Below are 129,351 nucleotides of genomic sequence, written 5' to 3' on the forward strand. Positions count from 1 at the left end.
AGCCATGATACCCTCCCTGATGTGAAATACAATGAGAGGCACGAGTTAAACCTCCCGTTAAGCTTGTTGAATATCTGTGGCGTAGGGTTTCAGAGACACCTTTCTGAGGAACACAAATTAGAAACAAATTAAGTTTCAGGGGGACTTTCCTGATGGCTGTGATCTTCCTTTCCTGAATTTAAATGAGTGATCTAGGTGTTAGTGGATTTGAGTCTCATTCCCAGCCGACTGGGCCATTTTGTTGCCTGAAACTAGAGTCCTGGTGACCCATAGCTAAGCGAGTTAGAAAAAGCACAGTGAACATCATCATTGAAATGTATATTAGACTGTCATGGAGTGATGGGCCATTGTCAAGGTAAGTGTGCTTATTTCTTACATCGCTGCTGGAGGACATTTTGTCTTTGCTGCTGAAGTGTTCTTGCCAAGGTTTACGTGGGGGGACAATTAGAAGAACAAGACATACTTTATTTAACTTTGGAAAGCAAGAGCTATTTTTATATATAAAAAAAAAAACACGCAGGAGAGTGTTTGATGTTACTATAAGAAGTTTCCCATTCATTGAACTGAACAGCAGATCTCTGGCAGTGTCAAGGTTTTATTTATTTAATTCAGCAAAGAATATAATAATTACGCAGTGTGCAGCTCGGTGGGATTCAGATCCATTTAATTCTTCTTCTTAAAGACTTGGTGGCACACCTGGTCTTCGCATGTCAGCTCCTACAACATTAAAACCATCGGTAAGCACAGACATTTCCCTTCCAGACTCAGAGAAAACAGCCAAGCCACAGCATTAGCCGTGGGGCTGGGCTGTTAAAAGGGAAAGAGCAACGTATTTTATATAACCAAGCAGCCAGCAAGCACTACAGGTTGCAGTAATTAGATTCTGACACTTGAATTGACTTTTACAAAGGATAAAAATGGGGAAATGCATAGGAATTGCTCTGTAACTGTGGGACGTTGCATTGTCTATTATTAACCAACATACTGTAATTTATTAAACTCACTGAAGCAGCAAGGAGATTGCAAAAGGAGAGAAGGAAAAGCTTTAAAGGTAACAGGAGGTAAGTATAACACTTTGTCAATTGGTTTCCCAACAAAATGTGGATCTTTGCTCAGAATGTTATACGAACCCTAACAAATCCGGCCAATGAGATTACTGGCCAATTCTGAATTTGTTTCATAACAATATAAAGCAGGTCTGGCACAGAGCAGGATAAGATTCTGGTTTCTGCAGGGATGAAATCAACCCAATGGTAATTTTATACATCTTATTGACCTTCTTTTGCTATAAGTGAAGCCAGAATTTTATGATCGTGAAAAGAATAGAAATGAGTATGTAGCTGCCTATTGTAAGTCTGTGAAATTAATCCCTCTTCCCTTTAGACTGGCCTCTCAGAGTTTGCAAATAGTCAGTTTTGTATTAAAGTGAGCTATGCAGGCTTGGATAGTGAGAATGTAAACAGAGGTAGAATGATGCAAAAAAACAGCAGCGGGATTTTTAAATTCTAAACATAATTTGCAAAGGTATATATATGGACATGCGTAGAAGCGACTTCTGGCGCTGCGGACATTTTGGAAAGGGGCACAGCGGCATCGGAAGTCGCTTCTACGCATGTCCGGAAGTGTGTAGAAGCGACTTCTGGTGCCAGAACATGGCCACCGGCAGGAGCTCCATAATCCAGGGGAATATGGGGTATTTTGCTATTCTGGACACCTGCGGGAAACGGTAAGAAAATACGGGGGTTTCCTGGGGAAAACGGGGTACTTGGCAGCTATGATCTGGATTCCAGAGGATGCTTCAAATGTTTTAGGGATCAGGGTGAAAAAGTGCTGCTTCTGGAATGGAACAGAATAGTGGGACTTAGAGGGAAGCGGAAGGGCATCCTTCAGGTGGGTGATTCAGAAGTCCACCTAAGAGGTTTGCAAGCCTGTGGTTGCACCTAAAATAACTTTGGATTCTGGCCAAGGACTGTAAAAGTGTATACATTTGGGAGGTAACATTAAACACAGTTGTTTAGAGCAGTGATGGGGGATCTAAGGCTTGGAGCCAAATATGGCCGGCCAGTACTATCTATCTATCTATCTATCTATCTATCTATCTATCTATCTATCTATCTATCTATCATCATCTATCATCTATCTATCCCTCAGGACTCCCCTGAGTCCATAACTCCTTTTCACCCCTTCCCTTCATCCCCACACTTCCAATTAGCATGGCTTTGCACTTCCTTGAGTGTTTTTGCCTGGCTAGAATGTGTCCTCCGACTCTGATAATGCTTCTTGTTTGCCTGGATGGAGAATTGAGAGGAGTGTGTGTGTGTGTGTAAAGCCTACTGTAAAAAGATAAAATTAACATTTGCTGCTCCACAAGCTTTTGCTTCTCCCTCAGCCCCTAGCAGTGGCATATGGCCCCCAGAAGGTTTTCATATAAGGGTATGTGCCCCTTCAGCTGAAAAAAAAATCCCATTGCACTAATTTTCAATTAAATGTGTTTAGAACGGGGATACGGAAAGTGTTTGAGAAAATTATTAACTCATCAAGCCATCCTGTTCTACATGGAGAAGATGTGCAAAGCCTTTAGGGATTATGCAGCTAGATCCATATCAGAGGAAGTAAACATGCAGGTTCATTTCCAAAAGCTATGTGTGTTTGTCTGCTGAAGATCTCCATCTCCTTTGCCTGTTCATTTAGCTTGTGCCTGTAAAGAGCTTTGAAAACTGAATTGGAATGCTTTGGTTCACCCAAGTCTGCCTGTTCCCGATTGTTCTTTTGAGTCCTCTTAATATGTAAACTCTCATTTATTTTTTCCATACTTCACTGACCGCTTATTTTCTTTACAGGCCCCTGTAGCGCCACTCAAGCTTACTACATGTCAGGCTTGGACTTCATTTACTAACCCAGCTGTATGAACTCAGCTTTTCCAGTGGCACTAAATTATATGCTTTTAGAGATTGTATATACCAGATGCCTGATGGTTATTCTGAGAGCAATTTTCTGACCTGCTTTTCTGCATCATTCTTCTTACAACCCTCCAAGAACATCTTTTCTGTAGGTAAATAATACTCCTGATAGCTTCAAATTAGGTAAAGGTAAAGGCGCCCCTGACCATCAGGTCCAGTCGTGTCCAACTCTGGGGTTGCGGCGCTCATCTCGCTCTATAGGCCAAGGGAGCCGGCGTTTGTCCACAGACAGCTTCCGGGTCATGTGACCAGCATGACAAAGCTGCTTCTGGCGAACCAGAGCAGTGCACGGAAACTCTGTTTACCTTCCCGCCGAAGCGGTCCCTATTTATCTACTTGCACTTTGATGTGCTTTCGAACTGTTAGGTGGGCAGGAGCTGGGACCGAGCAATGGGAGCTCACCCCGTTGCAGGGATTCGAACCGCCGACCTTCTGATCAGCAAGCCCTAGGCTCAGTGGTTTAACCCACAGCGCCACCTGCATCCCAGCTTCAAATTAGGCGGAGGCAAATATATGCCTTTGTTCATTATGGCAATGATATGCTTGGAAGGGAAGCCAGGCTCAGAATAGTCAACACGGGCAGCGGCTCTCTGGGGTTCCCAGCCCCCTGGAGACACCAGGGATTGAACCTGGGACCTGCTGCATGCAAAGCTACAGCCCTTTCCCCATGTTACTGAATTTTCCTGCAGTACCGCTATTGGTGTATTTTTCATGAATGATTTCGGCTCTTACCAGATGCAGATTGTCTCCTTCAATCCAGTGTTTCCAGCCTCTGTTATTCTTCTCGCCTTTCTGGACACAGATTAGTTTATCACCATCCCAGGTCACCAGCGTCTGCAGGGATCAAATGATAAAGTTCAATCGGAATAAACTGGAGTCAAGGTGACATAATGGCAGCATAGAGTTGGTGGGGGGGGGGGGGGAGAGAGGGAACACATAACAAGCAAATACCACCACCCTCCCCTCTCTTCCAGCTCCCCAAATTTAAGTAGAAAGCCTATAGTGTCACTAAAAGTGTTTTATGTTTTCAATTCCCAGCTATTTCTCCTGACACAATGATCCATAATATACGCACAAAAGGAGATAATTAAATAAAGGGAATTTATGACGGGATTTGTCTCCAGAAAGGGGAGCACAGATATGAAATTTGCATTATTCCATTCTCCCTCAGAAGAAAGCCACAAACACGCTGTAAAGCACAGCAGCAGGGAAAAGCCATGGATCATTTTAACAGCCACAACATTAATACATATGCACACACACTTCTGTTATGGATGCGGAGGGGTTATTGGGAGGGAAGAGACTGTCCACAGCAGCTTGGATTCAAAGCTTTTGCATAGGAGCACCTTCTAATATGTGAATGGTCCGCAAATTTATTTTCAGGCTAACCAAAACAGGTGTTTACTGCTAGAATAACGCTGGACAGAAAGGAAATGGAAGGAAGGGTGGAGTCAACCTTATCATGGTCAAACTACTATGAAAGACAGTGCTCTGTGTGTGAACAAGAGGCATATTGGAGCCACTCCTCAGCTGGAAGTGCAATAAGAAGAATGGGGATGCCCTGATCACGGCTACTATAGTAGTGCAGGCACACACCGGAGGAGATCTTTGAATTATAGTCTCTTTCTTCCTTTCTTTCATTTGAGTGCTGCTTCACTACAATTGTGATCAGGAGAAAAAATATGACCTCTGTACATTCTGTGGCTGTCTGGCAACATCCCACATTCTCTGCGCTGAAAAGAACAGATTGCAAAAGAACAGCTCTCTTTAAAAATAATTAATTCCTGAGTCTCCTGCAAAAACAGCAGTGTGTCGGTGGGGGAATATCGGGCAGAAATCATTCTGATAAGAAATCAGATAGAATTTATAAAAGAAATAAGATGCTTTTTTCCTACTCTCCGTCAGATAACAACAGTGAGGATAGGAGAAAATTGAGGTTATTGAAAGTTCAGGGAAGAGGGAGTTTTCTACCCGAGACAGGACTGGTAAAGGATAGCTTTGACAGAGGTATAAGGAGCATGCTGTGATGTCAGGGCATGAAAAGGTCACAGATAATAGGAAAGATGTTGGCTATGAGCAGCATGCTCCTCCACATTATCTCGGGGAGGGGAGAGGAAATGATTTGGCTATTGTAATGCTTGCCATTCTGTTTTAGCTCTGTAGATACCAAACAGTGTAGGCACGGATTAGGTTACAATCAGGAATAAAATGTAATCAAACTGGGGGAGAGGGAAGCTACCCACTGAAAAGCAGCTATATGGGAAACAAGACCTTGGTTTGAGAGTTCCCTCACAGAGAGCTCAATTCAATGGATGGAAATAAATAAATATTGTCTCAGAATCAGACCAATATCTTCTGAGAGACAGATCAATGCAATTATCTTCCTTCAAGGGAAATCCAGAGAGCCCCCACCCCCACCCCCAGAAGAGTGGCCGGATCTTACTGTCAGGAAAACAGTAGGAGCAACAACAAAACACAGAAACTAACTTTTCCATAATAGCAGAGCCAGCCCACCCATGAGGCAGACTGAGGCAGCTGCCTCAAGCTGTGGAATCCTGTGGGGTGGCACTCCTTGCCTTGCCCCTGCCATCACCTGAGAAGTGAGGAGAGGTGATGATGGCTGCTTCTGGCAAGATCTCATGGAACTTGTGATCCTGGCAAGTGAGGCTTCAGAGGGGATGGTAGGGCAGCAGGGGGGCAGCACTTTCCCATTTCACCTCAGGTGACAAAACTAGACATTTCATCCCTGCATAATAGGTCAATATGGGCATAACTATCTCACAGCTTGGTAAATGAAGAATAAACCTATGGGCATTTCTATTATTACAGTATTATTATTATTATTATTATTATTATTATTATTATTAACCAGTTACAATTTTGACGGCACTGCTTGTCTTCCCTATTGTAATTTTCTCCTCAGAACCAGAAGCAATGGAGGAACTAGGCAGAACTTCGGGTGAAGACATCCTCTCCCCTCTCTAAAACTGTGCAAATGTATCTATTAGGTCTATTAAATGAGGAAATTCCAAAAGAAAATAAAAAAGTATTCCTGTATGCAAGCACAGGAGCGAGAATGTTAATAGCAGCTAACTGGAAAACGGTTAAAGTACCATCTAGAGAAGATTGGATTAATAAATTGAGTGAATACCCTTTGATGGCAAGATTAACAGCAGCGGTAAGGAACCAGTCCAAGCAAAAATTAAGAAGTGAGTGGAAAAGTTATGATGATTACATGAAAAAGCATTGTTCGAAAGAGGACATGCTAACATGCGTTGAGTAGGAGATATGAAGAGAAATATAAAACAAACAGAGTTTGAGTTAGTATTATTAGTATTATTGCAGAGCTTTATAGAAAATAAATGCACGAGTGAATATCAGAGTGGAAATGGAAGTCGGGAAAGTGGGGGGGGGAAGTAGAGGGAAGGAAAGGGTGGGAAGAGGGGGAGGGAATGATGTTTTGTTTTGAATATTCATTTATACGTTTTGTTTTGATTTTGGCATTCTTATAATTTCTATTATGTTCTGTAATTTTCTTTTATTTGTTTTTTGTTATAGTTTTGTAATGTTTTAATGATTTGAAATAAAGACCTTTTTAATTTAAAAACAAACAAAAAAACAAATGTGACTTGAAACACAGAGCTGTGTGCGTGTGTGTTTGACCTCACTGGATTTTAAGCCACTAAAGTGAACATACTCATACCCTCTAGCTGTGGAATGACCCTTCCTACTCAGGAAGGGCCATTGGACTCCACCAGACAGGAAAGCATATCAAAGTCTTCCTATTTGAGCAAGAGCATTCATGCATGAGCCACAAGGTCTTCTTGGCTTTTGATGTGCAGGCCCCTCAACGTTTGGGTCAGCTCGTGGCTCACAGTTCTGGCCCACCACTGACTATGATGCAGCCCTAACTAGGACGCAGCTTGCATCAGGCTCATTTGACTCCTGGGACTCAGCTATACAGCTGCAAATAAAATGTTTTAAGTGTGTTTTAATTGTGATATACAATGTGACACTAGGTGATGATGGTGAGCCTTATGGAAAATTCAATGCATTTCTTAAAATGCTTTTTTTAAAAGCATTTTCAGAACGGTTTTTATGTGTGTATGTCCACTGTCATACTGTGGTTAAAAAGTTCTCCAGAAACAGGGAACTACAGGGGGCTAACATAAACTTACATGAAAAAAAATGTGCCGCCACAGGTAGAATAGTCATATGCGGGATTTGCTTTAGCCTGTGGGGAGTCCAGAGGTGCCAGCGGGGGATATATAAGTATCTGGTGGAACCATGAGGAGTTGAAAAAATAATTCTGTCTTGCTGTCAACGAGCTGAAAAACTGTCATGATTTACATATGGAATAAATAGTTGCAATAGAAAAACATCCACGTTTTGAAATGCAAATAGCGGCTCCTTTATAAATAAACATTTTTTTAACATTTATAATTTGCTTTCAACCTGTTTTCTTGAATGTCAGGTGCTGGTGTTGACTGCTGTGTAAATGGAAAGCAAATCATAAGTTTCTACCTTCACCACTCGGTCGTCAAGCCCCTTGGTGTGCTCTTCAAATTCCTCTCCTATGGTGTAATTCAATTCATAGTTCCTGAAAGTGCTCAGTGTTTTCGTCTTGAAACGGTTTCCCTCTTGAATAATTTCTTTCGTTTGTGTCAGGTGGCTTGCAATCTTTCTCGTAGCAAGGCCAATGCCTGCAGACACACCAAGAAATATGTTAAGAATGGGCCTGATTAACTTCAAACATGCATTTATAAACAATAAAGTAATGTGTGCACAATAGGACTTTCTGCTTTTTGGGGGGTGGGGGTGGAGTATTACATCCTGGGTCGTATGATACTGCCGGTATACAACTATCCGATTCCATCAGCATAAAGATTACTGTTTACATAATGGAACTTTCCATCTCTTCTTTCCCCATGTGTAGCCCATCTGCTTTGGAGGGTTGGAGAGTCCCCATAACAGATTTAGAGGGTGCAAAGGGGGAGAAGGGGGGAAGGTTCCTTTGCACAAGCGGCAATCCTTGTGCTGATGGAACACATTACAGTCGTACCTCAGAAGTCGAATGGAATCTGTTCCAGAAGTCTGTTCAACTTCCAAAACATTCAGAAACCAAGGCGTGGCTTCCAATTGGCTGCAGGAAGTTCCTGCAGCCAATCGGAAGTCGTGGAACCTGCTTCGGATGCTCGGGTTCCAAAGGACGTTTGCAAACCGGAACACTCACTTCCGGGTTTGTGGCGTTTGGGAGCCAAACCGTTTGACTCGCAAGGCCTTCGTCAACCAAGGTACAACTGTACTTAGCACTGCTATGGAAAGATCACTCGTCTGAATTGCACTTGTGCACAAGTTTAACTGTTTAGTGGATTGTAATCTAAGGTAGTCCTCTGCACACTTATCAAGAAGTAACTCACTTTGGCAGAAAGCTGGTAGATGATATAGATATAGATATAGATATAGATGATATAGATATAGATGATATAGATATAGATATAGATTAGATATAGATATAGATATAGATATAGATATAGATATATTTAGGGTGGTATTCAACTAAATTTTACTTAGAGTAGACCACTTAAAATTAATGAACTTGATTGTGTTAAGTCTATTAATTTCTGCTCTGAGTAAAACTTAGTTGAATACCATCCTCAGTGACTAAAAGTGCAACCCTAAGTATGTCTACTCAGAAGTAAGGCCTGTTGAATTCAGTGGGACGTATTCCCAGGTCCCTATAGGACTTTTTTCTACACTGCAACTGTTCAATGTTATTTTTCTATTTTTATCTGACTAGCAATCTTGGCCATTGGACTGCTGGCTTGTGGCCAGATTCGCTGCATGAGCAAATATTGCCACAGGACAGAGTGTCCTGACTGCTGAGATGCTGCAGGGACATCTTGGCAAGTGGACAGGTGGTAGTATAAACATTTAAGATCTAGGTGCAACATGCCGCTTACATCATTTTAACATGGTCTCAGTGACTGGTGGGGAGTGGGGGTGAGAAGTCCCTCTTGTACTTAGGAAAAATAGTGTGGCTAATGACCCATAAGTACAATTAAAACAACCTTCCTTGCTTGAACAATCAACCCTCAACAATTTATGATGCAGACCAGGAGTTAAAATACAGGCACAACTGTGGCACATTTAGGGCCACTTCTCTGCTGTTAATGCAGAGATGCCCTAGCTGGGGAGGGGGAGATATTTTCCAGAAGCACCACCTGTCTTTCAGGTTGTTGATTATGGCACCAAATTGGGAGCACAGAGAGCTTCTTATAAACGTTACCATACAAGATTCAAGCTGCGGTCCTATGCACACTTTCCTGGGAGCAAGAGTTAGTCATCCTTACCTTACTCCTCAGTAGATGTGCATAGGATTGTACTGTAAAGTAGGTTTTCTGACCCATTTGCAGTTTAGGTCAGTGGAAATCACATGTGCCTTTCAGGTATAGAATGCCTGTTCAATGATCTCTCATATATAGCACAGGCATTGAAATATGACCGACAAATTCTTTTGTATGGTAGAAAGAGAGGAGAAAACCTCCAAAGAGAAATGTCTGAGATAAAACGTACTTGCTAGGAAGCATATTCCACTGTATCCACTGGGCTTACTTCAAAATATATCTGCTTAGAAATGGCTTGCTATAAAGGCAAAAGTTAATGTTGAATTAAATCTTATTCATTTATTTTTAAATTAAATGTAGAACAAAGTATCCCACCAATTCAAAATTCTTATTTTTATATTTACCTAAAGCAACCATGTAACCTTCGAAGTTGTCATTGGATACCATCACCCACGTTCCAGTGTAATCAACAGGCATTGCGGCTAGGATTTAAATCCAGGGATGGCTCAGATATGGAACTTGGAAAGGAGAAAGAGCTTACCATAAGTCTGTCCTTTTTATATCTCTTTGGGTGAAGTTTACAGTTTCCAAGATAATAAAGTCTAAGGGTCAGCGAGATAACCTAAGCAGAACTTTCCCTTCATTACCAAGGTTCGAGAGGACAAAGCAGAGACAGCAAACAGATTTCTGAGGTTAGAAGTCAGGGAGAAAATGATGTTGCAATGACCTTTGTAAAATATAAAAGAAGGGAAGGGAAACATTGATAGGAGCACAACTCTGGAAGATACATAATAGCAAGCTATACGAACCTGATTGTGTGTATGTGTGTGCTTATTCAGAATTTCCTTAACTCCTGTTTACATTCTGTGGATGTTCCGGATGTATGAAGAATCCGACATTTACTTTTAATAAAAATGTTCATGATGCTGTGTCATCCAAACAGAAAGAAAGACACACTAATCACATAAAGGACAAGAAAAGATCTTCTGCAAGTTGAAGGCTGATTGTAACAAAGGCGCAACCAGCCATTCCCTGCCTGTTTTGAGCTCCAAGTCACCACTTGTGCAAATGTTTAGTGCTGGGATAGTCAATGTGATGCCCTCCAGATGTTGTCAGACATGGTAGGAAATTAAAATGCTGGGTTCCTGCCTGGGAATGATTAGATCATTGATGCTGCCTGTTACTGCAACTTGACCACCACACCCCTCCAATGTAGGAGGTGGTCCATTCCTTCTCTAGGGTAGCTGGGAAATGAACTAGTAGGAGGGACGAAAGAGGCATTTGTATTGTTGAGCCCTAGCAGGGTGTTTGGGCTCCAGCAGCTGTCCAAGGAGGCCTGGTGCTGAAATAGACCCTACTACTGCTCACCCACACCAATCCTATGACATTATGGTCCAGACTGAAATAGCAACCCCAATTATAGAAAAGCTAAATACAAATATATTGATTGTATTTCCATTCTGCTTTCCACTGAAGTGAATCCCAATACAGCTTACAAGCCATAAATAACAGCAGCTGCAGCACTGAACACCAGCTGTTGCAATGCCTGGGCCATTATGAGCTGACCCCACTAAGACGGGTAATAAAATTAGGAAATCCACAAGAAAACAATTATAAGTAATTGTAGTCTATACAAAAAGATGAACAAAACAGAGCTAAAAAGTAGTCTAAAAGTTGCTGCCTTCACCCATACTCCACCACACCTGCTATCTCAAATATCAGCTACTCTACTCAATTCAATGAAATACAATGCCTCACACAACTCTACCTGGCACACTGCTGACTTATGACTGCAAATTGCTTGCTTGCACATTTGTGGTTCCTCAGTTAGGCTTTTATGGGCCCCTTTGTGAGTAGCTTGCGGTTCCTTTGGTGTGATAATGTTGGCGTTGTGGCCAGTGATCCACACAAATGCAAGGTGTAATATTTGAATTTTAACGCCTCATGCATCTAGTCTTGTTCTTTACAACTCTGTAGTCAAGGAAGCTGGCCAAGTGACCCAGTATCGCGTGTTCAGGTGCTGTCTTGCCAAGTTGCTTTCCTTATGACTATAATAACGCCATCCAACAACACAACCCTGGAAGCATTTGCTTTGTCACTTTACAGCAGGGCTCAGTAGCTTCCTTCTGGATGGAGATTCCGCTGAGGTCAGCTTCAGGTTTCATTAAAGTGACTCCTTGCTATCACAGGTCTCCAGATACAATGCTATTTTCTTTCTGCTTGCAGCTGCAGACATACCGAAGGATGGCAGGGGAAGCTTATATCATAAGATGTAGGCACTTGTCAGGAGGTCTCTGAAAACAAATTGTAACATACTAAAAGCAATACGGGAAGCTACTTTCATGGCATTTTGAAGTAAGCAAAGAGGCAGGAGAACTTAATAAACCCCTGGGTAACTTTTTATTTCATTGAAACTAAGTGATACTTGAGAATGAATCCCATGACATTGTGTGGAAATGCCCTGCTTTCCTCAATGGCTTAAAGAGGTATTTGGCTCTACTAACCAAAAGATCTGTTGCCAAATACATGGAAAGCATAAAAAGTGGAGTTGAATCTCACCCTCTGAAGTCGCAGGAAATGTGGCATTCTCCTGCTGTCCCACACTTTCTCAATCCTAAATCCAGAGATTCCCTATGCAATTGGTGTAGCTTTCCTGTTCAGATTTTCAAAGCATAGGGAATCTCCAGATCTAGAAAGCACGAAGTGTGGGACAGCAATTGTTGGAGGAGGCTGCTGCATGGACCAGGGGCAATGAAAAGGAGGTGTGGGGGTTCAGAATCCTCATTAAGTTGAGATATGGGTGACCCTCTGTCATATTTATTAATGTCAGTGGGGCCACTCTGGGTAAAACTCAGTTGCATAACACCCATGAGAAAGCTGGGCAAACTGGATATGCTCAGCAAAGGGAATGTTAGAGAGACACATCAGTATTCACACACACACACACACACACACACACACACACACACACACGGCTGGCTCTAAGGCAAAGCTGGGTGGCGCAAGGCGCCAGGGTGCCGGGCCGCCAGGGGGGCGCCACACTGCTGTGCCTGCGGCAGCCGTGCTGGGTAAGGGGGGGCGGGGGGCACTGGAAGGATCTTTGCACCACGGCGCCAGGGCCCCAGATATGCTTAAGACGGCCCTGGACACACACACACACACACACACACACACACACACGAAAACACGAAGCATCATTGCATATTTTACGAGCAAATTAACAAGTCAGAAAAATACCCTGACAATTAAGATTAGCAAGAAAATGGGACAGAGACAGTTGAAACAGAGGGATTTTAAAGCAAAGGCTGGATGAAATTCTGGCAAGGATGCTTTTGGGACAATGCTTTCTGCTTTTGAAAAAAGGTTTCCTCTCAAGTGAATTGGAAATTTTCATAAAGGGATTTTCTTCATTCATACTCGGTATGTAATTGTTCTTAATTGCTAATTTGTAGCTGGTTTCCTTCGAGGTACGGTATGTGGGTTTCTTTTTCTTTGTTTCTTTCAAAAAGATGAGCTGTATTTCAGGAATTCCCTACACATGTATTTACTCAACTCTAGCACCAGCTCCTTTGTGCCTTCTGAGGCATGGGTATAATTAGAAGCATTGCTATATATCCCACCAAAAAACAATGTAAACAGAGAATTACTGAAAATATGGAGTAATGACTTTAACAGACGGTTCTGCTGAGATTTTACAGTGAAGGGTTGCAAGGGCCTATGAAGAGACACCGCAGCTCAAGGGTCAATACTATGATAGGCAATAATGCCTCCACCAGATTCAAAAGTCAGTCTAAATTGCACAGACCCCCACAGACTCCAGAGGCAGGTGCTGCTAACACAATATTATTTGAGGGCTCCACTGGAAATACTTTATTTTGCAGGTCATTGATCCAACAGAGTCCTAGTGGTGTGTTTGGGCAATGAACTGTCAACTAAAATGATCTGTGGGGTTGGTGCAGTCACAAGTTCACTTGCTACAAGACCTCCTTTGGCATTTGTGATAGAAAGCTCTTGCTGGGAAGCCATTTCTAAGTGGGGGAAAATTATTATTGCTGTGCATTTGTCTATATATGCTTACAAAGCTGCAGTGGGCAAGTTCCAGTCATTTCACTGAGTTTCATATATGCTCTGCACTTAGGATCTTCCTGTTACTCTTTAGACTGTCAAGAAGAAGAAGAAGAAGAAGAAGAAGAAGAAGAAGAAGAAGAAGAAGAAGAAGAAGAAGAAGAAGAAGAAGAAGAAGCCTGGAAGCAAATTTGCTATTTTGTTGGTGATGATTCATTAACTCCTGCTTAACTTCCTCACAGGGAACACTTATTGATGTCAATGGGACATCTATGTAGAAAAACTGCAGGCCGGGCTCTGTGGTTATTTTCCTTTTTCTAAGCATGGTGTTAAAATTTAACTCCAAATCCATAGCTTTATTATACTTCAGAGTCAGATACAGTTATCTCACTATAATAAATCATTGATCATTAGATAGAGAAGGAGCACAGGGTCTTCCACACAAGCACAGTTGGTGTGGTGGTGCTGTTCTACAGCCCTCCTGACAACAGGGTCACTATGCTTCCTGGGCAGGGAAGGAGTGATGTTGGGGCTAGGTGAGCATTCTGGCAGAACCAACCTGCACCCCCTTGCCAGTGTGTCCACGCAGCCCCAGCCTTGCCACCTTTCTTCCTTCCTTTCCCCCGGAGCATATCAGCTGTGGAGCAGAGGCACTGATCCTGTGAGGTGCAGAGTACTTGTCTGCAAGTGCGCCTTCCCCACAGAGAAGCTGAATGTGAAGGAAGGCCTTGAAGCCTTGACGCCTCCACTCTCATGGGGGGAGGCGGAGATGCCGTATTCCCCCTTCCCCGCTCCCATCTGGCCCCCAGGACAGATCACGGGAGCTGTGCATAGCCCTAATGTACAGTATAACTTCTCAACCCTTGATTCTAGATTCAGATAGGTAGAAGTGTTGGTCTGACGCAGTCAAAATATAAATAAATAAATAAATAAATAAATAAATAAATAAATGTAAAGGTAAGGGGACCCCTGACCATTAGGTCCAGTCATGGATGACTCTGGGGTTGCGGCGCTCATCCCACTTTATTGTAAAAAAATAAATAATTGCCCAGTAGCACCTTATAGACCAACTAAGTTTGTTCTTACAGTGGTACCTCTGGTTAAGAACTTAATTCGTTCCAGAGGTCCATTCTTAATCTGAAACTGTTCTTAACCTGAAGCACCACTTTAGCTAATGGGGCCTCCTGCCGCCGCACCGCCGGAGCACATTTTTTGTTCTCATCCTGAAGCAAAGTTCTTAACCTGAGGTACTATTTCTGGGTTAGCGGAGTTTGTAACCTGAAGCGTTTGTAACCTGAAGCGTTTGTAACCTGAAGCGTTTGTAACCCGAGGTACCACTGTATAAGCTTATACCAGAACAAACTTAGTATATAAGGTGCTACTGGACAATTTTTATTTTTTATTTTTTATTTTTTTTATTTCCCAACCCTTTTCCACCCTCAAATCTGGCTGCATGCAACTAGAGCAATGTGCAAACAGGCCATGAGCAGCTGAGCAACCTGTGCATGTTTGAAAAAGAACTGGTAGAGAACAAGCCAACTTAACAGCGGCAGCTGGAAAAAGAAGGCAATTGTTGTCTGGACAGCAGATTCAGGCTTCAGCTTTAGGTTCTGCCAGTCTGGCATATTTTCCTGAGCGCTTGAGCCCCCTTTAAGAGAGAAAGCATAAAAATCCATTTTGAAATCAATCTTTTGAAAATAAAATGGCTGGCTTCCTGCCACCAGCGGCTGCTAACTCATCTGATCAATGGCTCTGTGTCTCCAGTCAATTCCTTGCCATCCTTTCCCCATTGCCATTAATCCCTCTCTTGCTGACTTCAAACTTCATTCTCATGTAATACTTGGGAGGAAACAGAAGTAAAACTCAAATGAAGCAGTGCATCATTTGAGAAAAGGAAGATGCCATTTAAAAATAAATTGCATGTCCTGGCATTGACGGTGAGCAGGAATGAATAGCCCATTGGTCAGGTTTGGTTACGGACAACACGGTTGTCCTGGCTGCACCTGTCTGTGTAGAAGAGGCATCATGATGGTTAGACAAAGGTGTTGCAACCACCACCAGTGGGTTTTTTTTTAATGACTGGTGTTTGCAAAATCTGGAGTACTGACAGGGGTTTATTAGCAGTGGTGCAGTTAGGTAATTTTAGACTCTGGACTTAACTATCTTCCTCTCCCTTTAGATTGCAATGTGTTACTTGACTTACTTAAAAATGTGGTGAGCCAGCATTGCTACATTTGAGGGTCCTCCTGCTAATTCTGGATGAATTCTGCCCTGTCCTAGTGGCACAACCATTCTTTCATTCTTAATGATAGACCTAGGTAGTATGCAGCCTCTTTCTTTCATTGGGTCCTTCCATTGGTATTTTGTTTAAACTGTGTTTTCAGATCGTGCAAACAGTGGGGAACCGATGAATCAAAGGCACATCGTGCATTGCCATGGATCTGCATGTTGCACCGAAAGATGATCAAAGAGACTCCTTTGGGAGGAAGGAGGGGATAGAATCTTAATAAATGAAATGAAAGAGACAGTTGTAAAAAAAACACAACCCACAGTCTTCTTCTGGGTTTGTACTGGTTTGATTCCTTGGCCAGACTGCCTCCAGATTAATATCTGATGCCACCATTAATAAATCCAAATAGAAACACCAAGCTTTCATGCACTGTTTGGATTCCCCCCCCCTTGCAGAAATCAGACATTAATATCTATATTGTTCTAATTGTATTTATTCTGTGGCAAAGTTTTCTAATTGCTGCTGCCAGTTTCTATCTTCATCAGATAAAGGTTACAATATGCAGACATTGAACTGCACAACTGATGGATTGCTTTTGAACGGGAAGATTCCATAGAAAGCAATATGGTTCTTTCACCCTTCTCCTACCTCTATGACAAGCATAATTTAACTAAAAGGATATATATGCCATTAAGCTTTCTCATGCCTGACCAATGAGAATGCTGTAATGTCATTTATTACCAGTTCCCATCCATTACAGGAACGTTTTGGAGAATGGATTTTGTCAAACGCTTTACAGAAAAGTATTGCCTTAAAAAAAAAACCCACAAAAAACTCATTGCGAAATCATTGTAAAAGTGCACTAACATTCTAGGCTTCTGTGGATGTATTTTATATAAATAATATCTATTACTGTTGTATAAAATACACTTCCATAAATAGACGTGAATTTTTTTTTTTTTTACAATGACCCTATGCCAGCTTTTCCCAAACTGATACCCTTCAGATGTTTCGGACTACAATTCTCAGCATCCCTGATCATGCTGGACCATGCTGGCTGAGGATTATTGGAACTGGGAAATCTGCAGGGCAGCAATTTGCACAAGTCAGCCATATACTCTGGTCTCTGTAACCATACCTCACAATAGTCTGCATGAGGTTGTAAATAGCTTATGAACTCAGCTTCCTCCCATTGCAACCTAGCAGAATGCACCATCGTCATGCTCTGACTCAAAAGGCGAACAAGTCAAGAGAGATGTCTAGCTCTTTTTACATGCTCAGATTATGTAGAATCCACACTTGTGGAGGTCTTGCACCAACCCCAAACCCATGTAGTAGACTCAGAGCATATCTTCTCCAGCATGCATATGAATTGGGAGTGTCTCTGTACAATCCTGTTTTCTGAAGTGCTTCCAGTTGTTCATGCAGAGCCTACTTGCACACATTTGTACAAACGTAGAGTCCACCCAATGTGCCTAGGTCAGAAAAAATGCCCAGTGGATATGGCATGAGGGTGACAGTCTCTTCACCTGCCCTACATGCATAGATTGCAAATAAGTTCTGAAAAGACACAGGCATTTGGGAATCTGCTGTTCTGGGGTTCTTGAGAGGGTGCCCTCCGTGTGTTCACCTGTACATACCTAGGCCTTTTGAAACCTTACAACAAACATACATAGGTTGGGATTGTGGCTTGCTGCTGATATACCTCACCTCCCATGTGCATTCACTGTGACTAGCATCCACACACTATATATTTAAAGCACATTTAGTGTGCATTTAAAGTGCATGGCTTCCCCCAAAGAATCCCAGGAACTGTAGTTTGTTAATGGTGTTCGGAATTTCCCCCCTGTCCTCAGGATTCTTTGGGAACAGGCCATGTGCATTAAATGTGCTTTAAACATATGGTGTGACTGTGAGAGGCTCATGTGTAAAGGGCAATTACTACCGCGATTCCAGAATTAATTGTACTACTCATGTTTAGTAATGAAACCACTGCATCTAAAGGGTTGTGGTCATGTCTGGGCACTGCTGCTCCAGAAGGATGGTGCAGCTGTATACACATGGGGACCGTTGATGATAAATTGTAAATGCTGCATCAATGCCTTGATTCTTATTTCTGAAATGTGCACACTATCCAATAAAAGCTGTACCATTAAGGATAGTGGAACTTAGCATGGAGAAGACAATATGTTCACACACCACTTAAACCAGCTCTGAATCGATCCATCAGGACAGCTTCCAGGTTCTGCAGCTGTGATTTTAAGATGCGAAATGGACAGGGATGAATGGGTAACTGGCACATATATCCCAATCCTATTGATCAGGAATTGTTCCTCAAGCGTGGCTTGGTGCCCTGTGATGAGGAACAGTTGGGACCGCTTTGACCATCTCCCAGCAGCACCTGCAAAAGGAAATAAGAACGATGAGCTGGCAATATGCTGGTGAACATTCTTGTTCTCCTCTGCCATGCTGCCAGGTTTTTGTTTTTATGTTCTATGAATTCTCCATGAATGTTTTTCTGCAGCCTGCTACCAGCCCTGAATTCCTCAGTACTGTAGTCTTGTTTGTTGTCCTGGGTGTTCCTGGACCAGTAGTGTAGTGGCAAATTCAGAAGTGCACAGTCCCTTCCTGATAGTCACAACCACACCCTCTTCTAACATTGCACAGTGTTCTAAGATTATAGAATAATCTTGAAATGATACAGTAATAATAATAATAATAATAATAATAATAATAATAATAATAAGGGGTGCCTTGCAACTATCAATGCAAATCTCCACGTGTTTCCTTTCAGTTAGATCTACTATTTTCTGTGCAAATGATTTGGGGTGCTCTAATATGGTCTTTCAGAGTCATGTCAGCTCCTTGAAGTTCCATTGTACATAACACTACATACCAGTATCTTGAATCTGAAGCACTTTGTTTAGCTTTGGAGCCTACAGAACAACATCCAAGTGTTTTTTCCATGCACCTTCCCCAGAGTGATCCTAGGAGTCAATCCTCAGTGACTGACTCACATCCTTTTACCCGGATTGGCTCTAATCAGCACAAAGGTTGAACAGAATCAATAGATAAAAGTTCCCCTTTCATGCTGATTGGGTGGCTCTAAGCAGTGGCGGAGCTTCATGCTCCAGCACCGGGGAGGGGGGGCGGAGAGCAGGGGGCGGCTGGCATGCGTGTCGGGGGCGTGGTGTGCCGCACTCACCCCTCTTCCTCCACCAAGTTCCCACCACTATGCTGGACACTGGCCTACTTTGTCTGTGGCATGAACAAACCCACATTGGCCCTTCAAAGATGTATATTCCCATCTCTAAGCCTTTAAATTTTGTACATGCACATAGATCAGGCATAGGCAAACTCGGCCCGCCAGATGTTTTGAGACTACAATTCCCATCATCCCTGACCACTGGTCCTGTTAGCTAGGGATGATGGGAATTGTAGTCCCAAAACATCTGGAGGGCCGAGTTTGCCTATGCCTGACATAGATACACACATTCATTTATGTCCACACGGAGAGGGGAAATGGGGGTCATGGTCACTGGCAATGTCCCTGCTGTTGCATATTCTTGGATCTTGTTTCCATGAAATGTATGCACATAAAACTGAACATATGCAGTCTCCTTTGTGCATGACGTTGGAAGATGGGCAATACAAACGGGAGCCAATGCTCATGTATAGGCACCATGCAAGCATAAGCCTAGAACGCACAGCGGTCAGAAGTGGTGCCAGCAGGTGTGACACCAATTAGTCCCCTCCATGTGTTTATCGCCTATATAAAAGGTTCCAATACTTGCTTCAAAGCAAAACATGGCCACAGCGCTTATTCTCTTTTTGCTGCTACATTAACCAGAGTTTCTCTTTGCTGGACATGCTTTATAATAGGTTGAAATGAATTCAGCACAATTACTTTAGTGGAATGAAGGTCAAAACTACAGCTTAAACTGGCAATCGCTTCACCTTGAATATCATCATTAAATGCTGCAATCAGTGTTGCTGGTGTCAAAGGGCAAAAAAAAAGTGGAGGAAAGCAAAGGAGTGCTCTAAATGATCCTGGGTCTCTTTATGTCGCCAATCAGATTGGAAAGTCATTCATTCCTTTGTAGGTTTAAGCCGCTATCTTTCTTTGAATCCTGCTACACCTTCCTCATGCCCAGTGAGTAAAGGTTAAGTTGCTACGTGGCAGCTCAACTATCTCAGGCGCTATTTCATTATTCTCAAGCCTCTGCAATGGTTCTTATCGAAGGTGTGGCCGGTGTTGATAGAGAGGGCTTGTGCACAAAGTTCAGCTACTATGCAAAGATAACTACCCACCCATAAGGTGATTTAAAGTGATCCTCATAAATTGAGAAATTTCCTGTGTTGTGCTATGCCACGGTTTGGCAGGAGAGGAACGAACCATGTATGATCCTTCCTCCTCTGACGCCCCTTACACATTCAGTTTAACTGGTTGCTGCTTGGCTTGCAGAAACTATACTTTGGCCTTTCATCCAAATGGGCAAACTATGGGTCAGATTCAATGAACTAGACCTATCAGTGGAAGCCTGCACAAGGACTTGCTCTTGGTTCTTGTTTAACAGAGATTTCCCTCCCTCTCCTCCCACGTTGCCTGCCAAAGTGGCTCAGAGTAGCGTTGGGATTGGAGAACCCGGGAACAGCATGCAGTGGAAGGAGAGATCAGATCATTCCATCAGGCAAGCAGAAATGGTTTGTGGATTGTGCCTGTTCTACAAAACAGAACTGCAGGTTGGGGTTTCATCCTGGCCGGGTTGAAAACCTGGTTTGCAGGGGAAGTGAAAAGTACAGTTTGCTGAATCATGTAACTAAAACAAAAGAAATGCTCGAGGGAGGGAAAGCGGGAGCCACAGGCATCGTCCAGGCATTGTTTAGTGTTGCATGGGAACTGAGATTTGAACCCCTTTACGTTATACAGAAATAAGCCCATGGTCTTGCCAACATATCCATAACCACAGCAAGTAAAGCAACATATTTAGTATATTGGTAAGCTAGAGCAATCCCTGCTCTTGTATCGCCTTGAAAATGAAAGGTGTTTTCTTTGTGCTTTTAAAGGCAGAATTGGGGTTATTGGCACAGCAACATGTTAGGCCATATTTCCCCAAGCACATGATCAATAAAACCAATCACTAAGAAAAAACAGGGCAATGAGGACAAAAACAGACACATTTTTTAAAAAGAAAAATGCAAAAAACCAGGGATCTTCAAAACATGTCAAGCTACCTGGGAGACTTCAGAAAAAGTAGAAAGGGCATACAGGTCATTGACTCTTTCGGAAAATACACTTGGATTAAAACAAAAATTAAAATTAAAAAACTGTGACTAAAATGCAAAAGTCTAATGGAAGGTATGGTGTTGAAAAGAAACTGCAACAAAAATATTCTTCATACACAGTGAATGGCATTCAGTGCCTCACTCAGTTGTGCAAAAGGAATTTCTCGCTATCTCTTCTGCCCTGCAACACACCATGTTTCCCATAAGGCTCTCCTGAGGGTCAAACATCTTAAGGAAAGGCCTGAGATATTGGGTGGTGGGGTTGCTGTGGGACTCAGGAATCTCTGAGAATTACTGTAGTCTGATGTAACTTCCACATGTGGGATCCTCCGACCTTCAGGAGGGCCTTTATGGGGATAGAGGCCCAGAAGTTGCAGTGAGGAGGTGGTGGTTGACAAGTCTTCTTCTCCATTGACCAGCACCCAGTGCTTTCTGACATTTCATCTTGAATAGATGCTGTAATGGGGCTTTGTTAGAATACGTGCCTGCCTCAATATTTCTGCCGCACACGCCAAACCTAAAAAATATATGAAGCAATCTTCAGTTATACTGTACCCGAAAGGCCTGCATTCGTAGCTCTGGCTCTCATTATGCATCAACACAGCAAGTGGAGAAACAGATGTCAGAAAAGCTTTCAAGCTGTCAACAGCATCTCTTCCTCTCTTTCCTAGTTCCTTTGGCTGGAAACCTGGCGCGAAGCTTCAGTATGCAAAAGGCTGCTGTGGCTTCATGCAGGTCTGTGATCCTCAAATTGTCCAGGAGCCGGAGGAGGGCGCATCACACTTCAGGGCAGAGAAGGGGTAGGACATGATGCGAGGAGGAGGAGGAGGAGGAGGGTGGAGGCATTCCTATTTTCCCCATCTACACGCTGTGCAACTTAAGGCTCTTTAGCCCCAGGCAAGACATGGGACTTCGCTGACACTGACTCCTTCTTTGTTCCACTCACAGACAGCATTAACATTCTCTTCAAGCCCATCAGTCAGAAGCTCCCTGGAAATAAAACTACATCCGTTTTCTTTGATTCTATAGACTAAACAGGTTTCTTTTATATCTTTGGCTTTGATAGAGGGGGGGGGGGAAGCGAACAATGACACAAGTTAAAGCATTGAGTATACAACGTGGCAGCCTCCCCAGACAGCCAGTGACGCCAACGTTGTGATGAGAGCTTTGGGGAGGGGAAAGAAGTTTCATTCATAATCTAAGAACCTGAAAATTATCCTTTGAGGAAACACGCTGTATCTCTTCAAGACCTGCTATTCTGGCAGCATGAATGGATCTGTCGCTTCCCCTAGGAAATGCTTCTTCTTTTGTCTTGGACTTCAGGAACATGGAAGAGAAATCTTTCTTTTCCTCATAGCGACGGGTGCAGATCAATGCTTCAAAACATTGATCTCTCATTAGACAGCGTCTTGTCTATTTAACAGTCATTTCCCACAGAGGATTCAATAATTCCTTCAGCTACTGTGATCTGGGCATTTGGTGCCTTCTCAGCTTTGTCTCCTTTAATATCAAGAGTAATTACGATGACCTGTGACTTCTATTCCCCTACCTTTCAGGTGTCATTATCTTTTCTGAATGCCAGACAAGATTGGCTTTGCTAACTATTGTGAATCCAGATGATCTGCACACAGGAAGGAAGGCATTGTTTCTCCAGCACAGCAGTCCCAAACCATTTACTAAAGAGTCCAGATAAAGGCATTTTGCCTCGTGGCTCGCCCTGCAGCTCCTATTACGTGCCCCCAAATCCCTCTTTTTGTTCCCATTGCACTTCCATGCAATTTAATTTCTATTAAGCTTAAAGTGTCTTGCATGGTTCTCCTTCTCTTCATTTATCTTAACAGCAGCCCTGTGAGGTAGGTTAGGATGAAAGAGTGATGGACTCAAGTCAATTGGTGAGTTTCATGGCTGTGTGGCGTTTTGGACCCTGGTCTCCCAGGAACAAGTCCATCACTCAGACCACTCAAACCACCACACCACACTGCCTCTCACCTACTATAATACCCACCAGGGCCAGAGTACTTCCCAATAATACAGAAGTCTCAGCCTGGGCCATAAATCCCTGCATCTCCCATAGCCCCAGTTTATGCAGATTCCTTCTAGTGTGGCACCTCCTTCTGCTTTTTCCCACCAGAGCAACCAAGAAGGATCAGAAGTGATGGAAGCTAGAACATGTACAGCACTAGGCTGCTTAAAGGCATGGGGAAGAGCATATCCCTGACATCTCCAGGTAGGGCGGGGTAATAGTCTTGTCTGAAGCACTGGGGCTGCATTATCAGCCAAGTGAACTAAGAACATTATACCCCTGCTGGATCAGGCCAAAAGCCCATCCAGTCCAGCCTCCTGTTCTCGTAGCGAGCAACCAGATTCCAATGGGGAACCCACAAACAGGACATGAGCACAAGAGCGCTCTCTGAACTTGTGGTTCCCAGAAACTGGTTTGCAGAGGAATATCGCCTCTCATACTGGAGGCAGTAGACAGCCATCATGCCCTATAAGCCACCAATAGCCTTATCCTCCATCAGTCCATTAGAGGGAGAGCTGGATGTTGCAGGAGATGAATTAGCAATCTCATGCCAAATAATAACCTGAAATATTGTTTAGATACTGCTGAAGAAATATAGTACTGGGCCATTGTCATGGACTGGTTGGCTGCAAAGGAATGGTGGAAGGAACCAGCTGGAGAACCCCCAAGGGAAGAAGGTTCAGAGCCAGGGGATTGGTGGTGGGACGATGAGTGGTCAGAAGGAGAAGAGGGAGAAGACTGGGAGGAGGAGGTGTCCAAAGCTGAAGAGGCAACAGGGTTTAGTGAGTAGGAGGAGTCTGTGGCAGAGAGAAGTCCAGAAGCTGAAGCAGGAGAGGAGTGGGGCCAAGAGACAGAGGTGAATGTGGCTAGTGAAGAAAACAGGAGGTCTCCCCCTCCTGCTGTGACCAGATCCCCTCCCCTTTGGTCTCCCAGAACCAGGAAAAGCATGAAGAGGACGGAGAAGGTAGCTTCTTGCAGTTGCAGTCTCAGATTGCTTGAGGAAAACTCAGGAGAGGAGAGGACTTAGGCCAGGCATCCGCAAACTGCGGCCCTCCAGATGTTTTGGCCTACAACTCCCATGATCCCTAGCTAACAGGACCAGTGGTTGGGGAAGATGGGAATTGTAGTCCAAAACATCTGGAGGGCCGAAGTTTGGGGATGCCTGACTTAGGCAGCTGTGGGGAGGCGGATACCTTCAGTGTCAGCAACTGCTTCATGGGGGCAAACCTGCCTGAGATGAGTTGCTGTGCTCATTAGGCCTGACACTCCCGTGCAGATCCTGCTTTTTGTTAATAAAGAGTTAACTCCAGAGTGCCCAGTGTGATTTACTGCTGGCTTGCTCCTGTCAGTTATCTATGCAAATCATTGTACCAATAAGTTCAGAGAGTTTGGAATGAAGCAAAGTGTTTTATTTTGCAGCTGTTGCCATCTACGATGATCCCATTTCTCCCGATTATTCTGGTAAAAAGTTGTGCCGCAGCAGTTAGCCTGGTTAAGCAAGCATAATCAAATCCAATTTAAATGGACCCTGATGATCAAACTAATGTGGACAACAGATGATTTTCCAAAACTAATCAATTTCTTCAAAGCTCATGCTATCACTTATGCAGGGCAGAAAATCAATTTGTCTGGCCACGTTATTTTCCACTTCAGCTTTGTCTTCTCTCTTGTCAGTCTTCCCTCTTTGGCATCCTGCTAATATTTCCTGACATCATCTGTTCTTTTACACCTCGGACATAGGTCATTCGGAACAATACCCAGAATTGGTAGTTTTCCTTGCCTATTTCACGTACTTCTTCATGGCTTAAGGCTTTGGTCGCCAATCACAAAATGGTTACTGTGGAGCACAGAAAAGGAAGAGCATAAACAACAGGTTTTTAAAAAAGGGACCCTCTTGTATTTTGGATGAATTTCAAATCGTATTTTCCCCAGGCCAACATCAAATTGCCGAATTCATCTGTTTCCATTGGCTGACATGTAAATATCAGAGACCCAGCACTTGACAGAACCACCACTGCACAATATATGAGTCCTCAGAATGAATCCCAAGGTGTTTTTTTTCAAGGCATCACCAACTCACCCCTAACAAATCAAGTCTGACATTGGTGTGACATTATGAAAGTCATTGTTCTAGTGTTAACCAGAAGCATCATGACTAAAAAAAATGGAGCTGAGGCACTGATCCTCACATATCTTAATGTTTTTACATGAGATTAGAAGGGAGCAGGTGGTGCTGTGGTCTAAACCACTGAGCCTCTTGGGCTTGCTGATAGGAAGGTCGGTGGTTCGAATCCATGTGACGGGGTGAGTTCCCGTTGCTCTGTCCCAGCTTCTGCCAACCTAGTAGTTCGAAAGTATGCCAGTATAAGTAGATACAGTAAACAGGTACCGCTGCGGAGGGAAGGGAAACAGCATTTCCGTGCGCTCTGGCTTCCGTCATGATGTTCTGTTGTGCCAGTAGCGATTTAGTCATGCTGGCCCCATGACCTAGAAAGTTGTCTGTGGATAAACGCCAGCTCTCTTGGCCTGAAGCGAGGTGAGCACCGCACCCCACAGATTCCTTTGACAGGACTTAACTGTCCAGGGATCCTTTACTGTTACCTTTTTACATGAGATTGCCCTCAAACTACAAAACACGTCTATGGATCTGTGATTTGATGTGGATCCATGAAGATCTGTGCCTTGTACCCATGTTATGGCATGTACTGAAAAGGTCATTTTGACAGTATATTCCATAGAAAAGCATTATTAAAAAATTCCTTCAGTAGCACCTTAAAGACCAACGAAGTTTTTTATTTTGGTATGAGCTTTCGTGTGCATGCACACTTCTTCAGATACACTGAAACAGAAGTAACCAGACCCTTATGTATATTCAGAGGGTGGGGGTGATGGGAATGGGTGATGGGCTGATAGGATTGGTAAACCTGTTGATGACTGTTAACGACTGTTAATGACTGCAATTGGTCTTGCGGGGAAAAAGCAAGGGCTGAGGTGCTAAAGAAAGCTTGATCATGTATAATGAGATAAGAATCCTATGTCTCTGTTCATACCAGGTGTCTCCATGGTTTTAAGCTTGGTAATGAGTTGCAATTCAGCAACTTCTCTTTCCAGTCTGTTTCTGAAATTTTTCTGTAATAAAACAGCTGCTTTGAGATCTTGTATAGAATGTCCTGGGAGATTGAAGTGTTCTCCTACTGGTTTCTCTGTCTTGTGGTTCCTGATGTCAGATTTATGACCATTTATCCTTTGGCGTAGGGTTTGGCCTGTTTGTCCAATATAGAGAGCTGAAGGGCACTGTTGGCATTTGATGGCATACACAATGTTAGAAGATGAGCAATTAAATAGTCCTGAGATGGTATGCTGGATGTTGTTGGGGCCAGTAATGGTGTTGTCCGGGTGTAGAAAACCATGTTAGTTTTAAATAGCTTGGGGATAAGATCAAACCCTGCAGGATAATTCTCAGCAGGTCAAGCAGTTGTCTTCCATCTCTACTCTCTGGAAATGACCACACAGGGAAGAGTGGTACCATAATAACCCTGTGCTTCCAACTCCCAAACCACGGAGCTGGTCTAAGAGGATACTATGGTTGATTGTATCCAAAGCTGCTGAAAGGTCGAGAAGAATTTAAAGGATTGCATTTCCACTGTCTCTCTTCTCTTAAAGGCCGTAAAAGAAGCAAGGGGTCCACTCTCAAGTACTGGGCCTGGACCTGGTGTTGAAGCCAGATGGAGATGGGTCTAGATAACTCATTGACTCAAGTTTTCCTGAAGTTGAACTTCTAGCATCCTCTTAAGCACTTTGCTCAGAAAGGAAATATCAAACTGCAATCCTAACCACTTCTGTTCAGAAGTAAGTCCTGTTGAATTCAACGGGACTTGCTCCCAGATAAGTGGCGTTAGGAAGGCAGCTTTAGTGATATTACTCATGCCACATTCCCAAAATACACTTTGATGTTGGTCATGTGCAAAAATTAGACGATAATTCAAAATCTCATAATATATAACATCTGATTTATGATTTGACAAGCAAACTGAATTATGTCAGCCTCAGTTCACTCATAATCAGATACAGTAGCTCTTTCCACTTTATTTATATATCATTCGATCCATAGGAGTATACACATGTAAAATCAGGGCATTTTTGGCTCGAACTTGCTGGAACTCAGTTCTGGCACCTCTCAGATGAGCACTATTGCCATTCTAAGGGCAATAGCACTGTCTAAAATAACACTGTGTAAAACTATACTATTATTAAACAGCAATTTAGAAAAAGTGCGTAGTGCGGCACCAGACCCTATATACCCCTAACAAAATAATTAAGGGTTTACTGGATCTTGGAATAAGCTGGTCCAATTTTTCTATAGTCTGCCTTGTGAAATTTACCATATGTATTATTTCCCTGACTTTGGCCAGTCAAGAATATGGAAGGAGTTTCCCCATTTTTCCTTAATCACAATTTTTACTTCTTTTAATTCTGTGGGATTTGCGTCTGAAAAAATTCTGCTTATGTTTATTCTACACTAAACCAATGCTTCTGAGAGGGAAAAAAATCTTATTATTTTTAAGGAAAATAACAAATCAAGGAATATAATTTTCAAGCAGCATCTTAAAGAAATATGAAGAAAGTCTGCCAGACATAGTTTGTAACAATAATAAATTATATGGAGAAAATATATGTAAACAGGATAAATAAATCCATCCATCGAAAAGAGGCAACAACCCTGAATTACCTGTTGTCTTTTCTCTGTCTTGCTTCTAAAAATAAGTAAATGTGTCGAGCAAAGGAGTTCTGCTTATTAAGAGTGTTTTTTTTACATCAAGCCCTGTATGGAATAACTGTACAGTAATTAGAACATTTTCTGCTTGAAATTCAGCAGCTAAAATTGACCAAATCCCAGGGAATCGCCTTAGAAAAGTCTGGGAAGATTAAGGGGGCCAATCGGCGGGCAATTACTCTGTAGATGCCCATTGATTTTATAAATCTTCCAAGAGCATAGTAAGAACCCTTTGCACTGAGCAGCTGGAACTTTAAACTCTGTCTCCTGCTTCGTGGTACTTCCATCACCTGCTCAGTTACAGTTAGACCAATACAGCAAAGAGCGGCCCATCATTTTTATGACATTTTAAGATTTCATTTTGGAATAGTTACTTTTTTCTGTGTTCAGTATTATTTATTTTATTTGAAATTCTGCTAGGTTACATATCAGAGCAAAAAAGCAAAAAACAAAAAAGCTCTCCCAAGGAATCTTACACACAGGCATAGAATTAGGGAGCATAATTTCATTAGCATAACATAGTACATAATAAAGGTAAAGGTAAAGGGACCCCTGACCATTAGGTCCAGTCGTGGCCGACTCTGGGGTTGTGGTGCTCATCTCGCGTTATTGGCCGAGGGAGCCGGTGTACAGCTTCCAGGTCATGTGGCCAGCATGACAAAGCTGCTTCTGGCGAACCAGAGCAGTACCTTCCTGCTGTAGCAGTACCTATTTATCAACTTGCACTCTGACGTGCTTTTGAACTGCTAGGTTGGCAGGAGCTGGGACTGAGCAACAGGAACTCACCCCATCACAGGGATTTGAACCGCCGACCTTCTGATCGGCAAGCCCTAGTTCTGTGGTTTAACCCACAGTGCCACGCGCGTCCCTTATAGTACATAATACTTTGCTATTATATTGTTTCCTGGTATACTTTCAGACATCAAGAAGTATAGAAGGACCAAGAGCTTGTGGTAGGCCTAATTGTTCTCTTTTAGAGCAATAGCCAATCACCTTCTTATACATCACTATTTCTTTAACAAAGAAGGGAGGTGGTGGTGATACTCTCTTATAGTGTTGGTCTCTGGTGGATTCTCTCCTGTGTCTTAAGGTTTGCCTTCTGATGTAGCTTTGCTGACACCGTGCATTTAAATAGCCCCCATCCAGTGTGGATTCTCTTATGCAGAGACTGGCCTCCATGGTGTTTCAGACTACAACCCCCATCACCCACCGTTAGCATAGCCAATGATCAGGGCTGGTGAGTGTTATAGTCCAAAACATCTGAGCAGCATCATGTTAGCTATCTCTGCTCTCGTGTAAGGTCTCACTTCTCACTGAACCTTTCCCCTGGATTTGGATCATTTGTATGGCCTTCCTTTTGCACAGGGGTGCCAACATGCACAGAATATCGGGGGTGGGGGGCAGCTAAGGCCCACCCTGTATAATCAAACACATGGCAGGGCACATGCATACCATTTGAATGGCAATGTCCATCAACTTTGAGTGGTCCTGGACCCGTAAAATATTTTATTGGGGGGGGGGGGAGGTGAAGGGACCTCAGCTCCTAGGAGTTGGCTCCTATGCTCCTGCAATTTCCCTTTTAAAGAGCTCTAATTGAAAATGTCCCCATGCTTCCCCCCTTGGTCAGGATCTCCTATCTGCTCTACAGAGTGAGCTTAAATTGAAGCGTCTTCCAGAAAGGGGTGTGCATTTGTGTGTAGCCTGGCTCCCATTTGATCAAATTTAGCATCTATATTGGGAAAGTTGTTATCAGTCCTCTACTCTAGATTCAGTACCAGCTCACTTTCTGTTGACTCACACACTACATTTATTTCCAGTCTGTAAGGATCTTGGTGGATAATGAGATATTGTACGCTGTGTATATTGGGGGGGGGAGGGGAGACATGGCTGATCTGCACAGGCAGGGAGAGAAGACTTGACAATATTTATTACTTCTTACATTTTTTATGTTTTATGCTATAGAAATCTTCACCGGCCATAAATTGTTGAAAAGGTATGAATTAGCCAATTCAATCCCCGATTATAAAAAAAGGGGACTATTCACTTAGTAAATGTTAAAGTTTACTGTGCCCAATTAGCATTCAGTTGGATCTGATAAAGTGAAAAGAAATCCTTAATTGGTCTTGCACAATGGCTTTTGCTCTATTATCATTATTCCATGGATTCAACCCTGTGTCACATTCTTTTTCCTTTTGAAAGCTGTGCAGAGGTAAATTAAAAAGAGATATTTTTTCCTTCCTTATCATTTTACTAGGTTAAGCAAGAGCAGTGCACAAATGGCCTCTTAAAATTCTTCACTTTGTTTGCTGGCAGAGAAATTGAGGAGAGAATTCCACTGAATTTTTCCAGGAGAAGGATAAATTCTTCAACAGTTTCTAGGGGATGAAGATCAGTAGAAATTATTGCCCCACCACCACCACCACTCCAGCTAGCTATCAACTGAATTGTTAGTCTGGCCACCGTTTTGTATACACCACAAGGTCCCATGCCTAATATTGTTCTGGGGAATGTTGCTGGGCCTGGGATGGGGGAGACAAAATTGTGGCCTCAAAAAACAAACAAACAAACAAACAAACAAACGATAATATTTGGAGCAAGTTCTGAAAATTGTCTTTTTTCTTGTGGTGGGGAGGTCAGGGAAGAGCGGTGTAGTAAGAAAGAATTTTTGGCTCAGCTCTCATATTATTATTATTATTATTATTATTATTATTATTATTGTTGTTGTTGTTGTTGTTATTATTATTTGTTTCTGAGGTCCTAAACCCATTGCCCACAGAGTTTAAATGAACAGAAAATGATGTATTTCTGAGAAAACATAATTGCTTCAAAATTTGCTGTGAGCCATGCGGTATTTCTCAATTCAATGAACTTGCCTGACTGAGGTTAGCATAAAAGAACATCTGATTATTATTATTATTGTGCAGAGGCTCATTTCAAATACAAAATACCATTTTGGCACAGCATCCTACAGCAGGGATGAGCAACCTAAAGCCTCAAACCCCACCAGCCTCAAACTATATGGCCAGCTGTCAGGGATGATGGACGTTGTAGTCCAGCAATATCTGGAAGGCCACAGGTTTCTCAATCCAACCTGCAATATATAGAAGCAGTGATTGGGAAAGACTGGGACCCAACAGTCAGTCACACTTGGTTGTCATTGCCTTTTCATTGGCTTTTCAAACATTGGCTTTTCAGCCTACATAATAATCATTACTGGATATCTAGGCAGGTAACCTATTGGCTGCTTTTAGCTGCATTTCTATTTCTGTGGGTTTTGAAAAGTATTATAAAAAGTCTATTTTCAATAGGGGTTTTCAGAAAAATACAAAACAAGGGACAAAGCAGCTTAGAGAATACCCTAAAAATCTGAATATAAACCATTAGCAAAAACCTTTTTCAAAATTCCATTTTCTTCACCGTTGAATCAGTGCTTATGTTTTAGATAAGCCATTTAGCATTATTAACTACAATGCTAATCTTGCCCCTGTGTCAAACGTCCCCAAGGGGAGAATTTGTGTGTCTGATTACAGTAATAAGAAGCTTCAACAATTGGATTTACTTGGCTAGCTGCTAATTGAACTACTTATACCTTTCAACCATAGAGTTTGTGAATGGGATTGGAGAAAATTGGAAGCAATTCTTCTACCCTAAAATCCCAACTCCACAGAAGGCCATTAGCTAAGTGTTAGGCTCTGCTTTTCAGTAGCTCTCACAGGATGCTCTAAGCAATTTTTTAAAGTATCTCAACTTGACCAAGAAGCTGCCGAAGGCTAGATGCAAAGGAGGGCACGGTTCCTGTACTTTCAACAGTTGTGTACCATAGAAGAGAGAATTTTGGCAGGTGCACTTTCACAGAATCATAGAATTCTAGAGTTGGAAGGGACCCCTGCAGGAATCCTGCCCACAGCCATCCCTGGGTGGGCTTGAACCACCAACCTTCTTTGTCATGCAGGATTGAGAATGGCCAAAATTCCCTTAGCCACAAACCTATTAAGTGTACATGAACCCTAACTTCATTGCAATTAGTCACCCAAAGCAAAACAGCTAAAATTAACTGATGGGCCAGCAGAGTTGTACAAATCCAAATAACAATCTGTGTTTTATATAAATGAGTCACCTGGGTAGCTTAGTACTGCTGAATATGGAAAATCAATCCCATGTTTGTTTGCTTGTGTGTGTGTATGCATGCTTGTTTTATATATATATCTATCTTCTTCTTCTTTGGCGATCACTCATAGCCGAGTAACATTATCTTCCATAAACACGGTTTTAACAATGGGTCCGTAAGTGACTGTGGAGGCCAAATCTGGATCCACACATCATTCCACAGTGGGGACATTGGTTTCCAGGAGGGAGTTGATCACGGTGTGGATTGGCCAAGCGTGCTTTCCTCTTAGCACATTTCTCCCTTGTGTCTTGTGATCCAGGGCCAGCTCGCCCACTGACTCCAGTGGCGCAGGGCGCCAGGGCGCCTGGGCGCTGAGGGGCGCCCCAGCAAGTGGAGGAACTGCGCGGCAGCCTCCCTTTTCCCTCCGCCAGCCGCGCCGCTCAGGGAGGTAAGCGAGCGGAGCAGGGGCACTAGGATCCTGTTCCGCTCTGCAGCGCCAGGGTCATCCCTCACCCCGGCGCTGCGTTTCATTGGCGTTCCTGTTGGTGGGAAGGCTCAGATGCCTTCCCACAGTCTAGGACTCTCTCCGCTGCCCTGCTGGCTCCGTGGGGCCGGGACGCCAGGCCTCTCTGCAGGCCGCACTCTCCCTCCCCGGCCCTGTGGCTCTCGGCTCAACCGAGGCATCGCCCCAAGGCCTTCCGGCTCGGGGGAGACGGCCCGCTCCTCCAGGGAAGGTAGGATCTTTCCTTTTTTAAAAAAAATGGAGGGGAAGAGCTGGAGGTGCAGAGGTTTTTTTTTAAAAAAAAAGAGTGGGGGGTGCCCGAGGGATCCCTGCACCAGGGCACCCGACGTGCTAAAGACGGCCCTGCTGAGATTGAGTTTCTTCAAAGCCCATGACACCTTTGGTAAAGGGTGTTCTCCAACTGGAGCGCTTGCAGGCCAGTGTTTCCCAGTTGTCAGTGTTTATACTACATTTTTTAAGATTTGCCTTGAGACAGTCTTTAAACCTCTTTTGTTGACCACCAGCATTACACTTCCCATTTTTAAAGTTCGGAATAGAGTAGTTGCTTTGGAAGACGATCATCAGGCATCCACACAACATGACCAGTCCAATGAAGTTGATGTTGGAGAATCATTGCTTCAACACTGGTGATCTTTGCTTCTTCCAGTACACTGATATTAGTTCGCCTGTCTTCCCAAGTGATGTGTAAAATTTTTAGGAGACACCGTTGATGGAATCTTTCGAGGAGTTGGAGATGGCGTTTATAAGTGGTCCATGTATATACAAGCATATAGTAAGGTTGGTAGTACAATAGCTTTGTAAACAAGCACTTTGGTTTCCCTGTGAATGTCCCGGTCCTCAAACACTCTGCACTTCAATTGGGAGAAAGCCGCACTCGCAGAGCTCAGGCACACACACACTATATATATGCAGTTTGCAATAATATCTCTATATAACATATAAAATAAAACAACAAAAACAACAAAAAACATTAAAAAACCATCAACTAACAATTATGGAAATCCTTTTCCTAATCAGCCTGGTGGAATAGGAAGGGTTTTCAGGAGCCATTCGAGTGCTGAAACAAGAAGGCAGAGCATTCCAAAGCATTGGCCCAATGTTGCTAAAGGCTGTTTTTTGTGTTGTGTATTGAGTCAAAGGATTTTATATCTGTATTATTATTGTCTGTATTTGCATTAGGATAAAGTAACTGCCTTTTGGTTCCAGAGGGTACAGCTACTATTGGTTCATTTAAGCTGCTGTATTTGGATCCTCTGTCTTATTGGTTTCCTCCAAAAGGCAGCACTGTGATTGCTTGGTATTGTTCCCTCCAAAATGTATCCCTTCCTAGCTAGTCCCCTGTCCCTATAAATGTAGCTTTCCTCTCCTCAGTCTTCAGTCTTGTTCACTTTAATAAAGAGCTGTTACTAGAGAACTGTCTCCAGCATGTTTTGTCAAGAGAGCTGAAATCACAAACCCCACGTCACAACAACTGGCGACGAAGGTGGGATCCGGAATGCTGAGGAGCGGTTAAACACAACCCTGCCTCAGAGTCCGGATTGCAGCTGAGAACAAGACTCACTGGCCAGCTGAGAAGACGACCCTGCCCGCTAGGACAATGGAGAGTCCAAGGGTATTGGAGCCCTTCCAGCCATCAGAACCCCACACCTGGGAAGACTACGTCGAACGCTTCGAGTTCTTCGCAGTGGCTCAAGGGATCACCGATGCCAGCAAAAGAAGGGCCACATTCCTGAGCTACTGTGGGCCCGAGACCTTCAAGCTAGCCAAGGCATTACTTGCTCCAGCGAAGCTGAGTGAGACATCTCTCCAAGATATTCTTGCCTGCCTAACAAGCCACTTGGCGCCTACTGAGACCAAGATGGCCCGGCGGATGGAGTTCCATAAGAGGCAGCAGCATGCTGGGGAGTCTGTATCCGCATTTCTGGCTGAACTCCGGAAGCTCGCTCAGCACTGCGGCTTCCAAAATCTGGAAGAGACTCTCCTGGATCGGTTTATTGGTGGTCTGAGCAGCAAGAAAGCCAGAAGACGCATCGTGGCTAAAGAAGAGGTTACCCTTGCTTCAGCCTTGAAGGAGGCCACCGCCACAGAGAATTATGAAAGAGAGGAGCTTGATGCCAGTCGCAAGGCCACTAAGCCACAGATAGAAGTTGCGCATGCCATGGACGAGCTAGAGGCTACTCCGAGCCAGAGCCCAGTCCGTGGGGTCAAGTTGGTGCGTCAGGCCTGCACAGTGCACAAAGATCGCGGAGGCAGTTGCCCAGGTTGTGGCGGAAACCATGGGCGGAAGAGTTGTCGTTTCAGGGATGCTATGTGCCGGATGTGCGGGAAGACAGGTCACATCGCCAGGGTCTGTAGATCGGCGGCGTCAGGAGCAACAGGAGCACCTATACTGGAGCATCGCAGACCGCCCACAGCAACTCATTTTCGAAAGGACTGTCACTACATAACGGAGATCAACGGGAGGGCCGTGCAGTTTCCAGCGCAAGGCAAGGCACACGTCAAGGTGAAGATTGAGGGTCAGCAGTGCGACATGGAGGTGGACTCTGGATCTGCATTCACCATTGTGTCGGACCAGACCGCGAAGACATTCTTCTCCAGGGGTAAGTTGCCCCCTCTGGAGCCCTTCCCGGCAACCTTGCAGTCGTACTCAGCAGGCCGCATCCATGTTATGGGAATGTGTGCCGTGAGAGTACAGTTCCGGGACAAACAGGCTGTACTCAAACTGGTGATTGCGAAGGGCAGTCGCCCCAGTCTCCTGGGCACTGACTGGTTCCCCGCCCTGGGACTGAGTATCTCAGGGCTTAATTCAATCCAAACCTGCCCTGAGATGAGTGAGACATTATGCAAGGAATTTGCTGGTCTCTTTAATGGAAAACTGGGTTGTTATAAAGGGCCCCCAGTTGACTTCGAGTTGGACCCCGGGGTGGCCCCAATCCGACTCAAACCAAGGCGAGTGCCATTTGCACTGCAACCCAAGATCGAGGCAGAGCTGGATAAATTGGTCAAGCAAGGAGTTCTCTCACCCGTGGACTCTGCTAAGTGGGAGACTCCAATCGTCACGCCGTGCAGTGTTGCTCAAGTTCAAGGAGGTGGGGTTGCAACTGAAAAAAGAAAAATGCAGTTTTGGGGTGCCAACTGTGGATTTCTTGGGGTTTAAAATTGATGCATCAGGCATCCACCCCACAGATGCTAAGATTAAGGCCATCATCGAGGCACCACGACCACAGAACAAGACGGAGTTGCAGTCATTCCTGGGACTTATTAACTTTTATCATTCATTCTTACCCCAGAAAGCTTCGGTAGCTGAACCATTACATAGACTTTTGCAGAAAAAGAATGTGTGGCGCTGGGGGCGGGAGCAGCAGAAGGCTTTTGACTCCTTGCGAGAAATGCTGAGTAGCAGGAGCGTCCTTGCTCATTATGATGAGTCGAAGCCGCTGGTCCTGGCATGTGATGCCTCTCAATACGGCCTGGGGGCTGTGCTGAGTCATAGGGAACCGGATGGGTCGGAAAAGCCCATCTCTTTCTATTCCCGTACGTTGTCACCCACGGAGCGCAACTATGCTCAAATTGATAAAGAGGCACTAGCAATTGTGTCAGGAATCAAAAGGTTCTATGATTATTTGTACGGTCGCCATTTCTCCATTGAAACGGACCACAAACCACTGTTAGGGTTGTTCAACCCAAACAAACAAACGCCACAAATTCTCTCCCCCAGAATGTTGCGTTGGTCAATATTCCTGAATGGGTTCCAGTACACCTTGACCCATGTGCCGGGGAAACAGTTGTGCCACGCTGATGCGCTGAGTCGATTGCCCCTTCCTGGCGGGAGCAATGAGGATCCTGCTCCGGCGGAGCACATTATGATGCTAGAAACACTTCCTGGGGCTCCTGTAACAGCTACTGATATAGCTGAGAAAACGAGGAAAGATGCTGTTCTCTCCCGTGTGCTCACTTGGGTGGGGAGGGGGTGGCCAGGTGGTCCGCATGAAGAAAAATTCAGGCCTTATGCGACAAGGCAGCACGAATTGTCCATGCATAAGGGTTGTCTCCTATGGGGAGATAGGGTGATCATCCCAGCACCACTGAGAAACAGGGTTCTTGAGACGCTTCACATGGGACACCCGGGAATGGTCAGGATGAAGTCGCTAGCCCGATGTTATGTGTGGTGGCCTGGAATGGACCAGAACATAGAACAATGGGTACGAACATGCAAGGCATGCCAAGAGGTGCGGCCAGAAGTGGCCAGAGCACCAGTCCACTGGTGGGAGCAGTCCAGGACTCCCTGGAGCCGGCTGCACATAGATTTTGCTGGGCCATTCCAAGGGAAGGTCTTTTTGGTTATCGTTGATGCATATTCCAAATGGTTAGAAGTGGCGATGGTCCCTAGCATGGCATCAGCTGCCGTAATCAAGGTGTTGAGGCAGCTGTTTGCAACCCACGGGTTACCTGAGACCATTGTATCAGATAATGGGGCAGCTTTTGTATCCCAAGAATTCAGGGCATTCTTGGCTGATAACTTCATAAGAGGGGTCACATCCGCGCCCTTTCACCCATCCTCCAATGGGCAGGCTGAGCGCATGGTAAGAACAGCCAAAGAATCCATTGCGCGCTTAATGGAGGGTAACTGGTCGGCTCGCATTGCGCGAATGTTATTTTTGCAGCATGCGACGCCGTGTACTGCGACGGGCAAGTCGCCAGCCGAGCTGCTCTTAGGTAGAAGACTGGTAACGGTGCTGGATTATGTCCACCCAGATAAAATGCCAAACCGTAATTCAAGAGCAACCCCCCAGGCTGAGACTGACACAACAAGGTATCTCGCCCCTGAAGATCTGGTCTGGGTGAGGAACTATTCACGAGGTCCGCGGTGGGTGGCCGGTGTGATCACCCGGGCTAGTGGACCTGTGTCCTATTATGTGACCTTGGAAAATGGGCAAGTTTGGAAGAGACATATAGATTAGCTGAGGCGCCGGGCGCTCAGCAGGGAGGAGTCAGATAATTCATCCCTGGCTAATGACGCACAGCTGCCAGACCAGAGTGAAAATGGTCCAGAGGTACAGTCACCAGGGGCTTCAGCAAATGAACCAGGGTCTGCTAGTCCTCATGATGACGAGGTACAGGTCGGGGACCCTGAGATGTCTGGGACTCCATCTGTTCCTGATGAAACCCCTATAGCAGCCCCTCCACCACAGGTAACACCCAATCCAGAACCTGCAACACCTGTTGTCAGGAGATCAGGTAGAAGTTGTAGGACCCCACAGTACCTGAGGGATTACGTCTGCTGTGCTCACTAGGGGGGGAGGGGTGTTGTGTATTGAGTCAAAGGATTTTATATCTGTATTATTATTGTCTGTATTTGCATTAGGATAAAGTAACTGCCTTTTGGTTCCAGAGGGTACAGCTACTATTGGTTCATTTAAGCTGCTGTATTTGGATCCTCTGTCTTATTGGTTTCCTCCAAAAGGCAGCACTGTGATTGCTTGGTATTGTTCCCTCCAAAATGTATCCCTTCCTAGCTAGTCCCCTGTCCCTATAAATGTAGCTTTCCTCTCCTCAGTCTTCAGTCTTGTTCACTTTAATAAAGAGCTGTTACTAGAGAACTGTCTCCAGCATGTTTTGTCAAGAGAGCTGAAATCACAAACCCCACGTCACAACATTTTGTATTGATGTCTGACTCGGAGCCAACTCGGGGGGACAACCAAGAACACTTCTGCAGAGGACCTCAGTAATTCAGTTGGACTGTAAGGGGTTGGGCCAAAGTTGTCCAGGGCTTTATGAATTGATAGTGTTAATTGGCTAGTCACATATACATTGAGCCGGATAAAGAATCCAATAGTGTGTGGTACAGTGGTTAGAGTATGGGACTAGGGCCTTGGAGGCCAGGGTTCAAATCCCCACTTGGCCATGAAGCCCACTGGGTGACCTTGGGCCAGTCACTGCCTCTCAGCCTATCGGTCCCTAGGGATTAAATGAGGATGGGGAGAACATGAATGCCATCTTGAGCTCTTTAGAGGGGAAAAAAGGGGAATATAAATGAAATAAATAAATGAAATTGCATGTTTCTCTCACTTTACCTAAGAGGAGCTTAGTGTGAGGCAGGCTAAGCCAAGCAATAGTGACTTAAAGAGCCATTCACTCAGAAAGGGCATGTCACAACTGGCTGCAAGTGACTACACAGCTAATTGTAGTGGTGAGAGTCAGGGATGCCATTTTCCTGCTTCCCCATCCCCACCTCCCACTGCTATAAGCACTACCTGAGGTGGCCAACTGCCTTTGGCTAATTATATGGCCATTCCTGCGTGACATTTCAAACACCAGAATTGAGCACACATTGTTAAACTAAAACAAACAAAAAACATTGCTAAGCAGTTCTCTATGTTTCCTTTCAAATGGCTCAAATGGCAGCTGCAGAAAAGAAAAGCGAACAGCATTTAAAGAAAGATTTTTTAAAAAATAAATGGATAAAACCTCAGCACTAATACACATTCTAGGCTGCCCGAGATCTCTCTTGGGTGTCTGAAAACGGCTTTTTTTAAAAAAAGGCATTTATTGTAGAAGGAATCCTTAAAGTGGCAATTTAGTGACCACCTCTAGTTGTTAGATTCCCATTCACCTCAAGGGGGGTGGGGCGTGAGTGGTATGTCAGTATCACTCATAATCTATAGCTGAAGTTCTGGGCCTGCTGGGGTCAGTGATAATGCTTCTTGTGGCTTCATCTCTTTCGCTAGAATAGTCTCTTTGGAGTTACTGTAAAGCAAATGTCTGCCTATCAACTTGGACCTTCAGGGTCCCAGCTCTCTCTTCCCTTGATGAAATTTCTGTTGAGCACCTGTAGTGCTTTAGCACTGGCATACAAATTACTATTTGGGTTCAGTACATTAACACAGTGGCAATGAATTAGCATAGGGATTACAAATGTTTAATTTTTTTAAATGGATATCATTATCTATAGTGCTACCCACACTCTTGGGACTCTCACTTTGTTTAGAACAAAAACATTTTCAGTATTTCTCAGTAAGTATTAGAAATGAAGGCAGACACCTTAAATAGCACATAGCGAGGTGTTTTTCTTCAAATTTCTATCCTCCAAAGTTCTTACCACATGGTCCAACAGGGTCTGAAAAGGCATACATTTCCACCCACGCATGGAATGAAAAGAAAATGATCCACCATTGCACAGCTTATTTATGCTCCAGATCAAATGAACTGGATGTTCATGCCAAAATATCTGGGGAGAACTTTTATTTACAATGAACATCTTTTCGCTTTCAGATCTGCAAACGTATCTTTGTTCTGCGTTCTTTCTGTATGGGAAGGAAAGTACTGTCATGTTTGGAGCAGGACCTTTTGGGTAAGTATCATAGAATACTTTCCCCAAGGAAGTCTGTTAGGCTTCCTCCTTATTTAGATATGGGATCAAACTACATTTTATGGGGCTGATCTGTGATTGAATCTCCTGTTGTTGTTTTTATTGTTCCTTTAAAACTGCTGCACAGTTTTAAAAATTGATCAGAGAAGCAGAACTTAGATCAGGAGATGTGCAACACCCACCCTTGTCTGTTTTCCTAATTACAGCTTCAGGAAGTGGGGAAATGGAAGGAGGATGGATGAAGAAAATATTAAGTCTCAAACAAATATCATATCCAGCTTTGCCACTTGAGATTTTTTAACTGGTGTCACATGCTGGTGGATGCTCTCAGAATATAGGGTCCCAGGCTGTGTACCCATTACTGTTCACTCTGGCCCCAGTGGGACACCCCCCCCCTGTATTCTGAATCCATGTATGTGCAACATTACCCCTTGATCCACAGGTATCCACAGGGAAGATCAGCCTGGCTCAAACTGGATATAAATACCTCCTCATTCCATTCTGTCCCTGGATAAATAATCCCCTTCCTCTGCATTTTCCATTCACTCTCCTTGTGTGGCAGAGAGTCTCTCTCTCTCTTTTAATTGATGTGAGCCATTTGGGAGACAATTATTGACTGGAAAGTGGGGTGCAAAAAATAAATAATAAATCGATAAACCATCCTGGGAAATCTTGTCCCATTTTGTATATTTTTACTGATCTGTAAGTTGTTCTTGGAGTCCCATCTGAAGAGATGGGTGAAACAGGCTTCAATAACTAAAGAATAAATAAGTGCATTGATTTTATCCCCAATGCATATGCAGGAAAATGGCAGTCCATTGCAATGAACGCATAAGCAAAACCCCATTAGGAGAAACTCTGCCAACAGCAGCAACTGCCCCCATCATCATAGGCTGGGGTCCACTTAAGCCAGCTCCTCAAATATAACAGTTCCAGAGAAAAGACTTGATCACTCTTTATGTGATTCTGCCATTTAAGCTAAGCAAGTCTGGACTCAGCAATGCATTTTATGTACAGTTCTGGTACAATATGCTTAGCAGTCAAAGTGAATATCAAACTTCACAGAGAATCCTTTTTTAAAAACAAAAAATTCTGCATATTTATATAAAAATGAAATCACACATAATTCAGGTTTTATCAGCTTTAATCTGAACTTCTACATGATGATGATGATGATGCTCATTCAGACTCAACTATTGCTTTTTAAAATATCACATATGCAACAAAACCCACTACAGAGCTCCAATGAGACATGGCTAGATGTTGGCCATGGGCTCCTTTCTAGGTGTTAAGGAATAACAAGGTTTTTGTGCACTAGCAGGGTTGTAAGTTGGTCCATCCATTCTATTCGACCCTCTTGGCCTCTGGGTTCAGGGTCATTACTGTACCTTCTTAAATACTTGCTTACATTTGACGCCACAAGCTCTTATTTCCTGAAAAAGAAAAGTCAATGCTTAAATGCTACTTCTTCAAACACTGTGTTCTTCATACACGAACACTGATGTCTTCCTCAGAATCAAATAGTATTCATAGGCAAACAGAAATAGCTGAATGATTACATTGGGAGTGTGTGCCCCTTTCACAAACATAAAAGCTTACCTGGGCACATTTTAAAATATTTTATCAGTATGAATGAAGATATTACCTATCCAGATAACAAGACACTTCATTCTACTCTTTTATATCTATGTGGCTCATCCTCCCTCCTTTCTCTCATTGCACCTCAGTAGGCTGAGAAGGGCCTTTGGCAATGGCAATGTGGGCTGGGTAGGAACATATGGGAGAGGCTTTTTATCAGGTACTGGGGCTCCAAGCTGGTTTTTAAACTTAAAAATCAGCACCTCGGTCCTGGAAACAAAAGCAGAACCCAGTGCAGGCAGGCAAAGAGCAGCACAGTATGATCAAACCAGAAGTGGATTTAGGGGAGTGCCACTGTTTCGCCTGCACTGGGCACCGGAATTATGTTGTAGAATGGAAGGTGAGAGGTTGGGGGGCGCTGAATTTTGGTGTCACACAGGGCGCCACTGAAATTTGAGACCCCAAGGTCTGCAACTGATCAAAGGGCTTTTAAGAATCCAGCAGCCATTTTGTGCACTAGTTGAAGCTTCCAACATATACACTCCAAAGCCCTTTAGACTAAAGGAAGCATTCTGGAGGTGTTTCTAGAATCTCTTAACCTTTAACCTGAGTAGTCCCCATAGAGAATAGGATATTAGCACCTAAAAGGAGAGGTGGGGGGAAGGAATTGAGATGCCTTTGATTTATTAGAAAAGATCAAACTTGCATTTTTAAGGGAGATACTTTTGTACAAAGTTAATGCTATTTTATAAGATAACACTATATATATTTTTTTAATGACCTGGATGCTATGGGCATGATTTCCTCAGTCTAAAGAAGAACTTTTGATATCACTTCATAGAAAATATTAATCTAGTTGAGGAAAATCCATTCCTAGGGTGAGTGACCTAAAGCAGGTGAGTGATCTGAATGGAACTGGAAGAGGGAAGAAAGTGCACTTTAGATTTCAAAAAGTACCAGAAACTGAGACAGACTGAATGGAAGTGATTCAACAAATGAAAAAAATACTGGCACACATTCTGTTCATTTTTTGTGTCAATGGATTTGATAAAGGACTAAATGCAGCCAGGATGTGTGATCTCCCAACAAAGGGCCATCTATTAAAGAGAAGGGGACATCACAATTCAGAAGAAACTAAGGAATGACTTGACAGCAGCAGAAAAATAAAGCCTAAAGTGGAATGGGAGTTAACATAAGATGTGTGTGTTTTAATTAACTAAAAAAATGCTGACTTGGAAAATAATCTGCCTGGAAAGAATGGTGAATAAATGCCAAAAGCTTATGGCAGATCACTTAATAGACGTTATAAAAGGATCAATTAATTAACATTTGGAAGATTGTCTGAAGTTCAATAGGACCATAAAATTATTATTGAAGCATCATAGAATAATTTTTATGGTGCTCGAATGCCCTACATATTCAGAAAGTCTCAAAGATACAAGCATGTGAAAATGAGATATCCAAATGCATTAATAACACAACAGGGGTATTTATTTATTTATTTGAGGAGGGGAGGAAAGATGAATGATGCTTTCAGAAGCAGGTAAGAGAAGTGATAATTTAACCTGTCACAAAGCATAAATAAAATACAAACAATAGAGGATTAGGATTTGGCAGTTTAGAAATATCTATATCTATCTATCGTCTATCTATCTGTCTGTCTATCTATCTATCTATCTATCTAATCTAATCTAATCTATCTATCATCTATCTATCCCCCCAGTCAAACCCCTGATGTGCATAACTAGTTGAAAGTAGATGTGAATTTGGTCAGTAACTAATGCTGTAGTCCACTTATGTTTGAGTAAACTCCATTAACTCAAAGGGATTCATATCTGACACACAGATGGGACTGTAGAGGTACTCTTGGAGAGTAGAGTAAGGCTTGGAAACCCAAGGATCTAAGTGGCTTGCCGGCAAATCATGTTACCAGAGACTCCACTCCCAACACACCCCTCTTTTGTATACTAACATATATACACAAAACACCCCTAGTTACTGCTCCTTAACTATGGTCTCATGAGGAAGTTACAGCTCTGGTGGTGGAAAAATATTTGCCAAGTAGACACATTATGTGACCCATGAGAGCAGCAAAATAACAAGAATGTGGAACAGTGATGGGAAAAAATCAGGCCAAATCTTTATTGACTACAGCAGGCAGGGCAAGGGTTAGCATGGTGTTGGGTCCCAGGATCAGTTCATCATTCCACAAGCCCCATGTTGATGGAATGGATCTGCCGGGTTTGGACCTCCCCAAACCTGTTCTGTGCAAGTTAGCCAGTGTTGAACCTTGCCATGGTGCAAGCCAAGCAAGCAAGGTCTCACTGGGTGACCATGGTGCAGATTTCTACCAGGCAGATACCCCAACCCGAGCTTGGGAGTGCCATGATTAGTTATGTCCTCAGGCTCCTTATGGGGACCCCCCCTGTACTATGTTGATCCTGCTCAATGCCATTTCCGCCCTCATACAAACAATGTTCTTTGCCTAACAAAGAAATATCCCTTTCCAGCCCTGTCAACCAGCGACCCAGAATTGCTCAGTGAAGGTGCTAACCTGAGGGTGGGCAGGCAGGAAGTTCTCAAGGCAAAATGGCCCTGAGTTCCAGGGGAAGCACCCTTATTAAGGCATTCCCCTCTCCTTTGCAAGGGGGCTCATGGGACGGCTTTTTCCCATGAGCCCACCACACAAACAGGATACTGGGCTAAACCTTGGCCTCTATTTTGCTGCAATCTATGGGTCACAGCACTGCCAGGCAAAAGTGTCCTGTGCTTATGGGGCACGGAGCGAAGCCTACAGTAGGCAAGGTAAAGTAGGGCTCCCTAAGTGAGTGCAGCACCATATTACAAACAGATGGAGACACTGAAACCAATTCCCTATTCTTTATTTAGGAACACCCTCTGCAATAGACACACCAGTTATTTCCCCCCATGTAGTGATAATGGCTGCAGTCCTGGCAATGCTTTAATCAAAACAAACTACATATTTGCCAGAGGATTATCATGAAGATTCTTTCAGGAATGACTTCTACAGAAAATTAGTAGACGGGGAACGCTATCACATTTTTTTTTTAAAAAAATGTGTGAAATTATGTGCGTCATTATTATCACCATACATCTTTATATTACTATAATGGTTGAACTAAACTTCCTGTTAAATGTGTGTGTGCACTGACATTTTAAAGTGCCTTATCTTTTACTTTTAAAACAACAGCTTCATGGGGGCTCAATCCAGATTGGCACCACAGGAAAGGTCAACTCTTCAATGTGCTCCTGGTAAAAATGGTCACTGCCAGCTGTTACTCATCCCGAGTAGAAAGCTGACATTGGCCTGATCATCACAATACATTATTATCAATACCTAGTTTGCCCCTAAGGATGAGATCCTAATTTCACTTAAGTCCCATATAATTAGGAAACTGTAAATGTATGGGGACAGCAGGAATAAGTGCACTAGTGTCCACTGTCTGAAGTGTGCGTGGACCCTGGACTTTATAACTTTATAAGCAGCAGAGGGAGCAGAAATAGCCTGCTTCTCCAGCTGCCCTCCCAAATTACAATGCCTGCACAGAGCCTCTCTTGGAAGCACATGCCATTAGAATCAATAGGACCGGCTTCCAATTAAATATTCCTAGGATTAGAGTATTGGCGTTGAAATTGTTGTCTCATTTTACAGAAGGCGAAGAAGTTGAAAGTTATGCAATAAAGGCTGCAGTGAGATTCAGAGACATGTCTCCAAGTTCCAACCCAACTCTCTCTCTCTCTCTTTTACTACCGTAAATACTTTCATTGTAAGTATTGCTTGTATAAATTCGCTTTTCCAAACCCCAATTTGAATATACTAACGAATTTAATTTGAATGTATCAAAATAACACATTCTAACTAAGAATACAAAGAATACAAGATGTGTAAGTATTAATTTCTAATATGTTTGGTTTAGATATCTGTTCTTAATAATGTGTATAACTGAAATCAGTATTCTATTTTTGTTGTTAGTGAATTTGCAAAATTAACAAGAAAACACTGTGGCCTAAGCCTAAATAAGAAACTGTACTTTCACTGTAAGTATTGCTTGTACAAATTCATTTGTCCAAACACCTATTTAGATATTTTGTTTAAATACTAACGAACTTAACTTGAATGTATTAAAATAACAGAAAGAAGATACCACTGAAGAAGCCCAATATTGGGCGAAACAGGTCTTAAACGCCGGCAACCTGTCTGTTGCGTCGTTGCTGATCCACCTTGTATCGCCTGTACTTTGTGTTTACCTTATTTCCTATTAGAATCAATAGGACCAGCTTCCAATTAAATATTCCTAGGATTAGAGTATTGGCGTTGAAATTGTTGTCTCATTTTACAGAAGGCGAAGAAGTTGAAAGTTATGCAATAAAGGCTGCAGTGAGATTCAGAGACATGTCTCCAAGTTCCAACCCAACTATCTCTCTCTCTCTCTTTTACTACTGTTCGTCCTGTTGGCTTTGATGGAAATTCAAACTTGAAAGCTCCATCCATCTACAATCTCAATGGCTCACCTGGATGTTTACCAAGTTAGCATCCTAAACAAATGGTGAAGTGCATTTAGTAGGCAGTAAGTTCTCAAGAGGGCTATAAACAACACGGTACTTGAAAAAGCAGCAGCAATAAACTTTATTAGGTCCTACTATCTCAGAAAGTCAGAAATAATGGTTAGAAAGAAGATAATACTTTCAAAATGGAATTGCTCTCTTTCATTTCCTAAGCTATAAAAAAATTCTAGTCTTAAAAAGAAAAGGAAATAGCTCCCTCCACTTATGACATGTGCTTTGGGATGCAAATATCTTCCCCATCTACACACCATTTTGTATCACAGAGTGAGTCAAGGGCACTTCTATTACATGCTTTCTCCTGTGTAAACAGATCAAAGCAATTTGAGAGTTAATATGAATTTCGAATGCTGCTATTTATGATGGGGACACGTAAGAGATTATTGCCTTAGAAGTAAATCAAACACAATGCCAATGCTTAATTACTCCAGAGTTAGCCAGCATAATGCACAAGCAAATTGCAGATTATTGCATATAGCCATATGAACAAATAAAGACTTTGGGGAGTGGAGAGAGGTGAGGGAAATATATCTGAAACATTGCATGTCCTTACCAAGTGCATTTCGTCCCCTTCAATCCACTGGGTCCAGCCACGGCCTTCTTTTTCTCCTTTCTGTACACAAAGAAGTTTATCTCCATCCCACATCACACAGGTCTAGTAAAATGCATTAAAAAAAATGTATGATGGTAACTTTTAAATTCATCAGCTAAAACCCAGTTGGGGTCAATATTGAATGGAGGAGCAATATTATTATTATTATTATTATTATTATTATTATTATTATTATTATTATTATTATTATTGCAGCTTCTTCCATAAGAAGGCAACTGGCATATTTCCTAATGAACCAAGAATGAGGGAGATAGACTGGTGTAGCCTTCCAATTGAGAGATTCATTAGTGCCTAACCTGCTTATCCCAGCAGATCTTGCTAAAGGATTTCTCCCTTTGCAGAATGATACCTGAAACCCAATGGAATGGGAAACACATCACCCTGAATAGACTATTATTTAATCTATTTATTATTATTTATATTGTAGCCTTATCAGCTAGTAAAGGGTCCTTTAGTTGCCCCAAGCAGGACAGAGATAGTCAAAACGACACCGGGGGTTCAGTTTCAGAGAAAGAGCTTTAATCTCTATATAGAGAGACTCCTGGTGACCCATGTTTCACGACAGGAGTAAAGCAACACAAATTGCAAAGCTTTTTTATACCCTTCTTTTGGGCTCTTTCCCCATCCTCTGTAAGAGTGCGTACGCAAGGGGGTCACGCATGCAAGGGGGTGTGCACATCTTCCTGTGTCCAGTTGTTCTCATAAACACATATTACGCCATGTGTGTAAACACATGCTGACTAATGCTGCCCCGGTGCTTGCCTCAAGCAGCCTTGGCTTATCTTGCCTGTTCTGCGCATCAGACTGCACGTCAGACAAAGCCAGCCATCATCCAGCCTTGAGCTGGGCATCCTGTTCCTTTTTGCTTTGCCCTTTGACACACTTTGGTGCAGAGACACAGAAGCACTGAAAGCATTCTAAACAAGACATCCCAGGGCTACAGCCATACAGTCAGAATTCATACAATGCAAGCAATGCAAACTATAGGATCCGATTTGGCTCAATAATACAATTAGCAAATCACTCCTCCACAATATGATTTTTATGTTGTATAGATTATTTTATTTTGCATTGTTCTTTTTATTTTAGTAGAGTTAGCTAAACTATTTAAAAGAGGAACATCTTTGGTTGAGGGAGATAGACAGTGGAAGGTGAGGAGGGAAAACTAAGGGGAACTGTTGGATATTGAAATGTGAAAATATTGAATAAACTATTAAAAATACCCATCAATTTGGTTTCTCCGATTTCTGTTGTTTTTTTTACACAGTAGATATACTTGGGTTAAAAGAAGGGGAGTTTTAAAAACAATCCACAGTGAGAAAAACACATCGTAAAAGCTAAGGAATCATAAACTCCACTATAGTTCAGCTCCTGTCTGTATGCATAACCTGTCGACTTGATAGGGCGTGGAAAGGATAGACTTGGTCAACAAATGATGTGCTGCATTATAGAATTCACACAGCTTATGCTAATCGGAGCTAGTTTAACAGAAGTCAGCGGAATTACACATGCATTTAGCACAGATGTAGCCAGGAAAAAAAAGTTGTGCCTGTCTAATGCCCAGTTCAAAAGCAGGAAATAACTAGATTCATTACAAGCACTTTGATCATTCCTCACTACCACGGATTCTGTTGACAAGGCACAAGCAGCTTTTTTCAACCAGCAGGAGGAGCCGCTGTTCAGCATTTCCAATCTTTGGCTACAAAGCCAATTGACCTTGGGAAAATGCAGCGGTTTTTATCGTTCCTTTTTACCAATCTTTCTTTCAAGTGATTTAGCATGGCTTCAGAAAGACAGAAGGCAAGGGACTTCTTAACCCAGCATTCTCATAATCGATGCTTTCCAGTAACCCATTTCCCCCCACCCCCGATCTTTGGGAAGCGTATGACTGTAGTAAGGGATGTTTTTTTGGCTCTTTTATTAATACTGTGTCTACTTCCCCAGACAGTTCAAATAAGGCACACACCATGCTAAATGCAACACGATCTCCATTCACTTCGGTAAGATTTGCACAGGGCTGTACAAACCCTGGTAACAAAGGACCAACGCCTGACTGAATATTCCCCGTGTCCTTTCCCACTCCCTCCCAAACACAAGACATTGGATTCAGACCAGCCAGTCCCCAAATATATAGATAGAAACGCTTACTCCTGTGATAACATAAATGGTAAGCCTGCAGCCCATTATCTGGCTAGTTAGTTCAAAAGAAAGTGATGAGTGAAGATCTACACCACGAACAAGGGGGAAATAAAGATGTAGTAGCAGCACTTCCTACGAGACCAGCAGTGTCTCCTATTGACCAAGAGGCCACTGCAGAAGTGGCATTGGGTGGGCAGATCTGGCCTCCAAGGGGTGTGCTGCAGTTGTTGCTGCTACCGCAGCAGCAGCAGCAGAGGATAATTCTGTGCTGCCCCTGCAGATCCTGTATTTTAGAATTTCTGTTTTGTTGGAAGCCGCCCAGAGTGGCTGGGGGAACCCGGCCAGATGGGCGGGGTATAAATAATAAATTATTATTATTATTATCCTGCTGCCTGAGGTGATCACCTCCCATTGCCTCCCTATATTGGGTGGGCCGGCCCTGCAGGGTGAGGTGATCCAAGTGAGAGAAGGGCTGCCCAACCATTGGTTGGTGAACTTCCTTGGAATCAACTGTGCTGTTGATGGAAGAGGAGAACATGCCTTGGGATCGAAGCACCTGAACTTCCTGCTGATTCTATTTGAATGCTACTGCTTTAATAGACTTTGAAATTATTTCAAAACCAATGTTTTGATTTTTAGATGCGTTTGTTTCGTTGGTTAGTGTCTTTGGTTAGTTCCTGAAAAGAAGAAGAAGAGTTTGGATTTGATATCCCACTTTATCACTACCCTAAGGAGTCTCAAAGTGGCTAACATTCTCCTTTCCCTTCCTCCCCCACAACAAACACTCTGTGAGGTGGGTGGGTCTGAGAGACTTCAAAGAAGTGTGACTCGCCCAAGGTCACCCAGCAGCTGCATGTGGAGGAGCGGAGACGCAAACCCGGTTCCCCAGATTACGAGTCTACCACTCTTAACCACTACACCACACTGGCTAAAAGCGAAAAGGTTTTTAGCTAGCTAGCTAAATGTGGACATCTTTTTTCTTATTCTTCTGATTAATGGAGGAGACTGATCTCTGATAGGATTAGTAGGAAAAGTTAAATTAAGAGGCAGGCTGTCCTCATTGTGTTAGCTGGGTATAATGTGGATATAACATACAGTGGCACCTCTAGTTGCAGAAACGATCCATTCCAGGGTGCCATTTGCACCCCGAAAAGTCCGCAACTAGAGAAGCGCTTCTGTGCAAGCGTGGAGCGCGATAGAGTGCTTCTGCCCACGCACACTCGGCGAAACCCAGATGTATACACGTCTGGGTTTGCTGCGTCCACAAGCTGAAAAGACGCAACATGAACCTAACGCAACACGAGGTATGACTGTATTAGGATTTATAGAAGGTTTTAAATGGATTTAGCATACTTTTACCATCTGGCCTGAAGGAATGGTTTGAACCGATGGTGACCTGCTGTGACCTCAAAAATGTTTTGAGAATAAAAGTGCCTAGCACTTTTCCTTTCCTTTGAATCCTTTGATAAATGTAAATATGAATCCTATAAATGTTTCCTCTCTTCCACGTTCACATTGCCTCTATAAACATAGATCTGACAACCTGAATTTGCTGAAGCAACATGTACATCCACCCTAAGTCAGATGTGTATAATATTTTAACACCACCCAAATTTCATGAGACCTCTTTCACCAACTGCAGGAAAGTGAGGAATCATGAGTGCCTTTGTTTCTTATCTTAACACAGGGGTCCCCAGACTTACCGAGCGGCGGGCCGGTGCCGCGCCGACCGCGCGGTGGGCCGGACGGCAGGGGAGTGCGCGCGCAGCGGGCCGGAGGGCGGGGGAGTGCGCGCCCGTGCGCATGCGCACACGCACACGGGCGGAAAAAAAACCGGCGAAAATCGCTTGTGCGCATGCGTATGGGCCTCCCCCGACCCGGAAGTGCACCAGAAATGATCTCTTCCGGGTCGGGAGAGGCCCGTACGCATGCGCACAAAGGATTTTCGGCGATTTTTTGCCGATTTTTTAGATCGCCGCTGCGCCGCGCGCCGTGAGAGCGGGCGGCGGCAGCGGGCGGCGGGGGTCGTCGCGGGCCGGATTGGAAGGCCGATTGGGCCGCATCCGGCCCGGGGGCCGTAGTTTGGGGACCCCTGTCTTAACACTTCTACTGTAATGTGCAACAGGAAAACACATATATTTAAGCTACAGTGGTACCTCGGTTTACAAACACAATTGGTTCTGGAAATCTGTACTTAACCTGAAGCATACTTAACCTGAAGCGAACTTTCCCACTGAATGTAATGGAAAGTGGATTAATCTGTTCCAGACAGTCCATGGAGTACTTAAATTGAAGCGTACTTAACCTGAAGCTTTCACATTGAAAGTAATGGAAAGTGGATTAATCAGTCCCAGATGGGTCCGCAGAGTACTCAACCTGAAGCATACTTAACCCGAGGTATGAGTGTAATTGGTTCCGGAAGTCCATACTTAACCTGAAGCGTACTTAACCTGAAGCAAACTTTCCCATTGAAAGTAATGGAAAGTGGATTAATCCATTCCAGACAGGTCCGTGGAGTACTTAAACTGAAAATACTGAAACCCGCCCTGTGGCACCCGCCCTGTGGAACGCCCTCCCAGCAGATGTCAAGGCAATAAGCAACTATTTTACATTTAGAAGACAACTGAAGGCGGCCCTGTTTAGGGAAGTTTTAAATGTTTGATGCTGTACTGTTTTAAATATTCGGTTGGAAGCCGCCCAGAATGGCTGGGGAAACCCAGCCAGATGGGTGGGGTATAAATAATAAATTATTATTATTATTATTATTATTATTAAACCGAGGCGTACTTAAACCGAGGTCTGACTGTATTTCTATACTGGGAGTTCACGCTTCCCTCCCCAGTCCCATGGAGGAGACGTGCAATGTGCTCTTTTGTACATTACAGTGGATGGAAAAGCACAAGTCATTGACACCCCCTGTACAGTGGTACCTCAGTTTACAAACACAATTGGTTCCGGAAGTCTGTACTTAACCTGAAGCGTACTTAACCTGAAGCAAACTTTCACATTGAAAGTAATGGAAAGTGGATTAATCAGTCCCAGACGGGTCCGCGGAGTACTTAATCTGAAAATACTCAAACCGAGGTGTACTTAAACTGAGATATGACTGTATTTGCAAAAGAGCCCTGGAAAGCATTGAAACACTGTAATGTTACTGAAGTTCACTAATGAATTCAGAAACATTTAAATCTCAGATTAAATGTTTAGGGAAGGCAGTCTTCCTTTCTTTTGCAATCCACATATCCTGGAGCTATGGTGTGGGGGAGAGAGTCCTACTGGAGTTTACGCATAGGAAAGAAAATGTTTTGGTTACCCCACGCCCAGGGAAACTTCATTATGCATTATTCTTTGCTAACTAGAATGTTTTGCATGGTGGCTCCTAGCTGGAAGATGAGCATTTCCTTTAAAATGTAATTTAGTTTCATAGCTTCTAGTACTAATACTGCTGGTTCCATTTCCAATTGCGCATGAAACGTACTAAATCTTCCCTGTTGAAATTCATTCTCTTAAAATAAACATGCTTCTTTAAATTATTATAAGTGTTTCCCAGTGGCGCTCAGCATCAACAACATAAGGGACCAGAACGCTGCCTATGGGAAAAGAACAGGCAAGGATAACTGTGCACAGCAGGCATAGAGAATTCCCTAGAAGGCAACATGTGTTCACCCTGGAGATAACACCTGTCTTGAAAGCTGAACAACTCTCCCCGTTTCTAAACTTTGAGCGGATACACTTCTCATCCCTTAGAGTATACCACTTAGAAAACAAAACAGCTTGTTAACAAAAGACACCATGGGAGTGAAATATCAACCAGTACTTGGTGCTGCTGTCAGGATGCTAGATATAAATTCTCTGATGGAAGACAGATCTCACAACTCCTTTAGCTACAGTTTCCTGATAGAATTATCTGCTGCATGGGCACTGCAGTTATCCCTGGCCAAGTGTGATTCCTTTGCCCGCTGTGGGTTTTACATTAAAACATGTTGAAAACCAAACAGTTAAAGGCAAACTGAGGCAGTAGCAGCCATGGAAGGAACTCTGTATGTGAACACACACACACACCACCACCACCAACAACAACAACACAAAGGCAACAAGAAGTGGCCCCAACAAATTGGTGGTATCTCAGCTCAGTGTTCCTGGATGAAAAGGATTATTTTAGATCAATTTCCATTTGGATTCAGGCCTGGTTATGAAATTAAGATAGCTGTTGTTGCCTTGGTTCATCTATGGTGAAAACTACATCTTGGAGGCTTTCAGGGCCATCAGTGTGGGTATCCTTTTGGACTGGCTAGTAGCCTGGCACTTGGAGGCAGCATTATACAGTGGTCTCAGTCATTCTTGGATGGATGCCTCCAGAAGGTGGTGATGGGGGAAGTCCTGTTAGATTGCTTGGCCATTGTCCCTCATGGCTCCATCTTGCTCCCCGTGCTATTTAACATCTATATGAAACTGCTTGGTGAGGTTGCCCAGGATTGCAGAGCTCTTTGTCATTAATATGCTGACTTACTTTGTCCACTGTAAATATGCTGCAGGTCAATTGGTTGTCTTTTAAAATCATTTTAGTTGATGCATTTTATCCCTCTTGATGTACTGTTTTTGACTGTTTTATTGTCTTTAACTTCTTTTTTGCTGCTGCTAGCCACCTTGAGCATCATTTGGTAGGATACAAAGCTAACAAACAAATTTGGAAGGAGACATTACCGGAGACCTATGGTGTGTTTTGTGTATGTGTATAACATTTAGGTTTCTTTGCCAATATAAAGCTGAGCATAGATTAAGACACACAGCATAGCACTTCCACAAGTGGCATTTCCCCTGCCCCTGCATCAGTTCTCCACAGAGAGACACTCCTTCCTTCACAGATGCTTGCAGCTAGAGGTGAAGGAATCTGTCAGTACCTGTTTCGCATTTGGTTTGACTACTGCAATGCCCTTTAACTTAGGGCTTCCCTTGAATTTTGTCTGAAAGCTGCAGCTAGTGCAAAACATTACTGAATGGTTGCTGTTTGGGGCAACCTCTCACTAACATCTCCGTTGAAAGGGGTGCACTGACTGCCAATTTGCTACCATGCTAGATTCAAGGTATTGCTACTGCTGTATCACACCCAATGCAGTTCTGCAGCAGGGTATCTAGAAGCTGTTCCCCTTACATCCCTTCACGTTCACATGATGGTGGTGCCGCACAACCCAGTGTGAAAGCATACTGTGACTTGAAGCATGATTTTAACTGTTTTATAGGCTGGTTCTGTATACTTCTTGCATATTCTCTGAATGGAGAGTGGTTTATAACCCATAACCTGTAGGAAAATTTCAGTCTAGCTTAGACCAGTCTGCTTCGTTTCAAACAGATCTTGTATAACAAGAGAAATGTGCATATGGGTTTTCATGCAGACTTATTGAGATCCACCCCTCCACCCACTTGAAGAAAAATCAGCCAGACATCTTGAGGCATTACCGGTAGCTAGAAATCCCCCTAACAAAAGAAAGTTATGACCAGGAACTGCCGGCCATGCCCACATAATACATAATGTTAGGATACTGTGAAATAGTATGCCCTTTCCAAGCACTTAATCAGCTTAACTTAACTAATGTGACTAAACTAAGAATTTGATGGTGTAGGACCGTTTGTGCTTGATTGACTCCAGTTAAAGCTAACATTGGTTTTGACAGAGAATCGTGCATGCTGTTACATTTCTCGTCTTCCATTTTAAAACAGTATGTAGAAAAGTAACTGGAAAAAAGGACACAGACAGTTATTTTTTAAGATCAGACTACTCAGAAATAAGCATTTTTGTGTTTTTATATTGAAAACCACCCTGTGGTTTCAGGGAATTTTCAGGGAATTTTAAATGTTTGATGCTGTATTTTGTTGAAAGCAGCCCAGAGTGGCTGGGGCATTGGGGCAATCCAGTCAGATGGGTGGAGTAAAATGAATGAATGAATGGTGATAATTCTAAAGTTTGACATGTGCCTATGCATGCACACGAAAGTATCCATTTTCTGCCAAGTTTCCTTACAACCATTTCCTCAAAATACATGCATGGAGAGGCAATGTTGGAAATGCTAAGGGGCAAGCTGCGTATGCTGTGCGATCTGATAGCACATTTCCTTGCTTTCCCCACTTCTTGAATTTCAACTAAATGCCAAATCATTGCAAGTTATGAGCAGGATAGGAATGGATTGTAGTGGATTGTCTGCAACCCATATTGCTTTGGCACTCACTACAGGGAAGAAAAAGAAAGTCCACTTGTATCTCACTATTGTGGAGGAACAAATCAATTTTATGGCATTCCTGTTTGTCTCAATGGCTTGTGGGCTGCGTGTGACAAGGTCTATAATTCTATCATGAGGATGCTAAAAAGATGCACCTGGGCTAGAAAGACCACATTAGCTAGGCCAGGCATGATTAAGGACCTAGATACAGACCGTGTACACGAAAAAAGGCTCACAATAATAATTTTCTGTCCCCCCCCCCTTTTTTGGCATATCAGCATTCTGAGACATTCCTCCCTTTTAAACCGTATTGTGTGGGTTCATCGGTGAACTGTAGCATGGTGACTCTTTTAAAAGCCTTTGGAAACATGACAGTCTGAATGAAGAATAGGTTTGAAAAAACATGTAATTGGATAAAAAAGCAGAATGCTTCAAAACACTTTTCAGACACATTTTGCAGCCTGCTGCAGATATGGAGGAGGGGGGTGGGACTCTTTATAGCACACATGCTGTACATGATTTGATCTTTAAAGCGTTAAACAGTGTACGATCTGGGGATCCTTGGTGGCACCAAAAATCGCAGACTTCCCAGACACGTTCACTTGGTGCCTTCTTTGCCATTTTTTAAAAGGTGCCAGATGAAATCTACCCTGTTCTTTAAGCTGATATCCTTTTTAGGCTGTAATTCAGAGGTGGGAGCCTGATTTGGACAATGCACTGGATCCTTCCCTTCCCTATCCGTCATGGGTCAAATTTGACAGGTGAGTTGGGCTACCTACTTGTGAATCATCTGATGTCCGGTGATAATAGACAGGACTTCAAAGCCCTAAACAGGGCAAAGAGGGAATTTGGTTCTGCAGCCAATCCAGCCGACTTGATGTCAGATATATGCTGTCGGATATATGGTAGGAGGCATGGTTTGGGGGCAAATGGCCTCACAAGCTCAATTTGACAGTGACCCATGGGGTGGAGATTCCTCATCCTTGCTGTATTTCCATGCACCCTTACTTGAGCCATTAAATGCAACAGGGCTGACTTCAAATTTATTTGTTGTTATTTAAAACTGGGAATTTGCTCTCTTATCATACCGTTTTATCTGCCTATTCATTTATTGAGTTGCATTTTTATATACTGGAAATGACTGGAGGCCATCTTCTTGATGAAAGGAGGGGTGTAACATGCTATCAATCAATAGACAACCAAGACAAGGCTTATGAGAAGATACAAATTTGATGAACTACTGCATAAAGCATGCAGTTCCAATTTGCTGAGCAGATTGCTAGCCTAGTGCTGTGCTGTCTCCCTTGGGGTTTTTTCAAAAATATATTTGCTCCCTATGAAAGAGATCTTTTTTTCTGCATCTTTTATGGGGAGTAATAGAACTTTGCCCCCCCCCAAAAAAACCCACCACCCAAAACATGAGTGTTTGTGTGTTGCATTTATCTTGTAAACTTAACAAGGTGGCCAAAGGGGTATTTCTTTAACTTTTCCAAGTTACCACTACGGTAGTACCTATAGAGCAGAGACGTAAAAACACGTAAAAATCTGTTTGCAATTTATATACAACATGACTGAAGTATAATGTATATATGTAACTCAGCCACGTGCCCAGTGTGGTATCAATGAGAACTGTGACATATAATACTAATGATGAACTTTCCTCCAAACAGAGTATAACTCATTCCCCCCTTTTTATTTTAATGGTAGCAATTTGTTTTACTCACTTTTCTGTCAATCTAATAGGAATATAATTAGTGGAATCTGCGACTCCTTTATAGAACTCCTTTGTAGGCATAGATACTTTTACTGCCCACTGCATGGCTGTCTCCTCCGGGCTCCTGACAGTAAGTAAATTGTCACCAGCTTATGTATGCTTGAAAGCACCAGCTCCATGCAAATTAGAATTCACAATAAATGCAAATTACAGCAGTTATGATATTGCTTTCAATGCAAGTTAACTTTTAATTTCAGCAATTAGTAGAAACAAAACAAAGCTGCTGTCTAGATCATTTGTATTCCCCTTAGTGAACTTGACTAGGCCAGTAAGCTAAAGCCAGCCATATTGACTTAAGGTCAGGAATATGGATGTCTGCAGCTTACCAAAGTATTCATCAAAATAATTGCTTTATCAGAAAGCAATGTATTTTTTGCCTTATGATCTACATGCAAGAGCTTTGGAAACATTTATTTACAGAGCATCAATGCCGGACTCGCAGGTTAAGTACCACACCTGATCTATTTGACTGCTTAAAATATTGCACTTCTGGTTGAAAGACAACAATATGGAACAAAACAGTATGTCTTCTTGAGAGATAACAAAAGGCTACTCCCCTTAGCAGGTTTCATTTTGTACCATCCAAGCTTTTATCAAAAACTTGTTATTGGTTTCCCTTTCTATAGGGAAGTGCTGTATCTTTTTGAGCATTTCTTCTCAGCAACATCCTCTAATAACATCTTGATTTCATAATGAAGCCAATCTGTTTATCCGATTTTATGTACCTCCTCATTGTCAATGTTTGCGTTCCATTTCTGGAATGTTTGATGCAAAATCCTGCACCTTGCTAAAACTACTTTATTAGGTTTGCCCTCCTATTACAATATGTAATGGGTCCAAGAGACACCAAAAGGTTTATCACGTCTCTATGGTTGAGATGGTTCACTACAATGACAACTATTATTCACTACAATCATCTCTACCCAAGCTGGATATGCATAAGTGGGAACCTAAGAATGATTACTGTATGATTTACTTGTTGGGGTGCATCTCCCCATATGAACCAACCCGGACCCTGCAATCATGATCTGAGGCCCTTTTTCACAATTTCTCAGAAGGCACTATTTCTCCGCAAGAGTTATGGAACATGGCAATATGAGAATGGTCCCTTTCTTTTCTTTTCTTTCTTTTTATGTGTGTTGCTTTTAATTAAAAACATTATTGGAAATACAATCCAGCAGTAGTTAGTATGAATGGCTCTTCCTCTTAATGAGGGAGCCTAGTCCTACCCGGCAGCTTGCCTAGCACCACCAAATCTCTTCTCCCTTTCCCATCCCATCCCATGAGGGAACTCTCATAGGAGGTACCAGACCAGAGTTGAACAGAGTTGGTGGTGAAGCCCAGAAACAGATGCTTGGGTTTGCCCCATTGAGCTCTGCCGCTCAATGAGCAAGCGAGAGAGACACAAGGAGAGCTTTGGCATCTTGCGCATGCTGGGCGTGTCTCATTTGTCCCATGGAGATGCCATAGAGCAACACACAAATAGACAGTGTGGCTAGTCTTCTGCTTTAGGGTGTGTGTGTGACTAGCGTGACATTAACATGAACTCAAGCCCCTCTCCAAATAAGGAAAGCCAAACCCAGCCCTGCAGCTCCAGTCCATAGCCTCTGGAATGGGAACAATTTCATTTCTTGTTTCTGATTATCTCTGGCTGATCCTCATTTGGGTAAACCGTCTCCTACTGCAGCTTCCAGATCTCTGGGGGGAGGTCCCTCAGTTTCTCCAGCGGAAAACAGTGGACAGAGGTGTCGTTAAATATGTCCAAGTACTGAGGGTGAGAAGGAAGGGCTTCTTCATTTGTTGCTATTGAAACCTTTGCAATGTAACTGTAGTCCTTTTGGAATATCCTGCTCAGCACCCTGTCTTCAATGCCCTTGAAGCTGTTCCCTATGATGACCGTTTTGGAAACGGCCTCTATGAACCAGTTGCTCCAGAGCAGGTTGTTATAGAGAGCTTCCCCACAGTGGACCATGCAGAAGATGGTAGGATTGTGGATGGAGCGTTTTCCCTCCTTGAGCTCCTCAAGCAACAGCAGGAGGAAGGCCAGCTGGTATCGCGCTTGGACGCAAGAGGAGAAGTTCCCAATGCCATAACACATGCATTGCAAGTCCTGGGCTCTGCTGTGGCTGGGCTCCTCCTGCAGCCAGGAGCTGGGCTCAAGAATGGACTCAGCTGGTGGTGTGAGCTTCAGCTTCTCGTAGGCAGAGAGGGTTTCTCCACAGAAAGCCTGGTTGCCCCCTTACCTGCTGCTGGGTGTTTGGCAAGGGATTTTAAGATGGTCCTGAGGCTTGAATCCCAGAATTCTGAGCTCTGCAGTTCTGAACATGCCTCCCGCAGCCGCAGCCTCTACCTTTCTCCCGCCTCGTCAGGGCTCTTGGCCTCTCCGCCTCCTGCTCCCACCCCAGAATGGTCCTTTTCTGAAGTGGCTCCCCATTTGTGGAATGTTCTCCCCAGAGCGGCTTGCCTGGAACCTTCATTACATGTTTTTAGGAGCCAGGTGAAAAAGTTTCTCTATAACCTGAACATCCAATGTCATTTTAATTATGCTTATGGGAGGGAGTTATTGGTTTGTTTTTATTTTTATCTTATTATGTATTCTCATTTTGTATTTTTATATTGTGAGCCACCCTGTTATCTCCAGATGAAGGAAGATATACAAATTTCAACAACAACAACAATTACTACTTTCCTCTTCCCTGCCTGTAGTCATTAAACTCTGTCTAAATGTCAATTGCCATGCTACCTATTCACAGCTAGATAAGAGGATTCCTTTTTTGTTGACATACCTGTAATATCTCTTGGTGAAATTATAGCAAGGGAAGTCTCACAAGCCGGTACAAAATCAACTTGCTTAAAATACTTGATCTCAGGGGCAAGTTACCTCACAGAACAGTAATTACTTTTTGTTTAGGTTCGTTTATATGCCATTCACGCATCGCCTACTTTCCTTAAACACACATCTTATTATTTGAGAAAGAGTTTAGGTTTAGTTAAAGATAAATTTTACAAAAATGTAAGTTTGTGATGGATTTCTTAGTTTTATATGCTGTGAGCAAACCTACAAAAAATCTCCTCACAAGTTTACAGTTTTGCACAATTCACAATTGTTAGGAGTTTAAATCAGGCATCCCCAAACTGCGGCCCTCCAGATGTTTTGGCCTACAACTCCCATGATCCCTAGCTAAGAGGACCAGTGGTCAGGGACGATGGGAATTGTAGTCTAAAACATCTGGAGGGCCGAAGTTTGGGGATGCCTGGTTTAAATGCTGTAACTGTTGGGATTTTTATATACCCGAGCTGCTCCAGCGAAGGTTACTGTGATTTGTGTATCATGTGAGTGTCAGAGAGAGCGTGATAAAGGAAGTGTGTCTTATCTTTCTTCCCGAGTACTGTTGGATGTTAGTTTCATTTCTGTGTAACTACCCAGTTGTGTGCTGGTGTTCTGAGAGCACAGACTGTCAGATTTTCTGTATATAAGACTGTTAATAACGTAGTTTTTCAGAACTACAAATGTCTCTTTCTTCTGCCACGACATGCCAGAAGATTGGCGTGCTCTTGTCCTCGGAGAGGAGTCGACTATTACCGGCTGCCCTGGACAGAAGGTGATTTACAGCCAGGACGTGAGCCACCGGGAATGCTCCACTGAAGAGGGGAGTCCGCTGTCTCCCCAGGGCGTTTTCCAACAGTAACATCACCATTTTCATACTGTGCAACTGCATTGGCTTCTGATCCAAATCCTGGATATCCCATTTTGGCTCCCATGCTCAAAGATGCACTTTTTTTTTGTCCCACGCCAGGGTGCGAGTTAGTTGACTCACACCAGAGTGTGGGACCAAAAAACAGAAGGAAAGCTTATCTTGCCCTGCATGTTACCACTCTTCCTTCTTCCGCTGTGGCTTTCCACTGACATACCTCCAAAAGTGTTGTCGGCTTCCAAAAGTATATACTGGCTTGCTGTGGCGGGTGAAGGTGTGAGGGAGGGAGCCAAGTGGGAGAGCATGAGTGAAAGGGGATGCAGCCTCTGTTGAGGCCATGTCCCAATTTCCCTCACTCCAGTGTTGGAAGATATCCATTTGAAACAGTTAATTCTACTTTTTAACATACCTCCATTTGCTCTTAATAACAGCCAACCACTTCCTAATGCACAACCATGTTCCGCATCAACTACAGCACTAAGTGGGTGATGGTGCTAAATGACAGTTGTGTGGCAATGTCCCTCCCTCCCCAGAAATAATGAACAAGACACAGTGAAATGAGTTTAAGTGGGCGAAAAGGCCACAACTTTATTGGTTGCGAATGTTGAGCGGTATTGGCTTAGGCATTGGACCCTAACCGACTGTAACCCGTGTGTTACAGTCTGGGAGAAATTAACCACCAGAAAGGAGCCCAGTGATATGCATCTACTGAGACACCTCCTGTGGCCACCGTTGGGGGGTGCCATAAGGCCCTGACCTCCGTAGGCCCAGGACAAAGCTACCGCCCCCGGAACCCCTTTAACGGGATTAAATCTCCAATTTCGGGCAGAGGATGACGTAATCTGCCCCCCCATTTTTTATTTATGCAAATTTCCAATGCCTAACCGCCAAACCAAGTTGTGACGAAATGCTATGAGGTAGGCGAAAAAACCAGATTGGCTAATCCAAGTGGAAAAAGTCCTACCCGGCCCCACGGCCAACCGAGGCAACCGACTAACTCCATAGCAGCGTCGGCCTAACCTGCCTAACTGCCTAGCCATAGGGCGGGCGGGTGGGTGATCCGATTGCTCAAGGTGCCGGCCGAAGGAGAGGCAGAGTTCCCGCCTCCAGCCTGATTTAAATGCGGGGGAAGCCCCGCCCGGCTGGCCCTATTGGTCAGCCGGGGAATGACGGAGGCGGGAACCCCGTCTCGCGAGAGGGCTGAACTCTCAGCCCCCTCACGAGGGTCGAGACGGGCCACGCCCACAACACCACCTCCGTAAAATGCGGAAGTGGTTTTGTGTGGCAATGTCCCTCCCTCCCCAGAAATAATGAACAAGACACAGTGAAATGAGTTTAAGTGGGCGAAAAGGCCACAACTTTATTGGTTGCGAATGTTGAGCAGTATTGGCTTAGGCATTGGACCCTAACCGACTATAACCGACTGTAACTCGTGTGTTACAGTCTGGGAGAAATTAACCACCAGAAAGGAGCCCAGTGATATGCATCTACTGAGACACCTCCTGTGGCCACCGTTGGGGGGTGCCATAAGGCCCTGACCTCCGTAGGCCCAGGACAAAGCTACCGCCCCCGGAACCCCTTTAACGGGATTAAATCTCCAATTTCGGGCAGAGGATGACGTAATCCCCCCCATTCTTTATTTATGCAAATTTCCAATGCCTAACCGCCACTCGAGCGTTAATTCTACTTTTTAACATACCTCCATTTGCTCTTAATAACAGCCAACCACTTCCTAATGCACAACCATGTTCCGCATCAACTACAGCACTAAGTGGGTGATGGTGCTAAATGACAGAAACTGCTAAACAATAAAAATGTTGACAAATATGGAGAGAAAATTCTACAAGGCGGCCTTTCGAGAAAAAAGTAAAGTATCAGATGTCAGAAAAACAAAATATTCTGAGAAATTTCAGCTTATCTGTAGGGTCTTTTAGACCCTTAACCTATGGATTCCATAAAGAGATGTTGCTTTCAGTAACGAAGATTTGTCTTGATGGAATGGCACAAATGGGCGCATTTCATCTTCCAGCAACAGTATACTTGCTTTCAAATGTGCATAGAAACTGTAGCGGAAATTCAGTCTCCTATTCAACAGAAATGCAAAGATAACCAAACAGTTAAGTTCACAATTGCTCAAGTGCGGCTGCCTTCGTGAGTACTCCAAAACACAGCCATGGGATTGGATGACCTGAATTGTAATACGACAGAGTTGAGTTGGTAAGAAAACCAATTTCTTCATATGTTCTATTTTCTAACATTATGGTTCATTTTTTCCCTTCCTCCCTGAGCCTTATTTAGCATTTGTACCCTGAGGCAAATCTAAAGGCCCTGAAAAAGTGACGGCACAGGTCTTGAACAGTTAAAAAGTGTTTCCAGAGCAAATTCTACAATAATGCCAATGACTCATGCCCCCCCCCCCCAAGCAGTTCTTGATGTAACATCCTCACTGCTGTTTATGGCAAACAAAATAAATAAAAATCAAGCCAACAGTAAAGCTTGACATCGGAGATTACATTCTTTCAACACAGCTATTGATTTGCCTTAATTTAATAACATCCTCTATCTTGAAGGGTCAGATAAAGTAACAGCGATAAAACAAAATACTAAAATGCAACGTCAGAATTAAAACACCCTCATGGCTGTTAAAAGTCAGGCAAATATGAACGTGTTGCAGCACTTCTGGGTAATGTTCAGGCTCAGACTCTGGTGAATCTCCAGGGGAAAGGAGAACTGTTAGCGTTGAAAGGAAACAGCTTTTTTTTTTAAAAAAAAAAAAATCCCAATATGGCCAATTTTATGGTTTTCTGTTCCTTGTGCCCAGGCTATTTTGCACTGGTAGAATTCCTTGTGTTCACACCTTTTACTTAGCCATAAAGTAGCCAGGTTCACAGGTTTAATCCCCATACCGGCCACCTGCATATTCCTGCATTGCAAGGGGTTGGACTAGATGACCCTTGGGACACCTTCCAACTCTACTGTACAATTTTAAGACTCTATGATTCTAAGTTAATTTTCCCTCTCTTTTTTTTCAGCTTGTCACCATCATCACAGGCATGCTGCTCTAGAACCCACTAATTATACCTGTAGAAGAAGTCTGGCAGGTGTGTGTTTCTTTATCATGGTAGATATTGTGGCATAAATCCTATCACCCAGAAATACTTCTGTATTCCCTGCAGATTGCCAAAACTTTCTGCATAACTTTGATAGGTCAATTAAATGCAGCCACTTGCAAAATTCAAGTATGGGGGATATGCCACATGGCGCCCTATTTACACAAGTTGCGACTGTATGCACTTCCTGCACATGTTTGCAAACTGCATATGAGGAGGGGTCCAGATACGGAAGGCACATAACACTTTATACGCACTAATTCTGCCAGCTAGGATTGCCAGCAATGTATCTGATTGCTGTATTTTCCAATAAGCTTGGGAAACAAGGCTAAATTGTTGCTGCATCAAGTCATAGACTTGAGCTTGAAAATAACTTGTTCTTTAAATGAGGGAGGAAAGCAGTGAAGCTAAACTTCAGCCATTGATAAAAGATCGATACCCAGGGGTGGGTGGGAAGGCAGAAATCCCATTGTATGGTGAAGCAGATAATTAATTATAAGACAAATGCATCATATAAAATTGTATGCTAGGCCGAGCAGTTCATGTGCGTCTCAAATTAGCCATTCTATTGAATGCCGTTTTCCTTTACTCTTTATCCTTTGCATAAATTGCTTTTCCTTATTCTAATGAAAGAGTTGAGGCATTTTTAAAACATGTATTGCTTACTGTGCAGCCTTGAGAGGAATAAAGAGCCAGATTATAGTGCTTAGCTGGTGAGAGCAAGGGCAGGGATCAATTTTTAAGCCCATTGTCATTTAATTTATTTGTAATGGTTCATGATTTACCCAGCACATGTATTAGTGCCTATACAATGACATTATTATTTATACATATTTAAAATCCATCCACTTCTCATTAAAGGCAGGAAGGAAGCAACAGCTTTGTGTACCAAGTTTTCAAGCAATTTATTCCCTTCTCACAGTTTGGATATAAACTCAGAGTTTTCAGCGACTCAAGATTAAATTAATCCAGTCACCGTACAAGCCAAAACAGCTTTGGGTCTCATTTTTAGTTGACACACCACCATCGGCATTAAGCTCAGAGGTCTCATCAATTCAGGGGAAGAGCTGCTCTTCAACGAAATTTAATATTTCTACACCATCCTTCGTTGTATAAACCAGGAGAGTATTTGTGGCTCAGATCAGTCATCTCATGTTGTCATTCTGGAATCTAGCATAGAACATTTCCCAGGATTATGTGTGTTCAGGTCCCCCGGGGCTCTTTTCAAGTACAAAACAGGATAGGGATATGCTCTTGTAACTCCAGGCCAGAGAATTCAGGCCTTGTGCCTGTGCTTGTAGATACAGCAAAGCACAACAGCCTTCTGGAGGTGAATTCTGACTTCAAGGATGCAGCAATGGAGGCAACTGCCCATGCTCATAGACCAAAACAACAGCACCATCCTTGGAAACAGGTTTTTATTTCCCTGCCTGACACAGCCCCATCTTGAATGGCTAGCTTCTAATGATTAAAAATAAGAGGCAAAAGTAAGTTAAGAAGATGCGTCTAGACACTAAAGGAGTTTAAATGAGAAGCTCTGAACTAAAACAGTACCGAAGTTTTGTTCATTATCATTTCAGCAGACAGCAGGAATCGCTGAGGGCATCAGAACTTTAAACACCTATTGCTTTACCACGAAGGGTAAGGAACAGGGTTCCTGACATCTGTGACATCATGATCACAATCTCATTGCCATACAGAAGGAGGCTGACTGGCTTAGAGGGACAATGTGGCAGGGTGGAGAGGAACAAGGAAAAGGAAAGTCATTCCTCAAATCCATTCTTGTCTCAGGCTTAGTGGATTTTGCCTTCAGCAATAAGGAGTATGGCACTTGTGCATTTAAAACGTTCGGAACCCAATTTCCGCTTACTGTCATACCTCAGTTTAAGTACGCTTCGGTTTGAGTACTTTCAGTTTAAGTACTCCGCGGACCTGTCTGGAACGGATTAATCCACTTTCCATTACTTTCAATGGGAAAGTTTGCTTCAGGTTAAGGTTGCTTCAGGTCAAGTACAGACTTCCAGAACCAACTGTGTACTTAAACCGAGGTACCACTGTACTTTTACAAGAAACCAATATTCATTACACTGGTAGAAGAAAATATTAGCTTTACTCCTTTTTGGAAAGAAGTTTGCCCATATCAAGCTGGTAGACAAATGAAACAAAAAAAATCTGGTTTTGTGTAAATGGACATAAAGTTGTTTTTTTTAACTCAACCCCCAAAGCCATAGAATTAAGTTGCAGGAGACCCAGAGGAAAATGTGATTCACTCCCAAGTCTATTGATAAGGCACCTGCCAGAGACATTTTGGCCTGCCTAATGATTTCTTTAAAATCTTCCAGAGGAGATTCCATCATTTATCTATGCAGCTTATTCTAGTGCTGATTAGATGAACTGCCGTAATAGTTAGGGTATGGTTCTTAACGGATAGAGGAAAAGCATTTTCAGCATGATAGTCATTTTCATCTTCAATAAAGACTTCTGTTTTCCATCAACCAAGGCCATTGCTTTGCCTAGGCTAACTCCAGGCTCTCTCATCCACCAGCTTCTGCTATACCATACTGTGCTAGTAAGCTACTGGGTGGGCATTTTCAAACTGCACATTTAAGTCTTGTTTATTGTTGCAGTCACTTAGAAATAACCTTAACATAGTCATGATAAAAAAATTCCTTCAGTAGCACCTTAAAGACCAACTAAGTTTATATTTTGGTATGAGCTTTCGTGTGCATGCACACTTCTTCAGATATCTGAAGAAGTGTGCATGCACACGAAAGCTCATACCAAAATATAAACTTAGTTGGTCTTTAAGGTGCTACTGAAGGAATTTTTTTATTTTGCTTCGACTCAGACCAACACGGCTACCTACCTGTAACTATAGTCATGATAATAAGACAGGTGGGGGAGGGGGACTCATGAAGACCTGTTGGATCAGGCCAATGGCCCATCAAGTCTAGCATCCTGTTTTCACAGTTGCCAACTCTGCGAAATTCACAAGTAGGATGTGAGCATAAGAGCACTCTTCTGTCCTGCAGTTTCCAGCAACTAGTATTCATCACTGCCTTTGACCGTGGAGGTAGAGCATGGCCACCACAATTAATAGCCTTTACCTCCATGCTGTTATCTAATCCTCTTTCAAATCCATGAGGTTTCAGAGGCTGACAACCATGCATACATCTTAATAAATTGAACAATAAAGGCTAACTCTAACAGAACAGCTCCCGTTTTGAGTTTGCTAAAGCCAGCTGATTATACTGTATATATTGTTCCAGTCACACAGAGGGGCCCCTCACCAGCCCTACAAGATCCTCAAGGTTGCCAACTCTAGCTTGTAGCTCTCCAGGCAAAAGTAGCTTTATATTGGTACATAGTGTCCACTGGGAAGCAGTTTTCGGTGACATCCACTTGGGGTCTATAACCTATGAATTCCTTACTGAAGTTGTCCCTTCAAAAAGAAAATAAAGAAAACAAGAGCAGTACTCTTCTCCAGAATGGGAATTGCTACTTCGAAGACAGAAAGAGCATTTAGCTATGCTTGCTGATGTAGAACAGATTAGCAATTACTAATTCCTCTTACTCAATGCTGTAACACCGTGCACAAGGCTGTGGCTACATACTTGTGATAATAAGCTTCTTGCTTTATGCAACATCACAAAAGGCTGCGGTTCCCAGGCCCATGGAATTCATAAAGAAGTCTACCAAGGATGCAGGTGAGGGCACAGAAAAAGAAAAGCAGGTGGGAAGCTGAGCATGTAAGTTGTTGCAGTGATTGCATTGTTTACCTTGCATGATCCGCTGTTACCTCTCACTTTCCGTAAGGAGCTTGTCCAGCTTTCACGAGGAAAAAAAGCATGTCTTTTGACTGGCATTAGGGTTTGTGTAACAGCACTGCTGATCAAACGCCAAGAGACTGAGCCAGGGTTTTAGGTGCCAGTACTGTACCATCGTGTTAACATATTTATATTGATCCTCAGTGACTACTCTCGTATCTTAAGAGCCTGCAGACACCAAAGTTGATGTTGGGTGAATGGATACACACCAAACATCATCACCACAGTTGCAAACTTTCTTTTTCATTCAACTTAAAAGCATTACTTCGTTAACAGATGAATTTATTCTTAAAAAGAAATTAGAATTTTAAACCATATTTTAATCCAAAGGCATTCCTTGAAGAAGGAGGGAAGCATTCAACTAAGCAACCGCTAGCCCTTAACTCATATGGGGCATTTCCCTGAGCGATAAAAAACATGTTCACATGAAGAGGTAATTGGGAATTAAAATTGCTTGGTTTAACTGGTTAATCAATCCTTCTTATCAGTTAGAAGCCAGGCATGGTGCAGACAGAATGGTTCATGCTTCCTCCACACCGTTGGTGGCAATGTCTAACAGTGTGCGGATGGCTGAGATGTGGTTGCTGATGGCTATTGGAAATTTCTCCACATTAGCAAACAAGCTAACCCAGCATGCATCAATATACCCTTAAGCAACTGTATAGAGCACAGGTGGGTTTCCTGCAGCCTCCAATCTCATTTTATGCACCCACCGACTACTACTGAAGCTGCCCTGTTCTTCCACCCCATCCAGGTTCCTTCCCTCCTGTTAGTTTACACTTTATTTTCCCTCACTGCTGTTAGAAGTACCTCCCCCCGCCCGCCCTTTCTATGTGGTTTCAAAACAACTGGAACGGGAGGTATTGTATTTCACAAAATAAGTGGCTTTTTGAAAACATTCTTGGCTTGGAAAAGGAAGGCCCTCCCGCACAGTTGCCGAAGACAAATTGGAAGGCTTCTGTGCGCTCTTGCTCTCTCTGTGTATAGTGCATTATGGTCAAAAATAAATTACTTTCACTTGTTTTCCAGAAAAGTAGCTGTATCTGCTGTTCCTTTTTCTTTTTTTTAACCACCTCTATATTTGAGAATAACCCCATCAGTCCCAGCGGGGTTGATTTCTGATTAAGGTAAAGGTAAAGGGACCCCTGACCATTAGGTCCAGTCGTGACCGACTCTGGGGTTGCGCGCTCATCTCGCATTATTGGCCGAGGGAGCCGGCGTATAGCTTCCAGGTCATGTGGCCAGCATGACAAAGCCGCTTCTGGCAAACCAGAGCAGCACATGGAAACGCCGTTTACCTTCCCGCTGTAGCGGTTCCTATTTATCTACTTGCATTTTGATGTGCTTTCGAACTGCTCTATATTTGAGAATAACCCCATCAGTCCCAGCGGGGTTGATTTCTGATTAGACCTGCATAAAAGGGGGGATTTAATCTGAAATAGCCATGGTAAAAATGAAGGCAGGGTGGCCTTCCAGATGTGTTAATCCAGATCATTTGTTTCTAACTCCACCCATAACTAGCTACTGGCTCTGCCCATCACCAACATGCAGGCCTTGTCAGATTATTCCTGAGGGAATGTGGCCCAACAAAGGAAAAAAGGTTGACCATAAGAAACCTTTTCAAATACAGTAGATCAACAGAATAATAGAATCATAGATTTGTAGTTGGAAGGGACCCCAAGGGTCATCTAGATCAAGCCTCTGCAATGCAGGAATCTCAACTAAAGCATCCACGGCTGATGGCTATCCAACCTCTGCTTAAAAACATCCACCACATTTCATGGGAGTCCATTCCACTGTCAAACAGCCTGTTACCACCAGAAAGTTATTCCTGATGTTTAGTCAGAATCTCCTTTCTTGTAACTTGAATCCATTGGTTCAGGTCCCACGCTCTGGAGCAGCAGAAAGCAATAAAACCTAAGAGGACATGAGTATGCACTAAGGGTGTTTTCCAAACGAATCTCATCCCAAAATAGCAACAATAAATCTCAAATTGAGTAATTAAAGATGATTTGGTGCTGTTATGTAACAAAACCTGCCCCGCCCCCAGATTGGACTACTTGCAATAAGGAAAGTGATGGGGAAATGCACTGGAAAGTATGGAATGAAAATTTGCTTGATACAACATCGTATAACCTCCCCAGAAATAAATCAGAATGAATGCTTGATAAAGAGCCAACATTGCACAAAGCTTGCAGGGGGGTTAGACAAAAAAATCAGGATCGGTGCTCCATAAACAGGTCATCTGGAAGCAACCAAACTTACTCAGCAAGCGCAGCAACCAAGGATTTCCACTTTAAAAAATAAAATAAAAAATGTAATGGCACGATGGCATGTTCCTATGTGCAAACCCTTCAAGCTTCTGACCACCCTCCGAACAAAATAAAGTGAATTTTTTAATCCCATGATTCAGCTGGACAACCGTCATACCCAAATTCTCTTAAAAGTTAATGAGCCTCACTTCATGCTGTTTTACTCTAATGGTCACACAAAGTCAGCCATTATATACTAAGGACTGTAACTGGTGTTTCATTTTCCCTATGTTCCCTCTATTAGTGATCAAGTTGTATTGTGGTATTCTTCTTTTTTTTGTCATGCACATTTTCAAAATGACATTTCATGTTCAAAAAGACCAGACATTTAATTGACTTTTTCTTAAAAAATGTTGGGCTAGTTACTAACCCATATCTTCCTTTGCACGCTCTTGTTATACTTGCTTCATGCTGGTTCTGCACAGTAGCTGCATTTTCTCTTCTAATTCATCTTTCCCAAAACTGATTTCTGATAAGTGATGAGGACTTATCTATGACACAATTGCTAGAAGCAATTAGGAGTCATGTTATTGCTTTCCTGTCTAAGGAAATGACTGGATATTATTATTCTCATTTAGGGCCTAGCCACACTACCATTGGATCTGTGGTGGTCATGGCAAGTAGGGTTGCCAGACTGAATAGAGGACAGGACTTCTGTGCCTTTAATTGCCCTGCTCTCTTTTGAGTCTGGAAACCTTAAAGAGAAACCAGCAGACCCTTTGTTTAATTTCCAAGCAAAGAGTCTGCTGGTTTCTCTTTAAGGTTTCCAGACTCAAGTGAGAGCAGGACAATTAAAGGCACAGAAGTCCTGTTCTCTATTCAGTCTGGCAACCCTAATGGCAAGTGACTGAAAGGGCTGCATGTAGTGCTTTCAACTCACAGCAAGCTGGTTGTATCCACCATGGGCATTATCACAGCAAACGATTCAAAACTCATGATGAATCAAAACCTAGGCACAGCATTATATCCATGGACTAAAAGGCACAATGTACAGGCTTTTTCTATGGTCACCCTGTGCCTTCATAGTCATGTGACTAGATCCTAAATCCCAGTAATTGTAGTCTTGCTAATAATTCCTGTTTTGAGCTAGTGGTAGATTTCACAGAATTACCTGCACTTGGTACAATCACCACTGTTTCTTGTTTGCTACAGTTGTCTTTACTTACTATGGCCCCAAACAACTGTGTATTTCAGAAAGCATGGTGATAAATGCTACCTGCATAGGACCCAAGCAGCAAAGTGACATGTAGTGATAATTATAATTTTGCCACACTATTATGCTACACACACACACACACACACACACACACAGAGAGAGAGAGAGAGAGAGAGAGAGAGAGAGAGAGAGAGAGAGAGAGAGAGAGAGTTGGGTGTGTATCAGTGAGGCCACTACCCAAACTCCTTGCTTCCATATTTTAAAATATTAGCAGGTATAAGCTGTTGCATTAGCAGAAAACAGCTCTGAGGATCCCTTGGCTTTCTGATACCGCACAGATGACTTTGTGTGTCAGCACTGGACATGTTTGGCAAGAGTGTAGTTCAAGGAGATACCCTGCAGATCATATAGGAAATTAACCAAGTCTGGAACTAGGAGGGGTGATGGTATAAGCTCAGCACCCTTTCAAAATGAAAATGTCTGTGTGTGTTGTGGGCCTACATTAAGGAGGACTAAACTAAGCACAAAGGTTATGCACCGAAGTCTAAGAAAGTGCTACTTCTGCTTTTGAGCCAGGACTCTTGATTTTATATGTGACTCTCAGTACATTTCCTCAAGTGATTCCTTAACTACCTCCCTTGTAGCAGAGCTGCAGGCCTAGGACCTCTGTTCATCAAGTCAAGGATGGAAACAGCTTGGGTTTCAACCATTCAGAGAGAAAACAGAAAGTAATGAACAAAATTAAGTGACAACCTATTTTAGCAGCTGTATCAAATGAAAGACCGGGTTAGTCAGTTCCAATTTGGCAGGAAGCTGTACTTTGGTGATGTGAAGCAACTGTATCCCCAGAAAACATGGGCATTAAATCTCACAGAAGACAACTTGATTTTGTTCCTGTGGCGTACGTACATTACTTCTAACGCTTAACAAAATACCTTTAATCTTTGTTCTAAGGGAATGTGCAGTCCCCATGGAAGCAAGCCTAACCACTGCTTAGCCATCTTTTGCTTGCTGAAAAATAATGTTGCTTTTTCACAAGAGCTGCCACTGATTGGGGGAGGTGCAGAGGCTCCCCCCACTGCTTACCTGTGGTTTGTGGGAGTCTTAAAATGCAGGCACTGGTTATTGTACTACTAAGGGCTCCACCCCTGCTCACTTTGCTCGCCACCCCCCCGTACCCCCCCGGCAATTCCCAGCCCCACACAGCTCCTACAACCCCTTAATTCTTCTTCAGCCCCTAACCCCACACAGCACCTTTAATCTCTCCCCTCACAGCTCCTTCAATCCCTACCCCTTTACAGCTCCTTACACTCCCCAAGTGGTGGGTGGTGGAGCTCAGTCGCTTTCCTGGTTCCTTGGGTCCCTGTCAAAAAGGGGAAGTGTGAAGTGTGTAGCAGACCTCTGTCTCTGACCTCTTCCTCCTCAGTACGCAGCAGCACCCCATGGCAATGGGAAGTGACTTCTCCCTTTTGAGTGGGTGTGGGTCAGGAACTGTGCCAGGGCTCCCAATCTCCTTAATCTGACCCATTCCTGTTTCCCAAATGAGGGCCATATGGCCCCCTGGGGGCCCCCAGGATATTTCAAGGAGTCCACAGGTGAAAGTCGCATCAATGGGTGGGTGGGGGGCACAGAGCAAGGCTAGGGGGGCGCAGAGGGAAGTGAGGGGGAATCTTTTATTATTATTAATAATAAAGTCCTGATTGGCTGGCTATCTGCTTAGTGGGTAAGGGGGCGGCCACTAGGGCCTTATGGTGCTTTTTGCCACATGCATTTTCTTCAAGCAGTCCTGGTTTGTTTCCATAAGGAGAGGGCAATTAGGATCAAGGCCTTTGGTGTTGCCAAGGGGCGTAGGCCCGCCAGCAGCGTCGGCCCAGCTTTGCAAGGCCTAGCCCAGTGCCTAGCCGAGTCGGGTCGTCTGATACTGCTGACTTGCATCTAGTAAATTACTAATTGTCAACTCAGAAGAAAGCCACATTGAGTTCAGTGGACTTTATTCCCAGGTAAGGACATGTGGGGCTATAGTGTTTTATCTAGGCATCCAGGGCTCTTCCAGATGACAAGGTCTCCAGATCAGTGAGGACCACTTGCTTTTTAAAATTTTCCCATATATACAGAACTCCCTGTGCAGCTTTTGGACTGCTATCTGTAGCTTTCCCTTTCTGTGTCAAATAACTGGAGTCAGATAAGTGTTGTTTACTTTTTTATAATACATGGAAGATGGATCTATCTTGGGAGATTCTGGATTCTCCTACCTTGGAGGTTTCTAAGCAGAGGTTGGATGACCATCTGTCATTGATACATTAGCCAAGTTTCCTACATTTCAGGGGGTTGCACTAGAAAGATGAGCCTTGGGGTCCCTTCCAGCTCCATGTTTCTACATTTTTCGGCTTCAACAATATTTCATTATGTTCCTATCATTTTATGTAACTGTATCTTGTATAAATTATTAAAAATTGTAAATAAAATGTGTTCTGTTTACAAAGAAAATATTTAAAGACCTGCCTTTCTACCAGTAGGTTGGGGGTGGGGGTGGGCATAGCCAGGGTTTTTGTTAAGGGGGCAGGCTTTTTTAGGGTGGGGCAGAACATCAGATTTGTATTTTTTCTTATTGGGGGGCAGCTGCCCCCTTTGCTACGTCCATGGGGGGCACAATCAGAAAAAGGCTGGGAAACAATGCATTAGCTTTATCTTCAGTTTATTTGACAATACGTGCCTTATTTTACTGGGAAGCAGAAGATATAATAGGTTGTCTAATCTTCAAAACTGTGCAACTGCTGTCTTTTGCAGAAAATAATTCCAATACTATAGAATTTATTCATCTTTCATTGTGTAATGCAGGGGTAGGCAACCTAAGGCCCAGGGGCCGGATGCATCCAAATCACCTTCTCAATCCGGCCCACAGACGGTCCGGGAATCAGCGTGTTTTACATGAGTAGAATGTGTCCTTTTATTTAAAATGCATCACTGGATTACTTGTGGGGCCTGCCTGGTGTTTTTACATGAGTAGAATGTGTGCTTTTATTTAAAATGCATCTTGGGTTATTTGTGGGGCATAGGAATTCGTTCATTTTTTCCCTTCAAAATATAGTCCACCCCACCACATGGTCTGAGGGACGTTGGACTGGTCCATGACTGAAAAAAGTTGCTGACCCTTGGTGTAATGCTTAATGGATGAAATGAAAGTAGCAAAAAATAACTTAGCTCAACACTAATAGATCTAAGGCACTCTAGATTACCAATCAAAAGGACACAATGTAGCTAATATAAGCAATGGCAAATCATATTCAGCCCTTGCTTCTATTAGTCACATTGTGTTTGGGTTCTGTATCTGGGTTTTCAAACTGTTTAAAGCAGTGGTTCCCAATTGGGAGTCTGCATAACCCACCTAGGGGGTCCATGGCACCATCCACATAACAAAAACCACCATAGAGATTTCAAAATGTTCATAAATAGGGGGTCCATGGATTGGATTTTGAAAAACAGGGGGGCCACAGCACTTAAGAGAATTGGGAGCCACTGGTTAAAAAAAAATCTTAAAAGCCATTTGATTTTAACTTCTGCGTGAACTAGCCCTCCTACATAGGCTTCTGTGGTCAATCATTATTTGCTTTGTATAAAATGTACAGATAAGCCACTTGAAGCATGACCATCGGAATCTGCACCTTCTGGCATATCAGATGAAGACTGAGCATGTACCCAGTGAAGAATTGTGCTAATTGGCCATTGCTTGACTGTTTTTAAGTGAATGCTGTTTCCTCAAATATGCCCACGCCAGGACCTTAAGAAATAACCAAGCTTTCTCATCTAAATCTATGCTGCATTTAACATCACTGGATTTTGAGCTCTCAGCTTTGAACTTTAACCAGCGGGAAAGAGATGTGCAGAACCTATGGCATCTAAACAATAGACCTGAAAGCCCCAATAAAACCAGATTCTCAGTCTAACAGACTGAACTGCAACATCACATTAGTCCTCTTTAGATGATCAGTTACAAACATGTGACTGCGCTTTCAAGAACATTAAAGGTAAAGGTAAAGGGACCCCTGACCATTAGGTCCAGTCGTGACCGACTCTGGGGTTGTGCGCTCATCTCGCATTATTGGCCGAGGGAGCCGGCGTATAGCTTCCAGGTCATGTGGCCAGCATGACAAAGCCGCTTCTGGCAAACCAGAGCAGCACATGGAAACGCCGTTTACCTTCCCGCTGTAGCGGTTCCTATTTATCTACTTGCATTTTGGCGTGCTTTCGAACTGCTAGGTTGGCAGGAGCTGGGACCAAGCAACGGGAGCTCACCCCGTCACAGGGATTCGAACCGCCGACCTTCTGGTCAGCAAGCCCTAGGCTCTGTGATTTAACCACAGCGCCACCTGGGAACATTGGCTGGCCTTAAATCCTAGACACTGACACATGTCCCCATATCAATTCATGACTGGCATTAATTTGAATGCGCCCACCCTCAGATGAAAAATTGTTCCTGTGCCCGTGGAAGGAGCAGCGCACACATAACCCCTCTTTAGAACAATATAATTTACACATTGACCAGAGTGGAAGCTGGGAAAAGAGGGAAACTGAGAGAAACCGGAATTAATCACTCGTTCCAATTTCCAAATGACAGATGAGGGCTATTGCCAAAACAAGCATTTTCTCTGTACTTTGCATTCTTGTATGGTAGCCAAATAGTTGAACCTACCTAGTTGGGCAGGCAACACATGCCCCCTTTCCTTGTATTTCAAAATTCTTCCATTTTTCCATTGTCATGGAACAAAGAGGAAATTTCTGCTGTTCCAAGGCTAGAGCAGGGAGCAACTCACTATGAATGTGAGAGTCTACTGTTTTAATTTCTCTCTTTTTAAAAAATGCCTCCCTCAGATAACCTTGTGCATTTTCACTTTGGGAACCTTTACTCTTTTAGCAGTATCTTGCTCTCAGAGTAAAGGAAAGGACAGCAGTCAGGCTCTGACTCAGCTAAGCAGCTTGGTATTAGCGAGACTGTGCTGCTAATTGGTATTCCTCCTTATGAGCCACACAGTATTGTTTCCTTGTCAAAAGCTAAGAGCTCACAGGGGGAGAATTCTTGGTGCTGTCTACTTCTGTTAAGGATGATGCTTCTGTTTCTGGTATAAATAGCTGTTTAAAGCATGTGCCGTCTCTCTGGGCTTATTCGGAATTGTTAGCAAAAGGTGGGCAAGAGGCAGCAACTGCCTTGCTTCTGCTACTCGACACAAGACAAGTGGGATCATACTGTGCCAGCAGCACCGTTTCAACAAACAAGTCTAACAGAAACGTAATAAAGGAAAGCATACGTGTTGACCAAAGTATGGTTGCGAACTATTTACTTTAACAAAACAGAGACACTCACCCCCAACTGAGTATCAAATGAAATATAATTCAGGTTTTATAGTGCAACCCTATGCATGCAGGACACAATTCCAACTATGTTCAATAGGACTTGATCCCAGGAAAATGTGTGAGAGGACTGCAGCCTGAATAAAAGACAGTGACATAATGTCCAGCAACACAGTTATCATATGTAAAGTTGTTGACTCTGCCTAAATACAGCAAACACAAACAGTTTCCTGGGGGGGGGGGGAACCACAGCAAAATGTCTGTGACCATCACGATGCGGGGTTTGGAATCTTTTTTGTCGTCATGAAACAGTTGCTGTTCTCATTCTTACCATGCATTTGCGATCATCCACCCCTGTTAAATCCTCCTCAAATTCCTTCCCTATATCAAAATCCATGATGTAGTTTTTAAAAGTGCTTAGTGTCTTAATGATCATGTGATCGCCATCTTGAATAATCTCTTTGTCCGGTTTGAGCATATTAGCTATTTTCCTCACAGCAATATTTACATCTGAAGGAAAGAAAGAGACCAGAAAAGAATTCTGTAAAGATCAAACCTCTGGAGAAGCTTTGAAGATTTTCTTTAAAAGAATAAACTTGTAGTTCAATACAAAGTGAGGAAGTTTTAATACTTATCCCCACACACAATGAAATGAAAATCTTGTCAACATATATAGATACTTTTGCCTAAGATTTGGGCCAAGCAATTTGGATTACGTATCAACTCATCTGTGTATGTGCTTCACCTGATGGTATGACTATTATGCATAATCTTGTTTATATTTACTTGGACTATATGCCTGTCCAGAACCCTTCCTCTTTCACCTTTCCTTAAGCTCACATCCACATTTTAAGGCACTGTCATACCACTTCAACAAATATGGCTTCCCACAAAGAATTCTGGGAACCATAGTTTGCTATGGGTGCTGGGGTGTGCAGCTCTGTGTGGGGTTCTCTTAACAACTCTCAACAACCTTAACAAACTACAGTTCCTGGGATTCTTTGGGATATGCCATGTCTAGCGTCAATGTGTGAAAGTTGTTATAAAACTTTAAAAATTCATTCAACTGAAAACTATTACTTAAGCTACTATAGGTATAACATACCTGTTCAATGAGTTTCCTAATCAAATTTGTAGTTCAGGCTCTGCTACTCTTGTTTTGTCCCTAAGACTGTACACTTCCTGAGGTAAAAGGCTTGCTATAACACCAGCAATGTATGATAACTTCTGGATAATTAGTATTAATAATTCAGAAGTGTTTATTTATGCTTATATAGACTTAACTTCCGGATTTTATTTCTTGCTCTTCCTATTGTTGAGGTACTTAAAAAAAAAGACATGGCAATATTAATAAAGAAACTCAGTAAAACCAAAATATTTTCTTACAAAAGCCATATACAGTGAAGTGGGACAACGTTTATGTGATTGATGCTACAGAAGAATCAGATTCACCCCAAGCATAGGAGGTATGGAGCTACGGTTGTATAACAAATTAAAATAAATAAAAGAATCTTACCTAATGCTTTCAAATACTCCTCAAAGTTGTCATTGCTGAGCATTTTCCAATAGCCATTGAAATCGGCAGGCATGGTTGCTGTTTGTCCTCGTCAATATCAAAGCCTTTCAACTTGTGTGTTAATTGTGCACCATACAGCTCAGAGTCTTTTGCTGAGGCCAAGTCTGAACTCCGGTTTCTTTTATCTGTTCTTTCGGCCATGCAGTTATGCTAGTCCCTTTAAGCCGATTAGCGTTGAAGTGTTACCTTTAAATCCCCCCAAATATCTGAACCTTTTAGCTTGCTAATGACAGCAGGATGGCTTGATTTAAATGGACGAGGTCATTGCCCTTCTATACCAAGGGCTGTATGGCCACCGATTAGCTGAGTTTCGATTTTAACTTCTTTCCCTTCCATACGGCTAAGAAAAGAAGATGGCTTCTCCTGATACACCAAATGGCACATCTTAGCGCTGTATGCAGTGGACATACTAGGTGATTCAAGAAGTGGCAAATTATAGTCTCTGGATCGTCTGAGATCGTTGCCCTCTGTTCCAACCCTGTACTCCAAAGAGGTATGAAAGTTCTACCACAAAAAAGGAACTGCATTCTGAATTGCTAAATTTTGCTAAATTTATGAAGGAATCCCTGAGCAATAGGTGTTGGGAAGTAGAACTAGATGGCTTTTAGATGGCGGGAAACGAGCCAGTCATTCCTCATTGAGCCTTGTGGTATTGGACTTGCACCCTGATTCCAGTTATCACCCAGCATCTTCAGCAGGACAGAATGTTTTATTAATCAGCTGAGATAATGTGACATTTTTGCAGCCTGAGAAATAAGCAGTCCTTCACAGAAACCTATTAACTTCAGTGCAAGTAAGCTGGGGGCAGGGCACATGTGTGTCCGCGCACGCACGCACGCGCGCACACACACACACCGTGCAGTACTGCATTATTCAACAATACATTGCTGCTCGAAAGGAATCACTTGAGACCGTAAAGTCTTCTCATCACTTAGGAATACAGCAGGGAAATTCCGAACACGCTGCAGAACAAATAGTTTTCAGTGTAGCAGGAGCTCAAGGTTAAATTAATTGAGTTAAGAATTCCAGGGTATTAGCTGCTGTGCCTCTGGATAAAGGCTAGCTCCTTCTCCCATGGGGCGCAAGGTGGCAGGTTGTAATAATCCAGATTCTCATATGTATTTGATGATGCTTAGTTCAGAGTCATACAGTACTTATTTCATAGACCTAAAAAAAATCTGGAAATAACTACCCATCTTCAAATTCTCCCCATTAACCTCTGATAGGCATCCTGCTGAAAACAACGATGAGCAATGTATAAGAAATTCTGGAAGCCGAGAGGTGGTGGGAGACATCCCCAGAGAAGCCTGCTCTACTTTAAAATCCCGAGTAACAAAGCCTAAGTCATTTGTGGCGCAAGGGGGAAATCTGGCAAGAGAAAATCTGCCAGTGGCGGGCGATTTTTAAATTTAAAACACACAAAGACAGTGAGAACAGAGTTCGCTGCCAAGGAGTGTGGTGGAGTCTCCTTCTTTGGAGGTCTTTAAGCGGAGGCTTGTCAGCCATCTGCCAGGAATGCTTTGAAGGTGTTTCCTGTTTGGCAGGGGGTTGGACTGGATGGCCCTTGTGATATCTTCCAACTCTATGATTCTATGATTTGCAATGGTGTTTGTGAATAACATAAACTTGCCTACAGTGGTACCTCGGTTTATGAACACAATTGGTTCCAGAAGTCTGCTCATAAACTGAAGCAAACTTTCCCATTGAAAGTAATGGAAAGTGGATTAATCCGTTCCAGGCGGATCCACGGAGTACTCAACCTGAAGTGCACTTAACCCGAAGCATGGGTGTAATTGGTTCCGGAAGTCTGTTCATAAACTGAAGCATTCATAAACTGAAGCGAACTTTCCCATTGAAAGTAATGGAAAGTGAATTAATCCGTTCCAGATGGGTCCGCGGCGTTCGTAAACCGAACATTCATAAACCGAGGTTCCACTGTACTTGTGTTAATTTACTAGTGTGGGGCTGGAGCTTTGATGTACAGAGATGCAAGCAGGCTGCCCCTAGAAGGAGGAAGATCACCCAGTGCAAGAGATGAACCCCTGGAGAATGTGGCACAAAAAGCAGGACTGCCAGGAGCCAGTTACAGGTAGGTAGCCGTGTTGGTCTGACGTAGTCGAAACAAAATAAAAAAAATCCTTCCAGCAGCACCTTAGAGACCAACTAAGTTTGTCATTGGTATGAGCTTTCGTGTGCATGCACACTTCTTCAGATGCACACAGCCTGCCAGGAGCCAGGGCTGTGTCGATTTCATGCCCTCACCTCAGGCCACAGGAGCAAGTAGAGTGGTTGCATACCTCAGAACACAGCAAGGTGGCAGGGGAAGATACAGTGTACAGAACGATTCCTGCTGCTCCCCAGAGAAGGAAGAGATGTGTGGTGGCAGCAGCTGACTCCCTATGGAGGGGGACAGAGGCAGCAGTGTGCAAAGGCATGACTCGTGGTTTCAGTTGTCTCTACACGAATGTACAGAGTATGGAAAACAAGCAAAAAGAACTTGAGTTCTTAATACAGGATGACAAATATCACCTAATAGGCATTACTGAAACCTGGTGGGTTGAGACTCATGATAGGAATGTAGAAATTGAGGGGCACAACCTGCTCAAGAGATACTGATCAAACAAAAAGGGAGGAGCAGCAGCAATATATGTGAAGGATGTGCACACTTGTGAAGAGAGATCCATGACCTGGAGCTTAGAAGGCAGATTGAAAGAACGTTAAGTTCCAACATATTCCTCGATTGCCTCTCTAAAATTTCATTTCCCAGAAGGTAGAAGAAGCAACCGGGGGGGGGGGGCATCTCTCTTGGAACTGGTCCTCATCAACAAGGAGGAACTGACAGATGATGTGACAGTATAGGGAACACTGGGATGAAGTGATCGTGTTCTCTTAGGTTTCATTATACACAGGCAAGGGACAACTGAGTGTAGTCAGAAATGCACTCTGAGCTTTAAGAAAGCTTATTTCAAAAGCTTAAGGAGCTATAGGGTAAGATCCCATGGTCAGAAATGCTCAAAGAAACTCCAAGATGGATGGGAGTTTTTAAAAGGTGAAGGCATAAAAGCAGACAATTCCAACAATAAAGAAAAGTGGGAGGTACCTAAAGAAACCACTGTGGCTACATAAGGAGCTTATAGATGGGCTGTGGTGTAAGAAGGTAATGTATAAGAAATGGAAGGGGAAATCATGAAGGAAGAGTATACATGAGTAGCCAACAGTTGCCAGGAGTAGATCAGGCAGGCCAAATCGCAGAATGACTGGCAGCCCCCAATCAATTCTATGGCTATCCTATTGTGAGCAACAGCAACACCTAAATGCTTTAGAATCCCCATGCAATATAAAAATGAACTAAACAAAGTTAAACATAAGCAGGGTTCCATATTCTTTTGTCGGAGAATATGCAGTTTCCTAAATAGCATTCTCTCTGCCTTAGTATCTTGCTCCAGGAACTTACCATTCATTCTGATTCATCTTCTAAAACAGTTCACTATCGTACACATAATATTCAACTTTTACACAGCAGCAAGTATTTTTACAGTAAAAGTCACATGCAAAATAGGTATTTTATGAAGCTGTATGCAAAGCAATGTTTTATATATGGTATTCTGCAGCCACCAGATTATTTCAGAACCATAGCAGACCCACAAAAGAAATTCAACGAGGGAGTGCGGTGAGGGAGTGGATGCATCAATACCTGCCCCCCCCCAAAGCACCATCCCTTATCATCTCACATTGAGCAGGAAGGCTTGAATGGGAGTTTTTTTACATGCTAAATGTACTTAGAATCCTGGTTGTGCAGTGTTATTGGTCACAGAAATACTGCATACTCAGCCAAACATGTGAAGAAACCCCCTTCAGTTGCATCTGGGGTAGAACCAATGGAGATAGACAATGGGGCTGTCTCTTTATTCTCACACACATTGTCTGAACTGCCACGTAGGCCAGAGGAAAGAAGCATCTTTCAGAATTCTGACTTCTCTCTTTGTAACGAGGTTGCGGAAGACATTTTTATAGATGATTCTCTGTGCTTGAGCAGGAAGGCAGGCTAGACTTAGGTCACTGGCACGAACCACGTACAGACAATGCTCCTTTGAAATATTGCCCTGAAGTAATAGAACTCACAACTGTGTCTTCTGGGTTGGCTGGTGTTAAGATGAAATATGCTGGATCCTCTCTTTTGTTTAAAGCTGAGCAGGTGTGCCCCATGGCAGAAAACTGCATTGCTGTAGTACCTGTGTCATTGCAAATCTGTTGTGCCAGACTGGAAGCAGTTACCCTTCCACTGTGCTTAGATCCAGCTCCATGACCTGCTTAATTTCTGCCTGGTGAACTTTGTAACCAAGAACTAGTCTCTGGGTTTGTCTTTTGCTTCCTCCCTCCCGCACCTTTTTCCCTTTTGTGTCATGTATTTTAGATTGTAAATTCACACCTGATCCTTGTTCATTGGATTGCAAGTTATTTCTGAACTTTGTAAGCCACTCTGGGAACCTTTTTCAGCACAACGGCAGAGTTAAAAGACCTTATATAGATTCCACCCACTGAATTTATTAGAAGAACTTGTGAAACACCCATACAGATGTAAAGATGTCAGCTACAGAAAAATATACATTTTCTCTCTTTGCGTCTTTAGAAACACAAATGCTTCAGTGGTAAAATACAATTCACAAGAAATATTATAAGTCCATTTATGAAGTGAGGGTGGAGGAAGGCGTCCTTGCAAATCCAGTGCTGGTAAGTGAGACTACAGGCAACAGCTTGACAATTTTGCAGTAAAGACATTGACAGCATTGTGGCATTGTGATGTGGTGAAAGGCTTACAAAAATAGTTCACAACATCCAAAAAGAAAGAAAAGAAAAACCTGAAACAAAGTCCAGACATAGAATTATAGAATTGTAGAGTTGGAAAGGACCACAAGGGCCATTGAGTCCAATGCCCTGAATTTTGCCCACTATGGGGCTCAAACCCATGACCCTGAGATTAAGAGTTTTATGCTCAATTGGCTGAGCTACCAAGAAAAAAAAAAAGATGATTGTAACATCACAATCCCACACCACACAACGCTGGAAGTAAATCTTACGGAAATCAATGGGGCTGACTTACAAGTGAATTGTTTAGGACCACGTGATATGGGAGCTTGTTTTGATTCACTGTCAATAGTGATACTTAAAATGATAAACTTCTTCGCATAACAGATGGCAAGGCAGAAACCAAATGCAGCAGGCAGTCCTTGTTTTAGATTTCCAGTGCCTATAAATAGACTCCAGTGCTTGCAAGAAACATCAGGTGGAACGAGGACTCTTTTCTTCATTCACTTCAACAAGAGGAAAGACCTGGATCTACATCCCTGTTAAGTGTGCAAAACTGTCCCCAACACTGAAGGTCAGTGGGGAAGTCCCTTTGTGAACAGAGATAGGTTCATTCATCAGTTCTTCACCACCTGTATTATCACAATCAAGCTTACTTTCATTTACAGGCATATTGTTTAGGATTGTCATCCTGATAAGTGGGTAACTTAGGGCTCAACCACACTTCTACCTGCCCTGCTGCTTTTCCCCAGGAAAATCCACTGCTTCCAGCTGAACTGGGGCAAATGTCAGCCGAGTTTTCTCTGAATTGGCATTTGCCCTGATTCCGTGCCAAACAGCGGCTTTTTTGAGGGAAAGAGGTGGGGCAAAGGCAATACTGTTTGGACCCATGCCTAAAAATCATAGGAAAAGTGGAAACCCACTCAGACTCATGATTTCTAGCGGAAGTGAGGAGAAGTCCCATATTACCATCAGTCATTAAGAGGGCTGACGACAGAACAATATCGCTTAAGAGGCTGCAGCAAATTCCCTTCATTTCTTCGTTCAGTCTCATCCGTGTATATATTGTGTTGCTTAATATAGGAAATAACAGAATCTGGAACGAGGTATTTCACACTTTGCCCTTTGCGCAAGGCATGCCTTATGTTTGTGGCACTGATTTCATTTTGAACCCACTCCCTAACCAAGTGGATATTGTGCTGGTACCTGCTTAAAAGTGCTGACTGAGAGATAAACTGAGAAGGATAGCTGCCAATGCGGCTAATACAAACCAACCCAAATTTTCCCACTATTTCTAAAATGTGCTCTTCCTTCCAGAGGTTAGGTGTTTGAAATGTCTTCAGAACATCAGCTCCACACAGAAGTTTTAACTCGGGGACAACTGCAAGAACATAATATCATTTGCATTATTTACTTTTGCTGAAACATCCCCTTTAGATGTTACATTTATATTTGTAGTTTATATGAACACACAGACTTAAAATTCAACCAGCAGCCTGCTAGAATCTACTGAAGCTAAGGCTGCTTAGACAATAAACCTTTGAAGCACATTCTTTCCTCCAAAGAATTCTGGGCACTGTAGTTTGCCTCTCACAGAGTTATAATTTCCAGCAACTCTTAAGAAACCACAGTGCCCAGGATTCTTTGAAAGAATGTGCTTTAAAGGTATAGTGTGCATTTGTAAAATCCTCCATAAAGTGTATTATTTCAAATGGCAAATGGACATAATATACCTTTGCCCACCCGGACCCACCTGTTCCTGTAGTCATCCTTAGAACCCCTCCTGGTTGTGTACACATTCATCCAGCAACAACCAAGAACAAAGCCTTCCCTGTTGTGCCACCAACAATTGGGAGCAGCCTCCCCACTGAAATAAGGCATACTCCAACACTGTTTCACTTCTGAGGCATGTTAGGAACACCTTTCTTTTCTAGCTTCTTCACTGCCTTGTCTACCATTATTTTTTTGGTGTGTGTTTCTAACACGTTCTGTCTCCTTTCATCTTCTTCATAAAGTAAATGGATGCCAGACTAGACTGATCCAGCAGGGCTTATACCCACACCCACACCAATTTAGATAGATGATAGGGTGAAGGATGTGTGTGTGTGTGGAAAAATCCAAACTATAAAACATATTCTGAGGCTTTGGGTCGAGATTTATCTAGCAGGTTCCCTCTGAATAAAGATGCAAGCATCTCTCTTTGACAACCAACATCAAATGCCAACATGGTCAAGCAACGTACAACACACTATCATCCATCATTCCTGACATTAAAAAGTCTATTTTTTAACATTGTGAGAACAGCATAAGGCTCTCTCTTCAGAAAGGCATCAAATCTTGAAACTAGATTGAACAACTAAATGGCTTTTTAAAGAAAGTTGGTGATAGAATCTAGTCTAGAGGGATGAAAAACAGGAATATAATTTCCTTGGACTTTTGCGGGCTACTGTTAAATAATGATCTTGCAGTTTTACAACTGATAATGGTTTTTCTAAACTGAGATTCCAGGAAGAGTGATTCAGTTTCTGTTGCATACCTGAACCTTTTTTTAAAAATTTTTGGTAAGCTTTTGAATGGAATATCTGAATCAATACTGGTAGCAAAAAAGTTATTATAATACTCTATAATACCCTGCCAGAACCGAGTTAGCTATATGAGAAACTGCCATCAGCACAAAGAAAGCAGCTAGCTTTAGCAGCCTGCAAGATCTCATTAAGAGACAAAACTCTCAAACCAAAACAGGTAGGAAACCAACCAGGTTATCTGCCCAAGTTCAACTTGAAATGAAATAAAGATCAAGGGTCTCTTATAAAAAGGAAAAGACTACATACTCTGTATGCGATGCTAAACTCAGTGACCCTTATCAGAGATGCGAAGACCTACTAAAATAAGTTACACAGAAGCAGAAAGTGTTTTAAACTGATAGCAGCCCTTGTAAATATCTCAGAGGACCTTTCAAAGGGAAATAGCAAATAACTGAGATGTTCCCCAAAATGGGAGGCTGCTGTTATACTAACAAGAAAGTAGAGATGTCAGAGAAGCCAGGCTTATTGAGAACTCATTAAAGTCCATCTCAAAGGAGATGCAAGCTTTACAAGGGTCTGGGTTATCATATTTCCTGGTTGACAAATGTTTTGCAGTCACAAGAGTTTTCTCTCTTAGCTGAAGAAAGCTTCTGTATGCCACAGATGATCCAACCCATCCCCTGGAAACTCCTTTAAGGAGTCTTGAAGGGTGGGCTTTTTTGGCAGCCAGACATTGCACAACCTGCTGGATGTTGTCCTTTCAATGTACACTGCAGGAGTAAAAACTAAGACGTGGAAGCTTATTTCCCACGAGTGCTCCATCTGCACCCTCACTATTTACCCTGCAGCCTCTTTCTTTCCCCCTATTTAATGTAATGGTGTGACATTGAATAGAGGGTGATTTAACGAGCCCAAATGGGAATTGTTTTTCTTAGCTGCATACGGTAGTTAGTATTGTTATTGTGAGTATGATCAGAGATCTTCCAAAATTTGTTTCTTGAGCTACATCTCTGCATGCTTAGCGGAGCTTGCCTTTCTCTACAAAAAACTCTTCCTTAAGTTTTTTTTTGTGTGTTTTTTTTAGTGTAGAAAATATAATTTAGAAATAGGTAAGTAAAAGGGGCGTTGCAGATGCTGGGTTGGATCCAGGGCTCCCTCCATTTGTGGAAGAGACTTCTTCATGTTAGAGGAAAGTCAGCATAATTCATGGTTGTGGAATAACCTCCCCTCCAAGGTGAGTCTTGCACCATCATTGTAGGCTTTTTGACAACTGGTCAAAGTATTTGGTTGAGTGGATGCCTTCCATTATCCTGCATTGCTTTTCTGTACTCCTGTTAACTTTGCTGTTGGTTGTTTTTGTGTTTTGGTTTTATGATTTTAATGATAATTTGTACTGGGACTATTTGGAGAAGGGCAGGCTGCAAATAGAAATCATATATCTATATGACCCTGGCCTATGATCCACAGGACAACTGGGATAACAATAGTTACTAACACATTGTGCAAGGTACGTATGGAAATTTTTAGCATCAGGCAAGCCTGTCAACAGCATGGGATAGATTAAACCTAGCTTGGGAGAGATAAGCTAAAAACATTCACTGCTTGCAGGTGGTTGAAGAACATCTGCTGGGGTCTTGACTATGCATTACTAAATAGGAATTAAAAGCTCATTTAGGAGTACATGCAGGGAAGAGCAAGCACAACTTGGGAGGAAGAGAAAAGGGCTAGAAGGGGCTAGAAAGGGAATTAAAACAAAAAAGCATAGTTGTAGTTTTAAATTGAAATTTCGGCATCACTGGAATCCGTAGCATTTTCCAGGTGTTCAGGGAGGTAGGTCATGACACAACCTACGCACATTCATTAGTGTACTGCTTCACAGGCTCTCAAACTACAATTTGAGACATTTTCTTTCATTGGTTTGTGAAACATGAATGTACACGGTGATACAATGGCACTGCTGTGACAGGCTCTACCTCTGCACACTGACATGTACAACTAAACACACAGAAATCTATTTCCCTCTGATTGCAAATTCTGCAAAGTTATCAGCTGCTTGGAGAGAGCCCCCCCCCCCCACATGTAGAGCTGTATGTGCAATGGATGCGAGGGCAATCTTGAGGCATGCTAATGAACCACAGGTAGTTGGTAGGGCAGAACCAGCCACCATGATACCACCAATTCCTGTGTCCACACCTGGGAAGCTGCATCACATACATCTCCCACAGCATTAGTTTCCCGACTTTTGGCCCCTGGCTCCAGCCACAAGCGTAAATAAATGCATGATTTTACTACTTAGGCATGGGTATTAATCTGATAAAGGTGCAAGGCATTATCATGTACACAAGGCACACTACTGAAAGCATTAACAAACCTGTGAGTGATGAAGCAAACGATGCTCCGGCAGCCTTTTCTATGGGCCAATTGTTTTCTCTGGGCAGTTCCTTGATATGGTGTGATTTAAGCAGTTCTTTGTAATGGTGCCTGTGTTAAAATAAAAGGCTCTGTGTAAGGTAATCCTCTCAGAGATACACAAAGCGATTATCTTGCACTTTCAGTTTCTAAAACTCAATCGGCTTTTGTGTACTTCAGGGCTTAATTAGATGGCTGGAGAACTTGCCATATTAATTCTGTGCATTGTAAGATTTGTGTCAATGGCGGCTCACATTCTTGTCCTAACTTGAACATCTTCGATTGACCGTTATTTCTTTTTAATGTTGCTTTTACTCCTCTTGGAGATATAACGCATGTAAAATGGTATCTTTTGTTGGACTTCAGCTTTATAACACACAATAAAATGTAATAAAGATTTCAGGCATTTACAGAATAAGCTGCAAAATGGTCACATAAAAAAATCGCTCCAATTTCAAAAAGAGGAAAACAACAAGAAAGGTCATCGACTAGGCTCGAAGTTCTTCTTTGAGAATGTCCTATAGAATGTTTTACTTTTTATTCTTTTGAATGGGAGGCAACAACAACATTTGGATCCAGGCTGGCAATGAAACCAGGAGGAGCTTTCTAAAAGGTGAGAACATAGAAATATGGAAGGGAACAAACGTAACTCAGCACAGCAAAGCTTTGTCAGGAGATAAGTAAAGCAGATGCCGCACTCAGGGGCGTGAGGCAAAGGTGGCCTGAAGCCAGCAGTGACATCAAAGCTTCTTAGTTGCCCAGACCAGCGACAAGCCTGACCCAGATCCTATTTACAAGGAACAAAGTGTCTCCCATGTGGCCTATTTGCATCAAAAGGCTTCCTTGCTGATGTGACTGGTCTGCTCTGGGGAAGGTTGGATTGGGACATGCTGAATCGTCTCCTCACATTTCCCAGTTGATACCAGTTCAAGACCCACCATGGAGTTGAATACTGAAAAATTCAAACACAAGCCTGCAGCTAAATTCCAGGAGCAAGTTTCTTCTACAATCAGAACCTATACCATTCAATGTCGGTTTGCTTGCTGCAAATTGAACCCACTGCTCTACAGGCATCCAAATGCAAGGAATGTAAAGTGAGCACAATGAATATGGTTGCCAAAGCCCGTAAACAACTATAGAGCTACACTCTAAGCAAGCTGCAAGCAATGTGCAAAACTTATTCAGAGGCCTACAAAGGTTAAGAACAAGCTCAATTCACCTCCATATGAACTTCCTCACACCTGAATAAGCAGCAGGGTTGTAGCTGTTTAAAATGTTAAAGGCAGGAAGGAGGATTTCCCTCCTCTTGCATTCCTCTACTGGGAGATGTGCCAAAGCTTGACATCTTAAGGCTGCAATCCTATCTATATCTATACTCTCCTGGGAGTAAGTCCTACTAAGCTCATGGATGGGGGAATTATTTCTAAGTAAACATGTATAGGGCTGTACTGTAAGTTAGATACATCACAACAAATGCTGATTTGTTTTAACTGGTGTTAATGTTAGTTACAGGTAGGTAGCCGTGTTGGTCTGACATAGTCAAAACAAAATTAAAAAAATCCTTCCTGTAAGGGGAAGGGAATATAGGGACCCCCTCCCCTCATCAGAAGCAGCTCCTCCACAAGCAGTTTGATTACATTTTGCACTTTCGGCAAGCAGTATGTCAATCTACTCATATCGCCTAGCTTTTAAAGCATAAAGAACATACTTGCCAACTTGAATAGGTTTTTTTCTCTTCTCCTGACAATTCTCAACACCTCTTCCCAAAGTCTGGTGTTGATGCTTTCCAGATGTAGCATCACTAGACATTTTACTTATTTATAGAAGTCCTCAAAGATTAAGCAAAGCAGCTTGTGACAACTGCCTAGCAGAATCTGAAGCATTAATTGAATATTGTAATTTTACAGGACAAGGAAGAAGGCATGCATGAACTCTCAAATCAGGTAATGCAAGAGAAATGGAAAGAGAGTTGGATCAAAAGACAATTAAGCAACATTCCTTTCCCCGTATATTTTGTAGAATCAACAGCAATTCCTTCTTGTCAAGACTGAGGAAGGAACAGAATAGTAGTAGTAGTAGTAGTAATAATAATAAACAAAATCTAATTTAGATTCCAGCACTGCAGGGGGCTGGATTAGATGACCCTCATGGTGCTTTCCAACTCTACAATTCTATGATAAGGCAAGATGCAATGCCATTATTGGAGAACTAGAATGTGATCTGTGACAGACATGAATGGTAATTGTCAAGGCATGGAGACAGGAACAAGAGTATGTGCCTGCATAGAGAAAAAGTAAGTTGGAAAAGCAGAATAATCCTTGCACTGTAAACTAGCATAAGGATCAGTACAATAGAATGGTAAGCAGGTTTTCAGTGCCTTCAGAAGCGAAAAGTACAAGTGCGTAAAAGGAGGACTGTGCCTCCTAGCTCCATGGGAGAAAAAAGTAGAGAGACATCCGAGATGAACTCTGGGAAAGAGAATTTTGGCTTCTTTTATGAATCAGTTCTGCAGGACTATGACAAGAATATCCAAAGACTACAGAATGAGAAAATATCCAAGTGACATTTGTTGCAATGAAGCACAATGTACCCAAGCCTACCAAAATTAAGCCTCCAGAAGCCATACATTAGCATACAACTAGGTTCACTATTTTAAACTGATGCATATCAAAAGATCATAGAATCATAGAGTTGGAAGAGACCACAAGGGCCATCCATTCTAACCCAGATGATTGAAGCAAGCAAGCCAAAACTCAAGAAAGCACCCAGATTTTTTGGGGGGGGGGCGAGAACAGGGGGAAGGAAATCCAGGATCCCTAGCTGAGTTAAGACTGGCAGACATTTGATCTGCATAGGTGTTTTATTGAAATGTAAGACAAAAACACTGAAGCATACAAAGGATACAGGCCTTCCTGTGATCAAATGAGCTTTGACACAGCCCTCCAGTTTTGTGCCTGCCATGCCACAGCAATGAAAAATCCATTCAGACACCCATTCTAAGCCATCTTTGTTATTGATGAGAATGCCAGACAAAGTTTTCCTTATATGAAGCAAAAAAAACAAAACCAAGGCGGGTCTTCTAAGGACTTCAGGTTGTTCAACACATAGCCTTAGAAAGCACAAGAGACTTGGCATGAGGAGCAGAATATAAATTTAATCACAGGAAAGCGAACAGCATCTGTCTGGAAGGAGGGAAAAAATACTACCAAAAGACATTTGAATGAAGCAGACACCAGGGAGTCATGGCTGTAAATGAACCTCAGACAACGAAACAGATAGCTGGGAGGTACCATTTCATCACCAGGTATCTCACAGGTGCAGGATCCCTTCATATGTTAGTGAAGGGGTTCACACAGAGAAAGGGACAATGGTTTTGTGCAGCTGGCCCTGCTTCCCACATCATAGTTTACCCCAGACCCACCCCCAACATCCTAGGCATGGATGAGTATAGCTGGGCAAGGCTGAGTACATAGTTCTTCTCTACACACAAAGGCTTTCCTAGGAACTGAAGTCTGCACCATCAGGACCTCAGGGATGCCCATATATGCCTAAACGGCAAGGTCTATGTCCATAGGCTTCCCCAGTTCAGATGCTTATGAGTGTTACAACCTGTTGTAGATTGGGAGGGGAAAACTCTCTTTAGAAGGAGGTACATTAACAATGTATTCCTATGCACAGGGGGATGTTTACTCCCAGGTTAAATGTGAATAAGCTCCACTAAATACAATGGCAATTCTGGAATAAACATACAGAGAACTGAGCTGTAAATACGTAACACACACACTCTAATAAAGTGATTGGTAGAAACATCTATACAGCCTTCCTGTTAGAGAGGAACACTGCATTACGAGGAGGGTAACTGGACTCACCTTTGAAGTTCATCCATTTGGTTAAAAAGTGTTAGTTTTCAAACACCAAAGGATATTTTCACTCAATGTTTACAGTGGCTTAGGTAGGCATGTCCAAAGTCTGTTTCGGGGGCCTAATCCAGCCCACTAGTTGGTTTAATCTGGCCCCTATGGCAGTTTATTTCCTGGGGTAACATCCTAAAAAAACCCTCAAACCTCAACAACTTCAACCCTAAATAAGCTCAACAACTTCAATGCTAAAAAAGGGTCAACAACTTTGGTTGCCCATTTGGTCAACCCTCACGGCCCTTCACTTCAACAAATCTGGCCCTCTTTGAAAAAAGTTTGGAAACCACTGGCTTAGATAAAAGTTACCTAGTACATGTGATAAGTTGCTGCACACTAACATGTTGATGCTAAGGGAGAGCTTCTACAAAAAATAATAATCTAAGTTTATTTCTACAGGTATGACTCAAAGATTATGAGAAAATATTGCTCCCCTACCTACTCTGAGCTACAGGCCCAATTTGTTGGCTTTGAAGAACATACATGTTTAGCTAGCAATAATCTAAAATAGCAAAATATTTATTTAGCTTTTCCTGTTATGCCATGATTGGAACTGTATACAGTGCTTAGAGTATTCTTCACTCAGGAAGGTTATTGTTGTAATGAAATATACATAACAAGATAACACAGCTTCCAGGCTTTACATTTAACCCTCCGCACTGTGTATGTGTGTGTGTGTGTGTGTGTGTGTGTGTGAAACCATCCAGTGGCCTGGTGGGCTTTAGAACTCCTTTAACAGCTCTTGGCTCCTTCCCTGGGAGATGAGCCACTTCTTCTCTGCAAAGCAGCCTGCCAACTTTACATTTCCCCTAGTCCTTCTCAAGACATTTTTGGTACACCGAAAGCCCAGATTTGTAAAAATGTAGCATAAGACCCCACTCGCTTGAATTTCCTTAGCTCATTCTGCCCTTGGCATATAATTTCGTAGTGCTGGCAAAAGATTCCTAAAATACAGCTTATCTGAGATACCCCATGATTCTTTTGATCATCCAATGCAGAAGCAACACACACACAGACACATCATTATTACCTGAGAACCACTACAGTCTCACTCCATTGCCTTTGCTCACTCTCCCAAGGGTCCACTCTGATCCAGTCGGAGGTCTCCAGTGCAAGTTGAGCCATGGCTACTCGATGCTTTGCTGCTGCCAAACCTTGCTTTCCATAGTCATCATTAACTGGTGAAATTATACCTCCAATCACTCGATACTTTCCTTGGTACAGAGAGAAAACAGAAGGTGGGGGGGGGGCAATCATTGTATATGTTTTGTAATGGTGATAAATGAGGAAATGAAAATTATGTAAACAATAAAAAGCATTGTTCCCTCTCCTTGGCGATTAAACTGTTCTAAGTTCTATTACTGAAGCGTCAACTCCATTAGATAGTACTAAAAGGAAAAGTGGATGTGTGTAAAACCTTCTGCAAATAGAAACATTTTTCATTTATAATGCATAGGATTAGACAGACTGGAGATAAGGCTAATGAATTTTTAGTTCTAGCAACTGTACCAGAACAGTTTCAAGATAGCGCAGTTGATGAACGTTTTAATTGACCAGTGTTTATTTCTTAGTATCTGATGCATACTAGGTAACAAGATTATCATGCCTTATCCACATGCTGAAGGAATAATGCCATGTTTCTGTAGATCTTTTCTGCCACTCTGCTTAATAGTGCACAGCAAAGCAAATCAGGACAGTCAAGGGAGAAAATGGTTAGTAAGAAAGGTTTTTCAGACCAAGACCAGAATGCTGTGAAAGAAAAAGAGAGAAATCTTTAATTGGGCTTATCTGCGACAAAGATCTCCATCCATATGATTGACCACGTTAATTAAAATGGAAACAGAAGCCCTTATTCTTCAACAGCGCAATGAAATCTTTGATGTAATAAGATTTTCAAGGCAGGCCCTAATGTCCTCAATTGAGGTTGGGGAAAATCAATATGATGTTTTCCTAAAACTTATCAAATTTATCCAAGTATAAACAGCAAAGGAAGCCTGCAGGAAGACAAGCTTTCATCCATCTGTTTCCCAACACTCTGTGGTGCATGAAAATGTCCAGCTAAATAAATAATCACAAATATTTTCATGGATTAACTTTGGCAACAACGTCAACCTACAACTAATCAAATAAACAGCATTACTTATTGTGAACATGTGAAGCTCCACTGAGTGCAGCGCTGTCTGCTGACTGATAACAGCTCTTCAGATCTTGAGGGGTCCTTCATGAGATGCTGGGGACCCGGTCTGGGACCAAATTAATGCAAGATGTGCATACCACCACTCAGCCAACGATACCTTCCCCATTGCCTTCTTTATGTGCTCCACAGTTCATCACTGCAGTTCTACGCTTTATTGATTTTTCTAGTTTGCGCTTTTTTATAGTTATTGGGTGGTAGTCAGCAAAATAACTGCACCAGTGCAAGGATTAGTGTTAGCACTATGGGATTTGCCCCTCTCCTTCCCATGTGGTCCCCAAATCTGCTCTGGGTAGTTGGGAGAACCACTGAAACAGATTTAGGGGCTGCACCGGGGGAGGAGAGCAGGAGAACATTCTATTGTTCAAGAAGAAATATTTGCACTGTTGGAATCCACCTCAGTGCTACACTGAACACAACCCATTGTCATCTGACTTCCCTTCTAGCTGGAGCTGCTCATTTTAGGCTAGAGCAGCCTATGAATTTTAAAGCTCCTCTTGGTATAATTTAACCAGCTGTAAATTTTGCCGGTATCCAGGAAAAGATCTCTAAAAAATATTATTGCCTAATGTGAGCCCTCACCCTATAAGAAAGTAGCAAAATCCTTATCTATCTTCTTGGCATGAGTCAAATTATTGCTCTGACATTTTTGCAAAATCTCAGGGTTAGCAGATGCTTGGGAATGTTTTCTAGCATATTTTTGTAAGTAGAGGCTATACACGAACTACCCATGATAGATGATTTTTCTAATCTTTTTTTTAGTAGGTTCCAGTAATGGGCACTCTAGACTTTGCCAGAGTAATTTATGGCTTCACTTCAGATCTACACTTTAATAGAAAGTGCGAACCTTTCTATTAAAGTAAAAAAACAAAAACAAAAAACAAAAACCCTGAAATGAGGTCATAAAGTGCCATCATGTTTATTGCTGACCAATTACTCCAGGTCATGCTCGCTACAATTAAAGTTAAAAAGTACCGTAGTTCCCCTACTTGTAGCCTGAGGTAGAAAAATAAAAGCATGCCTGACTTGTATGTTGATTCTGCAGCCATTCTAAATGTAAGGTTAGCTGTCTTGAATGTGAAAGAATGTGTAAAAAATTAAAAGCTACCTCTTTCAGACCAAGGGCTCATTCAAACATTCCTGCAGTAGCATCAACACCAGTTTTCAAAGTCCTTCAATGCCTTCTAAGAGGGCATCTATAGCCAGGCCAAATCTTAGATCACAGTTTATTCCTACCTACAGCATGAAAAACCCAACTAGAGTCACTGTGGTGGTAGAGATTTGGGGGAATCGCCCAGATTCCAAAGCAGACTCACATGATTCGATCTAGTCCACTCCTGAATGGGATTGGACCATGCATCCTCACCAGAAATCTGCAGTCATGCAGAACCCTCCATAAGGCAATAAGTGGACTGGCACAATGCCTGGTCTCTTTCTTTTACATTTTTTTTTTAAAAAGCAAATCTAGTTGGTTAGTGTGTGGTGCTCCTTGCCACCATGTGCTACTGGTATGTACTGAAATACTGCAAGTCCGCCTGAGACTTTTACATGGGGATAGGCATGTCACATCCAACTCCAAGCAAGGGATCATCAAGAAGACTTGCAATATTTCAACATGGTGGTTCAGCAGTGCAAAACACTACACATGTGCATTCTGGTTAGTGATTATGTTTTATTTTTTGCTTTTTTGTTTTTTTGTTGAAATGTTTGAAAATTAATAAATATTATTTGAAAAACAAATCAAAAACAAATGTCTACAATCTGTTTAAAATGTAAATACACATTTCTCATGCTTTTTTTTAATCAACAAAAAAACCAGACGAGATCTATACAAACCTGACATGGAAATGCAAATAGGTCAAAACATTAATCCCTTGGCTGCATTTACACAGCAGTTTATTTTTTTACAGACATTTCTCTAACTGTTAATTTCTGCATTATATCTGAGCTTTCACAACATAAAAGCCACTTATGAAACTATAGTGGAATATAGCACATGTTTAGCACTCATTTCCATATTATTTGCAAACAGGGCTCCCCCCCCTCCGGAAGCAAATAACACAATAATGAGCAATAAACTTGTACTATATTCCACTATAGTTTCAGAAGTGGCTTTTTTGTTGTATGAAAGTTCAGATATATACTGCAGAACTTAACAGGGAAAAGTCGTGAAAATGGAATAAAGCACCATTTGAATGCAAACCTGCTGGTTTGTGGGTGGGGGTGGTTAGACCAGGGGTCCCCAGACTACGGCCCCCGGGCCAGATGCGGCCCAATTAGCCTCCCAATCCGGCCCGCGATGACCCCCGCCGCCCGCTGCCGCCGCCCGCTCTTACGACGCGCAGCGCGGCGATCTTCAAAATCGGCAAAAAATCGCCGAAAATGCTTTGTGCGCATGCGTATGGGCCTCTCCCGACCCAGAAGAGGTCATTTCCGATGCACTTCCGGGTCGGGGGAGGCCCATACGCATGCGCACAAGCGATTTTCGACGATTTTTTCCGACCGTGTGCGTGTGCGCATGCGCACGGGCGCGCACTCCCCCGCCCTCCGGCCCGCCGCGCGGTCGGCGCGGCGGGCACCGGCCCGAAGCCCGGTAAGTCTGGGGACCCCTGGGTTAGACCATAGTTGAGGGCATGCTATGCAGGGAAGGATTTGCAAGCCTCGCCTGGGCAATCTGATAACTTCCTGCATTCCCAGATGAGTCACCGAGAGCAAGACAACAGCAAGTTACAGTCATACCTTGGTTTAAGTACTCTTCGGTTTGAGTACTTTCAGTTTAAGTACTCCGCGGACCCCCCTGGAATGGATTAATCCACTTTCCATTACTTTCAACGGGAATGTTCGCTTCAGGTTAAGTACGCTTCAGGTTAAGTACAGACTGCCGGAACCAATTATGTACTTAAACCTCAGGTACCACTGTATATCAGTTGTAAAGGATCCTTTTCGGTCATGCAGCCACACACTTGCATTTGGCCAGGGCGGCCAGTCTGCACCTATGAACCTGACCCTGCCTCTGTCACTTTACTGCTTTGGGGATACAGCTTAATGATCACATCATCTCCAGGAAAGCATTCGAAGAAGAGAAGTCATTCCTGTGGATTGCAGCTGGTGCAGAGCCAGCAATGCAGTTATACTCTTTACTCTTTTCTCGCTGCATATAAGAGCTGGATCATGTTTTATGTGCATAATGGATACAAAGATTGGAAACACTGAAGGTTTTAGATATAATTCCTATAGGTGTTTGCAGGAGAGGAGAATATTTCTCACTATTTAATGGCTTTGTTTGGTTAGCAAAGCTACACCAAGAATAGGAACGTAAAGTAACAATGATTTTTTATATATTTTTTATGTCTTTCTGCACCTTCTAAGCTCTGAAGGTTTGAAAAAGGCACTGTTGCCATCTTAAATAGAATTATCACAGATTACACTCTAACCTTTTCTCCAGATTACATGGAAATACCTTATCATGCAGTATTTAATTTCCCCAAGTTTCATTCTGTAATGGAAAATCAAAGTTAAACCCATGCCAGCAACTGCTGTGACATTAATTAAATCTGACACTAACCTGGCACCTGGGATCAAGCATTTTATTCTTTCAGTTGCATAGCTGTTGGTTTAAATATGTTGCAAATCCCTGGCAAAAAGGTGGAGGGAAAGGAGGTGTATTACATAGGATGCAGCCCCCTTGCTTTTATCAAGTGTCTGGGATCCTCATATGCATTCAGCACCTGTTAATGAGGATTAAAGGGCAATTTCTCATACTGTTGCTATTATATCTTGCTGCTGGAAAGGACCTTACATTTGCTGGCAAGCAGTGGACAGATATCTGTTCCAAGTAGAAGTGACAGTCTTCAGGAAGAATACACAGCTGGACAGCTGGATATGCAATGGGATTTTGCAACATACATCACATCATCTTGTGGCTACTCCCGAAGAAAACAACACACAGATGAAGAAAGCCCTGATGCTTGGGCCACAAGGACCATGGCCAGATGGCTTGTTCTGCACTAGGACAGAGATGGCCCCTTAGGATACATCCACATGGCCAGCCACTGGTCATTTTCGCCAGATGGCCATGGGCCATTCGTGCAGATACCCAGCCCATTGTGATTTACAGAAAATCAGGGCAATGAACCATTCTCTATGCATCTTTTCTGCCTCCTGTGATCTTTGGTACTCCTATTGGTACTCCAATTGAGTTCCTACGCACCCCCTGCATGGAGCTTGTACCTCCTTCAAGGGAGACAACCTGCCTGCAGTTGGTCTATACAGAAGTCCTGTGCTACCCTTTCCTGGTTACTAACCTGCCCCATCTCCTTTATCATAGAAGCTTCTTAAAATAAGATTTTTAACACTGAAAATGCTGTTGCAACTAACCCAAACACTCAATTTCTTTTAGCAGATATTTAAAGTTGATTATTACCCAATCCTAGTATTCCACATAATTTCCTTCCTTTTTTAAACATGACTACTCATATCCTTAAAGGCTCCAGAACCTTATTAGTTAATTAGTGTTCAGCATTCTACTCTATTCTCAATTGGTAAATGACCAGAAATATGTCAAACCAGAACATCCTTGTATTCAAGAAATGTTAATGATAACACTTAAACCTTCAAATTAGATTAAATGCTCCTTAGAGAAACTCATAACTTGTGATCAGGGAAACTGGCACACAATGTTGCACTGTAATCTTTGGGTGAAATCCCAAGCGGGAGGCGGTCTTTTTGCCCCACAGTAAACAAAATGGATGAGTACTTTATTTTCTATCTAATATATTGACTGTACATAATTAAGTTAATGTAACACAACTGTTACATGGTCTACTGTTCATTTGGAAAAGAAGAGCATAGTGGAACTTACTTGCTTATGCCATGGTGGTAATTAAGTAATACTGAACATCATCACAACACCTTCAGACTCTCCATAGCTTCCCAGACCCAATACATTTCCTGGAATACCTAGGGAAACTTTGCTTACCCACTTGTCTTCAGTGGCATTTTCTTTCTGATCCCTACAAATCAATGGAGAAATCTGGCTAATTTTTTTTTTGTCCCAGCAATAGTAGCCACGTGAGATGGCTTAAGACGACTTCTTTATATAGGAAGCATTAGTGTGAAACTGAACTTTTGGAGATGAGCAGCAACCCAACAATGGAAACGGCATATAGAATACAATACCAAGATCATCATCATACATTGCAACAGACCATGTTTCAAAACATAGTTGAATGTGTAAGCCTATCCACCTCCCGCCAAGAGTGTGAAATTAGAGCAGACTTGCCCAGACACTGTGAATGGGAGGGACCGACTATAAAGTAAAACTAATAGTATTCAAAATTTCTGAGCAGAAAGATCACATGTGCTTCAAAAACAACAACAACCCCTGGTCAAATTATGTGCCATTGTGAAACAAGTAGGCTGAAAGAGGAATTATGTTGGTATGTTTGCATAGGTGAAGTATGCATTCCTTCCAAAATAATGAGATCATAGGGTTAAGGGACTTTAAAAAATAGCATGCTGTCAGATCTGAGTGTTACAGCTTGATCTAAGACTTGCTGAGCAGGCTAATAAAGCTTCAGACACAACCATTGCTCAAGTACAAACTATCCCTCAAGATAAACATACATTCAAGTGGTGTGATTCAGGTATGGCTGATGTGCAGGCAAAAATATTTAGGAGTGAATATGTTCTGGTAAATAATGTTTGTTCGAGTTGGTAAGAAACTGACCACAACTGCCTTTTTGCCAGCTTATTTTTGAGGTTTCCTCCGGTCCACACAAAGGCAGATGAGGAGGAAATGAATTTATGAAGAGAGGCATACTCCACATGTTTCATGATAGAAGAAAAGAAAACAATGAGAAAATGACAGAGCAATCTTCATATCATTATAATACAAGCCACCAATATTACAGATCCTTGGTCTGAAAGGTAATTTTAAACCATCAGCACATTGTTCTTGGATTTATTAAAGCATATCTGCCGAACAGGTGGCAAAACCATGGGATGTGTTGATTTGACTGCTACACATGTTCATTTGCAAGTTCATTAGATTTATCAGAACAGGCAAAATTGCATATCCGTTCTTTTCAGTGAAGGAGTAGCAAGCAGCATGGGAGATCTAGCAGCTAATGTTAGAGGGAAGAGCTCTAAGCTCAGTGGTAGAGCCCTTGCTTTGATGCAAAAGGTTCCAGGTTCAATCACTGGCATCTTCAGCTCAGGTTGGGAAAGGGATCCATCTTGAACCCTAGAGAACCTCTGCTAGTCATGTGTAGGCAATACTGAGTTAAATGGCACAACGCCTAACATGATGTTTGCGAATATCGTATCTTCCTAATGTTAGAGACCAAGTCGGCTTCTGGTTTACATTTTTCTCATCTTCCCTTTACTCTTTTCTCAATTCCTTCTAGTTCAGACCAAAAGATCCATCTAGTCCAGCAGTTGGTTTCTAATAATTGCCTGCCAAATGTTAATATGGTATACATCTCCAATATTCATCTTAGCCAAGAAATGCCTGCTTATGGGTAGATAAGGATTATACAAAAGGATCATCTAAGCCCACAATCTGATGCTTTTTATATATATGCTGGCCTCCTGCCCCACTGGTGGCCAAAAATGAATAAATTCAAGAAGGGAGTGAAATAAAACCACGCATGTTGTTATTATCTAACCCAGAGCACTAGGTGAGTGGTCTTGTATTTTTCATCTTCCCTCAGGCCTACATCTTACATTCCTTTCATTAGGTAGACTGAAGCACTCTATAAAGAAGATTTCATTAAAGGTAAAATACATAGAAAAGATAGATCATTTCTGACCATCTTTAAACTGTAGGAAGCAATGGAAGATAATAAGAGCACAGAGGAACATGAGCATCTGAGAGCATTAGCACTAACAGATTGCAAAAAAGATATTTGGCACCATCAGCATGGTACTAAAAGGCACTTGTAGAACAAGGAATTGAATCGCATTATGAGACGAAATATCTAGCCATGCATGACAAGGCATGAAAAGTTAAATAATGTTTCACATGAGTACTAATAAAATACAAAGGGGTGCATTACTCTCATAGCTATTCACTGGTGTATAGTCACATCCATTTTATTTAGGAAGTAACTTCATAAAATTTGCCCATTGGTGTGAATAGAGGAGAGAGAAATCCACTTAACATACACAGCCAAAGTTGCTTGGCAGGGATGAATAGGATGCTGTGCTGTGCTTGGAATGGCAAAAATGAAAAAGAAAAGAAAGAGTTTATACAAGTGTATAAAAAGTTACCAAAGGAAACTCCTAAAGGGATGGGCCCGATCCCCAACACTACAAGTTCATATTTGCACAATTAGGGATTCAATAGGGTTCAATAGACTCACAGATTTCCCTTTCCCTCTAATGTCCCATCATTTTGCCTACTTGCATGCATGTGCATGTGCAAGTAAAACAGGTGGTGCTGAAACATCCCTATAAAAACTCTCAATGTACGGGCAGTGCGCACAGAATCTGTTTATCATACTTACTGTCTCCCTTATATTCATAGCTGTGGGTTAAACCACAGAGCCTAGGGCTTGCCAATCAGAAGGTCGGCAGTTCAAATCCCCATGATGGGGTGAGCTCAGTCCCAGCTCCTGCCAACCTAGCAGTTTGAAAGCATGTCAAAGTGCAAGTAGATAAATAGGTACCGCTACAGCAGGAAGGTAAATGGCGTTTGTGTGCTGCTCTGGTTCGCCAGAAGCGGCTTAGTCATGCTGGCCACATGACCTGGAAGCTGTACGCCGGCTCCCTCGGTCAATAACGTGAGGTGAGCAACGCAACCCCAGAGTCGGTCACAACTGGACCTAAAGGTCAGGGGTCCCTTTACCTTTTTTAATGTACTCTAAACCATGAAGAAATGGATTTCAAGAATTAGCTGGAATACTGTGAAAACGGGTTCACTGGATTTGATGCAGACCAAGTTAGTTGCACGAAAGCCAATTGAAATAATTGGGAAAAGGCATGCCTAATTTAAGCCGCAACAGTGGTAATGAGACTCAAGCACAACTAATGTGATCTGGATCCAGCACATGGATTCTGACTTGATGACCAGAGCTCTTTTTGTTACAAGGAAGTGTCTTCATTTAGGGCAATTTAAGAACCTGTCTTGAGCAAAGAACAGTGTCTGTTTTTACTGCCATGACACTGAAGAAAGTGATGTGGGCCTAAACAGCTCCACACAATGCACCCCCCCCCACAAATGCCAGGGTGCCATTACCAGGACCAGTTCCTGTGTGCTTTCAAGTATGCAGGGTCAGAGGGCCACAGCCAAAGCCTCCTGATCAACCAAGGGTCAAACTAGATGTAACATTAATTGAATACATGAATGTGAACTTATGCACATTTGTTCACTATATAAATAGCAGCCTAGGGTATAAGTCTTGGGCCTCAGTACCAATGGTGTCAATGGAAGCTTCCCTAAAATGCAAATAGCTTCAGAAAGGGTTTTTTTTTTGTCAGGACTGTGAGAGGGGAAGTGTTAAAATGCTCCTCGCCACCACATACAGGCTGGAGGTTGATCAGGGTTCCCAATAATAATAATAATAATAATTTTTTATTTATACCCCGCCCATCTGGCGGAGTCTCCCCAGCCACTCTGGGTGGCTCGCAATCGAATATTAAAACAATACAGAATTAAATATTAAAAGCTTCCCTAAACAGGGCAGCCTTAAGATGTCTTTTAAAATTAAGATACAGTAGCTGCTTATTTCATTGACATCTGATAGAAGGGTGTTCCACAGGGCGGGTGCTGCTACCAAGAAGGCCCTCTGTCTGGTTCCCTGTAACCTCACTTCTCGCAATGAGGGAACCGCCAGAAGGCCCTCGGCGCTGGATCTCAGTGTCCGGGCTGAACAGTAGGGGTGGAGATGCTCCTTCAGGTATACAGGACCGAGGCTGTTTAGGGCTTTAAAGGTCAACACCAACACTTTGAATTGTGCTTGGAAACATACTGGGAGCAAGTGTAGATCTCTCAGGCGGCCGCTCCCAGTCTAGCTGCCGCATTTCGGATTAGTTGCAGTTTCCGGGTCACCTTCAAAGATAGCCCCACGCAGAGCGCATTGCAGGAATCCAAGCGGGAGATAACCAGCCTGCATACCAGGTATGGTCTCAGCCTGCATACCAGATGAAGCTGATAGACAGCTGCCCTGGACACAGAATTGATCTGCGCCTCCATGGACAGCTGTGAGTCCAAAATGACTCCCAGGCTGCGCACCTGATCCTTCAGGGGCACAGTTACCCCATTCAGGACCAGGGAGTCCTCCATACCTGCCCGCCTCTTGTTCCCCACAAACAGTACTTCTGTCTTGTCAGGATTCAACTTCAATCCATTAACCGCCACCCACCCTCCAACTGCCTCCAGGCACTCACATAGGACCTTCACCGCCTTCACTGGTTCTGATTTGAAAGAGAGGTAGAGCTGGGTATCATCCGCATACTGATGAACACCCAGCCCAAACCCCCTGATGATCTCTCCCAGCGGCTGCATGTAGATGTTAAAAAGCATGGTGGAGGGGACAGAAACCTGAGGCACCCCACAAGTGAGAGCCCAGAGGTCTGAACACTCATCCCCCACCACATTCTGAACCTGGCCCAGGAGGAAGGAGCGGAACCACTGTATGACAGTGCCCCCAGCTCCCAACCCCTCTAGACAGTCCAGAAGGATGTTATGGTTGATGGTGTCAAAAGCTGCTGAGAGATCCAGCAGAACTAGGAAACAGCTCTCACCTTTGTCCCTAGCCTGCTGGAGATCAACCAGCGGGACAAAGGCAGTTTCAGTCCCATGGTGAGGCCTGAATCGCGACTGGAAGGGATCCAAATGGTCCGCTTCTTCCAGGCGTGCCTGGAGTTGTTCAGCAACCACCCGCTCAATCACCTTGCCCAAGAATGGAAGATTTGAGACTGGGCGATAGTTGGCCATATTGGCTGGGTCTAAAGATGTTTTTTTAAGAAGCGGTTTAATGATCGCCTCTTTCAGCGGGTCTGGGAAGGTTCCCTCGCAGAGGGAAGCACTCACCACCCTGCAGAGCCTATCGCCCAGCCCTTCCTGGCTTGCTTTTGCTAGCCAGGATGGGCAAGGATCAAGGAGACAGATGGTCGGTTTCACTCGCCCAAGCAGCCTGTCCACATCCTCGGAGGTAACGGATTGAAATTGATTCCATGTAACCCGACCAGACAGAGCTCCAGCACTCTTCCGCCCCGACCCTGCTCCCACGGTGGTGTCTACCTCCTTCCGAATCTGAGCGACTTTATCTGCAAAAAACTGCAAAATCATTGCAGGAGATCTTGGGGTCTTTACAAGGCCCCGATGGTGAAGGTGGTTCTGTTAAATTGCAAACCATCTGAAAGAGTCTCCTGCTACTATTTTCTGCAGATGCAATAGAGGCGGTGAAGAAAGTCTTCTTCGCCGTCGCTACCGCCACTTGGGAGGCTCGAAGTTGAGCTCTAGCCCGTGTCTGGTCTGATTCAGAGTGAGTTTTCTGCCATTTACCTAAACAAAACACACTTACTCATGTTTGGTTCTAAACGCCCTTCATAAGGGCAGAGATGGCTTTCTGTTCCTCTTGTGTGGCTCAGCAACATTCATTTATTTTACAGCTGTCATTATTTCACCAGTTTTGCAGGCTAATTGTCTCTTTTCCCCTTAAAACAACTTACCAGAAAGCTAAACTCAGACCTGTACACCATTAATAGCCTATACAATTCAAACATTATGTGTAATTGAAGAGAACATAATTGTTAGAGACTGCGGTTGTTAGAGATCCAATTACTATGGGTTGGATAACAACCTGAAAAAATATAGAAAAATATAACTGCTTGGTCACATGTATTAAAATGTAACAGCAAGCATCTCTTTATAGCAGGGGAAAGGTTCGATATTTGTCAGTTCTAAGATTATACCTTAAATTCACAAAAGAAAAAACAGAAGCCAATTATTGTTAGAATTTGCTAACCTCTGTTTTCCTTCTCTCACTTGGATGAAGTCTGTCAACTTCAACTTCACTCACTTTAGCAAGCCGTTCCTTCCCTGATGTTGAGGAAGTACCGCCCCAATTTTCTACTAAAAAATCTTTTGACTGCTACTGATAGATCCCTACCCATTTTTCTCTTTTGCATTGTAGCATTGCGAGGGTAAATTGGGCCAAATATCAATATTCACAGCTTGCCTTGTCACTGGTCATTGAAACTGTATTTGAGTTCTGGTTCTGTAACTTGCTCATGCAAGTGTTATGATGCACTAATATTGCTCTGGTATTTTTGTTTCACCTGAGCATCGGAAATCTGCAATCTGGCTAAATGCTCCTGAACTGTTTCTTGATGCTTTCCAAGCATCCATGTCCAACACTCCATCTGTCAATGATTCTGAGCCTTTAAATAAATAGCTATCTACTTATACCTACCTTGAGGCTTTTCTGGTGCCTGAATGAACATGAGTTAGATGATCCAGAGAAAAGAAGAGGAGGAGGAGTTTGGAATTGATATCCCGCTTTATCACTACCCGAAGGAGTCTCAAAGCGGCTAAGGAATCTCCTTTCCCTTCCTCCTCCACAACAAACACTCTGTGAGGTGGGTGGGGCTGAGAGACTTCAAAGAAGTGTGACTAGCCCAAGGTCACCCAGCAGCTGCATGTGGAGGAGCAGGTAATCAAACCCGGTTCCCCAGATTACGAATCTACCGCTTTTAACCACTACACCACACTGGCTCTCCCAGAGAGCTATCCTGGTCATTTGAATGAAACACCAAAGCTGCTGAAACACAGCTCTTTTGCAAATTCTGTTTTGAAAAAGCAGTTTTATACCTTGGTGAATATGCCCCCTTTTCCCACCCCCCCCCAAGTAAATGGCAAGACTATCATACATACATAAAGTGTTTGTTTGTTCCTCAAGAAAAATGGGGCAGGGAGAGAAGGGGAGTAAGGCCCCTTTAACCAAGTTTAAATCTGCAACTATTCTACTAAACAGCTGACATAACTTCACCATTGTGGTGTGAAAATCCCATTTTATATCTCCATATTTTGAGCCTTATTTTAAGAGGTGATAAAGGTGCAAAAATTCTGTTCAGCATGCTGTGAAATATCTAAGTCTTGAACTTTAATTAACAGGAATAAAAATGTGTTGCAATGATGTGAAATGTTGCCAAATTTCCGAGATTCCAATGGTTCCACATTCCAACTCAGCACACTGACCTGTTTGATGAAGGTAATCTCTTGCTAGTTCAAATAGACGCATATGCATGTTTGTTATGGGGTTAAAAGAGCCACAGGCAAGAAGGGTGAGGGGTGTCAGATGCTTCATCTAGGCAAGCAATCTTCTGCAGCAACACACCCTAAAGGGGTGAGGGGAGAAATAGCAATTATATTAGCTCATACAGCTAACAGACTTCTAAAACTTTTTCTGAAAATGAACAATGAATCATCATTCTATTTTTAAAAAAGCAACTCACTGAAACATTATAGTAGACTAACAATGAATGAATATCCTAAGTACTAATGTTGAAATCTACATCTTTATTGAAATAAATCGGAGCCCTGGGGAGGACTATACTATAGTTACATCAGATTTATTTAGTTTTGAAATCTATGCCTTCTCCTCCCACTATATTGTCCCATAGGATCTTCAGGGTGGATCAAATCACAAAGAAAATACAATGAAGTCAAAATCTTGTATGCAAATGTTTCAGAGCACTTTTCCTATTCATCATTGTCCTCTGCATTGATAGGACCTTCATCAATATGGAATGCTCTCCCTTTACCAGTGCTACGTTTTTAGCTCATCATGTGATAAACAACAGCACCTATTTCCGTTACAGCGTAACTACAATTATGCATTAAGGCTTAGTTACTCCAAGAAAAAAAGCTGCCATTTCTGCACAGTGGCTGGGAGAATAGGAGCTTCAACAACTTGGGAGAATTTTCATCAGGACCATTGGGCTTGTTACATCCACACAGACCCTTCCAATGTGCAATGGTTTCTCCATCCAATACCTCTTTTGTTTTGAAAACAGAAGCTAACCCATGAAATGTGATCACTCCTTTCTCACATTGTCAGCTTGGCCCTAAGGCCTCAAGACAGCGTTTTCAATTCTGTGACTTCTCTATATAATCTCAAAAGAGCTTAAAACCTGTGAGGGCAGACAAACAGCTCTGGATGTTTTGTTCATAACTCGGATTGAGTCTGCTCCTCTCTCAGCCTTTGTCCTGCAAACATTCATCTGAACTCCAAATAGTTTGTCGCTTCGAAACAACAAATATTTGTGACATTATCTCAGACCTGTTATTCTGAAGGGACAGCCACTGTCTATATGAGAATGAACTCAAAATGCTTCTGCTTCAGACCCTTTGAGGTATTTATGCCTTTCAAACCTAACTCTTCCTGTTGCTCAAGTAGTGAGTGACTCCCCACACAATCGTGGCAAATCGCGTTGTGAGTGGGTCTTGCATATTAAAAAGGTCACCAAGTGGTAATGCCAGTATATAGAAGATTTCCAGCAGCTTCCATGTAGCAGTCACAACTTAAGATTTTGATGGTTCATCCCTCAGAAATGGGATACCAAGCCAGAGGCCAAAGTGAATTTAGGGGCTGGCTGTTGGCTCTCTGGCCTACCTACAACCAGAACCTCTTGATAGGTGCTTGGCTGTCTGGAACTTCTATCACTAGCAGAGTCACAAGTAGGATCACTACAAAATGTTACAGTGTGGAGTGCTGCTCTTCAGTATTCCGACTCGACTCCTATCTGGTTTTCCATTCCACATATCCCCAGGCAGTTTGCATTTTGTGGCCACTGAGTATGCATTGGAAAGAGGGTTTCCCCTCTTAGGGTCTCTTTCTTAAGGTTTTTTTTTTGTACTTCTACAAACTTTGGGGTTCACCAAGGCAGCCTTTACCTCCTTCTTGTGCATAGGTGGTGGGTGTTTTGGCTACATTACATCAGAAAAAAAGAGAACCATGATAATGAAGAAATTCTTACTGCCTGGATGACTGGAGCATGCCAGTTATGTCACACTGTATAAAAACAAGACATTCACACATGCCCTGTACCCAACAGTCACAATGAATCCAAGTACTTTGGTCTCAATGTAGTTGATCTGCTATGACTGCACTCATCCAAAAAAAAAACCCCCACCACCACCACACTCAATAAATAAGTGAATGCACACTTCATCTCTTACAGGGAAAATTAATGGAAATCTAATTAAGAATACAGGATGCTGGGAAGCAGCAGCTTTTACTGTGTGACTGTAACAGCAAACAGTGTGCATTAGCGGGCCATTAACAAAGGTCCTGAAAACAGACCCCTTTGCTTAAAAGACGAGTGAAGCACTCTCAAGTTGGCAAAACCTGCTTAGATGTCAACATAAGAGCCAATTCGCACCTTTCCAAAGACACTTACAGCACCCTGAAATAAAATCTGCATACCTCGCTGATGAGACCTCACTGAATTTGTTCCTCATTAATGTTGTTGTTTAGTCGTTTAGTCGTGTCCGACTCTTCGTGACCCCATGGACCATAGCACGCCAGGCACTCCTGTCTTGCACTGCCTCCCGTAGTTTGGTCAAACTCATGTTCGTAGCTTCGAGAACACTGTCCAACCATCTTGTCCTCTGTCGTCCCCTTCTCCTAGTGCCCTCAATCTTTCCCAACATCAGGGTCTTTTCCAAGGATTCTTCTCTTCTCATGAGGTGGCCAAAGTATTGGAGCCTCAGCTTCACGATCTGTCCTTCCAGGGAGCACTCAGGGCTGATTTCCTTAAGAATGGATAGGTTTGATCTTCTAGCAGTCCATGGGACTCTCAAGAGTCTCCTCCAGCACCATAATTCAAAAGCATCAATTCTTCGGCGATCAGCCTTCTTTATGGTCCAGCTCTCACTTCCATACATCACTACTGGGAAAACCATAGCTTTAACTATACGGACCTTTGTCGGCAAGGTGATGTCTCTGCTTTTTAAGATGCTGTCTAGGTTTGTCATTGCTTTTCTCCCAAGAAGCAGGCGTCTTTTAATTTCGTGACTGCTGTCACCATCTGCAGTGATCAAGGAGCCCAAGAAAGTAAAATCTCTCACTGCCTCCATTTCTTCCCCTTCTATTGCCAGGAGGTGATGGGACCAGTGGCCATGATCTTGGTTTTTTTGATGTTGAGCTTCAGACCATATTTTGCGCTCTCCTCTTTCACCCTCATTAAAAGGTTCTTTAATTCCTCCTCACTTTCTGCCATCAAGGTTGTGTCATCTGCATATCTGAGGTTGTTGATATTTCTTCCGGAAATCTTAATTCCTGCTTGGGATTCATCTAGTCCAGCCTTTCGCATGATGAATTCTGCATATAAGTTAAATAAGCAGGGAGACAATATACAACCTTGTCGTACTCCTTTCCCAATTTTGAACCAATCAGTTGTTCCATATCCAGTTCTAACTGTAGCTTCTTGTCCCACATAGAGATTTCTCAGGAGACAGATGAGGTGATCAGGCACTCCCATTTCTTTAAGAACTTGCCATAGTTTGCTGTGGTCGACACAGTCAAAGGCTTTTGCATAGTCAATGAAGCAGAAGTAGACGTTTTTCTGGAACTCTCTAGCTTTCTCCATAATCCAGCGCATGTTTGCTATTTGGTCTCTGGTTCCTCTGCCCTTTCGAAATCCAGCTTGCACTTCTGGGAGTTCTCGGTCCACATACTGCCTAAGCCTGCCTTGTAGAATTTTAAGCATAACCTTGCTAGCGTGTGAAATGAGCGCAATTGTGCGGTAGTTGGAGCATTCTTTGGCACTGCCCTTCTTTGGAATTGGGATGTAGACTGATCTTCTCCAATCCTCTGGCCATTGCTGAGTTTTCCAAACTTGCTGGCATATTGGGTGTAGCACCTTAACAGCATCATCTTTTAAAATTTTAAATAGTTCAGCTGGAATATCATCACTTCCACTGGCTTTGTTATTAGCAGTGCTTTCTAAGGCCCATTTGACTTCACTCTCCAAGATGTCTGGCTCAAGGTCAGCAACCACACTACCTGGGGTGTACGAGACCTCCATATCTTTCTGGTATAATTCCTCTGTGTATTCTTGCCACCTCTTCTTGATGTCTTCTGCTTCTGTTAGGTCCTTACCACTTTTGTCCTTGATTATGGTAATCTTTGTACGAAATGTTCCTTTCATATCTCCAATTTTCTTGAACAGATCTCTGGTTTTCCCCATTCTATTGTTTTCCTCTATTTCTTTGCATTGCTCATTTAAGAAGACCCTCTTATCTCTCCTTGCTGTTTTTTGGAAATCTGCATTCAGTTTCCTGTATCTTTCCCCATCTCCCTTGCATTTTGCTTGCCTCCTCTCCTCCGCTATTCGTAAGGCCTCGTTGGACAGCCATTTTGCCTTCTTGCATTTCCTTTTCCTTGGGATGGTTTTCGTTGCTGCCTCCTGTATAATGTTACGAGCCTCCATCCATAGTTCTTCAGGCACTCTGTCCACCAAATCTAAATCCTTAAACCTGTTCCTCACTTCCACTGTGTATTCATAAGGGATTTGATTCAGATTGTATCTTACTGGCCCAGTGGTTTTTCCTACTTTCTTCAGTTTAAGCTGGAATTTTGCTATAAGAAGCTGATGATCTGAGTTACAGTCAGCTCCAGGTCTTGTTTTTGCTGACTGTATAGAGCTTCTCCATCTTTGGCTGCAGAGAATATAATCAATCTGATTTCGATGCTGCCCATTTGGTGATATCCATGTGTAGAGTCGTCTCTTGTGTTGTTGGAAGAGAGTGTTTGTGATGACCAGCTTGTTCTCTTGACAGAACTCTATTAGCCTTTGCCCTGCTTCATTTTGAACTCCAAGGCCAAACTTGCCAGTTGTTCCTTTTATCTCTTGATTCCCTACTTTAGCATTCCAATCCCCTGTAATGAGAAGAACATCCTTCTTTGGTGTCATTTCTAGAAGGTGTTGTAGGTCTTCATAGAATTGGTCAATTTCACTTTCTTCAGCACCGGTAGTTGGTGCATAAACTTGGATTACTGTGATGTTAAAAGGTCTGCCTTGGATTCGTATCGAGATCATTCTGTCATTTTTGAGATTGCATCCCATTACAGCTTTTGCCACTCTTTTGTTGACTATGAGGGCCACTCCATTTCTTCTACAGGATTCTTGCCCACAGTAGTAGATATGATAGTCACCCGAACTGAATTCACCCATTCCCTTCCATTTTAGTTCACTGATGCCCAGGATGTCGATATTTATTCTTGTCATCTCATTTTTGACCACATCCAGCTTACCTCTATTCATGGTTCTTACATTCCAGGTTCCTATGCAATATTTTTCTTTACAGCATCGGACTTTCCTTTCGCTTCCAGGCATATCCGCAACTGAGCGTCCTTTCGGCTTTGGCCCAGCCGCTTCATCAGCTCTGAATCTACTTGTACTTGTCCTCCGCTCTTCCTCAGTAGCATGTTGGACGCCTTCCGACCTGAGGGGCTCATCTTCCAGCGTCATAACTTTTATATGCCTGTTGTCTTTGTCCATGGAGTTTTCTTGGCAGGGATACTGGAGTGGCTTGCCAGTTCCTTCTCCAGGTGGATCACGTTTAGTCAAAACTCTCCACTATGACCTGTCCATCTTGGGTGGCCCTGCATGGCATAGCTCATAGCTTCTCTGAGTTATTCAAGCCCCCCGGATAACGGCTGCTGCGGCTGCTACTCGTACTCGTCACGCTCGCCCGCGGCTCTGCCAACTACAAGTCCCCGCCGGCCGCGGCCGCGACGACGACAACAACGAGCCGCCTCCCCTCTCCGTACCCGCCTCGGCAACAGCGCGACGCCATCTTGTCACCCCGCCCAACGCGCACGCATCCTCATTAATAGCCCCTTGTTAAGTAGACAAGTCAGTAACTGTGTCACGGAAAACGAAGGGGAGGAAAAGCAGGGCAAGAAACACTTGTATGGAAGGAGGTGGGGTGTGAATAGCGAAAGAAAGAGAGAAGGAAAAGTAGAGAGCAGCTGGTCAAGAAACTTGTGTACAAGTGAGAAAGGCAGAAAAAGGAGAGCATATCTCCCTTCAAATACCCTCATGAAGTAGGCTTCACTGGGCATAGGGTTGTGCTTTTGTCCTTAGCACGCCCAATGTCATGCAGCTCCTTTACCCCATTTCCTGACACCCACAGGTTGAGCGCAGATGTTTGCATTGAGGACGCCTATGCAGAGACTCCCAGGAGTAGGCAAGAGAGTCAACAGCTGCTAATGTAGGGGCTTCCCTTACGCTTGATCCAGAAGCTGCAGTTAGTGCAGAATCAGCACGGCTGCTGACAGGAGTGGGACCCAGTCAGCATAGAACGCCTTTGCTTAGAGATCTCTGCTGGTTGCCAATTTGCTACTGGGCCAAGTTCAAGGTGTTCCTATTTGTACATAAAGGCTTTAACAGTCTGGGACATGTTTACGTATGAGAATGCCCTAACCCATATATTCCCAGTTGATTGTTTCCATCTGCAGAACTGGCCCTGTTGCAGGTGCCACATAATACTTGCTCCACAATTGTAAGAAATCATTCTTTCAATGTGGAAGAACCTATGTGGTGTGGATGGAAGGCCTGGCAAGGGAACCAGTAAGATAACAGTGGGAGACAAAGCGGCCACAGCATCAATATTCAGATTTATGTGTCCAAAATCTGACTTTCAAGTAGGCAGTCCTGATTTAAGTGGAAATCATTAGCATCTCTCTTCTTTTTTTTACCCTTACTGAAATAAGAGATATTGTGAAACCATCTTCCATGTCTCTGTATCTTCTGGAATCAGAGTTGTGGAGTTGGAAGGAATCCTGAGGGTCATCTAGTCCAGCCCCCTGCAATGCAGGAATCTTAATGAAATCCTATGTACATTACTGGTGGCCTTCCAACCTCTGCTAAAAAACTTCCAAGGAAGGAAAGTCCACCACCTCTCGTGGGAGTCTGTCGAACAGCTCTTACTGTTAGAAAGTTCTTCCTGATATTTAAAAGGAAGCTGCTTTCTTTTAAAAGAAAAAATGACCTGATGGGTTGGTGCTTCTATTCTAAAGCCTGTTTTTAGAACAATATGCAGGAGGCTATACACAGCTATAAAGCTACCCCTCCAGCTCAGAAAGGGGCAGTGAAGGCTTCTACTAGGCAACTGGAACTCCCAACTCCCAGCAGGGGCAAACTATTGTGACTACACTGTTCTACTCCAGCTCAGAGCCAGAGAAGATTTTAAAAATGGCTCTCTGTTTGCACCCAATAAACACAGAGCTAAAAAGCAGGCTTCCATCTACTGTACATTTGTGGCTGGGGAAGGGGCAAGAGTCATTATTCCCACTCTGGTTTAAGGATTCATCTTGCTCACCAGAGCTTCGCTGACGTCTCACCATGGCAAGAGGGACAAGTGAGAATTTGCAGGCCCAGTCAGGAATTATTTCAAAGCTCATGACCTGAACTACTTAATTTTCAAATAGCTGTTGTTCTTTTAAATGCTGAAAGCAGTTTCTTGCCACACTGCTTACAGACTGGATTTTTAAAAAGTTTTTTGTAGTGCAGTTATCTTATAAAGATAGAGAGATCTGCCCGTAAGCATTAACTTGAAACCCAGGGTTTGAACTTCTCTTACAAAGGCTTCTAGTAAAAATGGGGTATTTGGAATTCCAGATACAAACCAACCCTCAGGAAATCTATTTTAAGAACACAGATTATTTTATTTTAAAATCAAGATGCACAAGTACAGCATCATAAAGGAGGAAAGCACACAGCTGTAAGGTTTACTGCTTCAAAGCAATGATTTGGAAATACTTAATTCTCTTTGATCGCTGCAGCGCATCAATAATGTGTCTGCAATGACAATGAAAATGAAAGAAATGTCTCTAGCTAAAAATAGCCAACTCTGCTCACTAAGTACATAAACTTATGTACCCACATGGCTCCAGAAATCCTACGACGGAATGCCACAAGCACAGCATGCCTTATACCGGGGGTGTTAGCCTGTGCCCCTCTCGATGTAGCTGGACTAGAAGTCAACCACCCTTGACCACTACCCATGTCAGCCTGGGCTGATCAGAGCTGGAGTCAAAGAACATCTGGAGAGCCACATGCCAGCCAGCTGTGCCTTACATACATCTCCCAGCTACATCGATTGTACTCCATTTGCAAGTTCTTGCACACTGAAGTCTTTCATCTGGACCAAAGCCCGCACTCCACCCTGAATCTGAAGGCCAAACAAGATGTGACAAGGCAGCCATGTATCTCGGTGTCTGCCCTGTTCATACATAAAGCAGAGCTGGGTAAGGACTTATTCTTCACATGAAAAGGACCGTATGAGGGAGGAATGCCAAACTCATCACCCTGTTCCCTTACACTATTGTGCTTTAAGCTGCTTCTTCCCAGCTGAGATCACTTCTGGTGGAACACAGCAGGTAAGGTGGAGGAGTGAGTCTTGCTCCCCGACAGGCATTTTACTGCAAAGAAGATTCTTCAACTTTATATGCAAACGGAGCAGATGCATGGATGGCTGCTCTGCCTTATCTAGTTTGACCCTGAGCACAGCTGCATTTTCAAGGACCTTTATTAACACAACAAAGTGAACCGTTAAAACTGGAGACTGTGAAATGTGCCACCATAGATTAAAACATGGTATACTGTATACAAAGTCCAGTTTCTTATATAGCACAGGAACAGTTGAAATTAAAAGGGTGAAACTTTACATGCTAATACTATGCCTATGAAGTCTGTCTGATTTAAATATGATTGACTAGATTGTATAAAGTTTAAATATTCCTTACAATTCCAGATTATTTACCATTTAAGCAATGCAAGCGTGAGTAGACTGGCACATCTAACATACCACCTTCAAATAAGGTCTGTTTAAATCAGAATTCCCAATATATCCAAACCAGAGAACACTGTTTTTACTAACTGGGTACTCAGTCAGTTCTTAAACCAGTTTCCTCCTCGTTTACATCCTTGTTCATAAAGCAACATGGCCTGTTACAGACAGAACAGGAAGCAGCCCTGGAGTGAAGCCAGCACTTAAGGTGAGGAGACTAGGTATGTGCATACCAGTCTGGCACCCATTCTCAGTTTGCTAAACTAGGGACAGGGAGATCATACGGACAACTAAAAAAAAAACCTGAGCTAGCCTTACTACACATGCATTCAAGTTCCATAGCTATGGGGACACCACAGAGAAGGTCCTGTTACATGAGCCCACTTACTTGTCTTTCAAGGTGAGATCCTAAAAAGCAGGGCTTCTGAAGTGGATCTTACGGCACAGATAAATTGATATGGGCACAGGGAATCCTAAAATAATCTGGTTTAAAAATATTCAGTGCTTCAAAGGTCATCACAAGTGTTTTAAATTTGGGACCAGAAACACAATGGTACAACATAGGTTGCTTCAACTGCCTGGCTCCAACAAACAACCTGAAGGCTGAAATTTGTACCAGATGAAGCTCCAAAACCATGGACAGCTTTGCAGTACTCCAGCTTGAACATTAGGGGACCCAGGTGGCGCTGTGGTTAAACCACTGAGCCTAGGGCTTGCTGACCACAAGGTCGGCGGTTCGAATCCCTGTGACGGGGTGAGCTCCCGTTGCTTGGTCCCAGCTCCTGCCAACCTAGCAGTTCAAAAGCATGTCAAAATGCAAGTAGATAAATAGGAACCGCTACGGCGGGAAGGTAAACGGCGTTTCCATGTGCTGCTCTGGTTTGCCAGAAGCGGCTTTGTCATGCTGGCCACATGACCTGGAAGCTATACGCCGGCTCCCTCGGCCAATAATGCGAGATGAGCGCGCAACCCCAGAGTCGGTCACGACTGGACCTAATGGTCAGGGGTCCCTTTACCTTACCTTTAGCTTGAACATTACATGAGTAACTGAAGGAAGGTCCATTTTCTTCACACAGGTGAACCAGCTGAAGCTGGTTAAGAAGGACCCCTGGACCACCAGCGTCAGCTTCAACCTCGCCAACTCACATCAAGCCCAACAGCATTCCTGAACTGTGAACTTCCAAACACAAAATCACCATCAGCATAATTATTACCCTAAAAAATAATGGCATTGAACTAGTGATTGAGTCAAAGTTCAAATTAAGAGTCATTCGGGAATATGAATTGCCACAGTTCATAATGCCTCACTCCGCTATGAGGCAAGCCTTCATCCTTCCACATTTGCTCACAGGCATCTACTTCTTAGCACTGGGGCTCACCCACCACCAAAAAAGCAAGGAAGCAATCCTTAAAAGGTTTGGAAGAAAATGCCTGCTTATTTGCAAACACACTACAGTTTAATGCATGTAGAACACTTCTTCATCAGAGGCAGTTGGATTCAGAAACTACTATTCAAACATACTGTAGAAATTTACACTTTAAAAATACAGTGGTACCTCGGTTTACAAACAAAATTGGTGCTGGAAGTCGGTACTTAACCTGAAGCGAACTTTCCCATTGAAAGTAATGTAAAGTGGATTAATCCATTCCAGGCGGTCCGTGGAGTACTTAATCTGAAGCGTACTTAACCTGAAGCGATTTTTCCCATTGAAAGTAATGGAAAGTGGATTAATCCGTTCCAGAAAGGTCCACGGAGTACTTAAACTGAAAATACTCAAACCGAGGTGTACTTAAACTGAGGTATGACTGTATATATAATGCATTAAGCGTATGCCATTTAAAATGTTGTTATTGTTAAAGAATGCCCATGATAACTTGGTTTACATGTACACATTGAACAATATTCTTCAAGAACTCTTACAATTCAATCCTATATACATATTTACTCAGAGGTCCCATTGAGATTAGTGGGGCTTCCACGCAAGTAATTGAGAAAGCATTGCAGCATAACAACACCACTATTCTATGAATGTTCACAATTATAGGATGAATGAAACAACTAATGCGCCATAACAGTTAATAACTATTATATAGTTAACTCATTTTTTCCTGTTATAAATTGTAGCGTTCACTTCTACTTTTTATGTATTTCAGTTATTTGCCTTTCATGACTTCCCAAAGTGCCTTACATTAAAAAGAAACATTAAAGCATATAATTCAAATTACAATAAAAACAGTCAATTTAAATAACCCTAACAGAATAACATCCAGTGAACACTACCAAAATCCCCAGCTGCAGCTATACAAAAAAACATTTCAGTTAAAGAGAAGAAAACTTTTTGATTTCTTGCAAGATTAATATAAGAAAACAAACAAGCAAAACACACCTAGCCTTAAAGGTCACTTCCTCATCTTGAATGAAGAGTTCCTTGGGATAGCAACCAATATAGCTGCCTACTTGTGGAAATCAAAGAGAGTTGCCCATTGTCAACATAAAACTAGGGGTTTAGGCTATCGCCAGTCAACATGTTACATATTTTCACATTCTACTATTATGACCTGGATGGTGCTCAAAGTTCATGGTGTTTTCAACACTTTAATAAGTCCAAATTTCACAGGTCAGCAAAGTGTCCCCTGGCCAAACACATGGCCAAACATCCCAGAAGCTACTTTCAACTAGTTTGAGAAAAGGTGTTTGTGTGGGAATCAAATGTCGTAAGAAAATGTACTTAAGTTCTTCCTGCATCAATAATAAATTATGTTACCTCTCAAGGTTCTGCTGAAAACAGTCAGTAATTGGAGACATTTATGATTAATTACAAGAATCTACAATATAGTGATGAGCTTGCATTTTAATTTATGAGCTTCCTGAGTGTGCTGTAAAAATTAGTAAAATGAAGGGTAAGAACACACAGATACAGTGGGCTGAAAGGAAGCAATGCGATGCGGAAGGGCAGAAAGGCTTTCTTCTCTACATAATAATAATAAACCACTGGGATTCGTATATCAATAGACCATTCGAAACTGCAGACTTCTTCACAGATCCTTTGCTAGAGACTATCTTTTACAAGCACATTGTAGCACCTGTTGTGAGCCCTCAGAATTTTCCATTTGCAAGAACTGTCTAGCTTAAAGGGATAACAATATGTAGACACTGGAGGAAACTTCTCCATGCCAAGCAATACTGATTTCATAATATATTATGACTTGGTTGCAGAGCCTTTTTTTATTTAATCAATTTATTTAATAAAATTTGTCAATTTCCAATAGAATCAGAAAAATCAGGAATAGAATAACCATTATGCTCAAATACTCAGCATGTAGAGCTGAACTGCAGACCCCATTATGTGGTGTAGTTAATCAGGAGTTTCCTCATGTGCCCATTTTGTTCTCTGAAACAAGCTCCTTAACATTTCCAAAAACAAAGAACATATCATCTGCTATTTTACTTTGTTTGAAGTAGATATGTATCAGATTACATTGAAAATAACAGAAAAAGTAAACATAGCTGCCAAGTTTTCCCTTTTCTCGCAAGGGAGCCTATTCAGCATAAGGGAATTTCCCTTAAAAGGGAGAACTTGGCAGCTATGAAAGTAAATGACCACATACAAAAGTTTCCCCCCCCAAAAAATAGTTTTTGAATTTGACATTGAGATTTCCAAAACTTCTCAGGGGGAGGGAGAAACAGAGCCTCAATTTTAAAAAGTGTTTGCACACATTTTACATTGGCAATTTTTCTGATTAGAATTCTATACCATAGCTGCAAATTGCTTGTTTCCTACTAGCAATTATTTGTAATTTGTTCCTCCAGAAGAGCATAAATTAGCTAGGTCTGAACTGGGAACTGCCAATATTAAATAAACACCTGCAGAGGAAGGAAATGACTGTATGCGACGTGTTAATACAGTCTACTTTGTATATATGTAGTATATATTATTACCACACAATGTAATCAAAAAGGACTACTGCAACAGGGAAGACAAAATTACATTTTTCCTTAATATGTATTTCATAATAATAAGACACTACTCGGGGGTGGACAATACATTATATGCATGTTTTGTGTGTGTGCTTTAAATAATAAGGAACCAGGGGTTAACAGTACTTAACCTCTTCCTTATTCATTTTCTCCTCTAAATTATATCTTTCCACTACTGCCACCATGGGTCTTTTCCACCCTGCAGAATTCTAGGTGTGAGCTTAGCTTTATAAACACACACCTGAAATCTGGTTGAGGCAAAATCAGCTGAGTTTTTTTTTTACATGGGGGAAGCTGTGGAGGAAAGGTTTAAGCATCATTCAATTTCTTTCTTTTTCTTTCTCTCTCTCTCACTATTTTCCAGCGCAAGAGATGCTATACCTCCAGAAAGTAGGCTATCCCATTTCCAGTGCTGCTCTGACCAAAGAAAAATGATGACTGGGAAGGCTATCTTGAAAACTGCATATGTTCACAGAACCAGAATGATTTACTGTACTTCACTTAAATTACTTGGAATTATAATCCGTTTCTATGGGCCATCGTTCCCACTAAAATCTGCCCCATGTAACATACCACATTAACTATATTCACAAGCCTGTATAAAAAAAGTGTTACAGACAAAAGGACGTTTTCAAGCGTCTTGTGAAAAACACAATATATTTTAAAGACATATGGAAAAATAAAAAAATACAACCAACCAAGAGTTTCATCCACAGAGTATTAATCATGCCATACTGAAAGAATTCAAACCGTTTACAAATGATATATAGCAGAATAATTTTAATACCTTTGGGGTTAAAAATGATAGTGATTTAACAGTATACACCACACTACCGTTGTAGCACAAGAATAATAGTCTCTCCAGATGTAACTTTCATTGCAAAGGCTATAAATACTCAAATTGTTGGTATTTAGACCCAGGATTGTTCTTACCACCAACAGTGACCTCAATAGTAAGTGCATTCATCTACTGAACCAACAACATCATTTTCTCTCCTTAAAATGTACTAGTCCAATTGACTTCAGAATGTAGAATTAAGCTACGAGCCTTTGAAGAACATACTGTATGGGCGTATGTTAAATTTCCCATTCAAGCACTAACTTCACAAACAAAAATGCATAGAGAATTCAGGTCATCATTTGAGGCAAGGAAGCTACAATGAAATCTCTGGATTAAAAGTAAACGCACATAACTCCAACAATTAATTATGACCCTCCAGGATCAGATGGTAAAACACTTCGTTTTAACAGCTTATAAGAAAAAAATAAAAAAATACTTCACATACTGTATCAACCTTGCAGCACAATCCTGTGCTTGCCTTCTATCACTGTGCCATACAGAGCGTGCTCACGTACGGTTTATGTGTGTGGTACGGAAGCTGTACTTCCCAGGACAGAGCAGGGCTGTGCAGAATTATTAAAACAGCAGAGAGCATTATTGGCTGCTCACTCACCACCTTAGAACAAATTTACACCACCAGGTGCCATAGAAAAGCACTAGATATATCAAGAGATCCAACGCACCCTGGTCACCATTTCTTTCAGCTCCTGCCATCGGGACGGAGATATAGAACAATGCAGGCAAGAACGAGCCGTCTCAGGAACAGTTTCTTCGCTAGAGCGATTTTGGCCTTAAACGGAAAGCCTGGACTTTGAAGTCATCTTATTTTACTTGTTATTTTGTATTATATCTACTGTTTTTAATTAGGTTTTTATAATTTTGGATTATGCGGAATGCTTTATCAGAGTGGATGTAGCAACCGAGTAATTTCGTTGTTCCCGCAAGGGGACAATGACAATAAAGATATCTTATCTTACTATCGGGCTTACATCCAGGTAAGTGTGGCCAAGAGTACACTGCAAAAGGTCTATAAATAGCAAGTGTGCACTGATAGGGCCCCTGATTGTATGTTCAGTGATGTGCTGGCTTGTATGCAATCCCATAAGTGAGCAGAAGCTCTGAAACCGGATGGGTTTAGACGGCATAAGCGTATATTTAAAGTTATACAGTATTTTGCTTCTCTGTGCATCACTTGACATTGAACTGCACTTCCCATTTTGAGCTCACCACTTGGGTGAGATCCTTTCCCAGCTCCTCTCACTCTGTTCTCACCACCCCGAACTGTCATCACAGAACTTGACTGCCTCCTCCTAATTAATGGAGACGTTAAAAAAGACGGTCCCAAGAGAGATCCTGGGGGTAACCTCCCTCCGTCTTGCGAGAAATGCGCATTCATCCCAACTGCTTGCTGTTCTTTAGCCAGTTGCTGACCCACCAGACACTCTCCCTTTTATCCCATGCCTGCTGCTATGTTCATTCAGGAGCCTTTGATGTGGGTCGTTATAAAAAAAAAAGGTATATATATATATATATATATATATATATATATATATATATATATATATATATATATATAACGGTCTGAAGTAGCACACAAGCACGGAAGTGCACAAGCTGCTTCCAACACTTAAATGACTAATAAAACTGAACCGGGGGCTCAAGCGGAATCGCCTATTTTTGCACCAGCCGAGCAACTTGCCCCCCTACCTACCCAATGACAAAGTTTCACCTTTGGGGTTCTGCATAGGAAACCTCTCTGTGTTCACGGGCCAGCAGCAGCAAGCCAGTTACTGCACTTTTCCTGGCAAGCTGGAGGGGAATCCTACAATAAAGTTTGTGGCTGTACAGTTATTCTGCACATGCTCAAGAGTACGTCCCCCACCCCCTTAAGTTTCGTATACGGAGGACAGAATGAGACCTTCTTTGCTGCCAGCCAGCCTGGCACGAGACTGTCGCGACCAGAAAGGGGTGCGCGCGTCGCCTCAAGAACGAGCCTGGGGGGGGGGAGCACGAGACCGCGCGTGCGCACAACTCTTTTCGGGAGCTCGCCCGTCCTTCCGCTTGTTCGCACTCCCTGGTTGAAGCACCCCCCCTCCACTTCCCGCCAACTCCCCTTACCAGCGGAAATCGGCCAGCTCGGCTTTCTTTCGGCTTCCTTTACTTGATTGACAGGCTCGGCCCCTCTCCAGGGGCGGGACTTTCGCCCCAGGAGAGCCAGCTGCGGATTGGCTGAGGCAACGGCAGCCTGTCGCCTTTGCCTTATTGTTTCCTCTCTGGCCCTTTGTGGCTAGTGGGAGGGCGCGTGGAAAGCCCGTCCTTGCACTGCATCCAGTCTTGGGTAGCGGCTGCAAAACATTTGCCTTCCCTAGATAACCACTGCCAGCCAGATTTAAAGGCCAATACATTACAGGGTTGAATTGGCTACTCGCCCAGTTCCAGAACTGAGGCTGCAATCTAACCCCACTTATTTGAGAGTAAGCCGCCGTTGAATTAAATGTTACTTATGAGTAGGCATGGTTAGGCATTCCCTGTAAAACAAGTTACAGGTAGGTAGCCGTGTTGGTCTGAGTAGTTGAAACAAAAAATAAAAAAAATTCCTTCCAGTAGCACCTTAGAGACCAACTAAGTTTGTTATTGGTATGAGCTTTCCTGTGCATGTTCACTTCTTCAAATACCTGTAAAACAATTTATTGTGTGAAGGTTTTTTTTTTTGGGGGGGGAGGGAGGTCTGGGTGATGATTGCTTTTTTATTTTTAAGGCAAGCTTCATGAAGTATACAATGGTGCTAGATACCATCCACGCGTGGGTCCAACAGTGGTCCAGTTTGCTTTGCAGAACTTGTGCCTTGGTTTGAAAACGGGTTCCAGTATTGTACCCTCAGGTCAAATAGGACCGCTTATACCATATAGGTGAAGATTGGTGAGCATGAGGGAAAGGCACTCTGCCCTTGGAAGGAAATGCCTTCTGTTAACTCCATGTACAGGTACTTGAAAGTTTAGGATAACGGTGGGACTAAGCCTTGGCCTGCTCCTATCCCCACCACAGGATTTGTCTTATATGCTTGTTGTATTCTGCTCCACAGACAAGCAAAGGCATTCCTCTCTAACTAGGCCTTTGGCTGATTGACTTCTGATGCCCTTTTAAATATGTTATTGGTTTGTTTTTGTTCTTATTTTTATTATGCATGTGGCTTTTATACATTGTAATTTAATGTAAATCAAACTGAGATCTATGGGTGTAGGGCAGAGGTAAGGTAAAGGTAAAGACCCCTGGATGATTACCGTAAGTCCAGCCAAAGGCGACTGGGGTTGTGGCACTCATTTCGCTTTCAGGCCGAGGGAGCTGGTGTTTGTCCACAGACAGTTTTCTGGGTCCTGTGGCCAGCATGACTAAACCGCTTCTGGCGTAATGGAACACCGTGACAAAAACCAGAGCGCACAGAAACACCGTTTACCTTCCCGCCGCAGCGGTACATATTTATTTGCTTGCACTGGCGTGCTTTTGAACTGCTAGGTTTGCAGGAGCTGGGACAGAGCAATGGGAGCTCACTCTGTTGCAGGGATTCAAACCGCCAACCTTCCAATCGGCAAGCCCAAGAGGCTCAGTGGTTTAGACCACAGCGCCACCCGTGTCCCTTTTTGTAGGGCAGAATATTGATTTAATACATAATAAATAAATAACAATGGGCAACACCTGCAAATTAGTATCCACATATGGCAAGTCCCACAACAAACACTGAGTGTCGCCCCTCAAGCAAATGTGTGAATCCAAAAAACATGATACGGTAGTTTCCTTGGCACAAAATAGAAATGCTGCAACATAAAGTCAAAATTGCAGTCCATTCCTCAGTGCGCTGAGCGATGACGATAAGTGGCTAGTGAGGAAGATAGAAGGAGGTTGCTTGGCAGATGCTTTATCTCCCTTACTTTCCCTTCTATCAGTAGCAATTCTTATAACACTGAAATGAAGTTCCGCTTTTGCTTTCTGCTTTTGATGGGTATAGAAGGACAAGTGGGAGGCGATGCTTTTGTAATCCATGACTGTTCAAATCAATTGAAGTTGGTCTGGCTTTTTAGTTCAGTAGGGTATATGCTTTTGTTCATGATCATATGTTTTCTCTCTACTGAACAGTAAGAGACAGAACATCAATTTTATTTTCATTAATCTACAATTATATAGCTCAAGGGGGTGTTCTAATGCCATCTTGGGGGAAAATAATAGCTTCCCAGTTGGCACTTAAACAAAACTGCCCTATTTGTATATGGTCCATTTCCATTTAGATGACCTTTCATTGTAGGGCTGCTTTTGATTTTTGCAGTTGAACTGGTTGTTTTTTCAGAATACCTTATTATAGTTCCTACCACATTTCTGTCACAAATTAATCACTGGCAGTAATTCAGAGCTTGGGAGAACATACAAACAGAAAAAAATTCAAAAGGAAAATGAAGATTTCTTAAACAATAACCCCACAAATCAGTAACAACACTAACAAATTCTGATCCGGTTTATGTTGTCTCTTTTGTAATGAGTTTTAAAGTTATTGTTTTAAAACTGTCTAACTCTATCACTCAAAGCCCAATGAAAGCAGGTATGAAATAGTACATTGTATATAGGAACGAGTGCTGCTTATGGAGCTGTTGGCTGGGAAACATTTGGCACACAGAACTTATGAGAAAATTGCAATCAGATAAGGTTAGATTAATTTTACTGAGCTTCCAAATAAGTTATACTTTGTGTTTATCAATACTTACAATGATTAGGTTACACTACTTTGGGAGAGGAGAAAGAACTGTGTCAGTTGGGTGATGTGTCTGTCTGTCTGTCTGTCTTTGTTTTCCTGTAAACACTGGGGGCATTCGCATCTGGGATCCTACTTGAGATGCCCACCCAGAGCGATCCCTGATAATATTGTTGACACAATTACTCAGCATTCATAGTTCATATTAAAATATCCCTGTGATGCAAAACAAAAGAACATATCCCAAAGCAAGGTTTTCAAGCTCAAAAAGATAAATAAGGGAAATAGGGTTAAAAGGAGAGGGTAGAGTAGCAGATACAGCATCTACAAGCACAAAGATGTAGTCTCTCCAGAATTCTCAGGCACAAGCGCTAAGAAACACATAACCAAAAACAATTGGGAAACTATAGGTGATAATTACAATGGGGAAATCTTACTGGTATGGCTCTGCAAGATCTGGAATTTTAAGGAATACTGTTCCTTAAGAAACTGAAATACACTGCAGTTGGGTACAGAGATTTTTGAGGCGTTGTCACTAATATTTTTCTAGGCGTTGTTGGAAATTGCATGTAATTCCTCTGGATTTAAAAGAACAAAGAAAGCTGTTTTCTAATGTTGTTGTTGTTGTTGTTTAGTCGTTTAGTCGTGTCCGACTCTTCGTGACCCCATGGACCATAGCACGTCAGGCACTCCTGTTTTCTAATGTAGGCATACCTGAAAACTAGCCAGTTTGCAGGGTCTCTAAATGACACACTATGCAGTTCACCCTTTTAAAAAAAGAAAAGCAAAAGCTTGCATAAGCTGTCTTCTTTTGAAGAAAAAAAGCTACAGGGCCCTGTCTGGAATGTTTCTGATCTGAATTGGGGCCCCACATCAGTTTTCTGCAGGCACCTTTGCCCTGATTTCTTTGAAGAGAGAGAAAAGTGGCCTTTCTCTTGTGAAATGGAATAGAGAAATGGATAATAGAAGCCGATTAGATAGACATTAAAGATATTTTCAGCATCATTAAGTCCACAAAGGAAAATAGAGAATAAAATTATCATTATTATTTACAAATTTATCACAGATATGTATAAGCTGCTTACATGCAATAAGGCTGAGTATCAAAGTAAACATTTGTGTTCTGGAGGCACCTCACAATTGGCCTCAGAAATGTAGACTGTGTAAGATGAAATCCCCCTGATACCTGCAAAGAAAAGTGTTGGGATCTCTGTAACAACAGGATGTTTCTGCAGTGGCAACCTTGCTCTGCTGTACAATACATGGGCTTGCTGGTGCAAGGTATCAGACTTGCATGGGTGGGTAAGCATATCTACACTGCTGGAGACCCAAAGGAGAGTGAGTCATGTGAGATGGCATAGGGGTTGGGTGGGGAGCAGGAGATACCAGCCCAGTGTTCATGATTCTCTCCCTTGGCCCACATTTTGGACAGAGACACCATAAAGTACAACACTCAGGCCACATTGCAGGATACCGTGTCAGAAAGCCATTCACTGATGTAGGTGCAAAATCTCCAAAGCATCTTCAGTCCCATGCTTGGTTCAGTTACCGCAAAGGGTGCTCAATCATGACATATCTTCACTAGCCCATGTAGTCACTTGTGTTTCTTTCCATAGGCTATGGCTCTAAGGACTAGGAGCTGCAGGATGTATGCCACCCTCTACCATCCTCTGTGCAGCCCTGGCTGGGGGGTTGCAGGCACCAGTGATGGTAAGTTCTTTAGCTTACTACTTTAGGTCTTTTACTCTCTTCTCAATACTGCCTAGTTTCACAAACCTTGTGATATGCTGCCCTCATGCTATGTGTCTTCACACCGTCTCAGATACCTGGTGAAGCAGGAGGTCACACAGTGTGATGACAAAAGACGTTATGAAAAATTAGATGCTGTCAGTAATAGGAGAAAAGAGATACAGAGTAGTGGTGGTTCCACACTTCTCATAATGCGCTTTTTGCACCCCCACCCCAATCTCCAAGTGGTGTAAGATTCCAGGAGTTCCAGGCACTTGCTCAGGGTTCGGTTTCCTTAGAACTAAGGACAGCGGAGACTGTGGTATCTTTATGATATATGGTTTATTTACACATATATACAACGTGAGCCTACATTGGAGGGGCTCACAGCATTAACATCCCAAGAAGGTCTTGCTTCCCTTGTAGTCACAGCCTCGGATTCCAACAGAAATCAGGCATGGTTCTGTCTCCCGGCTGCCCAGCCTACAGCATTGCTTCTACCTTCTAGCTAACATGCTCTCAACTCTGGCCTTTGCCTTTCTAACTACTACCGTAGTGAGTTGAGGCAGCAGGACCCACCCATTTGATGTCTAGCACACAGCTACATCCTTCACCAGGAAGCTGGCCTGGCTATTCTAGGAATTGAATCCATGCTGGATCCAGAAATGAGAAGGGGGCTCAGGCATACAGCCCAACCCCCTGCCCAACTCACAACAAGCTGTTGCCTGAGGAAAGTATCTGTTCCCACCACTGTTTCCAGGGAGACCTTTACAGTCTTTATGGCACCAGACAAAGACCTATCCTTTTATCCTTTTAAAACTACAGTATATAGCAGTTTTGTAAATTATAACATATTCCGTCAGGTTTCTCTGGACTATTATTTAGCTGTTTGATATGATGGGGGGGGGGGGTTTGCGCTGGCATATGAGTTTACGCCTGTAAAGGGGATTTTGTTGATGCTTGCTGTTGTATTTTAATTAATGTGTTTTATTTATAACGATTTGTATACTGTGTCTTTGTTTTAAACTTGATAAGTCACCTGGATACTTTTTAAATATGAATATAAGTATGAGGCTGATCAGTTTAATAAATACTCACATGAAAAAGACAACCATTTTGAAGGGAGGGAAATACTTTTTCTTTTTTGATGATTCACACACATGAAGCAGAAAGCACATCCTTAGACATGGCACTTCCATTCGTGAGAGGCAAAAATAGGTAATGCCTCCCAAGAAGGCATCTGCCTCCCATAGTTTTTGTAAGATTTCCATTTAATCGGCAGCGTTGGGGTTTTTTTTTGTTTTTAAACAGACAAGGGTTTTGCAATACAATTACTCTGACCAGTTCATTGATTGAATGCTGCATTTAGCCTTACAACATTTCCTTTGGACCCTAGAATAAGAATAGGTTGCAAAAATTCACCAATAATCTTAAAGTAGTTTAAGGCCATAGCAAAATTAATAATGTAACTTGAACTGTTATTCTTTATGATTCTTTATTTTTATTTACAACATCTCTATCATGTCTCTCCAAAACTCAAGGCAGCTTACAAAATAAATTAAAACAACAAAACCACAGTTAAGAAAAATGACTAAACCGCTTCTGGCGTAATGGAACACCGTGACAAAAACCAGAGCGCACAGAAACACCGTTTACCTTCCCGCCGCAGCGGTACATATTTATTTGCTTGCACTGGCGTGCTTTTGAACTGCTAGGTTTGCAGGAGCTGGGACAGAGCAATGGGAGCTCACTCTGTTGCAGGGATTCAAACCGCCAACCTTCCAATCGGCAAGCCCAAGAGGCTCAGTGGTTTAGACCACAGCGCCACCCGTGTCCCTTTTTGTAGGGCAGAATATTGATTTAATACATAATAAATAAATAACAATGGGCAACACCTGCAAATTAGTATCCACATATGGCAAGTCCCACAACAAACACTGAGTGTCGCCCCTCAAGCAAATGTGTGAATCCAAAAAACATGATACGGTAGTTTCCTTGGCACAAAATAGAAATGCTGCAACATAAAGTCAAAATTGCAGTCCATTCCTCAGTGCGCTGAGCGATGACGATAAGTGGCTAGTGAGGAAGATAGAAGGAGGTTGCTTGGCAGATGCTTTATCTCCCTTACTTTCCCTTCTATCAGTAGCAATTCTTATAACACTGAAATGAAGTTCCGCTTTTGCTTTCTGCTTTTGATGGGTATAGAAGGACAAGTGGGAGGCGATGCTTTTGTAATCCATGACTGTTCAAATCAATTGAAGTTGGTCTGGCTTTTTAGTTCAGTAGGGTATATGCTTTTGTTCATGATCATATGTTTTCTCTCTACTGAACAGTAAGAGACAGAACATCAATTTTATTTTCATTAATCTACAATTATATAGCTCAAGGGGGTGTTCTAATGCCATCTTGGGGGAAAATAATAGCTTCCCAGTTGGCACTTAAACAAAACTGCCCTATTTGTATATGGTCCATTTCCATTTAGATGACCTTTCATTGTAGGGCTGCTTTTGATTTTTGCAGTTGAACTGGTTGTTTTTTCAGAATACCTTATTATAGTTCCTACCACATTTCTGTCACAAATTAATCACTGGCAGTAATTCAGAGCTTGGGAGAACATACAAACAGAAAAAAATTCAAAAGGAAAATGAAGATTTCTTAAACAATAACCCCACAAATCAGTAACAACACTAACAAATTCTGATCCGGTTTATGTTGTCTCTTTTGTAATGAGTTTTAAAGTTATTGTTTTAAAACTGTCTAACTCTATCACTCAAAGCCCAATGAAAGCAGGTATGAAATAGTACATTGTATATAGGAACGAGTGCTGCTTATGGAGCTGTTGGCTGGGAAACATTTGGCACACAGAACTTATGAGAAAATTGCAATCAGATAAGGTTAGATTAATTTTACTGAGCTTCCAAATAAGTTATACTTTGTGTTTATCAATACTTACAATGATTAGGTTACACTACTTTGGGAGAGGAGAAAGAACTGTGTCAGTTGGGTGATGTGTCTGTCTGTCTGTCTGTCTTTGTTTTCCTGTAAACACTGGGGGCATTCGCATCTGGGATCCTACTTGAGATGCCCACCCAGAGCGATCCCTGATAATATTGTTGACACAATTACTCAGCATTCATAGTTCATATTAAAATATCCCTGTGATGCAAAACAAAAGAACATATCCCAAAGCAAGGTTTTCAAGCTCAAAAAGATAAATAAGGGAAATAGGGTTAAAAGGAGAGGGTAGAGTAGCAGATACAGCATCTACAAGCACAAAGATGTAGTCTCTCCAGAATTCTCAGGCACAAGCGCTAAGAAACACATAACCAAAAACAATTGGGAAACTATAGGTGATAATTACAATGGGGAAATCTTACTGGTATGGCTCTGCAAGATCTGGAATTTTAAGGAATACTGTTCCTTAAGAAACTGAAATACACTGCAGTTGGGTACAGAGATTTTTGAGGCGTTGTCACTAATATTTTTCTAGGCGTTGTTGGAAATTGCATGTAATTCCTCTGGATTTAAAAGAACAAAGAAAGCTGTTTTCTAATGTTGTTGTTGTTGTTGTTTAGTCGTTTAGTCGTGTCCGACTCTTCGTGACCCCATGGACCATAGCACGTCAGGCACTCCTGTTTTCTAATGTAGGCATACCTGAAAACTAGCCAGTTTGCAGGGTCTCTAAATGACACACTATGCAGTTCACCCTTTTAAAAAAAGAAAAGCAAAAGCTTGCATAAGCTGTCTTCTTTTGAAGAAAAAAAGCTACAGGGCCCTGTCTGGAATGTTTCTGATCTG

General features: G+C 42.7%; 3 protein-coding genes and 1 pseudogene across 5 annotated transcripts; all 4 read right to left on the reverse strand.

Moving 5' to 3' along the window:
• Positions 1-587: 587 nt before the first annotated feature.
• RBP2 (retinol binding protein 2) lies at positions 588-9,963 on the reverse strand. The gene is made up of 4 exons (XM_035133416.3): positions 9,712-9,963; positions 7,485-7,663; positions 3,693-3,794; positions 588-717 (listed from the first exon to the last, which is right to left on the reverse strand). Exons 1-4 carry the CDS (start codon positions 9,782-9,784, stop codon positions 664-666), a joined length of 408 nt encoding a protein of 135 aa, XP_034989307.1. The 5' UTR covers positions 9,785-9,963; the 3' UTR covers positions 588-663.
• A 30,848-nt stretch (positions 9,964-40,811) lies between these two features.
• Positions 40,812-79,488, reverse strand: RBP1 (retinol binding protein 1). The gene is made up of 4 exons (XM_088670818.1): positions 77,551-79,488; positions 76,366-76,544; positions 46,401-46,502; positions 40,812-41,118 (listed from the first exon to the last, which is right to left on the reverse strand). The coding sequence occupies exons 1-4, from the start codon at positions 77,621-77,623 to the stop codon at positions 41,065-41,067; spliced, it is 408 nt and encodes a 135-aa protein (XP_088526944.1). The 5' UTR covers positions 77,624-79,488; the 3' UTR covers positions 40,812-41,064.
• On the reverse strand, positions 58,153-59,065 carry LOC148685714 (SRR1-like protein pseudogene; annotated as a pseudogene).
• Positions 79,489-82,135: 2,647 nt separating the features above from the next.
• Positions 82,136-121,339, reverse strand: NMNAT3 (nicotinamide nucleotide adenylyltransferase 3). Of its 3 annotated transcripts, none has more exons than XM_035133412.3 (5): positions 121,206-121,339; positions 105,664-105,803; positions 92,295-92,478; positions 87,313-87,422; positions 82,136-83,797 (listed from the first exon to the last, which is right to left on the reverse strand). In XM_035133412.3, the coding sequence occupies exons 2-5, from the start codon at positions 105,770-105,772 to the stop codon at positions 83,388-83,390; spliced, it is 813 nt and encodes a 270-aa protein (XP_034989303.1). In that variant the 5' UTR covers positions 105,773-105,803; positions 121,206-121,339; the 3' UTR covers positions 82,136-83,387. The 3 variants fall into 3 exon arrangements, with proteins under 3 accessions (XP_034989303.1, XP_088526942.1, XP_088526943.1); XM_088670816.1 differs by lacking the exon at positions 121,206-121,339 and adding an exon at positions 121,006-121,161; XM_088670817.1 differs by lacking the exon at positions 121,206-121,339 and adding an exon at positions 119,771-120,505.
• Between the last annotated feature and the right edge of the window lie 8,012 nt (positions 121,340-129,351).

This window comes from Zootoca vivipara, chromosome 5 (assembly GCF_965207765.1).
Source record: "Zootoca vivipara chromosome 5, rZooViv2.hap1.1, whole genome shotgun sequence".
Taxonomy (NCBI): Eukaryota; Metazoa; Chordata; class Lepidosauria; order Squamata; family Lacertidae; genus Zootoca; species Zootoca vivipara.

What these genes read in the sequence shown, in the direction of transcription:
- RBP2 (XM_035133416.3), bottom strand. Translation starts at nt 9,784, where the DNA reads ATGCCTGTTGATTACACTGGAACGTGGGTGATGGTATCCAATGACAAC. An exon ending in AGGTTACATGGTTGCTTTAG is followed by an intron (nt 7,664 to 9,711) that starts GTAAATATAAAA and finishes GTGTGTCTGCAG; the next exon opens with GCATTGGCCTTGCTACGAGA. An exon ending in AAGGAGACAATCTGCATCTG is followed by an intron (nt 718 to 3,692) that starts GTAAGAGCCGAA and finishes TTAATGTTGTAG; the next exon opens with GAGCTGACATGCGAAGACCA.
- RBP1 (XM_088670818.1), bottom strand. Translation starts at nt 77,623, where the DNA reads ATGCCTGCCGATTTCAATGGCTATTGGAAAATGCTCAGCAATGACAAC. An exon ending in GGAGTATTTGAAAGCATTAG is followed by an intron (nt 76,545 to 77,550) that starts GTAAGATTCTTT and finishes TCTTTCCTTCAG; the next exon opens with ATGTAAATATTGCTGTGAGG. An exon ending in TGGATGATCGCAAATGCATG is followed by an intron (nt 46,503 to 76,365) that starts GTAAGAATGAGA and finishes GCATTTTACTAG; the next exon opens with ACCTGTGTGATGTGGGATGG.
- NMNAT3 (XM_035133412.3), bottom strand. Translation starts at nt 105,772, where the DNA reads ATGAAGCATCTGACACCCCTCACCCTTCTTGCCTGTGGCTCTTTTAAC. An exon ending in AGATTACCTTCATCAAACAG is followed by an intron (nt 92,479 to 105,663) that starts GTCAGTGTGCTG and finishes CTCTGTACCAAG; the next exon opens with GAAAGTATCGAGTGATTGGA. An exon ending in GTTTGCTTCATCACTCACAG is followed by an intron (nt 83,798 to 87,312) that starts GTTTGTTAATGC and finishes ATGTTCTTGCAG; the next exon opens with TTGTCCCCGAGTTAAAACTT.